The 138,594-nt window shown below is 42.9% G+C and overlaps 4 protein-coding genes and 1 long non-coding RNA gene across 11 annotated transcripts; 2 read left to right on the top strand and 3 right to left on the bottom strand.

Annotated features, from left to right (window-relative positions):
• The first annotated feature begins 52,866 nt into the window (after positions 1-52,866).
• LOC125383196 lies at positions 52,867-54,538 on the top strand. Its single transcript, XR_007222685.1, has 3 exons — positions 52,867-52,923; positions 54,181-54,206; positions 54,447-54,538. It is a non-coding gene; the product is annotated as an uncharacterized LOC125383196 (long non-coding RNA).
• Positions 54,539-58,262: 3,724 nt separating this feature from the next.
• Positions 58,263-59,608, bottom strand: LOC125383200. Its single transcript, XM_048401387.1, has 2 exons — positions 59,150-59,608; positions 58,263-58,920 (listed from the first exon to the last, which is right to left on the bottom strand). Exons 1-2 carry the CDS (start codon positions 59,606-59,608, stop codon positions 58,774-58,776), a joined length of 606 nt encoding a protein of 201 aa, XP_048257344.1. The 3' UTR covers positions 58,263-58,773.
• Positions 58,263-98,865, bottom strand: LOC124117377 (F-box DNA helicase 1-like). The gene is made up of 20 exons (XM_048401548.1): positions 98,721-98,865; positions 97,297-98,195; positions 95,006-95,133; positions 94,499-94,622; positions 92,672-92,865; positions 92,038-92,160; positions 90,476-90,573; positions 88,714-88,792; positions 80,636-80,725; positions 78,795-79,017; positions 77,608-77,773; positions 77,205-77,341; positions 75,431-75,530; positions 74,117-74,241; positions 72,780-72,855; positions 70,117-70,305; positions 67,927-68,043; positions 66,945-67,060; positions 63,049-63,174; positions 58,263-62,014 (listed from the first exon to the last, which is right to left on the bottom strand). Exons 1-20 carry the CDS (start codon positions 98,863-98,865, stop codon positions 61,775-61,777), a joined length of 3,495 nt encoding a protein of 1,164 aa, XP_048257505.1. The 3' UTR covers positions 58,263-61,774.
• Positions 98,866-99,050: 185 nt separating this feature from the next.
• LOC124117378 (ankyrin repeat domain-containing protein 16-like) lies at positions 99,051-109,716 on the top strand. 6 transcript variants are annotated; one of them, XM_048401385.1, is made up of 7 exons: positions 99,062-99,398; positions 101,475-101,597; positions 103,202-103,299; positions 103,407-103,558; positions 105,267-105,428; positions 108,305-108,383; positions 109,526-109,716. In XM_048401385.1, the coding sequence occupies exons 1-7, from the start codon at positions 99,097-99,099 to the stop codon at positions 109,687-109,689; spliced, it is 1,080 nt and encodes a 359-aa protein (XP_048257342.1). In that variant the 5' UTR covers positions 99,062-99,096; the 3' UTR covers positions 109,690-109,716. The 6 variants fall into 6 exon arrangements, with proteins under 6 accessions (XP_048257343.1, XP_048257342.1, XP_048257340.1 ...); XM_048401383.1 differs by lacking the exons at positions 99,062-99,398; positions 101,475-101,597; positions 103,202-103,299; positions 103,407-103,558; positions 105,267-105,428 and adding exons at positions 105,429-105,535; positions 105,577-106,230; positions 106,272-106,883; positions 107,031-107,083; XM_048401382.1 differs by lacking the exons at positions 99,062-99,398; positions 101,475-101,597; positions 103,202-103,299; positions 103,407-103,558; positions 105,267-105,428 and adding exons at positions 105,435-106,230; positions 106,272-106,377; positions 106,419-106,883; positions 107,031-107,083.
• Positions 109,717-113,086: 3,370 nt separating this feature from the next.
• Positions 113,087-137,617, bottom strand: LOC124117379. Of its 2 annotated transcripts, none has more exons than XM_046479213.2 (16): positions 137,234-137,617; positions 136,134-136,305; positions 134,487-134,665; positions 133,066-133,178; positions 132,236-132,338; positions 130,393-130,590; positions 129,623-129,820; positions 127,903-128,073; positions 125,632-125,713; positions 124,489-124,660; positions 122,315-122,424; positions 120,665-120,852; positions 117,785-117,918; positions 116,221-116,362; positions 114,668-114,783; positions 113,087-114,089 (listed from the first exon to the last, which is right to left on the bottom strand). In XM_046479213.2, the coding sequence occupies exons 1-16, from the start codon at positions 137,352-137,354 to the stop codon at positions 113,385-113,387; spliced, it is 2,904 nt and encodes a 967-aa protein (XP_046335169.2). In that variant the 5' UTR covers positions 137,355-137,617; the 3' UTR covers positions 113,087-113,384. The 2 variants fall into 2 exon arrangements, with proteins under 2 accessions (XP_046335169.2, XP_046335168.2); XM_046479212.2 differs by having other exon boundaries at positions 129,623-129,823; positions 137,234-137,615.
• Positions 137,618-138,594: the final 977 nt, after the last annotated feature.

Raw genomic sequence — 138,594 nt, 5'->3', positions numbered from 1 at the left:
ACCAACGGCCCATTATACAAGGCACATTGGATTAGTCAGTTCACATATACAGAGAGCGCTGATTATTACATCAGGGACCGATTCACAAAAGCGCCCGCGAGCCACGAACAAGCGGTCAACACTCATCGGAGTGCTGAGAAGAATGCACAAAAGGTTACTGAGGCCGGTCAGAACCCACAAACGCCCCGTTGATCGGGTCCCCACACATGTTACACACACTGGCAACAACCAGTCTCACATTGTTACAATGGCATAGTGCTACATAACAGGTACATCTTTAAGAAGAGTGTTCCTTTTTTTGAGAGCGAGAAATACATACTTTAATTTGCAAATCTTTTTATAGCATAGAGGTTGCACCTATATAATTGTTTTAGTTTATCCAGAGTTGGACTTATGCAATAATATTTAGGAAATACCTGTTCCCTTAAATTCGAATAGAATGGACACTCGAGACAAAAGTGGAATTCAGTTTTTATATAATTATATATAGAAAACGGACAAAGACGTTCTGGCTTTGGTATTTGATAATGCCTACCTGCCTCTACCAATAGATTATGATTAGAACAGCTAAGCCCATTTCTGCTGTCATATGAAGCTGAAGCTGTGATGAAGCTGGAGTTGTGCTTAAAGCAGATAAAACCATCTTTACTCACTCACTCACTCACTCACTCACTCACTCACTCTCAACTTCAAACATACACAACCACATCCTTTTTTATACACTGGAGGTTTTAAATAGATGTCGTTTTATAACTAAGGATGTCCTTTCAAAGTTTATAATGTAGACACATGGACGATGCTTCCAAATTGTCCATCAATTCCGTGTTTTGACTTCAACCATTTGTTCCCGTGTTCTTTTCGGAACATTTGACTGCAATTGCATGTGTTTGTGACGGGTGCCACGGGGATGGCATGATCTCGCCTTAGAGTTTGTTTGTTCGTTTGTTTGTTTAATTGAGCAGGCAATCCAGACTCGATTGTTTTACAAACCGCTGTCATTTCACTGGCATTTGCCGAGAGCGGCTTTAAGCACCAAACAAACAAACTATAAGATGCTTCGCTAAAAGATCAGAGGCGCCGCTGTTTGAGTTACGTCATAATAGGCTGACCTCATTGCGCTGTTCAAATTAACTCCCCGTCTCCTAACGTATCCATGGTAATATTCTTGTATCACTACTTAAGTCACATCTTGTATAATCAAACTAAGAAACAGAATTTATTTTGATGGAAAATTGGAAGATAATTCTATGGAATTCTAAATACTAGATATTCATTTGTATTTCAGTGCAGCATCATTTGTCTGACATACTTTACACTCACGCTAACGGCAACGCTGACGGAGGAAAAACACTGGCACGAACAGCTCCGAGCTAGTTCTCTTCATTCGACCATTATGGGGAAACACGTTCTTGTTTCTACATCCGTCGGATTCCGACTTTCTTGTTGTTATGGCCCTACTAGGCTCGGTTTGCCGACAAGTTCGCGGTGTCTCTGTATGTGACAAGTCAACTATATTCTTCTTACCATCTACAGTTTCGAGGGAGCACGATTGGCCGAGTCGTCTAAGGCGCCGTGATTCGCTGTGCAGAGTTGCGTCCCTTGGGCACGCCAGAAACCTATGATTGTGGGTTCGAATCCCGGTTCGCCCCGATTATGTTTCTAGGTTTGTCAGCACCATACCCATGCTCGTGGGTTTCACCGAAGTGGTAAACGTCTGAGACCTGCATCACTTCGGGCTTTCCTCCCACATTAAGCTGACACGCCGCGATATAACTGGAATACTGTTAAAAGCGGCGTTAAAACCAACTCACTCACTCACCCACTCTACATTCGTAATTGTGTCGGTTCCTGTTCAGAAGGAACAAAACATAGGGTTCCTAGGAGGTGTAATGAGGCGAAGTAAGGTGAGATGATGTGAAATGGGTTTAATATCCTATTTATGGTTATTCACGTGTGTGTGTGTGTGTGTGTGTGTGTGTGTGTGTGTGTGTGTGTGTGTGTGTGTGTGCTTGCACTAGTCCGGACTAACGCCGGTTTCATACTGCTAGCCCACTGAGATACCATGCCGCAGTTTAAGATGGATACCCCACTCACACTCAGATTACTGACAGTCCTTGTTTTATCCCCTCAATGCCGAGCGCCAGGCAGCGTAACAACAAGTACCATCTTTAAGAGTCATTGACGGTTAGAGGTTAGACCGGGGTACTCGATTTTCACTCTCAGCTCCTTGTGGAGTGTACAACCCAAGCTGCCTGTGAGGCAGTCACAGTCAACAGTCACATTAACATCTCATCCTACCGGGTACCCACTCACTGCTGAGTGAATAGAGGTTTATTTAGAACAAAGTCACTTACCTAAGGAGACACCACATGTGCTACATGTATTTCAGTGTGGGGCAAGACGGAAGCCCTAGAAACTCTCAGGGGTCACGCTGTCGAACAGGGCCACCCATCCAGCTACTCTGCGCGACCAATGATTCTTAACTTCGACTGATTTATGACATGTACGCTGTACACGGACCCATGTGCCACAACAACGTTCTCTTAACCTTATCAACAACGGCACGATTTCCTCATAAAAACAGGACCCGTGAAGATTCCGGGGTAGAATAGGTCTTCAGCAACCCTTGCTTGCCGTAAAAGGTGACTATGCTTGTCGTAAAAGGCGAATAACGGGATCGGGTGGTCAGGCTCGCTGACATGGTTGATGCATGTCATCGATCCCAATTGCGTGGATCGATACTCATGATATCAATCACTGGATTCCCTGGCCCAGACTCGATTATTTACAGACCGCCGTCATATAGCTGGAATATTGCTGCGTGCGGCGTTAAACACCAAACCAACCAACCAACCAAATCATAAAAATAGTTTGCCCGTGTTAATTCTGCAATGGACCTAAGAGCCAAATCGGAGAAAAGATAATGTTCCAATGTGTAAAAAAATGAACAAAAACATGAAATGGTCGATAAACATATGTAATATCTGTAATAGTTCATGCTACAGTTCCTCGCACCTGGATAGCCAGCAACAAAGGTAATAGCTTGATATCGATGAGGGTAGACGGTGATCCGTGAAGATCCGGGGTAGAATAGGTCTTCAGCAACCAATGCTTGCCGTTAAAGGCGACTATGCTTGTCTAATCGGGTGTTCAGGTTCGCTGATTTGGTTGATACATGTCATCGTATCCCAATTGCGTAGATCGATGCTCATGAAGTCAGTCACTGGATTGTCTGGTCCAGACTCGATATTTACAGACCCCCGTCATATAGCTGGAATATTGCTGAGTGTGGCATAAAACAACAAACAAACAAACAAACGAGAGAGTGGAAGGTACATAGTTTAACGCGGTTTTGAACACTGTCACTATTTCAGTTATATTAGGGGGCACGGGTTGCCCAGTCGTCCAAAGCGCCGCGATTCGCTGTGCAGAGTTGCGTCCCTTGGGCACGCCAGAAACCTATGATTGTGGGTTCGTAGCCCGGTTCGCCCCGATTATGTTTCTAGGTTTGTCAGCACAATACCCGTGCTCGTGGGTTTCACCGAACTGGTAAAAGTCTAAGACCTGCATCACTTCGGACTTTCCTCCCACATTAAGCTGACACGCCGCGATATAACTGGAATATTGTAAACCCAACTCACTCACTCACACTCACTCACTCACTCAAACATGTTTAGGTTTTCACCCAAACAACGAACCGTAATTCGATTTCCACCTATGTAGTGCAGATAGCTTGTCAGTGAGTATCGTTTCGTCTTTTTTAACTTCCCATTTCGTCTTTTTTAACTTCCCATGGTGCATGTCCTTGTCTTTCATTAGCAATACCGATTTTACCTATTGCCTTCCAAAAGACACGTCTGAAACAGAATGTAGACAGCTGAGCATCACCCTTGTTTAACGATGTTAATCACCGCAATACTCAATACAGGTATTTCAGTTATGCGAGCTGTGTGTATTTTGAATCCTACAATTCCTCTACTCTGCTAATTTTGTTCGTAAATCAATCCAATCAAGGCTCAACTTATCAAAAAAGCCTTGCATCCGTTTGCAGTTCATCAACCTCATCACGAGATGGCAGCTGCGCCAGTCAGAATTACTTTCATCGAGACGTGGGGTGAGGTGAAATGGGGTTTACGTCGCGTCCAAGATTATTGCACTTATATAGCGACGTACATGCACGTGTGTGTGTGTGTGTGTGTGTGTGTGTGTGTGTGGCTGCTTCTACTAGTCCGTACTAATGCCGATTTATAGTTCACTGAGATAGCATGCCGCAGTTTAACATGAATACCCCACTCAGACACAGTATCCTGACTCCAAGCCGACCACTCCTTGTTTTTTTGGCCATTCAGGTTTCCACGAATTATCACCAGCTGAAGTTTGCAGCCGAAGGAAACACAACCCCATATCATGACAGACCCCCCGCCACATGCTAAGGTCTTCTTGATGTTCCTTGGTGCAAAACGAGTGTTACGTTGCCTCCAAACACGTATTCGACCATCAACAGTTCGTAGCAGCATTCGACACTCGTCAGACCAATGGATCCTTCCCTAGTTGGCCAAGTTTCATCGACTACGGGCACGACACCATATCAGACGATTCCGCATGTGCCTCTCAGTCAGTTGAGGACGTTTTACTGGTCTTCTGGCGTTATAACCAGCCGCTCTGAGGCGACGCCTTACGGTCATCGTCGAGTGTCTCTGATGGGTAATTCACTGCAGTCTTAAATCTGTTGAAGTGGCAAATGGATTTCGTCTGACTATCCAGAAAAGACGTCTATCCTCTCTGTTAGAGGTCTTTCTTGGCCTACCAGACCTATCCCTGTCATTGACATCATTGGTTTGACCATGTTTGACAATCAAACGAGTGATAACACTGTGATGACGACCCATTTGTCTTGCAATGGCCCTGCATGACATGCCAGCATTTTTCATTCCTATCACTTGCCATTTTTCAGCGTTCGTTAACTTTCTCCTCACCATGGCTGATTTTCAACCTCTATTGGAAGGGGAATCTCACACAGGAGCAAAATGCAACCACGTGTCTGAAACTCGAATTTCACTATTTATAGGGTAGGGGAACTGCAGCAATACGTAAAGCACGCTTTCCTTGTGGTATCTGGACAAATTTGGGTTCATGAAACTATGGAAGCCTAATTCAGTCATACATCATCATATTTCGTATTTCTGATTCCCACACGTGAAATCAAGAGACTATGAATATGCTGGCGCTTAACTTTTGTGCATGTGTATACAAGATGTTTAAATGACACGACTGTCACTGTCAGCCTAGACACGGATCGAGTCGATACTTTGTTAGTTTAGATGTGTATTTCTTCGTCTTGTTCACTAGGATGGGTCGTAGCGAGCATATACGTTAACGATCATGCAGTCACACTCTCTGACGTTTCTCAATGTATACCAAAACACTGAGCTCAAGATAAAGGGTCTAAAAGGTTAGAAAGAACGCATCTGAATAAATCAGTGCTAGGGAATTCCCAGAGGTTCCCCCAGGAATGTGGATGTAGTCCGTGATTGTTTACGTCATTTCAAGAAAACGGTCTCGTGAAAAACGTATGAACTTATGAACGTCAATTTCGCGGTCAAGTGACCGACCTCTCGTTCAATGCAAAAGCCGTATATCGTGTAAACTTCAAATAAAAAAAAAGAAATTCCCATATCGACCTGTGAATATCCGGGTTAGAATAGGTCTGCCGTTGGTGGTATTGTGCCTCAACGTAAAAGACTTCGGAGGCTGCAGTGGTGTCGGTTACGTCATCAGTGGCTTCCTCAACGTTAGTGTAGCGTTTGGTTTAGTGACGAATCCCGTTTCTTTCTTTAATGGGGGGCACAGGTGGCCAAGTCGTCTAAGGCGCCGCTATTCGCTATGCAGAGTTGCGTCCCTTGGGCACGCCAGAAACCTATGATTGTGGGTTCGAATCCCGCTTCGCCCCAAATTATGTTTCTAGGTTTGTCAGCACCATACCCGTGCTCCTGGGTTTCACCGAAGTGGTAAACGTCTGACGCTGCATCACTTCGGGCATCAAAAGCGGCGTTAAACCAAACTTACTCACCCACTCACTTTCTTCAATGGGGCGATAGGAGAAGCCTATTCGCCGTGTGTTTTGCGAAGGAATGAACGTTCAAACGGGTGTTGCGGCCAAACAGGGACACTCAAAGCACAGGAAAGTATGTTGGAGGTGGTATATGTATTCATATCAACATTAGGAATCTGACACAAGTATATATTATTCCATCTTCCCGACGCAAGAGAGTAAGCTGACTTTAAAAGTCCAGCTTCCACCCTTGCTGAACCACGTTGAAATTACTGGGCTCGATCGTAGCGCCACCAGTGGCTATTACCAGTTATGTCCCCTCTAAGATAATCAAGATCTATATTGTGATAAAACGTGTCTTACATCGCGAAATGCAGCATATCACGTGAGCACCTTAATTAAAAACGTGAAAGGATTTTGAAAATATACTGAACCAAATTATAAACTTCACAATCCTAAAATTTTAACATTTTGACCAGTGGGCCCTTATTGTGTATTTAAACAGTAATGGCCACGTATTGTCTTCAGAAAACGCCCGTGTTTGTGCAGGTGAATCGATCAAAATCATGTGCACAGCACTATAGTGGCAAAAGTGGTTTTTCACGTGCAACTGGTCACGTGGCTATAATACCGCACGTGTTTTCAGCCAAACTTGTTAGCAGTCATTAACAAAAAAAGAAAAACACAAGAAAACAAAAGTCTTTACGGCCATTTGTCATGCCACGCCTTTCAAATGTGCAACGTGAACGTGCCATCAGCATGTTGCACACGGGAACGTCCGTAGCTGAAGTCGCAAGGACGATGGGTTGTAGTCGACGGACTGGTTATGATTTACAGACGCGTCTACAGCAAACGGGTACCACCGCTGATCGCCCTCGGCCAGGTCGACCACGTGTGACGTCACATGCAGAGGATCGTCAGATTGACTTACGTCACCTCCGTAACCGATTTTTGACAGCTACATCATTTCGATTTCGGTTCGCGATTTTGATTGGACTACGCATAGACTCGTTAGTCCAGCCTAAATGTAACTCCATAATACCAGCCTAGTTCGGCAAGGGTGGAAACTGGACTTTTATAGCCAGTTAACTCTCTTGCCTCGGGAAGATGACATTATTCCCACCACCGCAGCAATATGCGATTGATTGAAGCATTATTCATGTTAAACCAGTTTTCAGAGCTTGTCTCGTGTCATATCGATAGGGAATACCCATGTGTTGTTTTATGAAGATATACACATGGCATTACACATGATATACACATGGTATTCCACATGACTTTAAACATGGCATTACACATGACACATGACATTACACATGACATTAGTCATGACATTACACATGGCATTACACATTACACATGACCTTACACATGCTATACACATGACATTACACATGACATTACACATGACATTACAAATGGTATTACACATGACATTACACATGATGTACAGATGGCATAACACATGATATTGCACATGATATACACATGGCAATAAACACGGCATTACACATGACACATGACCTTACACATAGCATTACACATGATATACACATGACATGAAACATGGCATTACACATGACACATGACCTTTCACATAGCATTACACATGATATACACATGACGTTACACATGGCATTACACATGACATTGCACATGGTATTGCACATGACATTACACGTGATAAACACATGGCATTATACATGACATTACACATGACCTTACACATGGCATTTCACATGACATTACACATGGTATTACACATGGCGTTACAGAATCTATACACATGGCATTACACATGATATACACATGGTATTCCACAGGACATTAAACATGGCATTACACATGACACATGACATTACACATGACATTACACATGAAATTACGCATGATATACACATGGCATTACGCATGACATTACACATGATATACACATGGTTATACACATGACATTAAACATGACACATGACATTACACATGACATTATTCATAACATTACACATGGCGTCATATCGATAGGGAATACCCATGTGTTGTTTTTTTGCCGCATTCAACAATATTCTGTCTGAGGGTTGAAAAATAAAACCCTACTTTACAAGTCGTAATAGGTAGCAATTACGTTGCATTTGCATCATCAATATTTCAGTATTTACGAGATAATGGGATTTGTTGCACTCTTCATTTAAACCATATTAGATAGGGTAAGAAAACGCACATTTCACATAAATACGTTATATGATCATAGCTGCAAGAGCATCAATGACACTGAATTATCGTATCTCCCACACAGTACATTCAGACATGACAGGGAATAAAACACGTCCAGTGCCCCTGGGCGTCCCGCTTAACATTGACCAATCAACATATGCAAACTGAACGATTTCTGTCGTTCTGACCTATAAGAGTATTACGCATTATTTGTCCCGAGTGACTTTGTCTTTGAAAGGCCGATCTATTATGACGACCAACAGATAAATCATAATTCGTTATTCCCATATTTCTACCCGTTGTCGATGGTGTGAAGAAATTGAAGAAAATTAATGTCTGTAAAGTCAGGCTGTAAAGGTCAGGCTGTAAAGGTCATTGTACATTTAGTATTGAAATTACCGCATTATTTGTATAAATATTACACTGATATTACTTCCTCGATAATACGTGTGTATATGTTACATACAGTAGACAGGGGCGGTCGGGTAGCCAAGTGGTTAAAGCGTTCGCTCGTCACGCCGAAGACCCGGGTTCGATTCCCGACATGGGTACAATGTGTGAAGCCCATTTCTGGTGTCCCCCGCCGTGATATTGCTGGAATATTGCTAAAAGCGGCGTAAAACCACACTCACTCACTCACATACAGCCGACAACGTTGCTCCGCATGTTACAGGCCTAAATGCACAGATGACCGACCTCTTCACACAATGATGAGACAATTCATGGGGCAAGAACGGTTTGACCACAGGATTCACAGCTTCCAGGACTTATATTTCTAACCACGGCAAAGAAAATGAAGACTGAATTACCCTCACACAACAATTTATCAGCAACGCAATGGCAAATTTCGTGGGCAGAAATGGTCCAAAGGTTATATCTCTTGGGTAGGTTTAACCCCACAGCCCCCGTCCATGAAATTGGTCTGAAAATGATGATGATGATGATGATGATGACGATGATTTGACGTATATCGTCACTGTAAACTACTGACTCATTCCACATAGAATTACACATGACATTACACACGACATTACTCATGGCATTATATTACACATGATATACACATGGTATTACACATGACATATGGCATTAAACATGATACATGACCTTACACATGACATGACTCATGACATTACACATGACTTTAAACATGACATTACACATGATATGCACATAGCGTTACACATGATATACACATGACATTACACATGACACATGACCTTACACATGGCATAACACATTGCATTACACATGACATTACACATGACATTACACATGATATACACTTAACAGTAAACATGGCATTACACATGACACAGGACCTTACACATAGCATAACACATGACATACACATGACATTACACATGGCATTACACATGACATTAAACATGGCATTACACATGACACAGGACCTTACACATAGCATTACACATGACATACACATGACATTACACATGGCATTACACATGACATTACACATGGCATTACACATGACATTAAACATGGCATTACGCATGACACATGGCATTACACATAGCATTACACATGATATACACATGGCATTACACATGGTATTCCACATGACATTAAACATGGCATTACACATGACACATGACCTTAAACATGACATTACTCATGACATTATACATGGCATTACACAGGTAATTACGCATGATATGCACATGGCATTACGCATGATATTACACATGATATACACATGGCATTACACATGACACATGACCTTACACATGATGTACATGTACACATGACATTAAACATTGCATTACACATGATGTACACATGGTATTACACATGACATTACACATGATGTACAGAGGGCATAACACATGCCATTGCACATGATATACACATGACAATAAACATCGCATGACACATGACACATGACCTTACACATAGCATTACACATGATATACACATGACATTAACGTGATATACACATGACAGTACACATGATATACACATGTCATTACACATGATATTACACATGACATTACACATGATATACACATCACATTAGATATGGCATTACACATGACCTTATACATGACATTACTCATGACATTACACATTGCATTACACATGACATAACACATGACATTTCACATGATATACACATGGCATTACACATGACACATGACCTTACACATGACATTACTCATGACATTAGACATGACATTACACACGATATACACATGATATACACATGGCATTAAACATGGCATTACACACTCGACAGCAAGTTCAACAGATCAGTGCGATTCATGCCTCCACAAAATATAGGATTGTTCCGCTTCTGTCAATTAGAAGCCGACTGTGTGCTGCAAGGATGATCTGGACGTTTCTTCGCCCGCAGATACTTCACAGTCACTATCTCGTGCTCCGGAAATGAACTCAGCCTGTCTGTGTGTCTTTTTGACAGGTGCCTGTCGGGTATTGTCACAGAGGCAGATTGTGTCAGAGCACTGACAGTATGGAGCAGTCATTGTACATTGTTTGGTAATTATTAACACTTTTTCCTCCATTGATCAATGTCGACGTCATCTTCTTCAACGACGCTCTCCCCTCGCCTTCACTGTGTGCTGAATGTCAGGTCGCAATGATGATGTTTTCGCCACGCATCTTGATATGTGACTGATGTGTCACTTCTTATGTTTCCATTTCCTGTAGAAGATGTACAGTGTTGATATGGGTGGTATCGGTGTTGAACTATCCGTTGCTGTGGTCGAATAGATGATTTGCGATTGTATCTATACCAAAGCTCACATTGGCAGGAGTACATGAATGTTATAATCAAGGGGCATTGTAGAAAGGGAGATGTGCTGACGTCTGGAGGATAATGGAGGTATCTGGGCAACAGACATTACTAGTATATGGACACAACTTTCAGTTAAGGAAACTTTCACTGTATTTAATGAAAATAAACCGAGACCCGAGTTCGTCTTTCAAGGGTAGAAACATCGTTTGTAAGAACTTTCCGATATTTGCATTTGATTATTTTTGCGATTCTCTATGATGATTGGTCATCTTAAGTGACATCACAAATTCATTGTTGGGAACAATACGATATGACGTCACTATTATTTATGACGTCACATATTGATAATATTACGTCATTTGAACAATAGACTGACTTCAAGCTTCCCTGCAGGTTTGAAATGGCATATATTTGTACACCGTGGTGTTTCAATCAGCTCCTGAAGCAGTGGGAGGGACGAGTAACTTACACAATACGTGTGAATACGTCAACGCAATGAGCAAGGGCAATTCTATTTGATGAAACGTTTTGGCCTGAAAACGTTAACTGTAGGGAATGGGTTCCTACGGGTTTTTGGTATACATATGACACATCATGAGCCGAAAATAAGTATGTCCCGTGCTAGACAGGACAGATTGAACATTGGTTAAGTGAACAAAATATATCTTGTCTTGAACACTACACATGATGACTCTAATGTTTACTTCAAAAGGAGCTTGACCACAGCTTCTCAGCGAGGGTCAGGGGATATAGGAACCTTCTTTGGTGCAGGGTATCAGTTATTGCTACATTACAAAGTCAAACTGTGCTCGTTGCCTCCACAGTTTAACACAGTTTATCACATAATGGGTAGGTTTCTCGGCAGGACAAAGCCAACGGATAACAAACGATCTCCGTTGGGGTCGAATGCGGACAGAGATGCAAATATCAAAGATCAAGTAAGGACAACTTTCATTCATTTCAAACAAATATGGCGTCGCCTTTGTTATTCGACGATCGAGTCAGCATTAACCATCGGGAATCTGGAGAAACTACTTGGATAATTGCTATCATTGTCACAGGAATAGCCGACTATACTGAAATTCAGTGTCATAGCTAAGGCATTTTACACGTTTGGGCAACTTAGGAGATATAAAGTGCGAAATAATTAAGCGAGGATTCCAGCGCAGCAGGATAGGTTTCCCATATCTGTGCTTAAAGACCTCTGCGGCTTGGAACCCTATCTTCAATTTAAAACAGTTGGATTTGGTCGAAATATGTCCGAATAGTTATCTTGTTTTGTCGCAGTGTGTACATCTGATTGCAGTTCGTAAAGTTATGACAGGACAGGAAGACTAAACAAACGTGATGTCTAATAGACTAGGGTTAGAGTAGCTTCCCTTTGATAAAGGACAGTTACTGTTGTGGACAGACCGATGGATTGCTGCGTACGGCAAGTAGAAACAATTTGTGAAGGCAATTGTTGTTTTGCCTATACAGTAAAGTACGGTTATAACGAACTCAAAGGGACTACTAATTTTAGTTCGTTATAACCGTAGTTCGTTATAAGCATATATATAACATAACTACAGCAAATAGTCGGGACCAAAAAAGTAAGTTCGTTATATCCGTCAGTTCGTTATAACCGTGTTCGTTATAACCGTAGTTTACCGTATTTAGTTACGCAACTGGATAAGAAACAGGTTTCAGTTGGAATTATATTGACTGTTGTCACTGTCTGAGCTGACACATCACTTACCTCATTACGATATATATATCAATAGGAGCATTTCGGAAAAAATTGCAATGTTTAGGTAATGGCGTGCGCGATGGGAAGACATTTTTCTAGCACAGAATTGAAGAATGACATAACATGAAGAAGAGGTTATCACGCTTGTGTGTTTTGGGACGGTAAATACCCTGTATTAGGAATAAACACTATGTTTTGAGCTCACCAAGGCTAGCTAAAGACAATGTTCATTCCTAATACAGGATATTTACCAACCTCCAATCACTCCAATGATAACTTCTATATATGTGATGGGAACTGCACTACCTTCTTCTAACACGGTGTATATTTCGAACAGATAGACTGTGACAAAAAACGAGCAGCCTTGTCTTCAAATAAGATTTGTCGAAGTTAATGATAACATGATGTATCCAAACTTCATCAAGAAACGATTCTGGTCACAGGTGGTGCCCGCAACGATACACCTTCTCGACAAAGTGTTGTTAAACAATGCGCTTCTGAGCAGATTATCTCTACCGAGATATATAACAGTAAGATCTCGACGAGAACACAGATTACGGAGACTTGCTATAATTGGTACGGAATACTCTACTACTATAGCTGGACTTGTTCGCTTGGGTGCAATACCAATGGAATCAAAAGTGGTTGTCGAACAGTTGCGAATAATGTCGTAAAACATTATGTCTTGCCAAAATATTTTGGCAGAATTATACAGGTCTACCTACCTGTCTACCTGTCTACCTACCTATACCTACCTGTCTACCTACCTGTCTACCTACCTGTCTATCTACCTTCTTACCCATATGTCTACCTATCCGTCTTCATGACTACCCGGGGGCACGGGTGGCCCAGTCGTCTAAGGCGCCGTGATTCGCTGTGCAGATTTGCGTCCCTTGGGCACGCCAGAAACCTATGATTGTGGGTTCGAATCCCGGTCCGCCCCGATTATGTTTCTAGGTTTGTCAGCACCATACCCGTGCTCGTTGGTTTCACCGAAGTGGTAAACGTCTGAGACCTGCATCACTTCGGGCTTTCCTCCCACATTAAGCTGACACGCCGTGATATAACTGGAATACTGTTAAAAGCGGCGTTAAACCCAACTCACTCACTCACTCACTCATGACTACCTACCTGTCTACCTACCCGTCTACCTTCCTATCTGCCTACCCAACAATCTACCTACCCGTCTACATATCTGCCCACCTGTTTTCCTGTAATATGTAGACGTTTATAACAGTAAACGTCCGGAAGGCTGATCAACGATGTTCGACTAATTGTAATAGGATTTAACACTTCATTCTTTTCTCTTGGCCTATGTACAATTCAATATATGCAAAAGTCACACGCCCACCAAGGCCATGGATGCATATTTACTTTAATTCAGTTACCGTCGTACGGAAAATTTCGATTGTACTTGAATGTCTTCAACATGAATGATGTTTACTGCACAATTAGGCTGCCCAGTTAAATGTATTGACTGACGAAGAACGTGTGTGCTCTCACCATGACAAGTACTTGGACACTCATTAAGGTTGGTAATTATCGTGTCCTTGAAAGGGTGTGACTTCCGGAGAAAAAGCACACAGCTGCTCCCGTTCTCCCCTCTATCCGCTGAAGGGATTCGGTGTAATTTGAGGGTAAGATTTTACCAGATCACTGAATCATCTCAAGGTTAACAGATATGGTTTTCGGAAATTTCTAAAGAAATTTATAGCTATCAGTGTCTCCACATCTAAACGACAGAGCTACAAGATCTAAGATCATCCGTTTCCGTGTACTTTCTGCTTACTAGTACACGTCACGTCGGAGACCCGGGTTCGATTCCGCACAGGGGTACAATGTGTGAAGCCCATTTCTGGTGTCCCCCGCCGTGATATTGCTGGAATATTGTTCTACACGGCGTAAAACCACATCCACTCACTCACTTACTAGTACTCTGAGACCTCTACTTACTACTACACTCAGACCTCTACTTACTAGAGATCTCTCCTAACTAGTATTCTAATATCATTAATAATTCTGCTGTTTTAAGTAACTCTTAACTTGTATTTGCTCGTGTTCTGTCTACGTGGAGGTAGTGTGTAACCTATCGCATTAACTCACAATATCGATATATAAATCTAATTAGTGTGTGTGTTTATGTATGTGTAGTGCCTGTATTTAGTCAGTAAGTGAAGATATGTAAACAAATATAGGCAATGATACCTTTGGTAATTACTCATAGAGTTCTTATACTACAGTATATATTATTTTTAAATTGTTTCATGCGTATTTTAATGAAAGCAACTCATTTTGAATAATGCCTGTTTTAACCTACGTGCAGTGTCCAGTTAGGAGTGGACAAGAACCGGTAAGATACCGGCTGATGTTACATTCTGTCAGAAATTCTACATTACCTTTGACCTTTACTTTCATTGTGGAAAAGAAACATGAAAAGACAAATCGGTTTTGTGTGTTGACAAATGTGACAGTCAATGCATGATAAGATTCATTTCCCGATCAATTTGTGAATATTCATTTTTGGCACCTGCACTCGCTAATGTCAATTATGTCCCGCGAGCACTGAATACCGGTGGCTGACGAGTTGACAAGGCTGCTGTGTGAATGTGATTTCTTCGATTGGCGGGTGATGGAAGCAAGCACCCCATGTGACAGGTGCGCGGTGTGGCGATCGCTCTGGGATTCGATTAGGAAGATATCGTGATATGATTAACCTATTCATTAAGTTCGCCTACGTAAAACATTACCAAGAGGTCGTGGTTGTGGCTGTGTAACACGGTGTCACTATAGCTTGGTTTGTAACATGGTGTGACTATAGCTTGGTTTGTAACACGGTGTCACTATAGCTTAGTTTGTAACACGATGTCACTATAGCTTGGTTTGTAACACGGTGTCACTATAGCTTGGTTTGTAACACGGTGTCACTATAGCTTGGTTTGTAACACGGTGTGACTATAGCTTGGTTTGTAACACGGTGTCACTATAGCTTAGTTTGTAACACGATGTCACTATAGCTTGGTTTGTAACACGGTGTGACTATAGCTTGGTTTGTAACACGGTGTGACTATAGCTTAGTTTGTAACACGGTGTCACTATAGCTTGGTTTGTAACACGGTGTCACTATAGCTTAGTTTGTAACACGGTGTCACTATAGCTTAGTTTGTAACACGGTGTCACTATAGCTTAGTTTGTAACACGGTGTCACTATAGCTTGGTTTGTAACACGACGTCACTATAGCTTAGTTTGTAACACGGTGTCAACATAGCTTGGTTTGTAACACGGTGTCACTATAGCTTAGTTTGTAACACGATGTCACTATAGCTTGGTTTGTAACACGACGTCACTATGGCTTAGTTTGTAACACGGTGTCAACATAGCTTGGTTTGTAACACGGTGTCACCATAGCTTGGTTTGTAACACGGTGTCACTATAGCTTGGTTTGTAACACGGTGTCGCCATAGTTTGGTTTATAACATGATTGCAATTATGGCTTGGTTTGTAACACGCTGTCACTATAGCTTACTTTCTAGTATGGTGTCATAATATCTTGGTCTGTAACACGATGTCAATATTGCTTGGTTTGTAACACGCTGTAACGTGTATGGTTTCGCTTTGTGTCAACTACTGACTTAAGTGAGTTCGTGTCCTCGAGCACCGATGGCGTGGATGGTTTCGCTTTGTGTCAACTACTGACTTAAGTAAGGTTGGTGTCCTCGAGCACCGATGGCGTGGATGGTTTCGCTTTGTGTCAACTACTGACTTAAGTGAGTTCGTGTCCTCGAGCACCGATGGCGTGGATGGTTTCGCTTTGTGTCAACTACTGACTTAAGTGAGTTCGTGTCCTCGAGCACCGATGGCGTGGATGGTTTCGCTTTGTGTCAACTACTGACTTAAGTAAGGTTGGTGTCCTCGAGCACCGATGGCGTGGATGGTTTCGCTTTGTGTCAACTACTGACTTAAGTGAGTTCGTGTCCTCGAGCACCGATGGCGTGGATGGTTTCGCTTTGTGTCAACTACTGACTTAAGTGAGTTCGTGTCCTCGAGCACCGATGGCGTGGATGGTTTCGCTTTGTGTCAACTACTGACTTGAGTGAGTTCGTGTCCTCGAGCACCGATGGCGTGGATGGTTTCGCTTTGTGTCAACTACTGACTTAAGTGAGTTCGTGTCCTCGAGCACCGATGGCGTGGATGGTTTCGCTTTGTGTCAACTACTGACTTAAGTGAGTTCGTGTCCTCGAGCACCGATGGCGTGGATGGTTTCGCTTTGTGTCAACTACTGACTTAAGTGAGTTCGTGTCCTCGAGCACCGATGGCGTGGATGGTTTCGCTTTGTGTCAACTACTGACTTAAGTAAGGTTGGTGTCCTCGAGCACCGATGGCGTGGATGGTTTCGCTTTGTGTCAACTACTGACTTGAGTGAGTTCGTGTCCTCGAGCACCGATGGCGTGGATGGTTTCGCTTTGTGTCAACTACTGACTTAAGTAAGGTTGGTGTCCTCGAGCACCGATGGCGTGGATGGTTTCGCTTTGTGTCAACTACTGACTTGAGTGAGTTCGTGTCCTCGAGCACCGATGGCGTGGATGGTTTCGCTTTGTGTCAACTACTGACTTAAGTGAGTTCGTGTCCTCGAGCACCGATGGCGTGGATGGTTTCGCTTTGTGTCAACTACTGACTTGAGTGAGTTCGTGTCCTCGAGCACCGATGGCTAGAATATTGTTCAATGAATTGTAAATTGTAAATAACCAAACGTTCAGATTACTATATCAATACCTCAGTAAAATACCTTATTATGGCAACATAAAAATTCAGTTACATACAAAAATAGATCAAAGAAATACCTTATAATGGCATCATAAACTATTAAAACATTTATTCTTATAACATTTGGCACTTGTAGGGGGGCTATGAGTGGAACCCATGTTTCCTGACCAGTTGACCAATACAGTAGCATTTACTGTAGCCCTGATCGCGACCAGAACCGTCAACTTTGGTACCTCATCTTACCGATTTGGCAGAATCGGTGTGCAGTTCTTCAATCGACAAAACATTCTGCCTACAACGCTCCAACTCGTTCATACAAAGTGCACTATAACAATGTGAATGTGGACCAAATAAACTTTGATTGCCAACCAAGGAATTACGCAGATTAGTTGATTGCCCAAACCAGGAGGATAAGCAACACACAGACGAGACTTGAGTGGAGTGTCGCCCGTTCTCGGAGATTACGCAAAACGTTTGTCGTAATCCGCCATTTGGGCAGTTCCTAAAATTACTCACGACACATACATCACAAGTTGTTGTAAATCATCCAATAAGCGCTCAGCGCTGCGTGTGATAAATTTATTAGTATAATGCTAATGCCCATATCGGCTGTTTTCAGCAGGTTACATAGCACAAATATGTTCTTGCCTCACAGGCCTTGCGGCAAGATATCGCACTGTTTGCTTTGTATATGATTTATTGTATCGTGCAATATGTGACACGTAAATAAAATATTTCTTCTTCTTCTTCTTCTTCTTCTTCTCCTTCTTCTTCTCCTTCTTCTTCTTCTTCTCTTAATTATGGGGCGGTCGGGTAGCCTAGTGGTTAAAGCGTTCGCTCGTCACGCCGAAGACCCGGGTTCGAATCCCGACATTGGTATAATGTGTGAAGCCCTTTTCTGGTGTCCCCCGCCGTGATATTGCTGGAATATTGCTAAAAGCGTCGTAAAACCAAACTCACTCACTCACTCACTCTTCATTACAATTAATGATAAAATAGTAATAACAGAGTTTCAATGTCCTTGCAAGATGAATGTGATAAATGTGAAGCAAGGTTCATATAGTCTTATAGATGTAACTACATGACAAGTGATGCCATTCTGACGTGAACATAAGGCGTTTTAAATTACAACCAATGATGTCGGTTCTCCGTCTTAACACTAACTCTGGCATTCGAAGTTACGACGTGCGGATCATGTTACCGCTAAGGGGCGCAACCCAGGGTATAGCAGTGGCTCGCACCACCACAATTATGAACGAAGTAGAAAAACATTGCATATTTCATTACATGATTTTTTTTCAGGGCATTGTCTAGCAGCATTTGTCCCGGGATATCTTTGAAAGATTCTCAAATTCCAAACATTAACTTTTCTTCTCACTATTTTTATCTCTGTATTTGTGATGTATGTCTAAGAGATCGGAAAGAACATCACAAGTCGTAAGCAAGTGGGAAACGTGACTACCTTTAAATATATCGAGGGCAGGCAACATCTTTTCCATATCACAAACAGAATAACAATCTTTTTATTGTAAGCTTTTAGGCCTTGAACATGCTAGGATGAATATCACAACCCACGATGTCGGTTCTCCGTCGTATTGCCTCTTGTAAACAACACGAGAAGGTTAAGTATTGAATATGTCATGATGTAGAGATTAACTCTACCGTCACAGATACAAATCCAATGAGAAAATCATGCCACTTAATCTCTTAAGATATCGGCTAAGGAATTATATGAACGTGAAAACGACCTTGTCTGATCAATAGACCCTTGTATTGTCTCCATTGATAGGTATTACAGCTATCCTCGATGCTGCGAGATAATCTCCCACGCCATTCAATGTGACAGAGATGGAGCGAGAACCACTGGAGCGGTTCGTCGAGATCGTGGGAGTGGCACCCAATACTTTAGTGCCTCATTTAAAGATTCGTTGAAGGATTGACAAATAAACGTTGACACTAATGAAATACACCATCAATGAAACACCAGTATAAACAGTATCGTGAGTGAGTTATTGTCGCCACACGTGTCTAATGCTGCGTTGAAGTATCTATCGATACTCATAGGCTGAAGACCTGATGTACCGCGTAAAGCAGCACCCGGTAGCATGCCCTATCATAACCGTAAGCAGATATGTTCACCAAAGTATGGTAATCAAACTTTATGGCCTACTGGAATTCAAATTCTGCAAATTACGGAAATGCTTTATGAAAGTGTACGGGAACATTATCCCTTTTTCCACTTTTCGGCTTTGCAAGCTGACGATACAGTTTATGCTTCTCGACGGCATCACTTTTAGAGTGAGTGAGTGAGTTGTGTTTAACGCCGCTTTTAACATTGTTCCAGTTATATCACGGCGTGTCAGCTTAATGTGAGAGGAAAGCCCGAAGTGATGCAGGTCTCAGACGTTTACCACTTCGGTGAAACCCACGAGCACGGGTATGGTGCTGACAAACCTAGAAACATAATCGGGGCGGACCGGGATTCGAACCCACAATCATAGGTTTCTGGCGTGCCCAATAGACGCAACTCTGCACAGCGAATTGCGGCGCCTTAGGCGACTGGGCCACCCGTGCCCCCACAAATCGACAGAAGTCCTTCATATGCGAACATAAAATTTTTTATCAAGACAGCGAATAAACTAAGCCTTGCTATAAAAAAACATTAGTCGGCGTGATACTACAACACTATCTACATATACATCACTCAAAAGAAGTTAAAGAACACGAAGTGCGAACACAGTCAATAGTGACGTGAGAAGCAAGTGGCGTCAAGCAGTATGACGTCATGCCATCCGTGCAGGCTTGACAGCCAGCTTGTTTGTATATGTTTTGTTTGTTTGGTGCTTAACGCCGCACTCACAGTTCCAGCTAATCAAGTCTGGACCAGATAATCCAGTGATTGACATCGTGAGCATTGATCTACGCAATTGGGATACGAAGACATACGTCAACCAAGTCAGCGAGCCTGACCGCCCGATCCTGTTAGTCGCCTCTTACGACAAGCATAGTCGCCTTTTACAGCAAGCATGGGTTGCTGAAGACCCGGTGAAGTGGTGGATGAATTGAGAGACTGAGTGAGTGAACAGGTGGTCCCGATCTTCACGGGTCTTGTATGTTTATGTAAGCACGTGTATGTATATGCACACACATATATAATCAATGTCTGAGACGGAAAACACTCGGGAAAACGAAAGAGAACTAACGATGACAATGATTTCTAGAATTTTGGTTGTATACTCCCCAGGGAGCTGAGAATGAAAATAGAGTGCTCACTGATCCATTGACCGGGGTAATAATAGTATAGCGCTATGAGCATCCACATGGTGAATGAAATCTGGCGCATTATAAATGCACTTATTCTTATTCTTATTCTTATTATCATCATCATCATCGTCGTCATCATCATCGTCATCATCATCATCATTATTATTATTATTATTATTATTATTATTATTAGCATACCTATAACCGTTGAAAACCAGCGTGCAATGTCCAAATGCATATCCACTATGTCGAGTAATGATAAACATCTCGATGACCTGCGTCACTTTGGGTGGTTCTCTGACTTTATTCGGGGTGTTTACGCATACCAATCATAATTGGGGCGAGCTCTGGCATTCGAGGTTACGACGTGCGGGACATGTTACCGCTAAGGGACGCAATGCTGTAAAGGGAATTGCGGTGGCTCGCACCAATGAGCTCCCGTCCCTAGTTGCAGGGAGAAACTGGATTACATTCATTAAACACGAACGAAGTAGAAAAATATTGCATATTTCATTACATGATCTTTTTTCAGGGCATTGTCTAGCAGCATTTGTCCCGGGATATCTTTGAAAGATTCTCAAATTCCAAACATTAACTTTTCCTCTCACTATTTTTATCTCTGTATTTGTGATGTATGTCTAAGAGATCGGACAGAACATCACAAGTCGTAAGCAAGTGGGAAACGTAACTAACTTTAAATTGAATAGCAGAGCAGACAACATCTTTTTCCATATCACAAACTGAATAAACAATCTTTTTATTGTACGCTTTTAGGCCCTGAACATGCTAGGATGAATATCACACATCACTTAATTATATCACCAACACCTCTTGGGAAATGCCTAACGTTGGTCTTATTCGCAGAAGGAAATTAACAAGTTCATATCGCCACAAATAGTTTTTGCTACCAACTAACATCTATCATACCTTGAAACCGTTACCAATAACCATCCATGCAGAATATGACCACTTTCCCTATCTGTGTGACATTTATTCCAAATATAATAATAGAGGTTTCCACAATACACTGCTATTACTAACATCATCAATGAATAATTATTCTGTCTGCAAACCATTATCATGTTACGCGTCTTGCTGCTGAAATGTCAAGCATACCAAGATGAAAGAAATGTTGTCTTTTCATCTGGGGTCGTTTAGGATTAGCTTAATACAAAAATAATCTATTCTTATTTGAAAAAGAACATTTTAGGTAATTTCTCTAATTTGGGAAGGTTCACTTGAATGTTACTAATATGTCACAGAAACCTAACCGTTATAGCACGTGTCAGTCATGGTGCTGTATATACGTCAGCCATGCTTGGTGTGCGTGTGCATGTGTAAGTCATGGTGCTGTATATACGTCAGCCATGCTTGGTGTGCACGTGTCAGTCATGGTGCTGCATATACGTCAGCCATGCTTTGTGTGCGTGTGCATGTGTCAGTCATGGTGCTGTGTATAGATCAGCCCTGCTTGGTGTGCACGTGTCAGTCATGGTGCTGCATATACGTCAGCCATGCTTTGTGTGCGTGTGCATGTGTCAGTCATGGTGCTGTATATACATCAGCCATGCTTGGTGTGCACGTGTCAGTCATGGTGCTGCATATACGTCAGCCATGCTTGGTGTTCGTGTGCATGTGTAAGTCATGGTGCTGTATATACGTCAGCCATGCTTGGTGTGCCCGTGTCAGTCATGGTGCTGTATATACGTCAGCTATGCTTGGTGTGCATGTGTAAGTCATGGTGCTGTATATACGTCAGCCATGCTTGGTGTGCATGTGTAAGTCATGGTGCTGTATATACGTCAGCTATGCTTGGTGTGCATGTGTCAGTCATGGTGCTGTATATACGTCAGCCATGCTTGGTGTGCCCGTGTCAGTCATGGTGCTGTGTGTACGTCATCTATGCTTGATGTGCATGTGTAAGTCATGGTGCTGTATATACGTCAGCCATGCTTGGTGTGCACGTGTCAGTCATGGTGCTGTATATACGTCAGCCATGCTTGGTGTGCACGTGTCAGTCATGGTGCTGTATATACGTCAGCCATGCTTGGTGTGCACGTGTCAGTCATGGTGCTGTATATACGTCAGCCATGCTTGGTGTGCACGTGTCAGTCATGGTGCTGTATATACGTCAGCCATGCTTGGTGTGCACGTGTCAGTCATGGTGCTGTATATACGTCAGCCATGCTTGATGTGCATGTGTAAGTCATGGTGCTGTATATACGTCAGCCATGCTTGGTGTGCGTGTTCACGTGTAAGTCATGGTGCTGTATAAACGTCAGCCATGCTTGGTGTGCACGTGTCAGTCATGGTGCTGTATATACGTCAGCCATGCTTGGTGTGCACGTGTCAGTCATGGTGCTGTATATACGTCAGCCATGCTTGGTGTGCACGTGTCAGTCATGGTGCTGCATATACGTCAGCCATGCTTGGTGTGCGTGTGCATGTGTAAGTCATGGTGCTGTATATACGTCAGCCATGCTTGGTGTGCACGTGTCAGTCATGGTGCTGTATATACGTCAGCCATGCTTGGTGTGCACGTGTAAGTCATGGTGCTGTATATACGTCATCTATGCTTGGTGTGCCCGTGTCAGTCATGGTGCTGTATATACGTCAGCCATGCTTGGTGTGCCCGTGTCAGTCATGGTGCTGTATATACGTCAGCCATGTTTGGTGTGCCCGTGTCAGTCATGGTGCTGTATTACGTCAGCCATGCTTGATGTGCGTGTGCACGTGTCAGTCATGGTGCTGTATATACGTCAGCCGTGCTTTGTGTGCGTGTGCACGTGTCAGTCATGGTGCTGTATATACGTCAGCCATGCTTGGTGTGCATGTGTAAGTCATGGTGCTGTATATACGCCAGCTATGCTTGGTGTGCCCGTGTCAGTCATGGTGCTGTATATACGTCAGCCATGCTTTGTGTGGGTGTGCACGTGTCAGTCATGGTGCTGTATATACGTCAGCTATGCTTGGTGTGTGTGTGCACGTGTCAGTCATGGTGCTGTATATACGTCAGCCATGCTTGGTGTGCACGTGTCAGTCATGGTGCTGTATATACGTCAGCCATGCTTGGTGTGCACGTGTCAGTCATGGTGCTGTATATACGTCAGCCATGCTTGGTGTGCACGTGTCAGTCATGGTGCTGTATATACGTCAGCCATGCTTGGTGTGCACGTGTCAGTCATGGTGCTGTATATACGTCAGCCATGCTTGGTGTGCACGTGTCAGTCATGGTGCTGTATATACGTCAGCCATGCTTGGTGTGCACGTGTCAGTCATGGTGCTGTATATACGTCAGCCATGCTTGGTGTGCACGTGTCAGTCATGGTGCTGTATATACGTCAGCCATGCTTTGTGTGCGTGTGCACGTGTCAGTCATGGTGCTGTGTATACGTCAGCCATGCTTTGTGTGCGTGTGCACGTGTCAGTCATGGTGCTACATACAGTCAGTCATGGTGCTGTGTGCCATTCATCGTGTGCGTGCGTGCGTGAGGGCGGGCGGGCGGGCGTCTGTGTATGTGTTTGTGCATGTCCGGGTGTCAGTCATTGTGCTGTGAACAAATAAGTCATGGCGGCGACATTTATGATACTGTATACAAGTCAAGTCATGGTGCTGTTTTCTAGTCAGTCATGATGCTCTTTTCAAATCAGACATACGTGGGTTGTTGTTGTTTTTGTTGTGTGTGTGTGTGTGCGTGCGTGCGTGCGTGCGTGCGCGCGCGCGCGCGTGTGTGTGTGTGTGTGTGTGTGTGTGTGTGTGCGCGCGTGCGTGCGTGCGTGCGTGCGTGCGTGCGTGCGTGTGTGTGTGTGTGTGTGTGTGTGTGTGTGTGTGTGTGCCTGCGTGTGCGTGTGCGTGTTCGTATGTCGTGTGTGAGCGTGTACATCGATAACCGCGGTACATCATACATGACTATGTCAATACCATCGATACGAATTGCAATGCTTCACCACGAACACATGTCCCAGAGATCATTAACTTCACACCACTACGTATTTATGACTTCCGGACCCCGCTGAAATGACCAGAGAAAGGACCATGGTTTGTGAGCTAAGTTTCCTTTTACAAAGACTGACCAATGTTAATAGCAGCACATCAAGACCTTTACTACCCACAACGTCCGCTGATGAAAGCTAAAGCATTAAGTGGCAGCGTACATCGGTGTTGACAGTGACGCCATGTGTTGGTGCCCACACCTGCTGGTCTGCGGGATCTACCACGAGTGGATTACAGTAGCACGGGGCAGTCCTCTACCTCACCATCAAGTCCGATAAGGAAGATCGATGCAGGATGATAAGAGATGCTGGAGTGAGATTAAGTTACCTTGGGTATTGAATATACATCTGTATTAATATCTTTGTTTCAGGATCTATGTTTTATTTCGCTTCTTTTATCAATATTCTAATTACCGCTTTGTTGGAACACTGGGCAAAGCACGTCCCTGGTTTCGAGATCAGTAAGATTGGAGAGGGGTTATCGATTTGGACAGAACATGATACATTAAAAAGTATATTTCTCATCATCACCTCACCTTGTTTAGTTATTACTGAGAGCACCATCTCATCCCGGCTTTCGTTTAATGCGTTCGATTATCCTGGGTGCGGATTAGCTCGTGTTTTGTATACACAGGTGCCATACATCTGCACCTGATGTTGTTAATAGGGATTGAACTGTTTCTGTTTTATTTTTTGGAATTGTAGTTCTCCCTCCAATGAGAACGATTTTCTCAGTTAAGCATTTATGGGAGGCATATACGTTTCGAAATTATCCTCTCTATAGTATTTGTTGAAGTGAGGGAGTATGTGCGTTTAGCACTATTCCAGCAATATCACGGTGGGGGACACAAGAAATGGGCTTCACACATTGTGCCCGTGTGGGGAATCGAACCCGGGTCTTTAGCGTGACGAGAGAACGCTTTAACCACTTGGCTACCCCAACGCCCCGTATTTGTTCAAGACAATTGTTTAAAATAATTATTATACCCAGCACGTTTCTCGCGTACTCTGATAATAATCCCGTGTTATGATTTTGTGTGCGGTTTTGTTTTGTTTGTTTGTTGTTGTTTTGTTGTTGTTGTTTTTTGGGGGGAGAGGTGCTGTTTTTTAGGGGGGAGGGGGGGGGGGGGGGGGGGGACAACGGAGAAGTGATGGCGAAACGTGATGTAGGTGTTGTGATCCATCCCTGTGTAGCTGAGCGAGTAGACGTTGTAGCTTGTTCCCCGTGTTTCAGGGCAATTATTGACAGAGTGATTTTCATAATATCTTTTGAGTTCACCATACAATGATGGGGGCGGTCGGGTAGCCTAGTGGTTAAAGCGTTCGCTCGTCACGCCGAAGACCCGGGTTCGAATCCCGACATGGGTACAATGTGTGAAGCCCATTTCTGGTGTCCCCCGCCGTGATATTGCTGGAATATTGCTAAAAGCGGCGTAAAATCATACTCACTCACTCACTCACATACAATGATGGTAGTGTTTGGACAAATGTGCTCGGAATACCAATTTGCCCGAGTCTTTCTTTAAACTACATCAAATCCATATTTGGTCTGATGACGATTTGTTTTATTTCATTTAAATCTCTGATACGATTTGTAATTTGAAAAAACCAACATTATTGTTCACTGTCTTGCTAATTGTTCTCTTTGTTGTGTTTCGGGGGTTTCGGAATGTTTGTGGTTCTGGCATGTGTGCTTTTAAAATATCACTTTCATATTTTGAGGGAATGGTCATGAGACTACATGATCCACACTGTTATTTCTGAGTAAGAGATCCACAGTGTGACATATTTGTCTTGTATATTTCTGGGGAATAGATGCCCATTGCGTCGTCTTCGTAACTTGTTGGGCACTAAATTCACGATGTGTTATGCTTGTCACCGGGATTGCTGGACAATAAGTTCACAATATGTCGTGTTGGTCACAGGGATTGTTGGACAATAAGTCCACTATATTTCATGTTGGTCACCGGGTTTGTTGGACAATAAGTCCACAATATGTCGTGTTGGGCACCGGGATTGTTGGACAATAAGTCCACAATATGTCATGTTGGTCACCGGGATTATTTGACAGTAAGTCCACAATATTTCATGTTGGTCACCGGGTTTGTTGGACAATAAGTCCACAATATCCCATGTTTGTCACCGGGATTGTTGGACAATAAGTCCACAATATCCCATGCTTGTCACCGGGATTGTTGGACAATAATTCCACAATATGCCATGTTTGTCACCGGGATTGTTGGACAATAAGTCCACAGTATCCCATGCTTGTCACCGGGTTTGTTGGACAATAATAAGATCCATGCAATTGGGATCGATGACATTCATCAACCAAGTCAACAAACCTGACCACCTGATCCCGTTAGTCACCTCTTACGATAAGCATAGTCGCCTTTGACGGCAAGCATGGGTTGCTGGAGACCTATTCTACCCCGGATCTTCACGGGTCTATGGAAGGACACGGTGAATCGCTCAGAAGAATTGTCTACATTCAACGACAGGGTCTTCTCGAAAGACTCTGGACGTGGAGGTGTGGGAGGAGAGAAACATACATCTATTACTATGTCCGTTTTTATGGGGGATTGTTTAGTTTCTGACGTCAAAGATGATGTACTTGAGAGATGAAAAAAAGTCAAACTACTGTACACTCCCGAATGGATACCCAGCTATGTACGTAAATCACGGTACACGTTTGCTCGAGGTCATGACTGCAATTGAGAACGCAAACACCGGTAATGCGCCATGATGTGACAACATCCCAGTGAGATGTCCCGGGGCCGCGACCATATGATATTCTTGGGGGGGGGGGGGGGGGGGGCAGTTATTTTGTCTGGACATAAGATATTGTTTCAGCTACAGCTGCAAAACCAGATAATTTGTAGATGAAAATTAAGAGCCTGAATAACTTTTTTTTAGCAAACCACCTTGCAACTGTGTACGTTTATGGCAGAATTTGGTGTTTTTTTCAATAGAGTGAAGCATTATGATTATTTGCAATAATTTTACGGGACAATGTATTTTTGGGGGATGAAATCTCACACACGCACACACGAACACAAGCACATACGCACACGCGCGCGCGCACACACACACGCACGCACGCACGCACGCACGCACGCACACACGCACGCTATATTGAGAAGGCCGAAAAATGCGTAGACAAAACTACGCTATGGGACATACTGGTGTCAGTAGCCAAATGGGGAAGTACAGTGTTCTGTGTAAACGGCCATCTTGCACAGTGACATGAAGTGTACCGTGCTCTAAGCAAGGATGCATGCTGTCACCGTTACTGTTTAACCTGTTTACTGATGACCTGTTAACGTACTCAGTATACTTTGTTTCTACGACCTTTCAGAAAAATCCTTCTTTCAAAACCCTGATTTTTTTTTCATTTTACCCAAAAATGTTTTTAAAAGGAGACATACACTTTTGCTCTTGTTAAAACAAAAACGATAGACGTGTGGGCGGCTGACTGCTGACCGTCCATAGAAGGGTGTGTGAGTGGTAAGGTATATTCTTAGAGGTCTAGTAATGTTCTCAGAATTAAACGAATATGATCGTTGTGACCAGGGCACTAGAGGCATGGGGGATTGCATTCGAGGTACTACTTTTCTGGTCGTATAAGATATGTTATCACTGTCACGTGTTTGTCACGTCAAATCAGGGAATATGAAATATGACATTTTCAGGCATTATATGTGATGTTTGATTCACGCAGGGAATTAACATAATCCTTAAAATTTTCAGGTATTACACACGTTCCCTCATTTGACAACAAGTTTTTTAGACATATTTCCGGAAACTGCTTCATTTACGGTTAGAAGAATTATTCTCTCAAGTATCAATATGGCAATGCTTATGAATTTATTAATAAGAATGATTTGTTTGACAAATGATAACATATATGAGTCAATAACACGACGAATGTGGTTTCCAAAGGAAGAAAAAACGGAAAATATCTTTTTTGGTAATGATAATTGTGTTATTGATAACTGTGAGTGCAGAGCTGAACATCTTATTTTGAAGAGCTCAAAATACACGCTGACTTGACGACGGACTTGTGTTGTTGACGTATCCGGTAGAGTATGACTATACGGGATACCAGACGCACAGTATGTCATATTAGTCGTCGGTATTTATGGGTACTGGATCTACAGCGTCTTATGTTTGTCACCAGATTGCCCGTGCGTATATTTGACGCCTGGGCCTGGTTATATAGGTCCTGTTTATCTCATGTTTTTCACTGTAATGGGAACAGTGCCATTTCTGCACCAAATAAAATAAGGCATTGAAGAGGGAAACGATAATTATCTAGTATCGGTCTTCACCGTGTATTGCCACACAAGGGGCCGCCTAGTGTTGTGTCTCATTACTTCAGAAACACCTGGGGCGGATAGGGCCAGCGTGTGTCCAGTTACCTGCAGGGGTCGTTACTACCATCACCTGGAGACTTCATATGGGCAGAACTTTGAGTGAGTGAGTGCGTGAGTGAGTGAGTGGAAGGGGGAGTGAGTGAGTGAGTGAGTGAGTGAGTGAGTCAGTCAGTCAGTCGGTGAGTGAGTGAGTGAGTGAGTGAGTGAGTGAGTTGTAGAGTGACTGGGTGAGTGAGTGAGTGAGTGAGTGAGTGAGTGAGTGAGTGAGTGAGTGAGTGAGTGAGTGAGTCAGTGAGTGAGTCAGTGAGTGAGTGAGTGAGTGAGTGAGTGAGTCAGTGAGTGAGTCAGTGAGTGAGTTGTAGAGTGAGTGAGTGAGTGAGTGAGTTGTAGAGTGAGTGAGTTAGTGAGGGCGGGCGAGCGCGCGCATGTGACATATATCGTCGGCAATAGTTCAGCCATATTGTGATTTGAAATAGGTTATTAAATATTATAATGTCAGACCCTGTCAACGAAGTTCAGTACAATAACTAGGCATATATCATAGCTTGACAATAAACATATCACACACTATTAGAAAACGATACAATATAATAATAGGGCTGTAGATTGCCAGCAACCAAAGTAAGGCCACAACACACGGGACCATGTGGACTTACAGAGCCGATGACACCCGCGAACATCCGGGGAAGAATTCAAAAGAGCTTCAGCTCCTGTAAAAGCTGAGTTTAGTGTGTGAGGGTAGTGGTTTAGGGTAGTGGTATGGGGGTAGTGTGTGATAGTAGTGGTTTAGGGTAGTGTGTGAGGCTAATGCTAGGGGATAGTGTGTGCATGTCGCGTTTAAAGGTAGTGATTTAATGAGAATGTGTGGGTGTAGTGGTTGGGGGTACTGGTTTTGGGTAGTGGTAGGGTGTAGTGTGTGATGGTAGTGGTTTAGGGTATCGTGTGTGTCGTGTGTGAGTATAGTGATTGGGGTAGTGTGTGAGGGTAGTGGTTTAGGGTATCGTGTGTGTCGTGTGTGAGTATAGGGGTGGGGGTAGTGTGTGAGTGTAGTGGTTTAGGGTATCGTGTGTGAGTATAGGGGTGGGGGTAGTGTGTGAGGGTAGTGGTTTAGGGTATCGTGTGTGTCGTGTGTGAGTATAGGGGTGGGGGTAGTGTGTGAGGGTAGTGGTTTAGGGTATCGTGTGTGTCGTGTGTGAGTATAGGGGTGGGGGTAGTGTGTGAGGGTAGTGGTTTAGAGTATCGTGTGTGTCGTGTGTGAGTATAGGGGTTGGGGTAGTGTGTGAGGGTAGTAGTTGATGGTAGAATGTGAGGGTAGTGGTTGAAGTGATGGGAAGTGCTGTTGTTTGTCTGTGCTACAGAATGTAAAAATGTCCTTGATCCTTAAGGATCTGGACAATTACTCTCATATATATTCCAGTATCAACTTTCCTGTTACTCAACCAGAGTCTGTCCAAACTCCTGGTACGTCATCAAATAGCTTGATTAGTATGGCACTACAACCTAGAATTAAGCTGTGACCACCATCATCAATCAGCATCTGCCTCTACCACATGTCGATGTACTTGGAGATGGCTTATGGAGGACCTCAAGTGCAGACAACAGTCGCTGTAGTGACACAGAATCCTGGCCATCCGGCGCCATGTTGTAATGAAGAAGATGTATTTGTCGAAGTGGTACCTAATGAGGTCTTCAGACATAGTTGATGATCTGACTGTTGTATCAGTAAAACTTGATGAGAGTTAAGGTTCATCTGGTTAACCGATAAATACGTTCCTCATCAACAAATAATTATGATGCTTTAGTTCAAATATCTCAGTTTGACACACTTTTTTATCAGATATTTGCTATGTTAATTTTTGTATTTTATGCTGTAACGTCTCGACTTCAATTGCTGTGCTTCCTTTTCAGCCTATTGTCCGCCCCCTTATTGTATAATAATTTACGTCAGCAGGACCCCTCCACGTTATGTGCATAATCCCCATCCAATAATCACCATCGAATATCGTCCCCGACCCGTGAAGATCCGGGTTAGAATAGGACTTCAGCAACCCATGCTTGTCGTAAGAGGCGACTAACGGGATCGGGTGGTCAGGCTCGCTGACTTGGCTGATGCATGTCATCGTATCCCAATTCGTGATTGATGCTCATAATGTCAATCACTGGAATGTCTAGTGCAGACTCGATTACTTACAGACAGCCGTCATATAGCTGGGGTATTAGTGAGTGCGGCGTTAAACAACACAAAACAATATTCTCTACATCTGGACACGTTAAATGAGCAATTGTAATAGTTCCCCATGTTACCTGTGCAGGATTCGAACTGCAAGAAGATCTTCAGGTACTCTATTCCCACTGTCTGTTCCCGGGCTGATGGGATCAGGACGTAGCAGTTTGTCTTCAGCAACTGATGCTTTATTTTGGAGGAAAGAACAAAGAGGCACGGGGGTTGGTGTTTACAACTTTGAAGATTTTATTATAAGCAACAAAACCATTTCCATAATCATCAGAAACCATTGTACGATTCAGACTATATAAAGTGGTCATGGATAACTATCAAATAGTGATCATGCCAGGTGTTCGTAAAGGGGAGAGTGTGTCCTGTTCCTCTCCTGCGTAGTAAGAAGCAGTCATTAAACCGTGAAGTAAGCGTTTTGAAACAGTTGCTATGGTTGGGAGACACCTACCGGCGACACCCGTCACAAAAACGTCTTCTTACGCGCCGAGAGTTGTCGTTCTTACACACCCAGAGTTGTCGTTCTTACGCGCCGAGAGTTGTCGTTCTTACACACCCAGAGTTGTCGTTCTTACGCACCTAGAGTTGTCGTTCCTACACACACAGAGTTGTCGTTCTTACACACCAGAGTTGTCGTTCCTACACACACAGAGTTGTCGTTCTTACACACCAGAGTTGTCGTTCTTACACACCCAGAGTTGTCGTTCTTTCACACCAGAGTTGTCGTTCCTACACACCCAGAGTTGTCGTTCTAACACACCAGAGTTGTCGTTCCTGGTACGACTTGTGCCAGCTACTCAGTACACAGAATTACGCTGGGCCACCCTTGCCTTTGTATTTCTGATGCCATTTAATATTTGCGAGGCAATTTTATGCTAATTATTAACAAGCTTTGACTGGGTTTTTTCAGGCTCATCCAGCTGATGAAGTTGAATTGTTTGGTCGAATATATATAGATGGATATAAAATGTCAATCTAAAAGATATTTGGGTAACTTGAAAAGACGCTGCCATAAATATACAGGCTTCTCAATAGATGTACGTAGATAACTTGGGCAAACTTCCCGAGACAGGATTTGCTGGTGCTAAGGATAACAATGGTATGTACTAATCCTTCTTACATATTGATACGCAATGCAGTCGTTCATATAAACGGACACAAGGACAACTGCGGGAAGAGACAGGAAAGATTTGAACTTAATGAAATTATTTTATCTAAGAGTTCAAAACTAGAATGTATATATAACCAAGTAAATTGATCTGATTGTTAGAAACGGAAGTTTACCAGTTATCTGATTGTTCGGATCACGTGGTAAACCTGGGCGCCCCTCCCCCAATGTCATTAATGGGGATGTGTTTTGTAAGATATTCAAAATTGAATCGTTTGTATTTTATCGAAAAAAATAAATTGTCCCAGAAAATTCGCGAAAGAAACATTTTTTCCTTGAGACTGCTGAAAAGCAAAGAAATTGTCTGCCACAAATGTTACACTGTTGCAAGGTGTTTTTCTTAAAGATATATTCAGGTTTTAATTAAATGAATATCCGGTTTTGCAGTTTCAGCTGAAAAGAATATGTAACTATGAAAATCTATTGTAGATCTATTAATATGTCATTTTCTTAGACGTAATACGTAATATTATGCCAACGTATTGTGACAACTCGCTTCTCCGTAGCATGAGTATCATACGCCATGTTGTTCATGCATTCGACTCGACAGCAATTTATGACATCCATGAATGGAATCTGATCTTTTGATCCACAGTGTCCTAATTTGTTGACGTCTTAAAATAATTTAACAATGCAAATGCGATTTTTGAGAACCATTTGTAACGAGGTATACAGTTAATCCAGTATCACCAGAAGCCTACAGAGGAGCTAGTCGTTGATAGCTAACTGGTCTGCGTATGAACTGTAAACATTTAAAACTCCAAGAAAAAAACATAAAAAGAAATTAACATTGATTTTTGCTTACCATTTGTAAGCCTTTCCTTTAAAACTCAGATTAACAGAACTCCATCATGTTCGAAACACACGTCAGGCATCTCCCCGAGGGAAGCGGGTTAACTGGCCATCAAAGTCCAGTTTTCACCCTTGCCGAACTAGGCTGGTATTATGGAGTTACATTTTGGCTGGACTAAGAAGTCTATGCATAGTCCAATCAAAATCGCGCAACGAAATCGAAATACGGCTCGTAAACTGTCGTGCAGATTTCGGTCGATTGCAGGATTTGCAAAGAATATGTACCGCCAACTCGTTTTCAACAGATATTTTACAAATCTTTTTGGTTTTAATCAAGGTGCTAAAGTGATTTGATGCACTTCGCGATGTGAGACCCGTTTTATCACAATACAGATCTTGAGTTTTGATCAGATCGTCTTGACCGGGCGCCGCCATTTTATTTGAAGCAAATGCATGTAATGTGAGAGGTGGAATTTGAATGGTCCATAGGAGACGCTTAGAAGGGACATAACTCGTAATAACCACTGGTGGCGCTACGATCGAGCCCAGGAATTCCAGCATAGTTCGGCAAGGGTGGGAACTGGACTTTTAAAGTCAGTTAACTCTTTTGCCTCGGGAAGATGGACGTCAGGGGACGTAACTGATATTGTCACGCTGTATACATCTATATTTCATAACGAGGTTAATGGTAGTAACAATAGCATCACTTTATTCATCATGTATTTCAGCTTGTTGACTCATTGTTTACATCTATAATGATGGTATGAGACATCTCTAACTGGGTACTGGTACAGATGATACACAAAACATGATAAGCAAAATAGTGGAAACAGTCCCCATATATTTTCTTAACAAGATGTAACATTAGAAATAAAGAGAGCGTTTTTATCAATATACTTTGCCTTCGTCAAATCAATGTCTGGAAACAGCTTATGATGAAAAGGGGGCACGGGTGGCCCAGTCGTCTAAGGCGCCGCGATTCGCTGTGCAGAATTGCGTCCCTTGGGCACGCCAGAAACCTATGATTGTGGGTTCGAATCCCGGTTCGCCCCAAATATGTTTCTAGGTTTGTCAGCAACATACCCGTGCTCGCGGGTTTCACCGAAGTGGTAAACGTCTGAGACCTGCATCACTTCGGGCTTTCCTCCCACATTAAGCTGACACGCCGTGATATAACTGGAATACTGTTAAAAGCGGCGTTAAACCCAACACAGTCACTTACTCATTATGATGAAAATATTCACACGTCTGACTCGTTACGCCCATTATAGCCTCAAAAGGAAAACACAATCACGAAATGTTTGTCCAAAATTGTACAGGACTGGGGGTCAAGACGGCAAAACATTGATAACAACAAATGTTGTTAAATCACTTGTTAGGCGGTGTTTTCCTAAAATATTAGAATCGATGATCAAAACATATGTGGCAAGATTTGAAAACCATATTTTCAATATAATCCCATTGTTAGTTGGATAAAATAAAATCAGGTTTTGTCAATCACTAGATTGCCTGGTCCGCACTCAATTAATTAAGACCCCTATCGAATAGCTGGAATATTGCTGAGTGCGGCGTTACACAACAATAAAGCAAACAGTAAAATAATTGTCATATTGAGACATAAGTGCTCTTAAAAAAGATAATTATGGCATTTGAATTTTAGTGAACAAATACATTTTGACATGCAGGAAACTGAAAATTAAAATTTAACAAATGAAATCTTGTTCTGAACATTATATGTGCAATGCATATTCATTGGGACATTAAACTGACTTTTGCGCACAGAAACATCTGAACAAAATCAATAACAGATTCATTCATGGACATATTATTTTGGTACATATCAGATCATATCAATAAATGAATCGGGCCACAGAACGACGTCAGTATGTGACATTGTACTTATACGAGAACACTTCCTTTGAGCAAGCTACCACACAAACTGTTGCCATGGGAAAAATGTGTGGGGTATGTTATGATTGTCTGATGTGAACAGTGAGATAAAACGGGTGCGACAAACACGACTTTTACGTAAATCCTTGTTAGAAAACAGCTTGTTAACCCCACCGAATAAACACACTAGTCTAGTCTAGCTGTGTGATTAGGAACACACGTATTCGCCACACTAATTGAAATTTACGAAAACGGTTTAATATATCAGTATATTACACCTATAATATAGTACTTAACGTCATTTCCGTGCGTTTCCGTGGCAACGGCGTTTGAGTTACATGTGAACCACACGTCTCGTGTTAATATAAAAATAATTCAAAAGAACAAGTCATTACAAACTGATACACAAAACATCATATAGTCAGACAGTGAGATTCCCATGTTCTGCCACAGCTGTATCAACTTCTTGACAAAAAACGTGGGATGAAATTGTTGGTGACGGCTTCTAACCAAGTGATACACACTCACCAGGCGACAGGAACATTGTGTGACAGAAAAATTGTACAGCAATATACAGGAACTATTTTTTCTGTAATTATTTGCTCTGCTGTTTGGGGAAATATACACTCGATAATTAACTTACTGCACGAATGACTTTTTGGCCGGATCTATTTTCAATGTGCCACAGGATGACAAACATCCTGTGTCAGTAGCAGTGACACCAAGGTTTTCACACTCACATCAGAAATAAAGAAACGGATAATTGAAACTGGATTTTCTTGTGAAATACCATGTTTATCTTATCTTGTGACATGATGTGTGGCATTTTAATTACAATGTGGAATAATTTTCCAATTCATCTTTCAAATTAAAACTAAAAAAAACAACATATTTTCCGTAAAGCATATAACTTGCACGAGGCAGATATGTATGTGGAGGAACTGTTCTGGGGCACTGTTCCACTTTACTATTATTATTATCATTATTATTTACAGATTAACATATTAATACAGCAAAGATGTTTTGCGTGATCCTGGCACAGTCAGGCTTGTTAGGCTTATCATCAGCTCAGAGCCCTTGCCCCCTCTACACGCAGCCCAGACAGCGAATGGGACTTTGCCCAGAAAAGCGCTGCCTCGTCGGAGAATGTGAAGACTCCCCAACACTGCAGCCTTCTACATTACACAGATTGTCAGAAGGGCTGTATTCTTGGCAGCAAAGCCGGGTACTACCTCAATGTTAGTCAACAGATTGAGAAAAGATGTTGTCCTACATCTTTTCATGCGATGAAATATAATCGTGAGTTGTCAACATTTGTAGCAGTGAAGCTCCCGTGATAATTGCAAGGACAACTGAAATCCAGTCTATGATATGTCCGTTTCACATGGGATGCATTGGCCTCAATACCTTCCTTTCATTATTGCCATGTTCCTTAACACTTACGTACCAAAGAAAGCGCCTTGTTTAAAACCATCAACCAACCAAACGTACCCTTCTGAAAGAGAGTTCTGCATAGATCTTCATTCAAAATGGCGGCTTCATACGAGCGGACCTTGGATATATACTACTAACCCAGTGAGGGCCACCGATTCATATTGCTGTCGTTATATAAATCGCTTGTTCCTTAATTTTTGTAGGGCAGTAAACGACGGTTATAACGAACTCAAAGGGACCTCTAATTTTAGTTCGTTATAACCGTAGTTCGTTATGTGGGCCAAAAAAGTAGTTCGTTATATCCGTCAGTTCATTATAAAGCGTGTTCGTGAAAAACAAAGTTTACTGTAGTATATTTAATCAATTCAGAACACTTTTATAAGTGAACTTTGGGCTGGAGCCCTTTAAGTCCTGAGTATTAAGGAAGCGGTAGGGAAATGCTTATGCTCCCAAGTGTTCCCAGATGTAATTGAGACTGTACAACGAGGAGAGGCAAGCACTGCTGATTCCTACAAGAACACTGTAATTTCACAGCGCACAGGCCACAAATCATGTGACGTTAAGCAACGTCGGTCGCGGAGACTCCTTTGATAGGTGACCGTGTTCGGCAGCTTGGCTCCTGTGAGATTCCAGGGCTTTGGTCCTACCCCACACTGAAGCACATGTAACACATGCGGTATCTCCTTGGTCAAGTGACTTTGTTTGAAATGTGTATGTCCAGCAGTGCATGGGTACCCGGTAGGATGAGACGACAATGTGGTCGTTAACCTTCTAGCAGCTTGGGTTGTATACTCCCTAGGGAGCTGAGAATGATTGTTGAGAGCACACTGATCCATTGACCGGGGTAATAATAGTGTAACGCTTTGAGCATGCCCCTGTTGTATGGATATAGTGCAATATAAATAGGCTTGTTGTTTATTATTATAAACATTGTAGGTCCATTTTTCGAAGCCGACTCAAAAACGAACCTATGGTGGCAAGTGGGTCCATAGCATTTTTTATAACCTACTGGAGATGTAATACACTGGATAATTGATCATGCGACAACCAACTGTCATTGACAACCGTTGTGGAAAAGCGCTAACATCTTGTCACCGGAACTTTGATCATGGAATCCAAATCGAAAATCCACAAACTGGTCAAATCGTTTCTCAAAGCTCACTTTCGATTATACAAAATATTTGTAGTTAGAGGTGAGTGATGATGTTGAGGTTTGGTTTATCGTCAGTTAGGGATGCAAGCAAGCTGTATATCAAGCCTACAGCAGTAAAGTCTAAATAGCAATCATTCATAGTTGCAGTATCTCATTAGGTCACATATGTGCAGAGACAACTATCATTCATCTGAGCAGGCCGGAATTATCCGGAATGACACGAGTGGTCACGAATGGCGTTGTTCATGTGAACAAGAACAGCGACGTCATCAATCGCTCTAGTCTGGTCAGTGCACTAGGATCAGATTGCTTGTTTGTTTCTTTGTTTGTTATCATCGTAATCAGTAATTTTCCAGTAATGTGAGGGTGGCCTGTAAATAGAATCGAGACAAACCTCTGATTAAAAGTGTGAGCAAAGACCGACACGCTGTCACCACCTGACCACCTGATTCACTACGTCGCCTTGTCCGACACGCATAGGTTGCCGAGCACCCATCTTAACCTGGAATCCCCAGGGACCTGAGCAAGGATCAGATTATTATTTGATACTAATATATCTAAGCGAGATCCTCTGCAATACTTACTCAGAGTGTCTATGTAAGAGGGAGTGGGCAGTAATTGATTTTCCTCAGTAACGGATTATCAACGTATATAGACGCCTTGTTCGTGTGGGTCTACATATTTAATGTAAGATTTGAAAATGAAACTCGCGGTAAACTGTTCTTACATACGTTTCTAAACTAAGATTATGTTTTATCATACAGTGGATACTGTTGGCGAACGGTCCTCAAATATTTAGCTATGGGTTTTCTAAATGGGCCACCGTGTCATTTGGCACTAAATCATAAACTGGACAGTTCACTCAAACATTGTATTCAAACGCGGTTTCAAGGGCTACTTCATTAACTGGAAATACGTCTCAAACATATCTTATTTTAAGTGTGACAATACATGATAAAGAGATTATTAGCTGCGTGTGTTTCCATATCTTAAACAGCATATGTTTGGAATATTTATCGGACCATGTAACCAAGTTTAAGGGAGGACCAATGTGATTCCCGGGGGTCGTTTTTTTTATAATAACAACCAACCCTTATAATTCTATGAGAATAAAAAAACTAAGCCTCCATCTGCTTGAAAAAAATAACAATATGGCCATCCTCATCAATACAGAGTATTTCGTGAGCAAAGCCATAATCTTTGACAGAGAGAAATCACCATAAGAGGCAATATGTCCGTAACCCTTATTTATTAACAATCATTTCAAATCTTCCATTTCAAGAGTTCATATCATGCAAGTCACCGTGTTGTATCCTTGGACAAGGTTATTGACTCGCATATAGCTTGTTCAGAGAACAGAACAGGGTCAATGTCAAGGAAGATACTTGTATTGACAAAAGACATGAATTAACAACATCATTACAAGTTATGCCATAAGAATCAAGAGAGCTAGAATATACCCTATTGCAGTTTGAGATGTATCAGTTTTGAGGATGAAGAGTTTGGTTTGGTTGGGATATGCAAGGATTGGGGCTGTTGTAAGGGCTTGCTTTAGCTTTTCGATTGTCTGTTGACAATTGTTGGACCATTCAATAGAAGCTTCTTTTTTCAGAAGAGGTTCTGGGCTGCTACAAATTTGCGATGACACGAGGCAAACCTAAGAATGACCATTGTCGTAAACATATTTAGGGGGTGGGATCTTCGTTACTGAATCTGTTTTTGAAGGATCGACAATGATGCTATCTTTGCTGAAGTAGGTGACTTGTTTTGTTGCAAATTAACATTTGCTTGGTTTTAGAGTGAGTCCTGATTCTTTGATCTTTTTGAGTGAGTGATTTGGGTTTAACGCCGCTTTTAACAGTATTCCAGTCATATCACGGCGTGTCAGCTTAATGTGGGAGGAAAGCCCAAAGTGGTGCAGGTCTCAGATGTTAACCACTTCGGTGAAACCCACGAGCACAGGTATGGTGCTGACAAAGCTAGAAACATAATACGGGCGAACAGGGATTCGAACCCACAATCATAGGTTTCTGGCGTGCCCAAGGGACGCAAATCTGCACAGCGAATCACGGCGCCTAGACGACTAGGCCAACCATGCCCCCTGATCTTTTGGAATACTGCCTTGAGGTGACTCAAATATTCTGAAAACGTTTCAGAAAATATTATGATGTCATCTACATATATTAATATGTATCTCCAATTCATTTCTTTTAGTGCCTGAAATGGTTTGCTGAAACACGATAGGAGAATTTTTTAAGGCCGAAAGGGATGCGATTGTTTTCTTTAACACCATCGGGTGTAATGAAGGCTGACTTGTGTTTTGTATCCACAAGCACAATCAAGGACACTAAAATGTTAGCATTGCTGTCGCCTGTATAATTCATCATCAAAACGTGTTAGAGGGGAAATATAGGCTTGGTAACTACATTGAGGCATCTAAAATCTACGGGAAAGCGGTAAGAACTATTCCGTTTTTTTTAACTCTGACAACGGAAGAGGGCCATTCAGAAGAACTGGGCTGAATAACATTGGCTTCTAACATTGCTTGCACCTGTCTGGAACATTCATTGCTAATGGCTGCGGTTTGCTCATAAAATTGGAAGTCGAATGGGTATGGAGTCACCTGTTTCTAGTTTGTGATGATGTATGTGACCAATCCTGACCAATCTGTGGCAAAATCTGATCTTCGTGATTTGAGAAATGCATTTTACAGTATACTCGTACTTTCATTATTGTCACTATTTTTAAAACACTTTTGAGGACAAAAGCTCATCGGCGTTTAGGGGTATTGTTATAGAGCAAACCACTTCAATAGGTTTCTTTAAAACTATTCATCAAAAATACCGAATTGTTTCAACATGTTTCTCCTTTTTCTGTTTAATGTATACAGGAAACATTCAACGTATCCTCTCTAATCATAAGGCCCTCCCGAGCAGGAACCTTAATCCACAATGCCATCTATAAATGTCAGTTAAAACCTCCTTACGTCGACGGATCTTATGTATATATTGTTTATTACATAAAAATACTTTGTTATAACGCTATTTTCATTGTTCTGTTTTATAATCACTTACATCTTTGCAGTAATTATGTACAGTAAGGCCATTTTAACACTCTTTCCATAGTTTGAATTTGAAATTTCTCAGCTCTCTTTGATAAGAATAAAAATTTCACCCACAAACAAATGAAGAAAAAAAACATGACTCTACCCTAACCTACTTCGAACCACTTCAGTTAGATATGTGTAGCCTGTTAGAAATTCTCTGTGTCCGACCACACATCAAAGGAGGTAACTGATACTGTCACACTATCATATCATATATATTCAATAAGCAGGTTCGTGATTCCGCCAATAACATCACCATATGCATCATGTATTTCCGTACAAGCTGCCCTCATTATCTACATCTATAATGATAGTATCAGATGCTAACTGGTTAAGGTGTAGCTGATACACACAGAAGGGGATGCCTAATTAGTTTAATCAAATTAATCAATAATTATCTCAATCATTGTGGATGTTGGTGATGCACGTCAGTGTTCTCTCGCGTTATTTCACCAGTTGCAAGGGTCCCCTAGCGGTCTTATGCGACGCAATTCGGTGATAGTTGCGCCCTTGATAATCGTTTTAGGATTCGGCGAGGTGAGGTTGGGTGAAATGGGGTTTACGTCGCGTCCTAGATGATTGCACTTATATAGCGACGTGTGTGTGGTTGCGTGTGTGTGGCTGCTTGTACTAGTCCGGACAAGTGCCGATTTTATAGTGCCGGCCCACTGAGATACCGTAATGCCGCAGTTTAACATGGATACCCCACTCAGACACAGTATTTTGACTCCGAGCCGACCAGTCCTTGTTTTAGCCCCTTAATGCTGAGCGCCAGGCAAGGTAACAACAAGAACCATTTTTCAACGTATTTTTGATCGAACCCAAGCCCTTCCGCTCTCCGGGCGGACGCTCTACCACTAGACCACGGAGGCGGTCGTTTTAATTTAGGACCCGCTTATTTTTGGTTTGAATATCAGACTCGTGCTGATTAGATAGTTTGTTTGTCAGCTCCAAGCCCCCGTGGGAATCTCAGCAGTTTCTCCTTCTATAACTGGCGCTATCTTGTCCTCCTGCATATAACTGACGCAACGTGATATAACTGAAACACTATTCAAAGCAGAAGTAAAAAACCTGTCACAATCACATTACTAATTTGGGGTATCACGATACGACTATCCCCCGATACGGTACTTAATTAACGTCAAGTTTATTTTTTGTATATTTCATTGGGCATAAAGATTATGAAAAAAATGAATCTTCCTGAGTGACTGGTCTCGTATTTGAAAATAGAATGTCTCATATCAGTCAATACTTTATTTCAGATAAAACGTACGTGTCAACAACAGCTAGAAAACACCAGAACAGAATTCTTAAAACTATGTACAGGGTACACAATGTAGATGATGCATGAATTCATAATGTAAAAATGTTCATAATTCATAATGTAAAAATGTTCAAAAACTTTCCATTGTGGTTAAATGTTTCCTGTGTGAAACGATACGGAACCAAAATATTAATCGACACAGGATTAAAGTATTAATCGATACAGGTAACTTGTGGATCGCGTATCGTATCGTATGAGAATATTACCGATGCATCAATATATTGCTGAATCATGAATCCTTATTACTAGTAGTAACATCACCTATTCAGAGTGAGTGAGTGAGTGAGTGTTTTGGGTTTAACGCCGCTTTTAACAGTATTCCAGTCATATCGCGGCGTGTCAGCTTAATGTGGGAGGAAAGCCCGAAGTGATGCAGGTCTCAGACGTTTACCACTTCGGTGAAACCCACGAGCACGGGTATGGTGCTGACAAACCTAGAAACTTGATTGGGGCGAACGGGGATTCGAACCCACAATCATAGGTTTTTGGCGTGCCCAAGGGGCGCAATTCTGCACAGCGAATCGCGGCGCCATAGACGACTGCGCCACCCGTGCCCCCACCTATTCAGAGTTTCACCGAAGTGGAAAACGTCCGAGACCTGCATCACTTCGGGCTCTCCTCCCACATTAAGCTGACACGCCGCGTTATGACAGGAATACAGTTAAAAGCGGCGTTAAACCCAACTCACCCACCTATTCAGAAAAAAACGTTTAAAAGCATGACCAACGGTCAACGCCAGTGGGACACGATGACCCGCAGTGAGTGACGTCACAGACCCGCCCCGTCTGGTCGACAAGCGTTGGATTATGCAGGCCTCTCCTTTCTCGAAACCACTCAGAGCTTCATCTATTACCGTAACAGGCTAACAGTTTCCCTTTAAAGCGAATAATGTCCATCTTTCTTACGAATTATACATAATATATAAAGACTTGTAGACACCTCTCTGATTGGTTAAGCCCAAGATCCGGTCTGAAGCCTTTATCCATTTTGTAGGCGAGAAGCAATGTCAGTTTCCAGTTATATGGCGTTCCAGCTTTTATACAGAGGCTAATGTTTTAGAATTCTTAAAATATAAAAATGTACATAACATTGATGTGCCTTCATTTGCATTAGCAGTCATCAACATTTTCCTCGCAATCCTTTAAGTCAATTGGCTATTTTCATATGTATGCTACATACAGATCTTACTATTCTACAAACATGTCCACGTATATCGTATTAATAGCCATTGTAGATGCATTCTTCTAAACAGTGTGAATGAACCTACAGTAGGTTTATTCAAAACAAATCGTGTATATTATTGTTGTTTATTCAGCAAGGTTACGTAGGCCATCGGCCCATGTCACAACAGTTGTACAGCAGCCATTATTATAACTGAGATTTACATCACCAAAAATTTACATTTATATCATCGGCCATACTTATTTATCATTCCATCATACGCATGTTCCCTTCTACATGACTTTATATGGAGTTGTGTCCCTTGGTCGTACCAGGATCCGCTGGTCGTGGATTTGAAATCTACATCCGTTCTGATAATCAGCCTTGGTATGTCAGTTTATATCCGTCATCATGGATATCGTACGTGCATGTATACTTCACCGTTGGATTTTGCTCGTACGTTTAGCTGACGTTAAGAGAACCCAAAACAAGCTGGATAACAGTATATCATATACCCTTTTACTTGTTATTTCTACGTAAGCATACAAATGTCCAAATTTGTCTAAGGGGGCTGAAACCAAATATCCGTCTGATTATGGAACTTGATCTTTTAAAACCATACACGTCGCTCGATCGCGAGTTTCCATGGTGTGTGACACAGGTGAAGATCCGGGGTAGAATAGGTCTTCAGGAACCCATGCTTGCCTTAAAAGGCGCCTTTGCTTGTCGTAGGGGACGACAAACGGGTTCGGGTGGTCAGACTCGCTGACTTGGGTAATGCATGTCATCGTATCCCGGTTAGGTGGATCGATGCTCATTACATTAATCACTGGATTACCTGGTCCAGACTCGATTATTTACAGACCGCCTTCATATAGCTGGAATATTGCTGTGAGCGGCGTTAAAAAACAAACAAACAAACATTCAGTGAAGATACTTTTGAAACTGCGTATGAATACAATGTTTGAGTGAACTGTCCGTGAGTGAGTGCGGCGTTTAACAAGAAACAAAACACTCAATGGTGAGTGATACATGTCTTGGACCTGAGCTTATTTAGGCATTCCCCTATCAGCTGGCACGCCCTTATATAACTCAAATATTGTTCAAGGTGGGTTTAACCCACATCACATTTGTCTGTGTATATCATGTACATAACACGTTAATAAGCCGTCACAATATCTATACATATCCAAAGCGGTGTTGGTCACGTCAACGGAGCCGCGACGTCATCAATCTCTTTCGTCTGGACAGTAATCTGTAGATTTTGAACACAGGTCGCTGATTCTCACGGCTGATTTACAGGGTACAGTAGACGGGTAAATTGGTCTTAATTCGTTTATTCAGAGATCACTTCATTTATCAACGGCATAGTTCAACAGCAATGGGACAGGCCAAGCGAGGCTACAACACTAAAATACGTAGATTACGTTCTGTCAATATCAAAACAGTCTGCGTTTGTGTCCTATCAGCGGTGTTTATCTACAATCCTGTGCACAGCCAATTCGATGAAAAGCAGTAATTTATAGAAGTATTGACAAGATATAGGAATAACACATCCTAGCCCAAACGTGTCTATTCTTCTCTGTTTACACATGTTTGTGAATACAAATAAGATCAAAGGATCTTTCCAGATTTTGTTTATGCCTGTCCTTCAAAACGTTATGTATAATTAACTCTCATGTTTTTTTAAAGGAGGTCTCGTCGGCTTTGCAGGTTAATGGAGGAGTGTGTGTGGTGTGTGTGTGTGTGTGTGTGTGTGTGTGTGTGTGTGTGTGTGTGTGTGTGTGTGTGTGTGTGTGTGTGTGTGTGTGTGTGTGATTGTGTGTGTGTGATTGTGTGTGTGTAGGAGGAGGGGGGGGGGGGGGGGGGGGGGGATGACATGCACCAACCAGGTCAGCAAGCTTGACCACCCGATCCCGAAGGTCGCATGGGAGGCTGAAGACCAGGGTAGGAAGCAAAACAGGATACAGTCCTCAGACCAGACCTTTAAGCATAACATCAGTCATTTCTAAGGGAGAGACGCGGTGCTTAACGACGTATGTAAATCGCAGTACGTTTGTTTACACGAGAGAAAGGCCAATTTTGAAACAAAGCTGCGACTACAATGGTGAAACATACAATAACGTTAATGCTCACGACTTTGATTAATGAACGCTTTGGTGGAGTAAACAGAACTGACGACGAAAACCTTAATTGGATTCTGAAGCAAACAACTTTGAATAAGTTGACCTTTAAAATTCTCCACGACACACTACCAGTAAACTGCAAACATGGCGAGTATGGTCGTACGGAGACGGGTGAAATCTGTGTGCACAGAAAAGGTGACGTCATGATTAGTTGCGGGCAAGTGACTCTCTATCTATCGGAGAGAAAATCTGTTAAAAATAATAATAAACTGCCATAGCCAGACGCCACGAGTGAAGATGTCAACTTCAACCTCACCAATAGATTAGACCAACAGTATATTTAACAACGTATGATACACGACGTCGTGAAAATCCGCGATAGAATAGGTCTTCAGTAACCACTGCTTGTCGTAAAGGACGACTAAGCTTGTCGTAAGAGGCGACTAACGGGATGGGGTGGTCAGGCTCGCTTACTTGGTTGATGCATGTCATTGATCCCAATTGCGTGGATCGATGCTCATGATATCAATCACTGGATTGTCTGGTCCAGAAACGATTATTATCAGACCGCTGTCATATAGCTGGAATAATTCTGAGTGCGGCGTTAAACAACAAACAAACAAAACAATGTGTGAACAGTTATTTCAATATTATGTTCTGAGGATCGCAATGAAATCTCGTACCAAAGAATAATGTTCGTAACAGTTAGTGCTTACTATATGGATAGTCATGATCGCCTAGAGCCTCGTGGCCATGATGGCGTCTGGCAATGGCAGTCCCAAAACCTCACGCCCGAAGCTCAGAGTTCTCCTATCAAGTAGAAATAACTGATTGCGGACATTTAGCCTGTGGGCACGGTTTAATCAAGGACAAGGGTTTAATCCCGTTATTTTGTGATACTAGCAGGGGCATGGGCCTGTATATGCACCTATTTATGGACAACGATGCTAATTTAGTCCTGTGTTGCCCTCAGTGGCAATGTGATTTGTCAAACATGACCTCCCTAAGTATATATCATTGTCGTGTTTGTTTATTTTTGCATTACGCCATGTTACCAGTGTAGCCTCTTATGACAAGAATCACTTGAAAATCACGGAAATGTCACAAATATGTGTTTTCTTCCAAACCTGTTATGGTTGGGTGAGATGTGAACGCGCCTCACAGCATGGCAGATCAGACTACATGCAACTGTCCTCTGTGGGGTTCGAGTGCCTAGAAGTGGCAGATCAGACTACATACAACTGCCCTCTGTGGGGTTCGAGTGCCTAGAAGTGGCAGATCAGACTACATACAACTGCCCTCTGTGGGGTTCGAGTGCCTAGAAGTGGCAGATCAGACTACATACAACTGCCCTCTGTGGGGTTCGAGTACCTAGAAGTGGCAGATCAGACTACATACAACTGCCCTCTGTGGGGTTCGAGTGCCTAGAAGTGGCAGATCAGACTACATACGACTGTCCTCAGTGAGTTTCGAGTGCCAAGAAGTGGTAGATCAGACTACATACAACTGTCCTCAGTGAGGTTTGAGTGCCTAGAAGTGGCAGATCTGACTACATACAACTGTCCTCAGTGAGGTTCTAGTGCCAAGAAGTGGCAGATCTCACTACATACAACTGTCCTCAGTGAGGTTTGAGTGCCAAGAAGTGGCAGATCAGACTACATACAACTGTCCTCAGTGAGGTTCTAGTGCCAAGACGTGGCAGATCTGACTACATACAACTGTCCTCAGTGAGGTTCTAGTGCCAAGACGTGGCAGATCTGACTACATACAACTGCCCTCAGTGAGGTTTGAGTGCCAAGAAGTGGCAGATCAGACTACATACAACTGTCCTCAGTGAGGTTTGAGTGCCAAGAAGTGGCAGATCAGACTACATACAACTGTCCTCAGTGAGGTTTGAGTGCCAAGAAGTGGCAGATCTGACTACATACAACTGTCCTCAGTGAGGTTTGAGTGCCAAGAAGTGGCAGATCAGACTACATACAACTGTCCTCAGTGAGGTTTGAGTGCCAAGAAGTGGCAGATCTGACTACATACAACTGTCCTCAGTGAGGTTCGAGTGCCAAGAAGTGGCAGATCAGACTACATACAACTGTCCTCAGTGAGGTTTGAGTGCCAAGAAGTGGCAGATCTGACTACATACAACTGTCCTCAGTGAGGTTCGAGTGCCAAGAAGTGGCAGATCAGACTACATACAACTGTCCTCAGTGAGGTTTGAGTGCCAAGAAGTGGCAGATCAGACTACATACAACTGTCCTCAGTGAGGTTTGAGTGCCAAGAAGTGGCAGATCTGACTACATACAACTGTCCTCAGTGAGGTTCGAGTGCCAAGAAGTGGCAGATCAGACTACATACAACTGTCCTCAGTGAGGTTTGAGTGCCAAGAAGTGGCAGATCTGACTACATACAACTGTCCTCAGTGAGGTTCGAGTGCCAAGAAGTGGCAGATCTGACTACATACAACTGTCCTCAGTGAGGTTCGAGTGCCAAGAAGTGGCAGATCAGACTACATACAACTGTCCTCAGTGAGGTTCGAGTGCCTAGAAGTGGCAGATCTCACTACATACAACTGCCCTCTGTGGGGTTCGAGTGCCTAGAAGTGGCAGATCAGACTACATACAACTGCCCTCTGTGGGGTTCGAGTGCCTAGAAGTGGCAGATCAGACTACATACAACTGCCCTCTGTGGGGTTCGAGTGCCTAGAAGTGGCAGATCAGACTAAATACAACTGCCCTCTGTGGGGTTCGAATGCCTAGAAGTGGCAGATCAGACTACATAAAACTGCCCTCTGTGGGGTTCGAGTGCCTAGAAGTGGCAGATCAGACTACATACAACTGCCCTCTGTGGGGTTCGAGTGCCTAGAAGTGGCAGATTAGACTACATACAACTGCCCTCTGTGGGGTTCGAGTGCCTAGAAGTGGCAGATCAGACTACATACAACTGTCCTCAGTGAGTTTCGAGTGCCAAGAAGTGGTAGATCAGACTACATACAACTGTCCTCAGTGAGGTTTGAGTGCCTAGAAGTGGCAGATCTGACTACATACAACTGTCCTCAGTGAGGTTCTAGTGCCAAGAAGTGGCAGATCTCACTACATACAACTGTCCTCAGTGAGGTTCGAGTGCCAAGAAGTGGCAGATCAGACTACATACAACTGTCCTCAGTGAGGTTTGAGTGCCAAGAAGTGGCAGATCTGACTACATACAACTGTCCTCAGTGAGGTTCGAGTGCCAAGAAGTGGCAGATCAGACTACATACAACTGTCCTCAGTGAGGTTCGAGTGCCAAGAAGTGGCAGATCAGACTACATACAACTGTCCTCAGTGAGGTTCGAGTGCCTAGAAGTGGCAGATCAGACTACATACAACTGTCCTCTGTGGGGTTCGAGTGCCTAGAAGTGGCAGATCAGACTACATACAACTGTCCTCAGTGAGGTTCGAGTGCCAAGAAGTGGCAGATCTGACTACATACAACTGCCCTCTGTGGGGTGCGAGTGCCAAGAAGTGGCAGATCAGACTACATACAACTGTCCTCAGTGAGGTTCGAGTGCCAAGAAGTGGCAGATCTGACTACATACAACTGTCCTCAGTGAGGTTTGATCGCCAAGAAGTGGCAGATCAGACTACATACTAATATCTGTCCTCAGTGAGGTTCGAGTGCCAAGAAGTGGCAGATCAGACTACATTCTGATATCTGTCCTCTGTGGGGTTCGAGAAGTGGCAGATCAGACTACATGCAAATAACAGTCCTCTGTGGGAGTCGTTTGACAACAGACGAGTGCCTCGAGTTCTTAAATAAACGGAGAATAGTACTATTCTTTTCTTTTTTTGTTTAAATGATTCATTGAAAATATTAGCATGAATATGTCTCCTTGTCTTCAATATTAGAAAATATACAAAGGGAAAATAAAGAAACATTTTTCGACACCACCTTCCAAATCACAAATAGTTCCCACGAATCCATAACTTCAAACGACAAGACGGATCGCGTCCCGAGACGACCCTCAGTTGATCATAGTCGATATATATAGGGGTGAAAGCATTAGGGATACTGTGTTAGCGCTGGTAGTTTGAAGTGCAGATGATGACGTAATAGCTAAAGGTGACATTGTATAATTCTTATCGAAAAACGGTTTTCCACACAACATACAGTTCTCCACAAGCGCAGGTTAGCTGTTACTCTGCGTGCGTCGAGTGCATGATACTGTTAAATATTAGCGATGTGAGTGACATATTTTACTGTCGCTTCACTTACTAAGTCGCGCTTCAAGTGCACACTGTCTGATATGTTTGTTCGTTGTTTAACGCCGCACTCAGCAACATTCCAGCTATATGACTGCGGTCTGTAAATAATCGAGTCTAGACAAGACAGTGACTGATATCATGAGCATCGATCCACACAATTGGGGTACGATAACATGCATCAACCAAGTCAGCGAGCCCGACCACCCAATCCCTTCAGTCGCCTCTTACGACAAGCATAATCGCCTTTTACAGCAAGCATGGGTTGCTGAAGACCTATTCTACCCTGGATCTTCACGGGCCGCATGATCTGTGAGCTTATAGATTTGCTGACAACTGGAAATGAATGTTTACTAAGACGGAATGGACAGATTGGTCAATCATGTAACAAACACAATATGCAAATTGTCAAGACAGTTAGACGAGGGTAGCTTCATGCAATGTGTATTTGGATCAAAAAGTCACAGTTCATATCTTCTTTACAGCTCCAAATGTTGTACAAATCTAATGGGAAATGACCTGATATTTAACTGACAACCGTGTATTGAAGGCAAACATTGCTGGGAACATTTGAATATGTACAGAAAAATTACAAATCTTATTTATGTGTTTGGGATCAGTCTAAAGCCCAAGTAAACACAATAACAAATTAAATCTGAAAAAAACTTGTTTACGACGTGCTTTATATCTTCAGGGTTCGCATTTCGGTAAACCTACAAGAACCCCTGGATCCATTCCCATGGTTCTGTCAATCTCAAACTACCTGCCATTTGATTTCCATTTGCCAATATGATTGGTTACGCTACTAGGTCTTACGGACCAATCAGAATGTGGGTTACAATGTTGGCTTGGCAATATCAACAATATGGTGGCCAGTCCCATTGATTATGATCGAGTTAAGCGATAAAATCAGCACTGAAAAACTGACTGATACGCAAAAGAAATCCCTAAAAAATCCTTTTGACGGAAAGGATGTCTTCATGTTCATTAAAACTGGCGGTGGCTTTGGTTTCTAGGTAATATAAATTACCGCCCTTACAATTACTCTTTTCCTTATATCAACGTTTGATTGGCTGGTAAAATGATGATGAAAATCAAGGACGGGTAATTTGAGATCACAGGAACCACAGGAATGGATCCAGGAGTAAGTGTAGGTTTACCAAAATGCAAACCCTGGAGATATTGAGGATGAGTGTACTGCATCTTCCTGAGTCAAGAGAGTTAACTGACTATAAAAGTCCAGTTTCCACCCTTGCCAAACTAGGCTTGAATTTCTGGGCTCGATCGTAGCGCCACCAGTAGTAATTACGAGTAATGTCCTTTCTATGCCTCTCCTATGGAACAATCAGATTCCACCTATCGTATCACTTGCATTTGTTTCAGACAAATGGCGGCGCCTAGTCAAGACGATCTGATCGGTAATCAAGATCTATATTGTGATAAAACGGGTTTTACATCGCGAAGTGCATCAAATCACGTGAGGACCTGGGGGTCATACTGGTGAGTTACACCATCTCCTGTCTGGGGTCATACTGGTGAGTTACACCATCTCCTGTCTGGGGTCATACTGGTGAGTTACACCATCTCCTGTCTGGGGTCATACTGGTGAGTTACACCATCTCCTGCCTGGGGTCATACTGGTGAGTTACACCATCTCCTGTCTGGGGTCATACTGGTGAGTTACACCATCTCCTGTCTGGGGTCATACTGGTGAGTTACACCATCTCCTGCCTGGGGTCATACTGGTGAGTTACACCATCTCCTCCTGTCTGGGGTCATACTGGTGAGTTCCACCATCTCCTGTCTGGGGTCACACTGGTGAGTTACACCATATCCTGTCTGGGATCATACTGGTGAGTTACACCATCTCCTGTCTGGAGTCATACTGGTGAGTTACACCATATCCTGTCTGGGATCATACTAGTGAGTTACACCATATCCTGTCTGGAGTCATACCAGTGAGTTACACCATCTCCTGTCCGGGGTCATACCAGTGAGTTACACCATATCCTGTCTGGAGTCATACCAGTGAGTTACACCATCTCCTGTCTTGGGTCATACTGGTGAGTTACACCATCTCCTGTCTGGGGTCATACTGGTGAGTTACACCATCTCCTCCTGCCTGGGGTCATACTGGTGAGTTACACCATCTCCTGTCTGGAGTCATACTGGTGAGTTACACCATCTCCTGTCTGGGGTCATACTGGTGAGTTACACCATCTCCTGTCTGGGGTCATACTGGTGAGTTACACCATCTCCTGTCTGGAGTCATACTGGTGAGTTACACCATCTCCTGTCTGGGGTCATACTGGTGAGTTACACCATATCCTGTCTGGAGTCATACTGGTGAGTTACACCATCTCCTGTCTGGAGTCATACTGGTGAGTTACACCATATCCTGTCTGGGATCATACTAGTGAGTTACACCATATCCTGTCTGGAGTCATACCAGTGAGTTACACCATCTCCTGTCCGGGGTCATACCAGTGAGTTACACCATATCCTGTCTGGGGTCATACTGGTGAGTTACACCATCTCCTGTCTGGGGTCATACTAGTGAGGTACACGATCTCCTGTCTGGGGTCATACTAGTGAGGTACACGATCTCCTGTCTTGGGTCATACTGGTGAGTTACACCATCTCCTGCCTGGGGTCATACTAGTGAGTTACACCATCTCCTGTCTTGGGTCATACTGGTGAGTTACATCATCTCCTGCCTGGGGTCATACTGGTGAGTTACACCATCTCCTGTCCGGGGTCATACTGGTGAGTTAGACCATCTCCTGTCTGGTGTCATACTGGTGAGTTACAGCATCTCCTGTCTGGTGTCATACTGGTGAGTTCCACCATCTCCTGTCTGTCATACTGGTGAGTTCCACCATCTCCTGCCTGGGGTCATACTGGTGAGTTACACCATCTCTTGTCTGGGGTCATACTGGTGAGTTCCACACCATCTCATTGCCATGTTGCTTTGCTTATGACTGCTTGATGTGTGTGTTGCAATACTCCCTTGCCTACGCCTTCCTGAAGATGGTCAACTACTCCTTTTCTGGCTGACATACTACCTCGCCAACGCCTACAATTGGAAGGAGACGGTGGCTGACTCCATATCCATCTGGTACGATGTCGGCGGCATCGTAGGTCAGTCTCACCACAAACACTCTCTCCCAGCTCGCACCACTTTCTCTTCAGTTTCACCACCCATTCTTTACAGTCTTATCATACACTCTCTCCAGTCTCACCGCAAACTCTCTCCAGTCTTATCATACACCCTCTCCAGTCTCACCGCACACTCTCTCCAGTCTCACTGCACACTCTCTCCAGTCTCACCGCACACCCTCTCCAGTCTCACCGCACACTCTCTCCAGTCTCACTGCACACTCTCTCCAGTCTCACCGCACACTCTCTCCAGTGTCACCACACTCTCCCTCCAGTCTTACCATACACTCTCTCTTCAGTCTCACCACACTCTCTCTTCAGTCTCACCACACTCTCCCTCCAGTCTTACCATACACTCTCCCTCCAGTCTCACCACACGTCCCCTTCCGGTCTCACCACACTCTCTCTTCAGTCTCACCACACTCTCCCTCCAGTCTCTACACACTCTCTCTCCAGTTTCACCACACTCTCCCTCCAGTCTCACCACACTCTCTCTTCAGTCTCACCACGCTCTCCCTCCAGTCTCACCACACGTCCCCTTCCGGTCTCACCACACTCTCTCTTCAGTCTCACCACACTCTCCCTCCAGTCTCTACACACTCTCTCTCCAGTTTCACCACACTCTCCCTCCAGTCTCACCACGCTCTCGCTTCAGTCTCACCACACTCTCTCTTCAGTCTCACCACACTCTCTCTTCAGTCTCACCACACTCTCCCTCCAGTCTTACCATACATTCTCTCTTCAGTCTCACCACACTCTCTCTTCAGTCTCACCACACTCTCCCTCCAGTCTCTACACACTCTCTCTCCAGTTTCACCAAACTCTCCCTCCAGTCTCACCACGCTCTCGCTTCAGTCTCACCACACTCTCTCTTCAGTCTCACCACACTCTCTCTTCAGTCTCACCACACTCTCCCTCCAGTCTTACCATAAATTCTCTCTTCAGTCTCACCACACTCTCTCTTCAGTCTCACCACACTCTCTCTTCAGTCTCACCACACTCTCCCTCCAGTCTTACCATACATTCTCTCTTCAGTCTCACCACACTCTCTCTTCAGTCTCACCACACTCTCCCTCCAGTCTCACCGTACACTCTCTCCAGTCTCACCACACTCTCTCTCCAGTCTCACCATACACTCTCTCCAGTCTCACCTCACTCACGAAAGGTAAACTTCAAGTTTTTAAAACACTATCATTGTGATGCCTTATCATTGTTGAAAGGACAAACCTTCTGTTTCAGGGGGAACTATAGGAGGTTTTATATCTGTTAGTATGAACATCTAGGTCAGGATATTAATATGTATCAAAATCATTCCTTATTTAAAGGGAATTTTCAAAATAAACTGATTTTCTTGTTTGAATATTGACATAATGGTAATCAAGTTTTTGAGATCATAAGTCAAAACATCATTGACATATTTCATCTTATCTACAAATAGTTCTCAATGGTTGCAGTTCGTTTGTTTCGTTTAGCTCATCATATCTTACATCTATTTGTGTTTACAGGACAGGTTTGAGAGGAGAGCAATAGTTGTCATCCCGATGCTGGGGCTTGCCATTCCATCACTGTTTATATATGGCAGTAAGTACATAGCAGGGACAAGCCCATTTTCTCAAGGCAAGTGAGTTAACTGACTATAAAAGTCCAGTTTCCACCCTTGCCGAAATAGGCTGGTATTATGGAGTTACATTTTGTCTGGACAAAGGAGCCTATGCATAGTCCAATCAAAATCGCGCACTGAAATCGAAATCCGGTTCGTAAAGTGTCATGCAGATTTCGGTCGACTGCAGGATTTGCAAAGCATCTGCACCGCTAACACGTTGTCAACAGATATTTTCTAAATCTTTTCATGCTTTTAATCAAGGTGCTCACGTGATTTGATGCACTTCGCGATGTAAGATTCGCTTTATCACAATATAGATCTTGATTATCAATCAGATCGTCTTGACTGGGCGCCACCATTTTGTTTGAAGCAAATGCAAGTGATACGAGAGGTTGAATCTGATTGGTCAATAGGAGAGGCATAGAAAGGACATAACTCGTAATAGCCACTGGTGGCGCTACGATCGAGCCCAGGAATTCCAGCCTAGTCCGGCGAGGGTGGAAACTGGACTTATAAAGTCAGTTAACTCGCTTGCCTCGGGAAGATGGAACAAGCCAATATCTGTTTGTCTTCACTATCTGTGTGCAGCACAGAACATTTAAGAAACAATTTGAAATAAGTAGCAGTGGCGGATCCAGGGGGTGGCCCCTGTCTTACTAAATCTGATGACATTTTGTATGCGCATTGCCTACCATGATAACATGTTTGTTTGTTTGTTAACGCTGCATTCAGCAATATTCCAGCTATATGACGGAGGTCTGTAAATAATCGTGTCTGGACCAGACAATCCAGTTATTGACATCATGAGCATTGATCCACGCAATTGGGATATGATGACTTGCATCAACCAAGTCAGCGAGCCTGAAGACCAGATCCCGCTAGTCGCCTTTTACGGCAAGCATGGGTTGCTGAAGACCTATTCTACCCCGGATCCTCGCGGGCCGTAAGAGTGAAGTAGGACAGCTGTAACATCGACGGACTTGGATTCATCGTATATCTTGACCTCATCGAATCCGATATGAACAGCATGAACCCTTGCACTCCACGAGTGAGTGAGTGAGTATGGTTTTACGCCGCTTTTAGCAATATTCAAGGATTATCACGGCGGGGGACACCAGAAATGGGATTCACACATTGTACCCATGTCGGGAATCGAACCCGGGTCTTCGGCGGGACGAGCGAACGCTTTAACCACTAGGCTAGGGAAAGCTACCCGACTGCCCCTGCACTCCACGAGGAAGACATAAATGTATGTTCAGAGCACATACACCATTTGCAGTCAACAAATCACCTGTTTCATTTTATTGACTTGCAATTCTATAAAACAAACAAAAATATATATCTCTGCCTGTATGATACACTCATTGTTCAGTCCCGTCAACCCCTTGCCATATGAAATCTCTGGATGCTAATCACGGGAAGCGCGCTTTTGGATCCGTTACCCCCAAAGGCGTGTCGTTTGTTCTTTGGTGTAGAAATAGAAAACCCAAATTTGGCTGTCCGCAAAAAATGGGTTGGTAATCTCGCTTCGCCGAAGAAAGAATTGAAATTATATGTTTGGCGTAGTATAAGTACTGTCCGATCTTAGTCATAGCTAGGTTTCCAAAAATCGTGGGAAAACTCTTTAAAAAGGCTTCATCTACTACAACTACCAGCTCATGGCGTATAACGTTTCAGAATTTGATTTCCTGTACATGTATAATAAAAGTAGACTTCGTTGTGTTGATCACAAAAATTGCCATCGGGGACTGTGGAACGTTGTGTAAAGGTGGAATGTTGAGGACTTGAAACTCCATTTAATGAAAGCACTATTTTGTGTAGATCTCGAGTTACGTTGTGATACGTTTACTTCAGGGATTGAAGTTGGTGATTTTCACGTCCCAATACTCTTCGTGAACGTCATTCGTGACCAACCCGGGTTATTCCGGGACAAGCCGAATAGCGACTCGTGCCCCTCTCATGGTCATTTTAGCGACCGGGTTCCGTCTTAGGGCAAACGGGCATACCTAAAACAATGGTCAACTCGTTGCCTTATGGTTAACATATATCTCCCCACATATTATATATGTTTCAGATGCAATTTAAAGCACATCGGGACACGCGGAATTATACAGTATGATTGAACACATGTATCGGTAACTGTGTCTTGGGTATATTTTTAGATGCAAGAGTGAGTGAGTGAGTGAGTGAGTTGGGTTTAATTTTAGATGCAAGACATATGTAAAAATCAAAAAATATTTCTGAGGGATTCTTTGACGAAGAACTTGAAATCATGCGCGCATTCTGATTGGTTTGTCGTATTTTCGCACATAACATTCATCGATGGAGGACGAGTCTCTTTGCAGGTTACGGAAAGGGGCGAGTGGTAACGAATGCGTGAACGTATTTGTAAATTGTGTGACGAAGTTAAGGATGAAACTCATCTTTGGATTAATTGTTAAATGCTTTACTGTGTATTCCTTTTAGGACTGAGTGAGTTGGGTTTACCGCCGCTTTTACCAGTATTCCAGTTATATCACGGCGTGTCAGCTTAATGTGGGAGGAAAGCCCGAAGTGATGACCAAACATGATGACATTACTGATGTCAGGGTGATATAAATACCTCCACCTAGGCACCAACAGACCAACCTCTTTTCAAAATTAATTTTCCTGGTGGGCGTTGTGTATAGTCATGAACTACCTTTGACAAGAAAGAGTTAATGAAACTAATCAATAAAAGCACCCTGACCTTTTCGGATCTACAAAAGCAATTATTGCTTCCCAGGATCAAGGCAATTACCCCAAACTAAGTAATGTCAAAGTTGACCCTATGCAGTTGTCCATACAGAAGGGTTGATGGTTAAGTGCACTTCGGTGTCCAAGTCAGCAACACTATGATTGTATTACAGCCCATCTACATGTTCAGGCCAGCAGTTGTCAGGGCATGGAGCGGGTGAGTGAGTGGGTGAGTGGGTGGGTGAGTGAGTGGGTTGGGTTTAATGCTGCTTTTAACAATATTCCAGTTATATTGCGGCGTGTCAACTTAATGTGGGAGGAAAGCACGAAGTGATGCAGGTCTCCAACGTTTACCACTTCGGTGAAATCCACGAGCAAGGGTACGGTGCTGACAAACCTAGAAACAGGGCGAACCGGGATAAGAATCCACAATCAAAGGTTTCCCATGCCCAAGGGATGCAATTCTGCACAGCAAATCGCAGCGCCTTATACGACTGGGCCAGCCGTGACCCCTTGGATGGGTGGGAAGATGCTAGCAGGTTGGGTGTAAGCATCTTTGACCAGTATTTCAGTAGTCATATCAGGTGTGTCAGCTTGATGTGGTAGGAAAGCCCAATGTGATGCAGGTCTCAGACGTTTACCGCTTTGGTGAAACCCACAAGCATGGTATGGTGTGGGTAGATTCGAACCCACAATCGTTGGTTTCTGGACGCTAATCTGCACAGCAAAGTCAGGGCATTGAGGGTCAATGGAGTGAGGATCAACTGGGTTCATGTTAAAGTGGATTCCTCCCCTTACTCTCTGTTCCACAAAGCAATCTTAGTGCTGTGAATATCATAACTCCCATACTTAAACCTCGGCTTCAATGGTTGGTTTCATAGCAGTAAGTTCCCTTTGTGGAACGGAACCCTGAATACCAAAGTGCATTAGTCAACCGGACTTTAATCCTAATTCAACAAATCATTCTTGACTTGACCATGACAAAACAAACAAAACACCATAATAGTCAAAAGAAATATTTGTATGTATAAAAATATTTGTACACTATTCACAGAAGACCAGCTTACTACATGTATACCAATTTAACATGAAATAACATTAGATGTTGTATAATTACCATACATGTTTCAAGAAGCTCCATACAAAATATATACACATATACATAACATGCAAAACAAAGAGATCTCATTGACTGCCATACCATTAAGTACCATCCACACAGGCTTTTCTTGGACTATTTCCCTAACTGCTCACATCAGACTTCTATCCAGTAAGCAGGGGCTCCAGCACAATCTAAACATGTAATATCCACCTCGCAGTCTCTTATTGAAACTCAATTCACGTCCCATCATGAAGCCCATAGATTCTCAAATACTCACCTAACCAACTCATCTTCAACTTACACAGCCTTCCCCTGTAACTGAATCCCCACCTTACAACCTCCACACCTCTTCACCTTACACAGCTCTCCCTCTAACTGAATCCCCACCTTACAACCTCCAATCATCTTCAACTTACACAGCCTTCCCCTGTAACTGAATCCCCATCTTACAACCACCACACATCTTCACTTTACACAGCCCTCCCTCTAACTGAATCTCCATCTTACAACCCCCACTCACCTTCACCTTACACAACCCTTCCTGTAACTGAATCTCCATCTTACAACCACCACACATCTTCACCTTACACAGCCCTCCCTCTAACTGAATCCCCACCTTACAACCTCCACTCACCTTCACCTTACACAACCCTCCCTGTAACTGAATCTTCATCTTACAACCTCCACTCATCTTCACCTTACACAACCCTTCCTGTAACTGAATCACCATCTTACAACCTCCACTCACCTTCACCTTACACAGCCTTCCCCTGTAACTGAATCCCCACCTTACAACCTCCACTCACCTTCACCTTACACAAACCTCCCTGTAACTGAATCTCCATCTTACAACCTCCACTCAACTTCACCTTACACAACCCTCCCTGTAACTGAATCTCCATCTTACAACCTCCACTCATTTTCACCTTACACAACCCTTCCTGCAACTGAATCTCCATCTTACAACCTCCACTCACCTTCACCTTACACAACCCTCCCTGTAACTGAATCTCCATCTTACAACCTCTACTCACCTTCACCTTACACAACCCTCCCTGTAACTGAATCTCCATCTTACAACCTCCACTCAACTTCACCTTACGCAACCCTCCCTGTAACTGAATCTCCATCTTACAACCTCCACTCAACTTCACCTTACGCAACCCTCCCTCTAACTGAATCTCCATCTTACAACCTCCACTCAACTTCACCTTACACAGCTTTCCCTCTAACTGAATCCCCATCATATATAACCTCAATTTTTAGCATTTACAAGCAATTAAGTTGTTTTTCCTGTAAGATAAATAAGAAGGAAGGAAGAACTGCTACACCAACTGTATTAAGTGAGTAGTCATTTTCTCAGATAGTATGAAAGGTCAGAGTTAATGACAGAAGCTTTAGCATTTGGAGATAATGTACTTTCCAGTTAGAACATGAACAAGTTCAGTCTTGTCACATCCAGCAACCAAATTTTTTAGCAGCATAAACATTTTCAGTAAACATGAAATGACCAAATGTCGTCCAAACTTTCTACAACATTTATCATCCAAAACTGTCTCCCACAGGAGATATCACTTCGTTGAGATCATGCGACATTGTAGATATCGCTGGAATGAAATTGCATCACAATGCTTTGCAGACCATTGTGACACTGATTATTACTGTCTAAAAAGTGAAAAAGTTGGAAGAATGGTGTTGGATGATAAATAGAATCTCACCCTTGTGTCTTTTAATATCAAATATATCAACACTCGTTGATAAAAGTGGAAAGAATCCTTGGCAAGCTTTGGAGATTTTCCACTTTTATCAACTCGTGTTGATATATTTGATATCAAAAGACACTCTGGTGAGATTCTCTATTTACCGCACATGCCCATGGTCCTGTCAAAACCAACTTCACGTTGAGTCCTTCAAGTGACTTTACAAAAACATTAAGGGTGGTCATCCCCTTTATCACAATGTATTCTTTGTTTGGCAATTTCTTTAAAAAAAATATTTTTTTACCCCCTTTACACCTAGGTTTTTCCTCATTTTAAGAAACATTTTAAAAAACAAAAATGGCTCCCATAAAATCATCTTGCTCCGACTGTAAATAACTAAGTGAGCATGTGCTGAACAATTTTGATTCCTGAATTTTTGTAAATACGATAAATGTTCCTTGGGGACCCTATCCTGCAGTATACCTAGACTTACTAATCATTGCTGTAGAAAAAAAATATATGTGTGTCACTATATGTGTTTTAATACAAATAGCACTAAGGTTCATCCTGATTGCAATGATGTTGCTGGCCCTGGCCATAAACACTGTAACACATGTCTGTAACATGTCTGTAACATACCTGTAACACTTCTGTCTGTAACATGTCTGTAACACTTCTGTCTGTAACATGTCTCCACACATCTGTCTAACATGTCTCCACACATCTGTCTGTAACATGTCTGTAACACTTCTGTCTGTAACATGTCTCCACACATCTGTCTGTAACATGTCTCCACACATCTGTCTAACATGTCTCCACACATCTGTCTGTAACATGTCTCCACACTTCTGTCTGTAACGTATCTCCACACATCTGTCTGTAACATGTCTCCACACATCTGTCTGTAACATGTCTCCACACATCTGTCTGTAACATGTCTCCACACTTCTGTCTGTAACGTATCTCCACACATCTGTCTGTAATGTGTCTCCACACATCTGTCTAACATGTCTCCACACATCTGTCTGTAACATGTCTCCACACATCTGTCTGTAACATGTCTCCACACATCTGTCTGTAACATGTCTCCACACATCTGTCTGTAACATGTCTCCACACATCTGTCTAACATGTCTCCACACATCTGTCTGTAATGTGTCTCCACACATCTGTCTAACATGTCTCCACACATCTGTCTGTAACATGTCTCCACACATCTGTCTGTAACATGTCTCCACACATCTGTCTGTAACGTGTCTCCACACATCTGTCTGTAACATGTCTCCACACATCTGTCTAACATGTCTCCACACATCTGTCTGTAACATGTCTCCACACATCTGTCTGTAACATGTCTCCACACATCTGTCTAACATGTCTCCACACATCTGTCTGTAATGTGTCTCCACACATCTGTCTAACATGTCTCCACACATCTGTCTGTAACATGTCTCCACACATCTGTCTGTAACATGTCTCCACACATCTGTCTGTAACGTGTCTCCACACATCTGTCTGTAACATGTCTCCACACATCTGTCTAACGTGTCTCCACACATCTGTCTGTAACATGTCTCCACACTTCTGTCTGTAACATGTCTCCACACATCTGTCTGTAACATGTCTCCACACATCTGTCTGTAACATGTCTCCACACATCTGTCTGTAACATGTCTCCACACATCTGTCTAACATGTCTCCACACATCTGTCTTTAAAACATAATAGGCAAGTCTTCCTCATCACTATTTTCTTCATCACTATTTTCTTCATCACTTTCTTCCCCATTTTGGTCATAGAGAATTCTGGGAAGTACAATGACGTTGACAGCGTGAGGTATCGCTGCTGCTTTAGGCTTGTGGCTTGGGTCTCCAAGCAGCTCAGCAAACCTGTGGATGTTTTCACTGAGGATCTGCGGCCCATACACGCCCCCTTTGCGGTGGTCTCCTTCGCCCTGAATAACAAACAAATAAAGTCGGAGCTTAGAGAGTTTACTGGATTGTTCCTAATGGAATGAAAAGAATCAATCACCGAGCTACATTCTCTAAAAGCAGTAGAACCTATTGGCATCTAGCAACAATTTTTCCTCTATCAAGTCAGTGATGGTGGTACATTTATCTCTGAATGGTGCTTTAATGAGATGGCTTTTGTTTGTCTTACCTGGCTTGTTTGTGTGCTATTTCATGCGATATGGAACCACTGATCTCAGATTGTAGGATGAACATGTGAAATGTACCAAATGTTTAAGAAAAAAATTCTAAATTCATAATGATGACAGCCCATTTCTGGTGTGTCCTGCCATGATATTGCTGGAATATTGCTAAAAGCAGTGTTAAATTAAACTCACTCACTCATCATGATAACAGTAAAGATGTCTTGGTTGTCCTACGATAGACATGGTAGACAGATGCTTTGTCTTAAAATGAACACCATTCCACAAGATTAAAACAGTTTGGGAGGCACAAATAGCACTAATCCGCAAGATTAGAACAGGTTGGGATATATAATGAGCTCTAACCCCAAAAAGATAGTACATTGTGGAAGGTATAAGGGGCACTAATCCGCAAGAATAGTTCATTGTAGGAGGTATAAGGACTAATCCACAAGATTAGTACACTGTGGGACGTATAAGGTGCGCTAATCCACAAGAATAGTACAGTGTGTATGGTTTATGGAGCACTTATCCACAAGATTAGAACAGTGCCTGTAGTATAAGGAGCTCTAATCCACAAGATTAGTAGTGTGTGTGGTAATAGGAGCACTAATCGACAAGATTAGTACAGTGTGTGTGGTATTAGGATCACTAATCCACAAGACTAATTCATTGTGGAAAGCATAAGGAGCACTAATCCACAAGACTAATCCATTGTGTAAGGCATAAGGAGCACTAATCCACAAGACTAATTCATTGTGGAAGGAATAAGGAGCACTAATCCACAAGGGGAACAAGAAGCGACAACAGTGTCAGTGGGAGGAGTGTCAACCTACCACAGTGATGTCTTGCCGTCGGAGTGTCAGTGCCTGTGGTTTGAACTCTGCATCAGTCTCACGACACTTGAAGGGGATGCCCAGCTTCTGTAGGTGATCACTGCACACTGGGTACTCAAACTTCTCCTGTAATGTCGATATAAGCGTAACATTAGGTCAAAACAGATATCCTAATGTATCATTTTCAACCTCAATCGTGTGATAATCCTGCAATGTTCAACAAAAGTTTTATTTTGTTTGTCTGTTGTCTAACACCGCACTCAGCAATATTCCAGCTATATGACGGCGGTGTGTAAATAATCGAGTCAGGACCAGACCATCCAGTGATTGACATTATGAGCATCGATCCACTCAATTGGGATCGATGACATGCATCAACCAAGTCAGCGAGCCTGACAACCCGATCCCGTTAGTTGCCTCTTACGACAAGCATAGTGGCCTTTTACGGCAAACATGGGTTGCTGAAGACCTATTCTACCACGGATCTTCACGGGTAAAAAAAAAGTATTATTAAAACATCAACATAGGTGAAAGTCAATCAATATTTGTTCATATACCAGACTGGTCATGTGATACTTGGCTTCATATTGATTGATCTGGCAGATTATTATTTTCCATTAGGAACTCATAAATAATTAATAATCCACAGACATTGGTCAAAATCCATTGAAATCTCTCAAAGTTCTCTTCCAGAAACCAAAACATGAGATGAGGATGGCAGACATTCCAAAGAATGAGTTCTATGACCAGCTGGGTTAAGGAAAACAGACAATATAATTACATGTGTTATTTTGGTTTAGACCAATTCCGTCTTGAAACAGATGGCTCAAATCAAGTCAGACATTCTCACTCATCCATTGAGAAACAAGAGTCATCAGAAAATGTCAAATCCCACCAGCCCCCACAATAGAAAAAGGCACTTCAGCTCCTAGTTAATACATGTACCAAAGTTTGGATAATAAAATTTCATGATTTTCAAGTTATGCTCCAGAAACGAAATATGAACGGACGGACAGACAGACTAGATGATGAAAATATCCCTCCACATTATATGCCGGGATAGACACTAAAAAACATCAAATGTAACCCAAACTATATCAAACTCAGACACAGTGAAAAACATTTGCTATCAATTCAAGTACTGTAAATCTTGAAATTAATACGAGTGTCAATTAAATGCCAAAAATGTGAATAGTCTTGTTTGCATTAATGAAACTTTGCATTTATGTCTCCGAAATGACTATCAACAATAAGACGGCCTCACTGCACACTTTGGATAACGGAAATACCAACTTGAATATAAACACAAACACTGTTTATTGAACAGGAGTTGTAACAAGTATATACTGTAAACAGCTTTATTTCTGCGCCGTTAAAATATTGCGAATACCACACCAAAGACAATACTGCGACGAGATATTTTTGCGAGTTGCCGTGTTGAGATGACACCTCGATTACCAAACAATAGACAGCTTCTCTCCAAGGCTAGTTAATCTGAGTTGATGTATTTGTCATTTGTGATGTATTGTGTGACTATTCTGCATTCATTTGTGTCTTTAACTTATAGAGTAACTTGTGGTTCTGGTTGATGATTTCAACATTTGATGACGTGTTGCAATGAATAAAGTATGTATGTATTATTTGTACTTATTTTTGCTTTTTTAATTTTTGCGATTGAGTCTCGTTCGCAAAACTCGCAATAATAAAACGGTCGCAAAAAATTCCCTGTTTACAGTATAACAATGTCATTCAAAGAATAGGAATTACACAATGGGCATCCGGTGAGTTATTACAGCTGGGGTCAAGAGTTCTACCCACGCCTGTCAAACTAGGCATCATTGACCACGACAGCAGTCCAGACAGACGCCACCATAACAACTCTTGATAGGCAATGCACCCAGATAGGCTTCATCACACTTCCCAGCCTTTGTGTTGTCATCCACCTCAAGTTTGTTGACACCTTCTCCACATACCAACAAGTGAACTTATTTTATTGCCTTTGTACTTCCTTAATACCAATCAACAGAATAAACATATAAACTGTGTGTAGTTTTTAGGAAAACACTAACTATTTATTTTTACGGAAGTGCTCTACTCAGCGCTAATAAGCGGTCCTATATGCTGTTTGAGTGGATTTAGGTAAGGATATGTATGCACTGGGGATGGGGTGGGGGAAGTCGCATTGATATTGAGTCGCATTATTGGCTAGGGGTCAGCAGTCGTATTAATTTGGAGACTCATTAATTTCAAGATTTACAGTACTTATCTCCAAGTACTCATACCTTGTGTTTTATTTTTGCATATATAAAGTTTAGGTCATAGATCACTGATCACATCATTAATGGTGGTGTGCCATAGGCTGCCTAATTGCATGCAAACTGTTAAGTGTGTCCTATACATTCTTCGTAGTTAATCTCAGAACTATTCACCCACCCTCACATCTATACACACATATATACACCATAGTGCATAACATCCCCAATCTCCAGTAGTATGGTGATGCTAACCACCAATCACTAACCACTAACATGCAGCACCAACATGTGTTCACCATGTGTAAAACATTTTGTAGTAAGGAATTAAAAGCTGCAGCAAAAGCCTTGAAAAAATAAAAGAATTAGTTCTCAGGAAATGACTTTTGAAAATATAGTGCGGGCGGTGATTTTTTTTTTTTTTTGGCTTGCTCAAACTAGTATGTAACCAAATAAACAGTTGTGTACCATCAACCTGGGAAAGGGTCTCCCTACATAAACAAGCATACAAACTCCTATTGCCGCCATGACCCGAACACGAGATGCGCAGTAATGCAGTGCGCATGTAAAAGGAAGTAACTGGGTGCTGTATTGGGGCTCTTTGTTTTTAAGTACATGTATTAGGATTTTTTTAAATTGTTTTTGAAAATGAAAATAAATACAAAACGTGCAGCAGACTTTATGATGATGCTGGCGGTGCCTGAGAACAATTACTATTATTTTTTAGTCTAATATGATATAGTAACCATTGATGAACAATTGTAAGAATTAGGTTTCCAAAAGAGTGAGTGAGTATGGTTTTACACCGCTTGTAGCAATATTCCAGCAGTACCACAGCGGTGGACACAAGAAATGGGGGTCACACATTGTACCCCTGTGGAGCATCAAACCTGGGTCCTCGGTTGACGAGCGATGTTCACAAAGAATAAGAATTGAGTTCAATGTGTGGGGGGATATATCTCTGTAGTTCGCAAACACTTCAGCTCTTGGCTGCGATCATAGGGAAAGTTAGGGAACAAATGAAATAACTAAGGTTGATACCCATGGCGGGTTCTGTGTAAAATGATTGCATTAATGAAGGCATATGCAATATGTTGTTTCAATATACAAAATAATCACAGTGTTTTTATTACCTAAAGGGTAGGGCTACACACACTAATTTCACGGTGCATTTTAGGCCTAGGGGGAGCATTTGTATGAATTTGATGACATAAATTTCATGATTTACAGTGTATGAACATGATTAAGTTGTCCACAGTTCAAGACATTCCGATGCCAACATTACATCACAGTGGCAAAAAGGACCACAAAGTTACATCAGATTTAGAGGTACATCAAAACAAGAAGATATCACTGAACATACGAGTAACTAGGATGAAATAAAGACAAAACTCAGTGTCTCTACTTTAATCAGCACTGTGAGAGAGATCAGGCTCCCGTTACACAAAGCGATCTTAGCGCCACGACTATCGTAAGCCTAAGTATGGAAGTTACGATCACCTTAGCGCTAAGATTGCTTTGAGGAACGGGGCCAAGGGCATCTTGTACCAATGCTGTACCGATGCTGTACCCATGCTGTACCCTCGCTGTACCCACGATGTACCCAGGGCCTGTAGCATCAGAAGCAGCAGTTTGTAATCTTACCCCATTGTTCTGGAGGACTTTCACCAGCATAGGGGACATCAAGAGGGCATTCTTGGCACGGGTGACAGCCACATAAAGTAGATTGGCCTCATCAGCTGGTATTGGTGCTATGTTCACTGTTAAACAGATAAAGTGGAGGGATGTGAGGTGAAATGGGGTTTAATGTCAAGTCCAAGATTATTGCACTTATATAGCGATGTGTATGTATGCATGTGTGGCTACGACTGCCTGTACTTTTTCGGACTAATGACGATTTTATAGTGCAAGCACACTGAGATACCATGCCACAGTTTAACATGAATACCCCACTCAGACACAGTATACTGACTCCGAGCCGACCAGTCCTTGTTTAAGCCCCCCAGGCAGGGTAACAACAAGTACCATATTTTAATGTCTTCTGGTATGACGCGGCTGGGCATCGAACCCCGGGGCTTCCGCTCTCCAGGCTGACACTCAACCACTAGACCACAGAGGTGGTTCAGATAAAAAAGTGTGAGCTACATCTCATGTTATCTGGGTAATAATGACAGCTGGTCATGTGACAATAGGAACCTAGTGTTGTTTACTTACTTGGCTTAACTTGTCATAAGAAGCGTCTGCAAATTATATTTGGCCCAAGTGCACTCTTTTTTCAAGCAAAATCAGTTACTTAGTTAATTTGTAGTTCAACACAAAATGTACTAATTTTTATAAACAGAATTATTTATCATGCATCAATATTTAGATGGAGGTCCATGGGTCTCTGTTTGAGCTAAGATAAAGGAACTCGGTGAGACTTCAGAGATCCATGGGTCTCTGTTTGAGCTAAGATAAAGGAACTCACTGAGACTTCGGAGATCCATGGGTCTCTGTTTGAGCTAAGACAAAGGAACTCACTGAGACTTCAGAGATCCATGGGTCTCTGTTTGGGGTTAGACAAAGGAACTTACTGAGACTTCAGCGATCCATTGGTCACTGTTTGAGCTAAGATAAAGGAACTCACTGAGGCTTCGGAGGTCCATGCTAGCACCTTGAGTTGAGTTATTGATGAAGTCATCGGTCACCTGGACTGTGGAGAACTCCAGCCCTTTTGCCTTGTGTGCAGTACTGAAGATGATATCTGAAACACGCCAGGGTGGACCATGGAGAGAGTCTATTTCTTTGTCACATGTTAACTGTGTAGATGTATCAACATACTCTTTGAAAGATAACCAGATCCTGTAACTGAGGATCCCCTTCATCATGTTCAAGGGATGATTAACACCAATATCCCCTTCATCACATTCATAGAATAATACCTTGTGAATATCCATGTAAAAGGTGAAGGATCCTCACAATGACTTTTAATTCTGACAAGAGTAATAATTGTGCTAACAATTCATCAAACGCTACCTTAGCTGGAAAGCAAATATGAATAACACTAAGTCTCTCACCAAATGTAAGTAACTATATATTGACTATCATATTAATCTTACACAAAAGCTTCAACTGATCATGCTGATTACACACTTAATTTATCTAAAGGCTGTCATGGCAGCCATTTTGAACTTTTCGAATTAACAGAACAGATCTTATATACAATCTCTCAGTATAAACTGTTGTGTGGTTTCCAAGAATTATTGAAATTTAGGCTGTATTATTGAATAGACTTCCTACAGAAGTAAATATTTTATGTAGCAAGAGCACAAAAAACGCAAGTCTCATGTGTATATACAACTTTGCTGGATAGATCGTACGTAACATCGTTAATACAAAAATATCATTTTCAAAAACATCAAAAGCAGCACATGAATAAGGCTTGTTTGCACATTATTCCTTTCTATCAATTATATATGGTCACTGGAGATGTGGAGGAGATGTCTTCCAAAACTACACGATTGATCACACAACGAGCCTGGCCCTCCGCTCGCACTCAAGCAAGCAAGTCTCCGTTCACGGTGAAAGTCAGCTGCACACATCCACGGCAAATCAAACCTATTCTTCACCCTTTTCACCCCTTAGACATTTACCTCTCCACAATTTAACAACCATCATTTGTACACTGTACTTTCCTTCATAAGAGCAGTATTAACACATTAAAATATACTCCTCTTTCTTTCAACAAAGGAAATGTGACAAAAGCCAGTTATATCAGATGTTGAGTTCACTATTCAGTGGTGAAACAATGTGCAAAACTTGTTATTTCTTCAACAGCGGGTATTGTTTGCCTTTTGGTACTTTCATTTATTCTGTTGTGAGACTTTTCTATGTTTAAAATATACGCTGATCTGTGTGAAGTATCGATCGTCCTTTTTGCTGTATAATGCCATAGATGTTGATAAGAATGCAGAAGAAGCTCTCACAAAATATATGTATTCTCTAGTACTCAATACAGGTGCCCACTCAGTGGTGATAAGAAAGAAGGTGAGGTGAGGTGAAATGGGGTTTAACGTCTCGTCCAAGATTATTGCACTTACATAGCAATGTGCATGTACGTGTGTGTGTTTGTGTGGCTGCTTGTACTAGTCCGGACTGATGCCGATAAATAGTGCTAGCTCACTGAGATACCATGCCGCAGGTTAACATGAATACCCCACTCAGACACAGTGTACTGACTCTGAGCCAACCAGTCCTTGTTTTAGCCCCTTAATGCCGAGCGCCAGACAGTGTAACAACAAGCACCATCTTTTAACGTCTTTTGGTATGGCGCGGTCGGGGATCGAACCCCGGACCTTCTGCTCTTCGGGCGGACGCTCTACCACAGGACCACGGAGGCAGTGATAAGGAAGAAGAAGGATGTTGCAGGGTAGTCAGGTGATCAGTCGTGTGGGACACAGGATTACAGAGCATGCACCCATTGGTTTGGACGGTGACTATAGTTATCCTGGGATGTGTTCGGGCGAAAAGTTTTTCGAAGCTGGAAACTTTGTTTTAGCACATTTCCACAAAAAGAAGAAGAAAGAAATGCATTGTGTGAGATTGTAATACGATTAAAAATATATACTTTTAATTAATCACAACAGCGCTAAGTTAACATTTTCACAGTGTGTTTCTCAGCATCACATCACACTTGCTACATAACATAATATGAGAAAAATGACACTTGCAGGTTAAAATGATGTTGATATTGTCAGCCAAGTTAATACAACTCTCTTTGCTGCAATTAATAATGTCCAGACAGCAGTATCACTTGTCACTACTAAACTCCTTGTACCTGCTTGTCTGATGTCACGGACACACTTGGCTGAAATCTTCGTCAGACACATAGGGATGGCGTGGTGAAACGTCTTCACGATGCGGATCTTCCCCATCAGCTCCACATCTGACACTTTGGTTGCATACTTCTCCAAGTCTGCTATACCAGAAAACTTGCTAATAAATAGGTTGTTTATTTTCCGGTTCTCTGAAAACAAAAATATAGGATCTTTCAACTGGAATGTAACTTTGTCAGAAACTAAGACTGTCTTTGTTGAAGGTTGATTAGTTGGTTGGTTTGTTGTTTAACGACGCACTCAGCAATATTCCAGCTATACGGACACGGTCTGTAAATAATCGAGTCTGGACCAGACAATCCTGTGATTAATATCATGAGCATCGATCCATGCACTTGGGATCGATGACATGCATCAACCAAGTCAGCGAGTCTGGCCACCCGATCCCGTTAGTGGTATTTTATGACAAGCATAGTCGCCTTTATCGGCAAGCATGGGTTGCTGAAGACCTATTCTACCCCGGATCTTCACGGGTCTTGTTGAGGGAAAATTACCCATGAAACAACAGTGAAACTTTACGAATCCAGATGGTACAATCCCAGTGCAATTGCTTGAATTAAACATTGCCTGACTACCAAATCATGGTGTCGAGCAAGGTTTCCTTGTCTACTCCAAGTTCCAAGCAGTAGGGACCAACTTATTAATAATATTTCATAATAATGATAAGTAAATTTATAATGTGTCACATTCCATTCACCATAACATGCCCATGGCACAATTTGGTTGCTGATTTTGCTTACTTGAATGATAACCAATTTCAAAAGCAATAAAATACAGTCCCTCCTTGTTATAATGATACCGTGGTTATAATGCCCCTGGTTATAATGCCCCTGGTTATAATGCCCCCCTGGTTATAATGCCCCCCTGGTTATAATGCTACACTGTTTATAATGCCCCTGGTAATAAAGTCAACCTGGTTATAATGCCCCCCCTTGTTATAATGTCCCTGGTTATAATGCCACCCTGGTTATAATGCCACCCTGGTTATAATGCTACCCTGGTTATAATGCCACCCTGGTTATAATGCCACCCTGGTTATAATGCCCCCTTGTTATAATGCCCCCTGGTTATAATGCCACCCTGGTTATAATGCCACCCTGGTTATGCCACCCTGGTTAAAATGCTACCCTGGTTATAATGCCACCCTGGTTATAATGCCCCTGGTTATAATGCCCCTGGTTATGCCACCCTGGTTATAATGCCCCTGGTTATAATGACACCCTGGTTATAATGCCCCTGGTTATAATGCCCCTGGTTATAATGCCACCCTGGTTATAATGCCCCTGGTTATAATGCCACCCTGGTCATAATGCCCCTGGTCATAATGCTACTCGGTTATAATGCCCCTGGTTATAATGCCACCCTGGTTATAATGCCACCCTGGTTATAATGCCCCTGGTTAAAATGCAACCCTGGTCATAATGCCCCTGGTTATAATGCCACCCTGGTTATAATGCCCCTGGTTATAATGCCACCCTGGTTATAATGCCCCTGGTTATAATGCCACCCTGGTTATAATGCCCCTGGTTATATAGTCAACCTGGTTATAATGTCACCCTGGTTATAATGCCCCTGGTTATAATGCCACCCTGGTTATAATGCCCCTGGTTATAATGCCACCCTGGTTATAACGCCCCTGGTTATAATGCCCCTAGTTATAATGCCACCCTGGTTATAATGCTACCCTGGTTATAATGCCCCTGGATATAATGCCACCCTGGTCATAATGCCCCTGGTTATAATGCCCCTGGTTATAATGCCCCTGGTTATAATGCCACCCTTGTTATAATGACACCCTGGTTATAATGACACCCTGGTTATAATGCCCCTGGTTATAATGCCCCTGGTTATAATGGCACCCTGGTTATAATGCCCCTTGTTATATAGTCAACCTGGTTATAATGTCACCCTGGTTATAATGCCCCTGGTTATAATGCCACCCTGGTTATAATGCCCCTGGTTATAATGCCCCTAGTTATAATGCCACCCTGGTTATAATGCCCATGGTTGTAATGACACCCTGGTTATTATGCCATCCTGGTTATAATGCCACCCTGGTAATAAAGCTTTCCTGGTTATAATGACACCCTGGTTATAATGCCCCTGGTTATAAGGTGGGGTGAAATTGGGTTTAACGTCGCGTCCAAGATTATTGCACTTATATAGCGACTTGCATGCACGTGTGTGTGTGTGTGGCTGCTTGTACTAGTCCGGACTGATGCCGATTTATAGTGCTAGCTCACTGAGATACCATGCCGCAGTTTAACAGGAATACCCCACTCAGACACAGTATACTGACTCAGTCCTTGTTTTAGCCCCTTAATGTCGAGCGCCAGACAGGGTAACAACAAGTACCATCTTTTAACGTCTTTTGGTATGACGCGGCCGGGGATCGAACCCCGGACCTTCCGCTCTCCGGGCGGACGCTCTACCACAAGACCACGGAGGCGGCCCCCTGGTTATAATGCCACCCTGGTTATTAAGCTACCCTGGTTATAAAGCTACCCTGGTTATAATGCCACCCTGGTTATAATGCCACCTTGGTTATAATGCCCCTGGTTATAATGCCACCCTGGTTATAATGCCTGAGAGTGTTAGTGACTACCTTTCTTCCTGTCTTCTGGAGTCATCATCAGGATGTAGATATCCATGATCATGGGAAACCCGAAGTTGTCTGTGCCCTGGAGAACATAGCACTGACATTATTGCAGCCAAAGACAAAACAATTACCATTCAATGAACATGATGAGATGTGTTTATTGGCCAATTGTGGCAAGTGGGGCCTAAATGCAATATTGGCAATTATAAACATGAATAAATAGTAGTCCGCAATCCGATCCAGGCCATAGGTATGAGTAGTCAGTGATAACAGCCATATCATGCTTGTTGGAAGTCAGTGATAACCACTCAGGGATTTATCAGGAATGCCCAGAGGTCGATATGGCTTAAAAATCTAAAAGACTTGGGTCTCAGGCAATGGCTTTTGAAAATATAGTGTGGGCAGTGTTTTTTGTTGTTTTGTTTGTTTGTTGTTGTTTTTTTTTTTGGTTTTTTGTTTTGTTTTTTGGGTGTGTGTGTTCAAGCTAGTATGTAACCAAATTTTGTAATTGTAACAATTTCAGACAAATTATGTAGTTCTTAAGTTTTATAGCATTTCGATGCCTTGAGACACGGAATATTTAAAGATTTTTTTATTTCTTTTTAAATGGAAATAAAAGCAAAATGTGAGGTGGACTTCATAATGATGTGGGCAGCGCCTGGGTACCAAGACTATTATCTTTATAGCCTATTCAACCCCGATTCTGCAGCAAATGTCAGAAAACATAGATCTAGCTAATGAATTGGCCTTGAAGAGTCTTGCACTTCCCTGAGATCGTGGCCAACAAAGATAATGAAGAGGAAGAGGAAGTTGAGGTATCCCCTAAGGCGACATTGTTTTATGTGTTGGTTTATGGATTTCAAACTCATTTCAAAAGTGAGGCAGGCAAATTGAACAAAAACATAAAACCTCTCGGATTTATTTACTTAACTTTTGTCCTAAAAAGTCAAAAAGGCATAAGAAACATATTCTGGAGTAAAACAACTCAATTTTTCAAGAACATTTTATAATATCCCTGGCACACAGCTTGTGCTGTGCACAAATAACAATATAACAATATTCATGTAGGAAGCATATGCGATGATTAAACTGGTCACCATTGTGCTTTGTGCTGACAAGATTTGATGGTATAAGAGAAGGGTCCCAGTGAGAAATATCAGAGTGACTTCCCTTTGCTCTACACTCAACAAGGAACAAGATTTTAAAACATAAAATAATTTTTTTTAGTAATTAAAAAAAATAATGTTTTTTAACATTTGGTTTTAGAAAGAGCGGTGTATCCGTACACCAAGAAATATATCAGACAGGTGGGAATGTGTACAAGACAATGCTGTGGTGCTCACCCCAACGAACGCCACCTTGTACTCCTCTTGTGAGTAGCAGCACTTCTTGACCGCTTCACTGAACACGGTGAAGTTGAGTCGGGAGATGATCGCTCTCTGGCCCACCTTCTCCCCTCCGATGTGACCTGCAGGACAAGAGTCAGGTTAAACAGGTTACCATGGTTACAGCTGTCTCTCCCCTTCAAAAGCTTACAGGAAACTGAATATTGTTATTGTATGCTGAGCTTGTCATGTGTGTAACTGCTTATTATGTCCAATATCTGCAGCACAGAGGGAAACAGCTCGAACAAAGGCACTGGGGAAGACAGGTATCCATTCAGAGTTTACTGCTCTTGATTGCATTGATATCCTTAGTCTGAATACAACTGTCTAAGTAAGGATAAGAATTTATGGATGAACAACTTCTTTATTACAATTTAAGAGCGACGTTTCGGTGTAGGTTCTAACACCATTATCAAGCTTGATAACAGTGTTAGAACCTACCCCGAAACGTCGCTCTTAAATTGTAATAAAAAGGTTGTTCATCCATAAATTGTAATAAAGAAGTTGTTCATCCATAAATTCTTATCCTTACTTAGTACTCCAAGTTCTAAATGCCTATCAAAAAGTTACAACTGTTTAGTTCAAACATTCTGTTGTGTCACCGATTCTCTCTGTATGTATTACTGGTAACCCAGGCAACTCAATAAACGCTTTTGTGACAAGTGGGCGGAGCACAGAATTTGGGCAAACATATTTGGTTTGTTACAAGTAGAGAGTCATGATGACACTCCCATGGACACACGTGTTGCTTATCAAGGCTATTAAGAGGTCAGTGTGACAAGTCGATATATCAGAATTCTCTAAAAAGCGTTTGATAGAAGTTAATTATGAACAAATGAGCATGTCAAAACGAGGTAAGCATGGCCGATTAATACACTGTCAACATGGTCAGGCTTGACAATTACCTATAATGTCATAAATTACATGGAGAAAGAGTGAACAAATAAATCTCAAGCATTGTCAAAAGGTAGATTTTTCATAGTCATCAGGTACCTCACATCAGCAAGTACTATTATGTGCTACTGAACATACTACTAGAACTTGTTGTTAGCCGAGAAAGGACACGTATATCCATCGCACTAATGTCGCGAACCATCCGCTACCCCTTTCATCACAATGGTACGGGCCAGTGGGCGGACCTCATACATAGTCTTACGGGGTTAACTGTCAGGTCACAACTGAACTTATCCTAGGTTACCAGTAAATGATTGGGAGGTTGTCTTTCGATTCCATCTCGTGATTAACTCGTAACAATGAACAGCAGAAGAGTACCTGGAACGCCGTGGCCCACGATGGTCTTATGGCGGACTTGCTTGAACACCTCGAGGCAGCTGGCGGCAACCTGGGCGATCTCAGGACCAAATCTGAAAGACTAAACACACACATACATTCACTTAGTTGGACTAAACATCAGTTAAATCATAATGCATGGTATTGCAGAACACAGGAACTGGAATTCATGTTAAAGTCACATCTGAAATTCAACATGGCAGTTCTGTTGTGCTAAGTTCGTAGTTTGCAAGCTAAGGCTTTACTTTTGAACATTCCAAACCAACTCCACACTAGGGCAAATATAGCTAAATACCACTGTTACCAGTGGTGTCTGTGTAGAGAGGAGTAGGTTTTATTTGCTGTTTTTATCAATATTCCAGCAAATGCTGCTACAGAGAAAGTCACTGACAACCAAGAAATTGGAGAAACTTGACGATGTTGCAGTAAATGACTGCACCTTGATTTATGCTGGATCTACCTAGAATGTGTGAGATGCAGTTATCAGCTGATTTACCTGAGTAAGGTAGAATGTGTGAGATGCACTTATCAGCTGATTTACCTGAGTAAGGTAGAATGTGTGAGATGCAATTATCAGCTGATTTACCTGAGTAAGGTAGAATGTGTGAGATGCACTTATCAGCTGATTTACCTGAGTAAGGTAGAATGTGTGAGATGCAGTTATCAGCTGATTTACCTGAGTAAGGTAGAATGTGTGAGATGCAGTTATCAGCTGATCTACCTGAGTAAGGTAGAATGTGTGAGATGCAGTTATCAGCTGATTAATCTGAGAAAGGTAGAATGTGTGAGATGCAATTATCAGCTGATTAATCTGAGTAAGGTAGAATGTGTGAGATGCACTTATCAGCTGATTTACCTGAGTAAGGTAGAATGTGTGAGATGCAGTTATCAGCTGATTTACCTGAGTAAGGTAGAATGTGTGAGATGCAGTTATCAGCTGATCTACCTGAATAAGGTAGAATGTGTGAGATGCAGTTATCAGCTGATTAACCTGAGTAAGGTAGAATGTGTGAGATGCAGTTATCAGCTGATTTACCTGAGTAAGGTAGAATGTGTGAGATGCACTTATCAGCTGATCTACCTGAGTAAGGTAGAATGTGTGAGATGCAGTTATCAGCTGATTAATCTGAGTAAGGTAGAATGTGTGAGATGCACTTATCAGCTGATTTACCTGAGTAAGGTAGAATGTGTGAGATGCAATTATCAGCTGATTTACCTGAGTAAGGTAGAATGTGTGAGATGCACTTATCAGCTGATTTACCTGAGTAAGGTAGAATGTGTGAGATGCACTTATCAGCTGATTTACCTCAGTAAGGTAGAATGTGTGAGATGCAGTTATCAGCTGATTTACCTCAGTAAGGTAGAATGTGTGAGATGCACTTATCAGCTGATCTACCTGAGTAAGGTAGAATGTGTGAGATGCACTTATCAGCTGATTAATCTGAGTAAGGTAGAATGTGTGAGATGCACTTATCAGCTGATCTACCTGAGTAATGTAGAATATGTGAGATGCAGTTATCAGCTGATTAACCTGAGTAAGGTAGAATGTGTGAGATGCAGATATCAGCTGATTTACCTGAGTAAGGTAGAATGTGTGAGATGCAGTTATCAGCTTATCTACCTGAGTAAGGTAGAATGTGTGAGATGCAGTTATCAGCTGATTAATCTGAGAAAGGTAGAATGTGTGAGATGCAGTTATCAGCTGATTAATCTGAGTAAGGTAGAATGTGTGAGATGCAGTTATCAGCTGATTTACCTGAGTAAGGTAGAACGTGTGAGATGCAGTTATCAGCTGCATGGCATTGACGGCGCCACGGAAGGAGTAGATCTGCTGATGTGGGTCTCCCACCAGGATCTTAGCCTGTTCTTGATTCATCAGGATGCTAATGACAGCTGTAACCATGGCAACAGAGGTGAAACATCATCTCATTCTAAGAATTAGGAGACAACACTGAAACCTATTTGAGAAAAACATCTTTCCACAAAATAGTATCAATTATATTATCTCTAAAGCTACATCTAAATCAGTGATTTTGGTTTAAAACTGCATTGAACAGTATTTCACTGATACTAATCGGCCCACTCATCTAACTGTAAACAATAAAGAAGCTACTTTGTTAGGAAAACATGAGCTATGATACTTGTGCGGGAGAAAGTACCTGGTGTCAAATCCTGAGCCTCGTCGATGAGAATCATGTCATACTGAGTGAGTTTGGGTCGATACAGCTGATACATCTTGAGATACCCATCATGTGTCATCCCCGCTCGAGTATTGTCATAGTCCTTCATCCTCTTCCACAGGTACTCTGCATCCTCTGCAAATCTCTGCAATGTCACTGTATACATGAGAAACCAGTGACGGGCACACAGAATATTTCATATCCCTATTTCTATTATTTTCACATTGGAAACCCCTACAAGTTAAACATTGACCATGTCAAGATGAGCTAAAAATACTATTGAAATGCAATATAAACACTAAACCCCAGATAACATCATCAAGGAATATAAACAACTGAAACAGGCCCTCACGTCCCTGGTGTACCTCACTACAATTTTTGACATGCTATTTCCGGTGACAACATGCTAGCTATATAGTAGTAATGTTTTTGCTCTTGGAAACACAAAAAACATTTTACACGAAAAATAATGTCAACTTATGGCGAGTAAAGGACCAGTTCAAAAGTTTGATGTCGGATAAAATCATTATTTCATCAGATAAAGTCAATTTACCTGATTTATCCCTATTTAATATAGTAGCTAAGCTAAACCAAGTCTATTTTCATTCATATGCTGTTAGGACTTGTCATAATTACATCCAGTCTTCCACAAGGTAGGGTTCTATCATCGCCGCCAATATTGGTAAGTCTATCTTGTGCAGTTCGTAATATGGAATGGCTGATTTCATCATAAAAAAAATACAAATGAGGTGTATGCCTCAAAACGCAAGGAATTAAATTTGCTATCCGACTTCAAACTTTGAACTGGTTCCTTACGAAAAGGCTAGGTGCTGTTTGATCTAGATCTAGAAGTTGGTTAGGGGCGCTTATTGGATCTGAGTGCGTAATAAAGCAAATGCAGTCAGTAGAAAGCTGACTTCTGGAACTGAAAGGGTGAGTGAGTATGGTTTTACGCCGCTTTTAGCAATATTCCAGCAATATCACGGCGGGGAACACCAGAAATGGGCTTCACACACATTGTACCCATGTCGGGAATCGAACCTGGGTCTTCGGCATGACGAGCGAACGCTTTAACCACTAGGCTACCCGACCGCCCCGGAACTGAAAGGGGCGAACAGGTACAATACATGTATAGTAACCATGGTAACTAAGATAATCCAACTAACCATCTTGGCTGCATGGTCTATGGACACGACACCGCCATTATCATCAGTCCTAGTGTCAGGAACGTGGGCACTTGTGATGTTGTCATTGTCAGAGCTGCAGAAGTTGTTGATGGTCTCCATCACAAACTTTGCCCTTACAAACAAGTTGTCTCCCTTTCTGGAGGGAAGGATCTGGGATATCTCATACACCTTTAGATTTCTCAGCTTCTTCCGTGCAGCATATCTGCCAAGAATACATAATGTAATATAGGAAATGTTCATAGAATCTTTTCGGACATCTCAACTAACGTCCCCAAGGAAAAAAAGCCTGAGCACTTGCATCAGCAAATTTGGGCTTTATGGAATCATCATGTGATAAGCTGTAACTATCTTCTCGAGGCAAGAGCATCCACTAGCCTATTTATCAAAGTCTAGCTTCCACCCTTGCCACATCAAGCCCACTTTCTTGTGCTAAATATGATTGGTCTATAGCACATATTGACAGTCGAATCAGAGAACGTTTCATAAAATCAATATTTGGGCTCCTAAAACATGGCCGCTGCCATATAGCTTGTCGAATTGGCACTGAAGTTACTTCAACAATTAAGTGAAGACAAGTCTTTCCAAGTTTTAAATCAATTCGCCCTAGTACTGTGCTTTTAAGCAGTACGATGATGACTGGTGACAACAGTCATTAAACACGACTGGTACAGATTTGTACGAAAGTGATTTACCGCTGCCTGTCCTTGTTGACGCAAATATTTCTATTCCATCTTTTAAACCCCCCAACGATTGCCTTTGTTTGTCTGTCAGGGGTGAAATCAATTTTATTGCAGGTTAGGCTTTGGTCAACACTTGTATTAATTTCATGACTCATGTTAGGCTCTGGGTCAACACTTGTATCAATTTCATGACTCATGTCAGGCTCTGGGACAACACTTGTATCAATTTCATGACTCATGTAAGGCTCTGGGGCAACACTTGTATTAATTTCATGACACATGTTAGGCTCTGGGACAACACTTGTATCAATTTCGTGATTTACCGCTGCCTGTCCTTGTTGAGGCAAATATTTCTATTCCATCTTTTAAACCACCCAACGATTGCCTTTGTTTGTCTGTCAGGGGTGAAATCAATTTTATTGCAGGTTAGGCTTTGGTCAACACTTGTATTAATTTCATGACTCATGTTAGGCTCTGGGTCAACACTTGTATCAATTTCATGACTCATGTCAGGCTCTGGGACAACACTTGTATCAATTTCATGACTCATGTAAGGCTCTGGGACAACACTTGTATTAATTTCATGACTCATGTTAGGCTCTAGGACAACACTTGTATCAATTTCATGACTCATGTCAGGCTCTGGGACAACACTTGTATCAATTTCATGACTCATGTTAGGCTCTGGGAAAACACTTGTACTAATTTCATGACTCATGTTAGGCTCTGGGTCAACGCTTGTAACAATTTCATGACTCATGTTAGGCCCTGGGTCAATACTTGTATCAATTTCATGACTCATGTAAGGCTCTGGGACAACACTTGTATCAATTTCATGACTCATGTTAGGATCTGGGTCAACACTTGTATCAATTTCATGACTCATGTAAGGCTCTGGGACAACACTTGTATCAATTTCATGACTCATGTTAGGATCTGGGTCAACACTTGTATCAATTTCATGACTCATGTTAGGATCTGGGTCAACACTTGTATCAATTTCATGACTCATGTTAGGATCTGGGTCAACACTTGTATCAATTTCATGACTCATGTTAGGATCTGGGTCAACACTTGTATTACATATTTGATCTGGGTCCACACTCAGTCACAAGATAAATGTGCCAACATGAGGCCTACCTGCGTCCTACAGAGGCAAAGGCCAAAGCATGGCCTGTTTTGCAAGTGACATTGCGAGGAAACGTCTTCTCTGCATGTTCCCGAACTGACCTGAAACATACATCATTGCTAAGGTATACACACAACTGTGAATGCACCAGGAAAATATCAATACTTCAAAATGAACAAATTCTACACCTGGTTAAAGTCCTTATGCATATGCTATTCAGAAGACTTCCCATGATATTTTCTTCAAAGGTTTATCTTTTATCAGCGATAATTATGATCATAAATTACTTATACAAATATGTATGTTTTACAGTAAAAATATTATTTATAATTATCCTGACTCATACTTATTGCTTATCTCATGTTATTTCCGAAAGATTGTGGAAACTATCTGAACAGCTGACCCAAACGCACCCCTGAGCCGTGCAGGTGCACTGGAACCATGTAACCAGGCTCGAATACTCATCACTCTCTCATTTCACATCTGGACAGCTGGGTGGGTGCTATAGCGTATGAGTCAGGATAAGTATTTACACTAAAAAATACATATTTGACCTTATCTTGACTCATACTAATTGCTTGAATCCCATAGTAGGTGGTGGGCTCCAACTGTGTGTGCTATTCGGATCATGATCTGTTCAAATAACCCCTTAGGAATGTGATATTCTTCTTAATTCTTCTTTATATCCATGCAGAGTACCACCTCCTTCTTGTGAAAGAGTGAAGAATTTTATAGACTTTGTGGACTTAGTAAAGTGCTCTGAGGAAATGTTTTTCCTGTTTACTTTAAATGATTATAGTATTAAGACGGGTCAGAAACAATTGTGTTTCACTCATGCTCTGAATTACGTAATAAAACAGGTGAAAATGGACTCTTGGTCATTGGTTATGGGACAGTAACCTGACGTCAGCCGGCTGCTTGATAGTGGGCGAATACTTGTAGGAAGGTCTGTCTTGTAGTAGGCACTGTCAGTTGTCGTGCAACTACTTACGGTCCAAATTGGCGAATTCCAGCAACCATTGTGTGGAGAAATCTCTGAGATAGTGATTAGCATAGACAGTGTCCGATCTCCAGAAACAACCTTCAATATTCGTCAGAATTGAGTAGTTCCCATGAAGCGCCCGGGTAGATGCCATAGCTCTGACTTCTCATGATGGTGGATCCAGTCGTGCTGCCTTGCAGGCTCTAATAATTACTGCTCTCATCCAGAAAGAGATGGTTGTTTGGGAGACTGCTGAAATATTCCTATATAAAGAAATTAACAGTCTTCTTAAGCTTTGTCTTCTGGAGCTTGTCCTCTGAGGCAGATGCGTAGTGCCCTGACTGGGCATAACAACAAATCTTCTGTATCCTCTGATCAAAGAAAGGATGTGGAATTGTCCGTCTAGTTGTCCTGGCAGCTGATTCTTGGCGACAAAATCCCATCTTAGACAAAGATGCGTGAACGCCATTGTCAAATCTGGTACGATTGAAGCCAATCTCATGAATCTCTGGTATTCAGGCAGCCTTGGCTAGTGCCAGGAGAAACAATGTTCTCTGCATCAGAGGTTCGAAGTCAGCTTGTTCTAAAGGTTCATAGGCATCACTGGTAGTATATTCAGGACCCATGCTGGGCTCTGAATTTCTTCTGTTGACCTTCAAGTCTGTAAGATCTGAACAGTGCTATCAATTCTGGAACTTTGTTAAGTTGATTCCCTTGCACATGGTGAGGACGGAGCTGCTAGCTGCTAGATATGAGCCCAGTGTTGAACCTTCAAGGTTTCTTGTGCTTCTCATGTGGCATATGAACTCTGCTACTGGTGGTGAAGTGGCTTCAGATGACGAAAAATCCCTTAGATCTCAAAAACTTGTCAACTCTTCCCCTCATCTTTATATAAATTCCTCGTAGATATGCGAAGGGCAAAGGAGACTGCCTTAGCTTCTCTGGTTCCTCTTCTTGTGAAGTGCTTTATGTGAAGATGAAGGTGCGACCAGTCTGGGATCTTTTAGGATTGGTTTCTAAGTATGCCGAAACAATGTGTCTATTTTCACTAAATCCTGTTCATCAAAAACGAGAGCACAGAAACATTTTCCCAACTACTCAGCTGGTGCAAAAATTTTTACAAACCTGTAGAGGTTATGAATTCTCTGATGAAATCCTCCTTGGGGCACTTATTGCATTTTCCTTGCTCAAGAAAATCTATATGACATAGTTGTAACCATTTTCCTTAATAAAAAATGTTACCACACAAAAAACTTCGTTTTTGTATGATATACGACCACCCTTACGGGCCCTCACCCCCAACGGCGCCTCACGCCTGGGGGAGCAACTCTCACCCAAATCACTTTCCATATGTCAAATGCTGACGGAATGTGGGGAGGTGGGTGGCCGTGCCCCAAGGAGGATTTCATCAGAGAATTCATAACCTCTACAGGTTTGTAAAATTCTCTTTCTGATTAAATCCTCCTTGGGGCACTTATTGCATCAAGACAGACTCCCAAAGATAATCTAGGAAGTGGCATCTGTCAGCAACAGGCGTAAATAAATACATCGTATTTGATTATTCAACAGAATAAAATATTGAGTTCAATAAATGGAACCAACCTTATCGTGAGGCACCACCGTCGAAAGGCGGGGGCTAAAGACAGGGCGTGGTCGACCATATATTATGATAAAGCCTGTTTTTGCGGCTTGTCATAAGTTGAGAACTCGAAACACCTCCCACCCCCCACACTTTTTTTGAACAAGTGATATAAGGGCGTAGATCACGAGAGACCATAACCAGCGCTGAGCTAGGCCAGAGGGTCCCCGAGGATCGAAGGAGTGCGTGCGCAAAATACGAGTATTATCGAGTAGTAAGGACTGATATTTATCGACCGCAGAAGATAAAATCCGGACCATTACTGAGCAGTATAACCGGAAGACTGTCTAAAATCTCGATTGCTCAATCAGCTAGAGATTAGAACTTTGCCCAGTTCGGAGAACTGACTGACCAAACCGAGTACGCTCGCTTGAGTGTTTGTCGAGTTGGTAAGGTTTGATGAATCGTGCTCGGCTGGCTCCAAATAGCCGCGGAGCAGATCTGCTCAATGGGCAGAGCCGCGGCGTACGCTTTTGACGCAGCCACTGCTCTAACCTAATGAGCCTTCAACCTGGTAGGGGGGTCCCTGCCTGTAAGCGTATACGCTGTACAAATGTTTGAAACTATCCACCTCGAGATAGATTGTTTACTCGCAGGTGAGCCAACCTTCCTACCGCAGTAACAGCAAAATAGTTGGTTATCCTTACGGACACCCATATTTCTGCTGATATAGGCCTTGAGAGTCATGCGGACATCCAAGACATGAGCATGTCTTGCATTGGTCCCCGACGAGGAAGGCTGTGAAAGAGCAGGTAGCTCAATAGGAGCCGTTCACGTGGAATCGTGTGCGACCCTAGGACGGTAATAGTCCGGTAGACGAAAACTGACTGTCCCGGTGATATTTATCGACCCCATGGAAGACAGTTATTTTGGGATCGGCTGACATAACACGAATGTCACCTTCCCGTCTGCCGGACGTTACCACCACAAGGAACGCCGTCTCCCAGCTCAACAGCTGAAGAGAGAGAGACGACAGATCCCGAAAGGAAGGACCGGACAGCCAATCGAGAATGTTTGACAAGTCCCAAGGGGGACTGATCCGCCGGACTGGCGGTCGGATCCTGTCCACACCTGCTAAAAAGCGCTGCACTAATGGGTGTGCACCCAGAAGTGCCCCGTCGACAGGGACGTGAAAAGCTGCGATAGCTGTAGAGTACCCTCGGACTGTTGATGCGGCCAGGCCGTCATCTAGTCGCGACTGGAGAAACTCAAGCACGGATACGAGATCTGCAGAAAAAGATCTGCAATCCCTCTATCGACACACCAGGGCGCATAGCAGGCCTATCTATCGTACTGAACGTTTGTCGAATCCCTCCGCGAAGCCAGTATTGTGTCTGCAACTCGTGCAGGAATACCGCTCTTCTGGAGGCGATTCCTGACAGTGGCCAAGCCACCCATTGAATCCTGAGATTCGGGTGGAGGGCCCCGTTCTGGGATAGGAGGTCCGGTCGTAAAGGTAATATAACAGGAGGCTGAGCCAGAAACCTGAGTATTACTGGAAACCCACTCTGCGCCGACTAAAGAGGTGCCAGGAGCACAATTAGTCGCGCAGGCTGAGTGCCTGGCTGAGTGCCTAGCTGAGACAGGACCTTGGAAATCAGAGGTACTGGGGAGAATGCCCACAGAACTGTCCGTCCAATCTAGCTGAAAGGCGTCCGGTGCCACCGACCTCGGGTCGTGGACTCGGGAGCAGAACGTTGGTGTCTGGTTATTTAACCCAGACGCAAACAGATCCACCTGTAACGACCTGTATAACAGGGAGAAAATCCCGAATATCCCCGGGTCGAGCCTCCACTCGTGAGGAGCGAGGATCCGGCAAGACAGAGCGTCCGCACGGACGTTGTCCACCCCCGGGAGATAAACAGGTAGCACCCTGATATCGTGAGAGTCGCACTATAGTAGGAACTGCCACGTCTTTCGTCGAAGCGACGGAGACCCCGTTCCCCCCTGCTTCCGGATGTAAGTCATCGCCGTTTGGTTGTCCATCTCTAGACGAACCACTTGGCCACGAAGCAGATCCGGGAAGCGTTGGAACACCAACCTGACCGCTCTCAGTTCTAGCACATTGATATGCAGTTTGATCTCCTGCTGGGACCATAGTCCCGAGGCAGTGTGATCATTCAGAACGCCTCCCCAGCCGGAGAGTGACGCGTCTGTTTGAACTGTGAGAGACGGAACGGGAGTGATTCCCGACCTCGGTCCACCACTGGAGGTGTGTAATGAGCCACTACGGAGTCTCGAGCACAGTCTCGAGATCTTCCGAGTTCGCCCAAAGTCGACGGAGTGCTTGTTGAATGGGACTCATTCTCAAGCGCGCCCGCCAGACCAAATCCACTGTCGCCGCCATGTTGTCCAGTAACTGGAGCCATGTACGAGCAGTGTGACTTGCGCTTAAGGGACTTGATATCTTGTGACAGAGATACACGTCCTCTCACCGTGTTGAAATTAGCCACTAGGAAGACTAGATTCTGAGTGGGGCTCAGATCTGACTTCTTGAGATTGACCATCCACCCTAGAGTGATCAGAATATCTATCACTTGTTGTGTAGCTATCTGACTCAGGGATTGCAATAGAGCTCTTAGTAACCAGTCGTCGAGGTACGGACGGCAGAACCGACCTTTTGGCCTGGCCACTTGGGCGGGAATCAACATCAGCTTGGTGAACACCCTCGGGGCCGTGGAGATCCCGAATGGTAGAACCCTGAACTGATAACACCTCCCGTCGAAAGAAAACCTCAGGTATTTCTTGAACTCGGGGTGTATTGGTATGTGGAGATAGGCGTATTTTAAGTCTATTGACGTTAGCCATTCTCCTGTCTCGACAGTTGAGATCACTGTTTGGTGACTAGGAAACAATTCGAGCAGAAGCCCTCGCTTTCCTGTTCCTCGGGACCCGGTTCGATCGCAGCTTTCATAAGAAGTGCGTCAACCTCGGCACGGAGGAATTCCGCCTTCTCTCGGGTAGCAGGCACCGGAGTGTGCTTTATCCCGGAAAAGTGGAGGAGCGGATGAGTTTTCCCGATAACTTGCGACTGTGGGTTCACCCGGGGCTCTTCGGGCGCTAATGGGAACCCATTGTTCCCAGCCCCGCGAAAAAGCTGTTGGCCTCGACCAGCTGCCTTGCCCCGGCCCGTGCCTCTCTTGCTCCTCCCGGCGCCCTTATACCTGAAGGAAGCGGCGGCTTCCAAGCAGGTGTGGACGTCTGACCCGTGCGTTAGCGTAGGAGGGGACAATTGGAGAGGCCCGCTTACGCGGTTTTAACGCTTGGTACCTCCAACAACGCCTTATGAGTCTTTGATGGAAGTATACAATTGAGCAGCCTCTCGGACCACCTGCTGAGCCCCAGGGAAGAGGGTGGCACCCTCTTATACGGCAAAGCAAGTAGGTCTTGGCGTGTGTAAGTCGAGTATTTAGATACCGATATCCACCGCCTGCGCATGCACATAACAGCGCACATCATCTGCGAGGCACAGCTACGAATAGCGTCCCGCGCAAGATAATGTTAGTTGCGCGGCCAACTCCGAAGAGTCGGCCGGCCCCTCTCCCGCTAACTCCCTCTGTACAGCCGACAGATACGCGGAGTGTACGGACACACGGAGCTGTTGGCATGCATTATGATATTGCTCCTCGAAGCATATGTAAGCAGCCTTCAACTTAGTCAAGTTGGGTGTCTCCGACTCTGGCATGGGCGCAGCCACCTGAGGCAGTACCTGGACAATGCTGTCCCGCACATGTCTCTGCACCCTGAGGCCGAGTCCCGGTGCCGAGGTGCCGGAGGTTCAAGGGAACCCCCCTGGCTCCGGGCTACAATTCCACTAGTGAAAGCCTCGGCCTCGGAAGAGGCGTCTGGCTCCGCTAGGGAAAAATTGTGCGTCGGTAGTGCACGGGCCGGCGCCCGCCACCCCTCCGCTGGGGAGCGACCTCGAGCCGGCGCCGAAGCCCGGTCTGAGATCGTCCCCGAGACCAAGTGGGCTGCCTCGGCCGACGCCGGGCATATCACAAGGTCTCGAAGCCGCGTCCGGCGCCAACAACGGGGAAGGCTCGGTCCGCATCTCCTCTCGGAGCTGAGACTTTACCTCCTCCATCATCGACGCCATCTGCGACTTAAGTAACGCAGAAAAGTCTGCCAAAGACAGTGCAGGAGAGGGTGCAGTGCTTACTACGGGGACCCTCGAGCCTTCTCCCCCGGCCCCCGGAGAGGGAGCGGGGGAGACAATCTCGGCAGCTTTTTTACCCTTTTTAGATGGGGAGGGGGGGGATGTCTTAGTAGATCTGATATCTACCCCCGCCTTTAATAGACCTCTTTAAAGTGGAACAAGTCAACTTGTCTCTTTTTGGGGGCCCCGGGGGGTAAAGGCAATGTCCTCCGCCAGACATATTAGGCAGCGTTCGTGCCTGTCTTAGAACAACCCGTACACAGTTTGAAGGTCTTGTAAACAAGACCGTAATTTCTGAGGTGGGCGGGCGGGAAGGGTATCAACGTGTATCAGTGCGATATAAAGATCGGAAAGATACGTGCATAAATTGTGAAACTAGAAGCAAAGGCGTAATGTAGAATGCGATTTGTAACGCGATACTAATAGCCAATGTCGTAGTATAATTATAACACCAAAGGGCGTGTTACGCGCTAAGGTGTAAAAACCCGTAAAAAAGGTAAGTGTAGTTTATGAATTAACACACCACCTTGGGTTTTGTAAAGGAAAAAATTGTAGACCAATGCTGTATGATATAACAAAACCCCAAGCCGTTTCTTAATGGCCTTGGTGTTACATGTATCAGCCCGTGGAACTACAATATGGACGCCATTACGGCCATTTGAATTCAAAGGTACCGTGCACGTGGCGTATTATTACAACTCTATAACTTCACAATGCGAGGTATTACGCCTTTGCAATGAAAGAAATGTACCATACATACAGTTTGGTCAGCCATGGTTCTTGTCGAACGATAGATTTCTCTTATTTTTGTCTTGTGTGAAAAATCAACACGTCTGTCTCTTACAGATGACATAAGGAAAGTGATTTGGGTGAGAGTTGCTCCCCCTGGCGTGAGGCGCCAATGGGGGTGAGGCCCCGTAAGGGTGGTCGTATATCATACAAAAACGAAGTTTTTTGTGTGGTAACATTTTTTATTAAGGAAAATGGTTACAACTATGTCATATAGATTTTCTTGAGCAAGGAAAATGCAATAAGTGCCCCAAGGAGGATTTAATCAGAAAGAGAATAGAGAGTGACGTGTTACTGGACTTGGTCATGTGGGGCAGGCGTTCCGGAGCCACGTGACCAAGGCCGGTGCATTTGGGAGAGATGTTTTCACTGTTCTCCAAGAACAGAACACAGGACGTTTCCACTACCTTTTGGAAAGGAGATGAGGTAAGCAATAAGTATGAGTCAGGATAAATACAGGTATAATAAGTAAATCTCCACCAACTGGATAGGGTGTCTGATAGACCGGTAATTATATACTGACTTGTTGTACACAACCAGAAGGAACTTCTTGTCGGGTCTCAGCTGGGTGAATCGAACAAGAGTCGTTGTCTTGCCGGTCCCTACAACACAACATCTCCACAGTGGATAGGTGACATGGGAACAGTAAGGCTAAAAAAATAATAGTCTTGGTTCTCAGGCACCGCCCACATTATCATAAAGTCTGCTGCACATTTAACTTTTATTTCCATTATTAAAAAAATACATGTAAAAATCCTTTAATATTTCAAGTCCAATGGTAGGGTAGTCAAATACTGTATTCCAGTATGTTACTCATCGAGGAATACATTTATGTAGGGAGGCCCTTTCCCAGGTTGATTGTACACACAATTGTTTATTTGGTTACACAACTGTTTATACTTGTTCGAACCCCCCCCCCCCCCCCCCCCCCCTCCCCCCAAAAAAAAGAAAAAGAAAAAGATATGGCACTGCCCGCACGCACTATATTTTAAAAAAAACATTGCCTGAGAACCAATTCTTTTATTTTTTTTAAGCCTAATGGGTGATGTGGGCATATAATGACATTATTTTAATGTAACCAAAGAGTTATACAGTGAAACCTAGTTTACTCAAATTCCATAAACCCTTAGAGTCCTGACAGATGGTTTATCACTAACATGGTCAAATACCAACTCTGCTTTTCTCAAACAAATGAACAATGAGACATTTGTTCTACAGACCCATGAGTGAATGAGTGAGTTGGATTTAACGCCGCTTTTAACATTATTCCAGTTACATCACGGCGTGTCAGCTTAATGTGGGAGGAAAGCCCGAAGTGACTACAGACCCATGACTGAGGTATTGCTGTACCTTCAATACTTCATGGTAGATCTGAGTATCGCTTAGTATCTTGCGATATGATTTGTATCAAGATACGGACTGATGATACTACAGGTATCATGTTACACATCAAATAGTAAGAAATGATGAAATCACAGCCCTAAAACCTGTCTTCAAACATTTATTTATTGTTAACTCCAAAACTTTAACGATGAAAACCACAAGAAAAAATAAAGGGATGGTTATTAAATGTAACAGTTATTCGGTGTGGCCTCAGTCACCATGTCCTCGTGTTCTGCCTGCTTGCAGGTGGTACTACTACTGCCATTACAGGATGTAACACCCTAGTTCCTGTTCTATTTATAGCACATTGCTATCTCACACACTGCTGAGTCAAGTATCGTGTACACCTAAGTATCGATGATATCCTGTGTATCGGTAAATCGTTACAGCCCATCATCTACAAATAGTGAGTGAGTGAGTTGGGTTTAATGCTGCTTTTAACAATATTCCAGTTATATCACGGCCTGTCAGCTTAATGTGGGAGGAAAGCCCGAAGTGATGCAGGTCTCAGACGTTTACCACTTCGGTGAAACCCACGAGCACGGGTATGGTGCTGACAAACCTAGAAACATAATCGGAGCGAACCGGGATTCGAACCCACAATCATAGGTTTCTGGCATGCCCAAGGGACACAACTCTGCACAGCGAATCGCGGCACCTTAGACGACTGGGCCACCCGTGCCCCGTCTACAAATAGCTGCAAGCCCAAACATTATTAATGTCTGTTGTGAAATGGGCTTCACACATTGTACCCATGTCAGGATTCGAACCCGGGTCTTCGGCATGAGGAGCGAACACTTTAACCACTAGGCTACCCGACCGCCCCTACTGATGTAGAGCCGGAGTGTTGCTGTTGTTTTTGCTTCCCTGGAGTAGAAGCTGTTATACATGAAAGAACTCACCTGCAAAGGCTACAATCTTGACACAGTCACCATGATTAGGTGAGTGCTTGACGATTCTCAGTTGTTCATGTGTCAGTCGCACCAGTGTGTCCCCTCGGCTGGAAAGTTATAAGTAACTATGGTTACCAACATACATATACAGTAAACTATGTTTATAACGAACACCCTTATAACGAACTGACGGATATGACAAACTTAATTTTTGGTCTCAGCCATTTGCTGTTTATATGCTGTATATATTCTTATAACGAACTAAGGTTATAACAAATATAAAATTAGTGGCCCCTTTGAGTTCGTTTTAACTGTACTTTACTATCATGATATACTCACAGGCATATAACACAGATCTTGTGTCCTAAAGATATCCTAAAAGGATGGCCAGGCACAGTGACTTGTTTTATTCAATAATTGCATGACAGTCAATGACATGAGGTGAGGTGAAATAGGGTTTAATGCCGCGTCCAAGATTATTGCACTTATATAGCGACATGCATGCACGTGTGTGTGTGTGTGGCTGCTTGTACTAGTCCGGACTGTTGCCGATTTACAGTGCTAGCTCACTGAGATACCATGCCGCAGTTTAACATGAATACCCCACTCAGACACAGTATACTGACTCCGAGCCAACCAGTCCTTGCTTTAGCCCCTTAATGCCAAGCGCCAGACAGGGTAACAACAAGTACCATCTTTTAACGTCTTTTGGTATGACGCGGTTGGGGAATGAACCCCGGACCTTCTGCTTTCCGGGCGGATGCTCTACCATTAGACCATTGAGGCGGTTCAATGACATGAGTTATTTGTTACCATCTGAAGCACCACCATGTGGGACATAACAATAAGCTGCAACTTGTGGTGAATAATGCCTCAGTCACATTTGCTCTAGGGCTAGGATACGACGTCCATATCCCCCCGAAAATGAGAGATACCTGTAGAGGCCACAGAGGATCTGCGGTGGCCTCAGGGTCGCCCTAGGGCGTATCCCTATCTTTTACAGACCATAAGGGTCGCCATGGAATTATAGCGCGGAGTTATAACTTTTTAAATTTCTAGGTTCGCTGTAGCAATTAGACATGTAGACAATTAGACACACCGTAGCCATGCTGTAGGGGGGTTCAATGGAGGCTATATGTCAGGCCTACGGTGGCCTTGCGTCTGCCATGCTGCTGCTCTGTGTCGCAGTAATGTCAGTCTGGCCGCACGGTCGCCGTATGGTTGCGTCTGCCTTGGTATTTGTAAAAAAACTATGCCCGCCACAAGGACGCCCTAAGCCGACCGTGCGTCACCACTTAAAAGGCTGTACGGCAGCCGCAGGTTTTCTGTCTCCACAAATTCAAAATGCCCCGTGAGGCTACCCTAACATATGTGACTGGTACAGTATGTGACCGTGGGAATACTGCGGCTGCCCTGTGATTGCTGTTGGTCGTAGATATTTTAGACCCCATAGCCGCCCAGGCAAATGTCACTGAGGCATAAACAAGCACTTATTTCCTTGTGTTGGTCAGTTTATTACTGTGATTTAACTTTAAAATAGATGTATATGTTTAAACAAAGCATAAGCATACCTGTATTTGACGATGGTTTGCTGACCAGCTTTGGACGATGTCATGGCCTCTTGAAGCATGCTGTGGCTGGTCACTGAAGCATTCTCATAAAGGTACAGGGCATAGAACACTCGATAGTGCATGCTGAAACACAAAGTACAGGGCATAGAACACTCGATAGTGCATGCTGAAACACAAAGTACAGGGCATAGAACACTCGATAGTGCATGCTGAAACACAAAGTACAGGGCATAGAACACTCGATAGTGCATGCTGAAACACAGGGTACAGGGCATAGAACACTCGATAGTGCATGCTGAAACACAAGGTACAGGGCATAGACATGATAGAAGACTCGATAGTGCATGCTGAAACACAAGGTACAGGGCATAGAAGACTCGATAGTGCATGCTGAAACACAAGGTACAGGGCATAGAAGACTCGACAGTGCATGCTGAAACACAAGGTACAGGACATAGAAGACTCGATAGTGCATGCTGAAACACAAGGTACAGGACATAGAACACTCAATAATTCATGCTGAAACACAAGGTACAGGGCATAGAATACCAATAGTGCACACACTAACATTTAGTATTGAAAATCAGTATAAACCAATCAAGCCCTCCTTGTTAGCCAGTGATTGCCTACTTACCCACTCCACACATCGGCCCCGGCCAGGAGACGGAAGGTATAGAGGAAGGTCGCAATACAGTACAGACACTCTAGAACCTCCATGGACGTACACTGAGAGTGGCTGACCATCAGTGCCTCTATGATAGCCTGGACATCACCTACACTGTCCAAGATAACAACCAATGCAGTGACCACACACCAGGGGTTGGCTTCCTGCAATGTACAGACAAATATGCTTACTTTTACATGCCTATAAACAGACAATATGCTTACTTTTACATGCCTATAAATAGACAATATGCTTACTTTTACATGCCTATAAACAGACAATATGCTTACTTTTACATGCCTATAAACAGACAATATGCTTACTTTTACATGCCTATAAACAGACAATATGCTTACTTTTACAGGCCTATAAACAGACAATTATGCTTACTTTTACAGGCCTATAAACAGACAATATGCTTACTTTTACATGCCTATAAACAGACAATATGCTTACTTTTACATGCCTATAAACAGACAATATGCTTACTTTTACATGCTTATAAACAGACAATATGCTTACTTTTACATGCTTATAAACAGACAATATGCTTACTTTTACAGGCCTATAAACAGACAATTATGCTTACTTTTACAGGCCTATAAACAGACAATATGCTTACTTTTACATGCCTATAAACAGACAATATGCTTACTTTTACATGCCTATAAACAGACAATATGCTTACTTTTACATGCCTATAAACAGACAATATGCTTACTTTTACATGCCTATAAACAGACAATATGCTTACTTTTACAGGCCTATAAACAGACAATTTGCTTACTTTAACATGCCTATAAACAGACAATATGCTTACTTTTACATGCTTATAAACAGACAAATATGCTTACTTTTACATATCTATAAACAGACAATATGCTTACTTTTACATGCCTATAAACAGACAATATGCTTACTTTTACATGCCTATAAACAGACAATATGCTTACTTTTACATGCCTATAAAAATAAATGATTCATCCTGTAGAATGAGATAATGTTTGGGACTCAAATACTACAGCAAAACATGGACATAATGAACTACAAGGGACTGGAGAAATCAGTTTGTTAACTTATATATGTTGTTCATTGTATACAATTTCGCTCGGAAGTGTCTGCCATCTTGGATAAAACAATACACAATATACGTAATTGCAGCATTGACTTATATTAGAAGTGATCACTTCATAGCATTCAATTGATAACATTTAATAACATTCATTTAATAACATTAAATTCATTACATTTTTAGAACCTTGTTTATCAAATATGTATTCAGCATTTCACGATTTATATACAGAGAGATTGTAGTCGGTGATTTTGCTCTGGCTTCTGTTTGCTGACTTCATTCGTGAAACTGCATAGGTTTAATGTTCGTTTTACAGACAAGATTAGTCCAATTACATGTACGGGTAATATTAACATGAAGCAAGTTTAACAAGGTTGAATCATCACCGCTCATTGTGTTGATTTGCCGTGATTGTACTGATTCGCCGCTGAGTGCGTATAGCCAATTGTCAGTGACACTTCACAGTGAGTGAGATTTCTCAGTTCGCTAAACACGTCACTAATTAGCGGTATTTGGGCTTGTCGGGGATCAGATATCAATTCGCTATATTATATATATGTTAGTTGGCTGTAGAGAGTTTGTTATGAACGTAAATTTTATATGATAATATATAGAAGATAGATCGGGGATTTTGTAACAGTTTGTTGTATCCGTTTGTTTGCTCCATCCGTGTTCATTATATCCGTGTTCTATTGTACATACTGTGTGTACATCCTGATGCTTACCTCGTGTTCAATACATTCAGGAGTTCTTTCCCTGATGAGAGCATTGGCCCAGCCATATTTGGGATGTCCCTTGAGGCACTGGCTCATGTTGCTGGCTGTCACAGGTTTGAAGTCCTTCATGTGCCTGAAGAGTCACACAAGTGATGAGTGTATTGCAACAAAACCTGTCATCATGGTCATATGGATGTACAGAGACGAGTGTGATATATCTAACATGATTGTTATCATAATCATATTGATCATAATCTCTTTGTTTCAATCAACAAAGCATTGTTAATATGGCATTGTTTTCTGATATTTGTATACTTTATAAAAATTATAGACATAATCTCTAAATTTGTGTCTCGTGTTTGAAACCTTGAGATACACATATTTGCAATGCAAAATTGCTTTTCTTGTCTTATTACCATCCTTACCATAAGTGTCGGATTGTATATTTCAAAATTCTTAAATCATCAACATGATCAATCATAGGAAAACAATATTTCCAATCTCATCAATACAAACCGTATCAATCCTTTTAGATACATTGAAGGCAAAGTCATCTTGGAATCTGCCATTGTCCTTTTGATTTCAGTCAGAGTATTTCCATAGCCTTTTCTCAACATGTGGTATTTCTTCTTCCATGGAACAAACTACAAACATATGTATATCATTTTGATCCATGAGTCAACAAAGGTATGATACACAGTGTTTCCGCTGGCTTTTGAAATTGCCAGTCCTAGTTGACTGGCAACTCTGAAAATTACCAGTCCCAGAACTCCAGATAAGCTGCGTATCTGCCTAAAATACGCATCAGAAATGCAGAAATATGCAGTAAAATAAAACCCAAGCGTATCAAATACGCAACGAACATAACAGATACGCTACAAAAATAAAACATGTGCGTATCATCAAAATATTGTGAAGTAACCCTGCGTATTGGATTAGCAAATCAGCAACTTATTTTGAATTTATAAACGGGCATTCCATCAACCTTGCCAAACTCCACGATGACAGTTACATCATGATCATTTGCCATCACCCTTTTTTGTGGAAGTATCGTGGTATTTTTTAGTCCTATAAGGCTCTCGAACCCACACGAAACCAGTTTGCAGGGACTAGATGAATAGTGTTTTTAAATATTTAACATGTTTAACTTAAATACCCACATGTGTAAAATCTAGTGGGTAACAGAAATTTGAATACCCAGATAGAATTACTGATAGTGATACCCAATGATTTTAAAATGCATGGGTAAAATACCCACAACACCAAAAGCTTATCTGGAGCTCTGCAGTCCCCCCTAATTTTTGTCAGTCCCAACTTTCAACAAATCAAAAACTGTTTGAAAGTTACCATGGTTACCTGGAATTAATTCTTTCAACATCAGGTTTAATGCCATGACATCATATCTGAGGTACCTCAGATAGATCTTCACGTCATTCACACAAAGCTCAGTAACAATTTTCTCTTTTGTTTTGAATATTTTGTGTCTACTATGTTGTTAGAAATAAAGATTTAATTTCAAAGCAAAGTGAATGTTATTTCCTTGCACTAAAAATAGACAGGGGAAACCCTGATGAGCAGACAAGCTGACTTTGTTCAAATATATATACTTATATCATGTATATGAATATCGCCAATGTTTTGTTAAACAACAAAGATTTATGAGGTTCTTTATTTGCCGGTCCACAGGGACTGGCAGTCATATGAATTACCAGTCCAAGCCTAATTTTACCAATAAAAAACTGGTAATTACCGGTAAACGGGAACACTGGATTCAAACAAAAACTAGTTTGAATTTATCTTATGATCATGATGATGAAGCCCATTTTGTAGTATCACTTCAAAACAAACCATAATCCAGGAAAAATAATCATCAGGACTGGATAAGTTCAGGGACATACCTATGGTTATTAAATGCTTATGAACAAGATGAATTGTGATCATAGTCACCATGGTCACCTGGATGATATGCCATGATACATTGGAATCTGTCTGAAGATATTGATATTTGGCATTTTTGTTCAAACTCTCATAATTGTTAAGTCATGTTCATAATTTAGAGGGGCAGTCGGGTAGCCTAGTGATCATGGTGATTAAAGCGTTCGCTCATCATGCTAAAGCCCAGGGTTTGATTCCCGACATGGTTACAATGTGTGAAGCCCATTTCTGGTGTCCCCCGCCATGACATTTCTGGAATATTGCTAAAAGCGGCATAAAACCATACTCACTCACGCACTCATAATTTAGACATTAAACGGGTTAAACAAAAATGTTACATGGAATATGATTTGCTAAAAGAGATGATAGATCCTCAACCCAATTCTAAGCATGTTTTTGCAAATGTTATTTATTATTAATATTATGTACTTACTCTCAATTAAGATGATTAACAGCTTTATGACGTTTATTGAACATGATGAAGGTGTCCTTATTGGATTCATCATTTAACATAAGAAACATGTTAAAACTAACCATGATAGCTCAGTAATCATCATCATCAACACGTTCATTACTGATGATAATCTGATTAAATATATAGATAATAAAAGACCTGTCATGCTTAAGGTAATGTGAAGAAACTGAACAGGTCTTTTTTTTCAACCCATAACCATGATAACCATGATAATTCCTAGTACCTACTTGTACACCACAAATCATCTGATTATTTCATTTTTCCTTCCTTAAAACCATGCCTAACAGCCAGGATTTAAAAAAATATGTAAACCATGGAAAATAGAAGTGCATTCTTATCATGCCAAAAAATGCTTAAGATGACGTTTGGTTACCACCGAGTTTAACAAGTCACATACCTTTCTATCTGAGATGATATCATTCCACTGTCGACACACTCTGTTGCTGTTCAGGCACAAATCAAGAATTGGCAGTTGGCAGAAAATGTGCTCTATCAAATGATAGGGCAGAATTTCAAAATAGTTAGTGTTATTTTGTGCATTTACATCTGCAAATGCCAATCCAGAACCCTCTCCAACCAGCCCATATGTTTGTTTGTACATTGTCTCCTGTGTTTGCCTACTTGCTTTGCTACTAATATTTGAGAACGATGTGCTTGGTTTAGCATCTGTCATGGACACTGAAACACTAGACTGAGGATTACTACTAGAGTTCATTCTTCTTTTCTTTGGAAAAGGTTGTCCTGCAGTCAAATTTTTCTGACCATCAAATAGTTTTTTCACAAAAGCATTCTCCTGAAACCTATGTTTCGTGGACTGTTTCTGATTATCTGACTGCGAGGATACCGGACTGCAGCTATTGTCACTGATGTAGATGGCACCTGACATCTGTTTGATTGGAGAATACATCTTTGATGGGCTTCTGTGTGTTACGGGAACAAACTCTTCATTCTCCTCAATATTGTTGTGTAATTCCATTTTAACTTTTGCTGGTGATGTTGAATGAGTTTTTGATTTGGTGAAGAAACTAGAAATATTCTTCTGATTTGGTCCTGCACTATCCTTTGCCCGTTGCAATTTACTGTTTCTCCTTTTGTATGTACTGTTCACAGCTCCTTTTGATGACTGAAAGCCCCCAGTCTCTAACTGTGATTCTGTTAATCCAAGTAAACTTGATGCTGCTGTAAAGTTACCGCTTGGTTGACTAGAGGAGAATAAGCCTTGATATGTTTCCTGGTCTCTCCTTACCTCACTTCTGTCAGGTTGACTAGATATTAAGCTGGAAGCCTTTGCAAATCCTTACTGAAGTTGACAGGATCCTAATGATGATAGAAGAGAATTTTCTTCAACATGTTCAAAGCTACTTTTGACAAATGGGGCTTTCTCTAAAGGAGAGTGTGGTGAACATTCATGAATATTTTCATTGTGGAAGTTGCAATCACTTGGTTCTAGTTCTTTGTTGTCAAGTTTGAACCTTTTACTGTCAGTAGAGTGGTAGGCCCTTTTTGATTTCTCCCTAAATCTAGGTTGAAGGCCTCTATTTGGATCCTTATTACTTTTGGGAATTTCGAACGGTTTTGACAGAGCTTTTGATGACTGTGAGAGCGAAAGACAGTCTGAAGTTGACAGGTGGATTTTTCTTTTTCTTATGTTTGGATATGACAGTGTCTCTGTGCTGTTGCTACGACTACACTCGGCTGATGTTATCGTCTCAACAGGCTGATGATATCCGGGAACACAGTCGACTGCGTTTCTACTTTCTGTTTCATTAGGCCTTGCGGAAGAGCCTGAGGCTGAGGGTCCTTTCACGACACAGTGCTTACCAAATGCGCAGTTGTCGTCCTCCAAGTAAGGTCTACTTTCCAGTGTTTGTGTGTCGGTGTCTAATGTTCTTGAATCTTCGATGTTTTCGATCTTATTAACACTGGACACTTTAAACGTTCTGGCCTTATTTCTCTTTCGAGCCATTTTCAGCCATCTTTACTTTTGTGCTAACCCTTACAACATCTACAAATATAAACATTTGTTCTGTATTTACTAATGATTAAAATATTTTGGTACGCAAAGTTAACATGACAAATTTAGAAATACAACGTTATTAAATATCACAAGTAAGTTAAAATTATGTCACTGTTTACAACATTTCGTTTTTGCATGATAAGTGCGACATGAAGAGCAAGGGTAGATAACTCTCAATAAATGTCGCGTGTTTACAAAGCTGCACAAACCAACGATGAAAACTTTTTCAGATTTGATAACGGTGCTGACACTTATTTGTCTTACGCACATGAAAAATCGGGAGATTCGGTTCTGCACATTGCTTCAAGATATGGTCACTTGAACCTTGTTAGTTTATTTTTGGAGAAAGGGGTCAGCCCTGAAATTGTTAACTTGGATGGCAAAAGACCACTTCACGAAGCTGCCCAAAATGGACAAATCGACATTGTTAAATATTTGTTGGATTATGGCGCCATTGTTGATTGTCTTAAAAGAGCTGATTGGTAAGGAGAAACATCAGTAGTGATCTTTACCTAAATAAAGTTTGCTCAGGTCATTAGGAAATCAAAAGAAGTTAGATTGATGCAAATCATTCATTAGGTCTACCAGCTTTATTATTCTGCCTAGGCCGGTTCACTCCCAATTGTCAGACATCCCATTTGTGAGACTACCCAATCGTCAGACAGACCAGTCAAATGTGACCATTGTAACCTGCCTAGGGTGCTCACATGCTCAGTGTGGGGTAACATGTTAACATTCAACATGGTCAGTGTGGGTTAACGTGTTGACATCAACATGCTCAGGGTGGGTTAACATTCAACATGCTCAGGGTGGGTTAACATTCAACATGCTCAGGGTGGGTTAATGTGTTGACATCAACATGCTCAGGGTGGGTCAACATGTTAACATTCAACATGGTCAGGGTGGGTTAACATGTTTACATCATGCTCAGGGTGGGTTAACATTCAACATGCTCAGGGTGGGTTAATGTGTTGACATCAACATGCTCAGGGTGGGTCAACATGTTAACATTCAACATGGTCAGGGTGGGTTAACATGTTGACATCAACATGCTCAGTGGGTTGACATTGGGTCACGTCAACATGTCATTGATAAAGTTGATACAGATATATACCAACATGGCCAATAGTATACACACTAGTATACAGTACATGCATAGTGTTCAATATGTACAGAATCATCCCTTGTGCTTGAGCACTCTTCACTGCCTTCTTTACAAAATTGGGACAACATTTATATGTTGATAGTAGTGACCAATTACACAGTTTTCATTGGCAGCAAACTATGGTTGTCAAATGTTACTGGATTAAGTAAATAACAATACACAGAGTAACATGTGAGCAATATCCATTCAATGAATATATAGGATACTTGATGCAGGGTTTCTGGATGTAGATCAAATATAGACAGTAGTAGGGCTGGGACGGGTAACGCGGGTCGGGTGGGTACTGAGTAGGCCCATGATTAGGTACGTGATATATTGTTTAATGACACAATAATCTAAAACTCTATGGTTACACAATAAGTCACTAATGTTGCCATTTTTTTCTGACAATGCACCTATTCCTTCTACTTTTATACTTTTGAATAAAAATAAAACTTCATGCAGTAAACTTCCCAATCGGACAGTATGTACCTATCTCTTGATATCTACAGCGGGTACCCGGGTAGGGTCGGGTAATAGGGTAGAGGGTACCCGGGGGGTAAGTTTGGACTCCTCCCAGCCCTAGACAATAGACTTATTATTGGACAGTCCCAGGCTTGAATACCCAGCAGCATTAAGCACACACCAGAGTATTGTTTGCAACTCTGACACAACTGCAGCATCTTTGCCAATCTAACAGTTCCAGATATTCTGGATATAATTTCTTGTGTCATAGTGCATTTTGAAAAACAAATTTGCTCAGATGAGCACCAGGCTTTGACTCCCAAACAGCAGTTTGAACATTTGACAAAAGGAACTTATCAAATGGACTACCGGTAGATGTAGCCATGAGGTTCTCTTTTTTTGACAAAAAAACATATTTTTTAATATCTAATGCAGACAAAAATGGTAAACCTTGTGTATCATGATAGATAAATCGCAACCCATGTGTTGCAGTATGTATCATGTTACATGTCCCCCTCTTCCCCCCGACTAGTCTCCAGAAACCCAATATCCTATATAACAGTTGTTCATGAATGCATGCCACTTTTTTATAAAAGAAAGGTGTCATGATCATGTATACATGTTCTCCCAACTTCTAAATGCCTATTAAAGACTTCAATAGTTGTTCAGTCAAAATATATATATTGTGATGTTTATGCTATATCATGTGTATGTACATATTGTATATACTATATAGCTGAAATATTGTCATCTTTGGCAAAGATACATTTCCTTTTATGATATTAACTCCCTTTCTCTAGCCACAGACATGATTGATAGTGCACCTGTTTTTCCAGGAAACTGATTTCTCTGTACGATTAGTTCATACTGTATTGTTCAGTGGTCATACTGTGTTCATACTGTGTTCATTCTGTGTTCATACCGTAAATCTTTTCTTTTTTAATGGAAGGACCCCTCTGATGCTGGCATGCACAAAAAACGGACCTGAGGTGATCCGAGCATTGTTACAGAAGGGAGCTGATCTTGCCCTGAGGAACAAGGATGGATGGAACTCCTTCCACATTGCGGCAAGGTACCATGGGTACAGGGGTTTCAAATAACTGTTGCCTGACACCAGTACCATGGGTACAGGGGTTTCTAATAACCGTTGCCTGACACCAGTACCATGGGTATTGGGGTTTCAAATAACCGTTGCCTGACACCAGTACCATGGGTATTGGGGTTTCAAATAACCATTGCCTGACACCAGTACTATGGGTTCATTTGGTTTCAAATGGCATTGCCTGACACCAGTACCATGAGTACAGGGGTTTCAAATGGCATTGCCTGACACCAGTACCATGGGTACAGGGGTTTCAAATGGCATTGCCTGACACCAGTACCATGGGTACAGGGGTGTCAAATGGCATTGCCTGACACCAGTACCATGGGTACAGGGGTTTCAAATGGCATTGCCTGACACCAGACTCATGGGTACAGGGGTTTCAAATGGCATTGCCAGACACCAGTACCATGGGTACAGGGGTGTCAAATGTCATTGCCTGACACCAGTACCACAAGTACAGGGGTTTCAAATAGCACCAGAGATGGAGATGGTATATCATGTTTTGTGTTCTCCAGGGAAGGGAGTGTGGAGATGGTATATCATGTTTTGTGTTCTCCAGGGAAGGGAGTGTGGAGATGGTATATCATGTTTTGTGTTCTCCAGGGAAGGGAATGTGGAGATGGTATATCATGTTTTGTTTTCTCCAGGGAAGGGAGTGTGGAGATGGTATATCATGTTTTGTGTGCTCCAGGGAAGGGAGTGTGGAGATGGTATATCATGTTTTGTGTGCTCCAGGGAAGGGAGTGTGGAGATGGTATATCATGTTTTGTGTTCTCCAGGGAAGGGAATGTGGAGATGGTATATCATGTTTTGTGTTCTCCAGGGAAGGGTGTGTGGAGATGGTATATCATGTTTTGTTTTCTCCAGGGAAGGGAGTGTGGAGATGGTATATCATGTTTTGTGTTCTCCAGGGAAGGGTGTGTGGAGTTGGTATATCATGTTTTGTGTTCTCCAGGGAAGGGAGTGTGGAGATGGTATATCATGTTTTGTGTTCTCCAGGGAAGGGAGTGTGGAGATGGTATATCATGTTTTGTGTTCTCCAGGGAAGGGAGTGTGGAGATGGTATATCATGTTTTGTGTTCTCCAGGGAAGGGAGTGTTGAGATGGTATATCATGTTTTGTGTTCTCCAGGGAAGGGAGTGTTGAGATGGTATATCATGTTTTGTGTTCCCCAGGGAAGGGAGTGTTGAGATGGTATATCATGTTTTGTGTTCTCCAGGGAAGGGAGTGTTGAGATGGTATATCATGTTTTGTGTTCCCCAGGGAAGGGAGTGTTGAGATGGTATATCATGTTTTGTGTTCTCCAGGGAAGGGAGTGTTGAGATGGTATATCATGTTTTGTGTTCTCCAGGGAAGGGAGTGTGGAGATGGTATATCATGTTTTGTCTTCTCCAGGGAAGGGAGTGTGGAGATGGTATATCATGTTTTGTCTTCTCCAGGGAAGGGAATGTGGAGATGGTATATCAGGTTTTGTCTTCTCCAGGGAAGGGAGTGTGGAGATGGTATATCATCTTTTGTCTTCTCCAGGGAAGGGAGTGTGGAGATGGTATATCTTTTTTTGTGTTCTCCAGGGAAGGGAGTGTGGAGATACTTCAGCTATTGCTTCATCATGATGATCAGCTGTGGAACACTGTGAGCAAGAACGGAAGAACACCGCTTCACACAGCAGGTATAAATACAATGCTCCATGTAAGATCATTGTCACTGTTTAAAACATTTCTCTCTTGTCTGACAATGTTTAACTCTCCCATTAGTTAGTGTGAGACTGTGTTTCAGCACTTCATGGCTGCACGGATGTTGTTCGTTTCCTTGTTGGGTCATGTGACTACCCATGTGACGTGGTGGACAGCTGTGGTACAACACCATTGATGGATGCTCTTAGAGCGGGACATGTAGACACAGCACAAGTCCTTGTCGACTTACACAAGGTGGGTCACAGTACTACCCCTAGACTGTTACAAGGGGGAGACAGCAACACCCATGCATCCACGGGGAGATCAAGGTTACAGTTGGTCTTCAGCAACCCATACTTGTCATAACTAACTGATGTCATAGGATCAGGTGGTAGATCGATGCTCATGACCATGATGATGTCAGTCACTGGTTTGTCGGGTCCACACTTGATTATTTACAGATCGCCGTGATATGGCTGGAATATTGCTGACTGCCACGACAAACAACCTTGCAAGGTTTGCGTTCTTCCACTAACGCAGGTCAGGATGACAGAGGAAATTATCATTGAAGTTTGTGGAGAAAAAACTGAGATGCATATACATGATCTGCAGCTTAGAAAATCAACTTGTGTGTTAAACTTGTGTGTTAGAATACAAAACTTGTTTGTCATACCTTCAGAGTTGATCTTGTAATGGTGTGTGTGACGGTGTTGCTGGTGTACAATGATGTGTGTGACGGTGTTGCTGGTCTACAATGATGTGTGTGATGGTGTTGCTGGTGTACAATGGTGTGTGTGATGGTGTTGCTGGTGTACAATGATGTGTGTGATGGTGTTGCTGGTGTACAATGGTGTGTGTGATGGTCTTGCTGGTCTACAATGATGTGTGTGATGGTGTTGCTGGTGTACAATGATGTGTGTGATGGTGTTGCTGGTGTGTAATGATGTGTGTGACGGTGTTGCTGGTGTACAATGATGTGTGTGACGGTGTTGCTGGTGTACAATGATGTGTGTGATGGTGTTGCTGGTGTACAATGATGTGTGTGATGGTGTTGCTGGTGTACAATGATGTGTGTGACGGTGTTGCTGGTGTACAATGATGTGTGTGACGGTGTTGCTGGTGTACAATGATGTGTGTGACGGTGTTGCTGGTGTACAATGATGTGTGTGATGGTGTTGCTGGTGTGTAATGGTGTGTGTGACGGTGTTGCTGGTGTACAATGATGTGTGTGACGGTGTTGCTGGTGTACAATGATGTGTGTGATGGTGTTGCTGGTGTGTAATGGTGTGTGTGACGGTGTTGCTGGTGTACAATGATGTGTGTGACGGTGTTGCTGGTGTACAATGATGTGTGTGATGGTGTTGCTGGTGTACAATGATGTGTGTGATGGTGTTGCTGGTGTACAATGATGTGTGTGATGGTGTTGCTGGTGTACAATGATGTGTGTGATGGTGTTGCTGGTGTACAATGATGTGTGTGATGGTGTTGCTGGTGTACAATGGTGTGTGTGATGGTGTTGCTGGTGTACAATGATGTGTGTGATGGTGTTGCTGGTGTACAATGGTGTGTGTGATGGTGTTGCTGGTGTACAATGATGTGTGTGATGGTGTTGCTGGTGTACAATGGTGTGTGTGATGGTGTTGCTGGTGTACAATGATGTGTGTGACGGTGTTGCTGGTGTGTAATGGTGTGTGTGACGGTGTTGCTGGTGTACAATGATGTGTGTGATGGTGTTGCTGGTGTACAATGATGTGTGTGACGGTGTTGCTGGTGTACAATGATGTGTGTGATGGTGTTGCTGGTGTGTAATGGTGTGTGTGACGGTGTTGCTGGTGTACAATGATGTGTGTGATGGTGTTGCTGGTGTGTAATGGTGTGTGTGATGGTGTTGCTGGTGTACAATGGTGTGTGTGACGGTGTAGCTGGTGTACAATTGTGTGTGTGACGGTGTTGTTTGCTGTAGGCTGACGTGCAGAAGGAGGACAAGCTTGGGCGTCAGCCAGTGCATCTGGTGTCGGAGGCAGGGGAGCTGGAGGCCCTCGACTTTCTCCTGGACACCTTCCACCTGTCTGTAGACACCAGGACAACCAGCACTCACTGCACCCCCCTCCATGTGGCTGCCAAGGTCAGTCTCCATCACTTCCTCCCACCATAAACCCCCCTCCATGTGGCTGCCAAGGTCAGTCTTCATCACTTCCTCCCACCATTACTCCCCTCCATGTGGCTGCCAAGGTCAGCCTTCATCACTTCCTCCCCTCCATTTGGCTGCCAAGGTCAGCCTTCATCACTTCCTCCCACCATTACTCCCCTCTATTTGGCTGCCAAGGTCACCCTCCATCACTTCCTCCCACCATTACTCCCCTCCATGTGGCTGCCAAGGTCAGCCTTCATCATTTCCTCCGCTCCATGTGGCTGCCAAGGTCAGTCTTCATCACATCCTCCCACCATTACTCCCCACCATTACTCCCCTCCATGTGGCTGCCAAGGTCAGCCTTCATCACTTCCTCCCACCATTACTCCCCTCCATTTGGCTGCCAAGGTCAGTCTTCATCATTTCCTCCCCTCTGTTTGGCTGCCAAGGTCAGTCTTCATCATTTCCTCCCACCATTACTCCCCTCCATGTGGCTGCCAAGGTCAGCCTTCATCACTTCCTCCCCTCCATTTGGCTGCCAAGGTCAGTCATCATCACTTCCTCCCACCATTACTCCCCTCCATTTGGCTGCCAAGGTCAGTCTTCATCACTTCCTCCCACCATTACTCCCCTCCATGTGGCTGCCAAGGTCAGCCTTCATCACTTCCTCCCCTCTGTTTGGCTGCCAAGGTCAGTCATCATCACTTCCTCCCACCATTACTCCCCTCCATGTGGCTGCCAAGGTCAGTCTTCATCACTTCCTCCCACCATTACTCCCCTCCATGTGGCTGCCAAGGTCAGCCTTCATCACTTCCTCCCCTCTGTTTGGCTGCCAAGGTCAGTCTTCATCACTTCCTCCCACCATTACTCCCCTCCATGTGGCTGCCAAGGTCAGTCATCATCACTTCCTCCCACCATTACTCCCCTCCATGTGGCTGCCAAGGTCAGCCTTCATCACTTCCTCCCCTCTGTTTGGCTGCCAAGGTCAGTCTTCATCACTTCCTCCCACCATTACTCCCCTCCATGTGGCTGCCAAGGTCAGTCATCATCACTTCCTCCCACCATTACTCCCCTCCATGTGGCTGCCAAGGTCAGCCTTCATCACTTCCTCCCCTCTGTTTGGCTGCCAAGGTCAGTCTTCATCACTTCCTCCCACCATTACTCCCCTCCATGTGGCTGCCAAGGTCAGCCTTCATCACTTCCTCCCACCATTACTCCCCTCCATGTGGCTGCCAAGGTCAGTCATCATCACTTCCTCCCACCATTACTCCCCTCCATGTGGCTGCCAAGGTCAGTCTTCATCACTTCCTCCCACCATTACTCCCCTCCATGTGGCTGCCAAGGTCAGTCATCATCACTTCCTCCCACCATTACTCCCCTCCATGTGGCTGCCAAGGTCAGTCATCATCACTTCCTCCCACCATTACTCCCCTCCATTTGGCTGCCAAGGTCAGCCTTCATCACTTCCTCCCCTCTGTTTGGCTGCCAAGGTCAGTCATCATCACTTCCTCCCACCATTACTCCCCTCCATGTGGCTGCCAAGGTCAGCCTTCATCACTTCCTCCCACCATTACTCCCCTCCATGTGGCTGCCAAGGTCAGTCTTCATCACTTCCTCCCACCATTACTCCCCTCCATGTGGCTGCCAAGGTCAGTCTTCATCATTTCTTCCCACCATTGCCACAGCGAACTATCCCACCATTTGTAAAAAATACACACATGTTTTATTGAAACAACAATTAACACAAGAAACCACAACATTAGAATAAACATATCTTCATGACTATATTTATTTTTAATCCCATTTTCATTTGATTGCCATGGCCGCCTCCGCGGTCTAGTGGTAGAGTGTCCGCCCAGACAGCGGGAGGTCTGGGGTTCGATCACCGGCCGCGTCATACCAAAAGATGTTAAAAGATGGTACTTTTTGTTACCCTGCCTGGTGCTCGGCATTAAGAGGCTAAAACGAGGACTGGTTGGCTCGGAATCAGTATACTGCTGAGTTGGGTTTTCATGTTAAACTGTGGCAAGGTATCTCAGTGAGCTAGCACTATAAATCGGCATCAGCCCGGACAAGTACAAGCAGCCACACACACAGGTGCATGCACGTCGCTATATAAGTGTATTAATCTTGGATCTTGGACGTTAAACTCCTTTTTACCTCACCTTGAATGCCATAATAAACCAAACCCAGGAATATGTGGAGGGTTCTCTTTGGCATTACAAATTTGACACTTTTGGGCTATGTGGGTTGGCAGTTTTGCCTGTTATATGGCTCTTTGTGTATAACTGAACCACATTGTTTGGTTGGTATAAGGTAAGAGACCTTTGTACTTGCGAATACAGTCCTGACTCAATGTTATATTTGTGTGGCTTGTTGCTAATTGTATTCATATGTTCCATGTACCCCATTCTTGTTGAAAGCTGACCAGAAGAGTATGATATTTAACCTGGGATTTTGTACAATGTGTATCAGTGCTTATGTTTTCTGTCAGTGATTTCAATGACATTTGCAGGCCACCACACTGGCTGAAATATCGGTTTCTCCCAATAACAATAATTCCCGGGTTTAAGTCACTTTTCAACTTCTCTTCGCTGACCGATGTGAAGTGAAAATTGTTTTCCAACTATCTGAGTTTCTGTCTGTTTGTGTGTCCATTTAATAGAAACTGTGCCTACCTGTGCCTTGTCTGAAGAACTACAAGGTGTGTAGTTATGATATTGAGTTGATACAGGTCATGGATTTGTCTCAGAGACTAACAATCTGAGTATTTAGCTTAAAACTTTAATTCAAAACCTGTAAGACAGCATTGTAATGGGGGAAAATTGCTAACTTTGGCCATGTTGACATTGCACCTCTCTTCCTTGCAGGAGGGTCAGGATGCTATCGTGGGGCACCTTTTGAGGCGTGGCGCCGATGTCCATCTCTTGGATACATCACTAAGATCTGGTAAGAAGCAGTCTCCTTGCATCATGTTCATCTTGAACCTCCTTCATGATTCACCTGTGCACGTACCTCATGCTTGAACCTCCTGAATGATACCCCCATCCACAGGACCTCACGCTTGAATCTCCTGTAGATATCACCATCTCCAGGGCCTCATGCTGGAACCTCCTGAATGATTCACCCATCCTCACGCTTGAATCTCCTGTAGATATCACCATCTCAAGGACCTCATGCTTGAATCTCCTGTAGATATCACCATCTCCAGGACCTCATGCTTGAATCTCCTGTAGATGTCACCATCTCCAGGACCTCACGCTTGAACCTCCTGAATGATTTACCAAAACACATGATGTCATGCTTGAATCTCCTGTAGATATCACCATCTCTAGGACCTCATGCTTGAACCTCCTGAACGATTCACCCATCCACATGATGTCACGCTTGAATCTCCTGTAGATATCACCATCTCCAAGACCTCATGCTTGAACCTCCTGAACGATTCACCCATCCACAGGACCTCACGCTTGAATCTCCTGTAGATATCACCATCTCCAGGACTTCATGCTTGACCCTCCTGACTGATTCACCCATCCACATGATGTCATGCTTGAATCTCCTGTAGATATCACCATCTCTAGGACCTCATGCTTGACCCTCCTGAATGATTCCCCCATCCACAGGATGTCACGCTTGAATCTCCTGTAGATATCACCATCTCCAAGACCTCATGCTTGAACCTCCTGAACGATTCACCCATCCACAGGACCTCACGCTTGAATCTCCTGTAGATATCACCATCTCCAGGACTTCATGCTTGAACCTCCTGAATGATTCACCCATCCAGAGGACCTCACGCTTGAATCTCCTGTAGATATCACCATCTCCAGGACTTCATGCTTGACCCTCCTGAATGATTCACCCATCCACATGATGTCACGCTTGAATCTCCTGTAGATATCACCATCTCTAGGACCTCATGCTTGACCCTCCTGAATGATTCCCCCATCCACAGGATGTCACGCTTGAATCTCCTGTAGATATCACCATCTCCAGGACTTCATGCTTGACCCTCCTGAACCCTCAGAACTCAGAACTCTCATATGTTGGTCAATACAGAATAAAACGCATTCATTTCTTGTCCACAGCTCTTCACATCGCCAGTGGAGGCCAGCACGCAGGGTGTGTGGAACTGCTGCTGAAACATGGTGCTGGTGACAGTCAGGACAAGCACGGACAGACAGCCAGGCACATGGCCAGGAAAGATGGTGTAAAACAAGTCTTCAGGAAATATCTGGATCATATTACTTGAAATGTCAATAAAATGTTTTTAAATATTTTTGGGTTGTTGTAACAGTATTATTCAGGCTGTGGTTCCACCATGTCACATCATTCTATGACACCTTGGGCATTACGAAGCTTCCGACCTTCCAGTCCCCAGGCAGACACTCTATCCGCAACACCAGGAAGATGGAAGACAGACTGTGTGTCATCTTGTCTTGTTGCGGCTCATGTCCCAAGTCGCCAGCTGTGTGGATGGCCTGTATGATGGCTCTGCAATATTGCTTAGCGAGGGCTTAGGCTACCTTCACACTGTGCCTATTAGGCTCCCATTTGAGATCAAACAGCACTACGACAAGGAAAGTGAAAAAGTTGAATTACTATCCTCAGTAATCTGGAATGTCCTATCATTGTCTGAACGCAGACGTATACGTTCGTAATACCCCCATTCCTCTAGGCGAAGTTGTACTGCGCTCTACGGCTCTGAGGGAGTGCCATAGGTCTCCTCATTTTTCAGGGATCTAGGGGCACTTACGATCAGATAGCGCTCCTTTTGCGATCCAATAGCGATCTATGCGATCCGATAGCGACTTGAAGACCCTTGATCGTAACCAAACAACCCAAAATGTGGCGATCTTGCACGATCAGTTCCTCGCTCCTTTTGCGATCCAAGGCGATCAGGATGCGATCCAATGGCGCTCTATCTGCGATACGATGGCGATCACTGCGATATAAATCTCTCCACTCCGATCCGATAGCGATCTAGGCGACCTATAGAGATCCATTAGCACTCAATTGGCGCTCTATGGGATCCTATTGCGACCCGCTCGCCGAATTTGGGGTCCGATCCTATAAAAACTAGTAGCTTCTGAGGCGCTCATCAGTTCTACTCTTGGTAGCAGAAGGGTAGGTCCCAGTCTCTTTTGGCGATCGGCGGCGCTCTAGGGTGTTACGATAGCGCTCTGATTACGACCTTGGCGATCAAGTAGCGCTCCGATGGCGACCAAGTAGCGATCTGACGGCATTCTGGGCGGAGCGCCACGGATTTTATTGCAGGGAGTCGACAGGCGGCGACCTTGACGATCATGGAGATCAGTTAGAGATAAGATAGCGATTCATTAACGCTTTTGGAGATCTGCCTCCGTACGTTCAGCATTATAACGTTTCTTTAACATCCTATTGTAACATACCGTATTCGACGTAATAAGCGCCGACGGCGATATTTGCTAATATACCAGCTAGTGAACAACCCCAATTAGCACCCCTTCCGATTGATCAATGTATACAAGACTTGTATAATACGCTCCCGTGTGTGATATGCACCCTTAATTATGGGCAATTAAATTCTGGAAAAATATATCTGTCGTGTATAAACATTTCAGGCTGTCAGCATAAACCACGAAATTTACGATCTTTTAACTCTGTTTTCTTCACCAAAATAATATTCTAATAAGAGCCCTTTTTTTCTAATTTTGAGAGCGCCCTGGACGCTTACTACGTCAAATAGGTAATATTGCCACCATGGACTGTCACAGTCAATGGAGTAAGCTTGTTCCCTTGGCAGTAAAACAGATGGTGGTGGCACCCGGAGAGCAACGCATGGAAACAGAGCCTTTCACAGAACTGACGCTGCTCTATGGAATGAGCTTCCAGTGGATGTCAGAACATCCGAGAATAGCAGCAGCTACCGATCAACACGTAAGAACATCTTCTTCAAAATGGCATATGACTTGTCGCTCTTGAGGTGAAGTGAATTGGGGCCCAAGGTCATTGCACTTATATGTGTGTGTGGCTGCCTGTACTAGTCCAGACTAATGCCGTTTTTGTAGTGCTTGCCTGCTGAGATACCATGCCGCAGTATAACACGAATACCCCATTCCAACCCGTCCTTGCTTTAGCCCCTTAAAGCCGAGCGCCAGGCATTGTAACAACAAGTACCATTTTTTACGTCTTTTGGTATGACGCGACCGGGGATCGAACTCCGGACCTTGCATCTCCGGGCGGACGCTCCACCACTAGACCACAGAGGCGGTCGATCACTCCTGAGCAGGGAGTATCTGGATAAGATGCGCTATATTACTTGGTATAGTTCTGTGTGTCGTGGTGGCAAACGGTCTGTACCCCGTGGTTAGAATAGGTCCCCAGTAACCTGGCAGTAAGAGGCGACCAAACTGTTCGGGTGGCTTAGTTTATAATGGGTCTTAGATTGTCGAGTCCAGAATCGATAACTTACCATCTTCCCGATGCATATAAAAGTCCAGTTTCCACCCTTGCCGAACAAGGCAGGAATTATGGAGTTTTGTCTTGGCTGGAGTAACGAGTCTATGCATAGTCCAATCAAAATCGCGTAACGAAATCGACATCCGATTCGTCAACTGCCGTGCAGAATTCGGTCGAATGCAGGATTTGTAAAGCATGTGTAACAGCTATTTTCCAAATCCTTTCATGTTTCTAATCAAGGTTCTCACGTGATCGTCTTGACTGGGCGCCGGCATTTTTTTAAGCAAATGCAAGTGATATGAGAGTGAGTGAGGTTTTACGCCGCTTATAGCAATATTCCAGCAATATTACGGCGGGGGACACCAGAAATGGGCTTCACACATTGTACCCATGTCGGGAATCGAACCCGGGTCTTCGGCGTGACGAGCGAACGCTTTACCCACTAGGCTACCCGACCGCCCCAGTGATATGAGAGGTGGAGGGACATTGAAGGGACATAACTCGTAATATATATAGCCACTTGTAGTGCTACGATCGAGCCCAGAAATTCCAAACAAATTCGGCAAGGGTGGAAAGTGGACTTTTAATGTTTCGGGAAGAAATGATAATTTACAGGCCGCCGTCAAATATCTGGAATACATTTGACAACATGTGGTCTTCATACAGAGTTTACTGGCCATGACAGTACATTGGTGATACACATACTACGGCACATCGGACAATTTCAGGAAACAGTTATCACATCGATTATATTATATATATCACCATCTGGAATATATAGCCCACCCAAATAAGGTTTGTTAACCGTTGGAACACCAAGCTCCTCACAGCAATAGCCCGTTCGCGGAGCTCTCTATACTAGAGTGTAACGAAGGTGTGACGCGCTGGGAAGGAGCTTGTTGGAACACATTTAAGAGAGGCTATGCTCCACGTCTGCATGGAGACAATTTTCAGTCTGGGTTAAGACACTGTAATTAGCGCCATTTTGTGAACCGTAGACATTGTCTCCGGGTAAGTGAGATGGACATAAGCTGCTGGACTGCTGCTGCTGCTGCTGCTGAACAACATGAATAAAGATGGGATACCTATTTGCCCCTAGTTTTCTTTAAGTACCGACCTTGGCAAATGTGTTGCGGACACATGTGAAACACTTCTTTGTCTGTATATACACTTGATACTTGACCGATGAACAAGAAGTTTCCAAATAACCAATTCCTATGTTTTAATCCATACGATCCTCAAGTTCAGGCCTTATTACCATGATTACTAAACAACATACAAAACACGAAAAGGCAGATATTGCTCTCCGCTCATCTGCTAGGGGAGCTAACCAAGCCGTATCACTGTCTCCGTTTCGACATGTCCCCACAGGAAGAAAGGCCCTTTGATCGTGTTCTTCTGATTGCAAGTCATTAGGGATGACAAGAGGTCTGACAGAGAAGCAATGACAAAACATTCCCATAGGCGCTATTTACGTTGGATATTTTCATTTATTAGTCCTTCATATTAGTTCTCCATTTCGAAATCTTCTACCTCACTCTCAATTGAGTTATCTAGAATCCAGTCATAATATCTGGACACATGTGTATAGTAGCCATATTGGTTTTCCTGGTCGCATCCCACTCCCCAAGAAACAATCCCGACCTGGATCCAGCGACCGCCATATTCCATTACATACGGGCCACCACTGTCGCCGTGACAAGCATCACCGCGCATGCGCCGAGAGTACCCAGCGCATATCATCCCGGAAGTGAAAGATGTGTTAACACTTTTGGCACTTCTTTCACACACTGGTCGGTTGACGTATGGAATGCTAACCTCTCGTAGGAACGTTGGAGACATGCCGTATTCATACAAACTACCACAACCTGTAATCATTCCGACCCTTCCGCCACGAAGTAGTTCGTTCACAAGTAGTTCCCTCTCCAAGCAAATCGGCATAACGAGGTCACTGAACTCCACCGGCTGATCAAGTTGAAACAGCGCAACGTCGTTATCAAAGTTATGTCCCTTGAACTCAGGATGCAGTATGTAGTGTTTGAGACGACGTTGTATGCCCTGTTTGCCGTCGCAGCGCACGGTGCCGACGTAAATGTCTACGTCTTCTTTGGAGAATGGAGTGCGGTACGACTTCTCGAATTGTTCGACACAGTGGGCAGCGGTCAAGAACCACTGGGTGTTGATCAGTGAGCCCCCACAGAACGCAGCTGTCTGAAATAACAACATATTACTTTTAGAGGAAATAGGATGAGTCAGTTGGCAGCCCCAGGAAATTTTAGTCGAGTCGTTTAAACGCCACGTCATTTGTCTGATGAATATATTATATAGTTAGTTAGCGATTGCCTTAAATACACTGTGAGTGAGTATGGTTTTACGCCGCTTTTAGCAATATTCCAGCAAAACCAGAAATGAGCTTCACAATTTGTACCAATGTCGGGAATCGAACTCGGGTCATCGGCGTGACGAGCGAACGCTTTGACCACTAGGCTACCCGACCGCCCCTTAAATACACATAGAAACTGTTCATATCAGTTTGCCACACTGCACGAGCGACAACGTCTAGAACTAGACTGGATATGGCTCCCACTCCATGAATCCTCCTGTTCGTACTACATCAGGGTGGTTATTGGGAGATTTACGCCCAAACACTGACCCCATTTTTATGTTAGTTGGGTACCTGATCGTAATTTTAGTTTGCTCTTACAACACGTCTGGTGACCTATTCTGGCTGGAAAAGTGCCTCGGAGAAAGCAGCTGAAACAGCTGTGATCGTGAATGGAGTGACTCACATGTCGCTTGTCCCTGATGATCACGTGCCATGGGGATTCCCCCTCCAGGACCTCCTTCCCGCTGGCGATACGCCCCCCTCGACCTGCCTCCTTGACCACCTTGGGCCGCCCACAAGCTGAAACACAACATGTCATTCATCACTCGTCTCTTAGACCCGTGAAGATCCTGGGTAGAATAGGTCTTCAGAAACCTATGCTTGCCGTAAGAGATGACAATGCCTTTCCTAAGAGACGACTTACGGATCGAGTGGCCAGGCTCGCTGACTTGGTTGATGCATGTCATCGTATCCCAATAGCGTGGATCGATGATCATAATGTCCATCACTGAATTGTCTAGTCCAGACACCTTTATTTACAGACCGCCGTCATATAGCTGGAATATTGCTTAGAACGGCGTTAAACATCAAATAACAAACGAACACTCGTCCCTCGTGGAACTTGGATGAATTACTAATACTCATATAATTTGGGCCAAGATGAGTTTTGTCGCGTACAGACGAGAGATTGGTGAATTCATGCCAATATTTGCCCCCCCCTTTGAATGCGTGGTGGAATTTACATTTTTCATCAGCACTTCTCAATATAACTTAAATACACCCAACTGACCAGGGTGCCGTTGTACAAAACAACCTAAGGGTTACGATGACCGTAAGACTATGTTAAGGGATGGGAGTTACGACCACCTTTCACTACGACAACGAATATCCCGAATCACCTTTCGTGGCTAATCGGGTTGAAAAATATGAAAAATGCCAAGAATGGGTTAAGAAACATGTACGAATTACAAGATTCATGTACGGATCATGCACGAATGGTAAGAATCACCTACGACTAAGTTACGAATATGCCGAATGTTGTTCTTACTTAATTCTTACATGATTCGTAGTTGACTCGGGACATTCGTGGCTGTTTCGGGATGTTTTCAGGTTGAGGACAAGACAGTTTGGGAGCCACGAATCGCTAAGAATAGCCAAGAATGAAAAAGAATCGATTACGAAGCTGTTACGGAACGTTAAGAATTAATTACGAACGGATTACGATGCAGCCACGAAATTGCAATTCGGGGACCCTTCCACGAAAGTTTTTGATAAACAAATACCTTCTCGCCGATTCGAGGAACTCCCGCGAACTGTACGAATGTTTGGGAGTCAAATTAGATTCATTTAAGAACTTCAAGAAATGATTGAGATTTATCTACGAACATGAAAAATTTCGTATTCGGGGTGTTTCGGGATATTCGTGGTCGTAGTGAAATGGGGGCATAATTACGGCCACCTTAGCGCTAAAATCGCTATGTACAACGACGCCCAGAGCCCCGGTCCAAAAGCGACCTTAGCGTAAGACGATCGTAACTCATATACTCCAACAAAGACTTACGAGAGTCGTAACCCTAAATCGATTTGGGGAACGGGGCATCACTCCTCCATTTAACAACTCCACTAGGCCTGTTAAGTTTGTGACGGACAACGAACAAATATAATCCACATGGAGATTAGTCGATGAGGTCGAGTCACGGTGTGTGTCTCTATAACAGTATTTTGATGTCAACAAACCTTTCTTGTGGCCAATACCGTCGATTGTCAAAGTGGCGGATACCCTGGCCGAACAGCCGTTTGACGCACGTGCCGCGCACGTGTATTCGCCAGCGTCCGTTTCCACAATCTGATCGAGAACTAGGTAGTTGTTCACCAGGATCTGACACAGAAAACATACAGGTGAGAGATGTGACATGGGTATGAACAGCATAATAATCGAGGGAAATGGTGTAAAGGAACAACAGCGAATTCTGACAATGTGGACGCACAAACGCTCAATACGCTTAATTAAGCAGAGGAGTAGATTATCATTGATATAACTCCATATACCGTATTCGACGTAATAAGCGCCCCGCTCTAATAAGCGCCCACGGCGAGATTTGCTAATGGCTAGTGAACAATCCCAATTCAAGCACCCCTTCAGACCCCTATTCGCATATAATACGCACCGCTCCCTTCCCCTATTCGCATATAATACGCACTCGTGTGTTATATGCACCCTTTATTATTGGCAATTAAATTCTGGAAAAATATATCTGTCGAATATAAATATTTCAGGCTGTCAGCATAAACCACGAAATTTATCTTTCAACTCTGTTTTTTTCACCAAAATTATAATCTAATAAGAGACCCATATTTCTAGTTTTGAGAGCGCCCTGGGCGCTTATTACGTCGAATACGATAGTTATCTTTTGGGTACAAGTAGACCTTTTCCCGTCGCCCTTAAACCTCACCACCACCATCGGCTCGGAACGGAACGGCACATGACATGCGCAGTATGCAGCTACCGGTAGGAAGTTGGACACACCGATGCAGGATAGCGAGTTGCAGCAGTGAACTAATGGGGCAGAGACACCGTGTGACACTGCAGGAGGCTTCTTAAACTCCTACCATGACGCGTGACTTGTAATGAGGATCAACCTCTGAAGCTACAATGGTTTGTATATATGAAATATCCATCTTGCCCGTAACCTTGGACTCGTCATATGAGGCGACGTATGTGTTTGGATTCGAACAACGAACCTTCCGACAATTGGTCGGGCAACTTGTCCACATGACCAAACAGGTTAACCCTGATGAGGTTAAGATGTTACATCTGACTCTAATTAGTGCTACATTAGCATTAGCGGACCACCGCGGAACATCCTGATAGTGCCCTGTATGACGCTGTAGCATCCTGATAGAGCCCTGTGTGACGCTGTCACGTCCCGATCATACTATATGTGACGCTGTCACGTCCCGAGCATACCATATGTGACGCTGTCACGTCCCGATCATACCATATGTGACGCTGTCACGTCCCGATCATGCCATGTGTGACGCTGTCACGTCCCGGTCATACCATGTGTGACGCTGTCACGTCCCGATCATACCATGTGTGACGCTGTCACGTCCCAATCATACCATGTGTGATGCTGTCACGTCCCGATCATGTCCTGTGTGACTCTGTCACGTCCCGATCATACCATGTGTGACGCTGTCACATCCCGATCACACCATATGTGACGCTGTCACCCCCTGATCACTATAATTGTTTTAACCACAACCCATCACCCATGATGCACTCATTTCGGAAACAAACCTTCTTCCTTCTGTCAAATTTGATGATTTCTCCATTTTTCCTCCACATGGTGTGTTCCGCATCTGGTACAAAACACTGCAGTATGGCAATGCCACCCTCCTCCACCGTCATGTTCTGGGGCGCCTTCTCAACACCTAGCGGCGACACACAGACACATATATAGTCACAGATCGTGACCACATGCATTGAATTACCCAAAAATTACTGAATCATTTTCTCATGAAGTGTTTCTTAAACGATTGGAAAACGACAAGAAACCATTTTGACAAACATTTTACTTCGTCGTAGTGAACTTTCCAGATCGAAAACAAAAACCGGTGGCGTCTTCGCTCGGTCCGCCATTTTGTTACCAAAACTCGTACCGACTGTTTGATTGGCTTTCTAGAAGTTGGTGATTAATAATAACCTTTTAATCCTTAACCTTACTGTACATCTGGCTTCATTACCCGTGTGCTTCGTTACCTGTGTGCTATTTGTTATTCTTACTGTACATCTGGCTTCATTACCCGTGTGCTTCGTTACCTGTGTGCTATTTGTTATTCGTACATCTGGCTTTATTAGCCGTGTGCTACATTACCTGTGTGCTATTTGTTATTCTTACTGTACATCTGGCTTCATTAGCCGTGTGCTACATTACCTGTGTGCTATTTGTTATTCTTACTGTACATCTGGCTTCATTACCCGTGTGCTTCGTTACCTGTGTGCTATTTGTTATTCTTACTGTACATCTGGCTTCATTACCCGTGTGCTTCGTTACCTGTGTGCTATTTGTTATTCTTACTGTACATCTGGCTTCATTAGCCGTGTGCTTCGTTACCTGTGTGCTATTTGATATTCTTACTGTACATCTGGCTTCATTAGCCGTGTGCTTCGTTACCTGTGTGCTATTTGTTATTCTTACTGTACATCTGGCTTCATTACCCGTGTGCTTCGTTACCTGTGTGCTATTTGTTATTCTTACTGTGCATCTGGCTTCATTACCCGTGCGCTACATTACCTGTGTGCTATTTGTTATTCTTACTGTACATCTGGCTTCATTACCCGTGTGCTTCGTTACCTGTGTGCTATTTGTTATTCTTACTGTACATCTGGCTTCATTACCCGTGTGCTTCGTTACCTGTGTGCTATTTGATATTCTTACTGTACATCTGGCTTCATTAGCCGTGTGCTACATTACCTGTGTGCTATTTGTTATTCTTACTGTACATCTGGCTTCGTTCAGTGTGCTTCGTTACCTGTGTGCTATTTGTTATTCTTACTGTACATCTGGCTTCATTAGCCGTGTGCTTCGTTACCTGTGTGCTATTTGTTATCCTTACTGTACATCTGGCTTCATTACCCGTGTGCTACATTACCTGTGTGCTATTTGTTATCCTTACTGTACATCTGGCTTCATTACCAGTGTGCTTCGTTACCTGTGTGCTATTTGTTATTCTTACTGTACATCTGGCTTCATAACCAGTGTGCTTCGTTACCTGTGTGCTATTTGTTATTCTTACTGTACATCTGGCTTCATTACCCGTGTGCTACATTACCTGTGTGCTATTTGTTATTCGTACTGTACATCTGGCTTCATTACCCGTGTGCTTCGTTACCTGTGTGCTATTTGTTATTCTTACTGTACATCTGGCTTCATTAGCCGTGTGCTACATTACCTGTGTGCTATTTGTTATTCTTACTGTACATCTGGCTTCGTTCAGTGTGCTTCGTTACCTGTGTGCTATTTGTTATTCTTACTGTACATCTGGCTTCATTAGCCGTGTGCTTCGTTACCTGTGTGCTATTTGTTATCCTTACTGTACATCTGGCTTCATTACCCGTGTGCTACATTACCTGTGTGCTATTTGTTATCCTTACTGTACATCTGGCTTCATTACCAGTGTGCTTCGTTACCTGTGTGCTATTTGTTATTCTTACTGTACATCTGGCTTCATAACCAGTGTGCTTCGTTACCTGTGTGCTATTTGTTATTCTTACTGTACATCTGGCTTCGTTCAGTGTGCTTCGTTACCTGTGTGCTATTTGTTATTCTTACTGTACATCTGGCTTCATTACCCGTGTGCTTCGTTACCTGTGTGCTATTTGTTACTCTTACTGTACATCTGGCTTCATTAGCCGTGTGCTACATTACCTGTGTGCTATTTGTTATCCTTACTGTACATCTGGCTTCATTACCCGTGTGCTACATTACCTGTGTGCTATTTGTTATTCTTACTTTACATCTGGCTTCATTACCCGTGTGCTTCGTTACCTGTGTGCTATTTGTTATTCTTACTGTACATCTGACTTCATTACCCGTGTGCTTCGTTACCTGTGTGCTATTTGTTATTCGTACTGTACATCTGGCTTCATCCAATTATCTGTATGCTACTTGTTATCTATTACCGTTGTTGCCAATGTTAATCTGCTGCCTATCTCGACAGGTCATGCATATATACCTCTCATCACTTGGTTGTTGTAATACCAGCTTAATAACGGTGTAAGAATCTACATCGAAACGTCGCTATATGCAATAAACCAGTTGTTATCCATAAAATTGTACGTTTTCTTAAAAACCCGTTCCGTTTTTGTTTTCGGTCAGGAATCCTAATTCAACAGTTACTTTTGACAATACTCAGTTGGGTTTTGTAAGTAAATCATTAAGGAATACAATGATAAGGAGATTGTAAATATAGTTTAGGGTTTGTCGGCAATAGGAGCTGCAGAAGTGGCTGCAAATCCTACATCGGCAGACTTTCCAACGAGACGACCCAAGTCCCCCTGTAGTGATATATTGAGAAACTGATATTATCAACGATGAACACGAATCGACGATCGCAAGTCATCCATGAGATATTGAGGCGTGTTGACATATGACTTGGCATAAAGGTGTTATCTTACGCAGTCGACATGGCTCCGTTAAGCTGACCCAGGACGACATCTCGAACAGGTTGCCGCCCGACAGAGCAACGCACGTGTACTTCCCGTCCTGGTCGTCACTGACTTCCGGCACGTGCAGAACACCACCCGGATGTACCTCGATCCCCTCGGTGTGGTCGCCTTCACTGAGAATCCGGTCACGGTGCAACCTGGGTCGGAATATGGAATGCAATGATCACTATTCAGAGTCAAGTGGAGAAATTAGTCCGAGCTGGTTTCTGGACGAGACTGGATGTAACACAAAGGTGGATTTGCAGCCCTAAAACATGTCATTCTAACAATTGTCGACAATGTCTCACCTAGCCTGGAAATGTGAACAGATTAATCAATATAGTTATTTTTAAATATCAAAATCAGATATAAAAAACATGCATTTCTATATGCCCCCTCCCCGATGCATAATAAAGTGGGATATAGCTTCAAGCATGCTTGTATGTCTGTCCGTCCGCCTCTCAGTTCCCTCTTCCGGGGCAGAACTCTAACATCGTTCGCTATTCCCTCATACAGCTTTGCACTTATTGGAAACAAGCTGGACTTAGACTCGATTGGGGTTTGTTTCCGAAGTATATCTAAAAAACTGTCGTCAAATGATTTCAAAAGCAACGGACCGCCTCCATCCGTGATTCGATTCCCTGACCGCGTCATACCAAAAGAGGTTGACAGATGGTACTTTTGTGTCCCTGTCTGACATTAAGGGGATAGAAACACGACTGGTCGGCTCGGAGTCAGAATACTGTGCCTGAGTGGGATACACATGTTAAACTGCAGTAAAGTTTCTCAGTGGGCTAGCACTATAAAACCGACATTAATCCGGACAAACAAAAGTGGCTGAACAAGCGGCATTCACGTCGCTATGCATGTGAAATCCTCTTGAACGCGACGGTTTCACCCCACCACAGGAATAGAGAAAAAGCTTCAGGTAGATATATCAATCAATAACCTTTCTGTTTGTTTGTACATCAAAGCAAAATTGGTAAAATAAGGTAAAACATCTGCCGTCTTAATCAACGCGATGAAAAATCGGTTTTCGACTGATCATTTACACCTTCATAACTTAACACTGTACTTCACACCTAGGCAATGGTCCTTAACATGAGCATACATTACATCTCACAGAAGACGCCTTCTTTTATATGTCTTTAGAGGAAGCAAAAACTCCGCGCTCTTTAACAACAGTTTGTTTGTTTGTTGTTGTTTAATGACTCATGTTATATGTTATGTTCAGAGGAAGCAAGTACTGTCTACAATCTTTAAGAGGAGTTCTGCTTATATAATAATTGTTTTTTCAGTCAGGCGACATGAGGGGAACCGGGGGGGTATTTCATCAGCTGATGACTCAGTTGTTGTTTAACGCCGCAGTCAGAATATTCCAACAATGTGAAGGCGGACTGGATATAATCGAGTTTGGACCAGACAAATCCCACGCGATGACAAGCTATGAACCAAATCACCGAGGAATGCCACGCCGTCCGTCTTAGTTACCTCTTACGACAAGCAATAGATTGCTGGCGACCAATTCGACCCCAGAATCCCCTCGGGGTGTTAATACATTAAGAAAACCAATAACACTCTATCTCAAAGAGTTTGAAGTTAAATGGCCGTCGTACTGACCACATAATGCCGACATCTCCCTCCTGCACGGCACACTCCAGAAGAACGCTGCTGCCTCTCGCTATGGTGATGTTGTGGGGCACCTTCGTGAACGTCACTCTTTCCGACTCCTGCAACAACGCCAACAGGACACCCGCACTTACTCTTGGCTGCGCTTTTTTCATGTCTGGCCCACAAAATCAAGATACACTATAGGTCAAAGTACACTAAAGGTACACATGTCATACAAAATGGATCTGCCTCACTTGACCAAGTTGGTTCTTTAGATGTCGTCCTCGTTCTCCATCATCGCTGTCATAGCTGGATCACCAGATTATGTAGCATGATTTACATGCGTCCACAGCTGGATCACCAGATTATGTAGCATGATTTACATGCGTCCACAGCTGGATCACCAGATTATGTAGCATGATTTACATGCGTCCACAGCTGGATCACCAGATTATGTAGCATGATTTACATGCGTCCACAGCTGGATCACCAGATGATGTTTCATGATTTACATGCGTCCACAGCTGGATCACCAGATTATGTAGCATGATTTACATGCGTCCACAGCTGGATCACCAGACGATATTTCATGATTTACATGCGTCCACAGCTGGATCACCAGATTATGTAGCATGATTTACATGCGTCCACAGCTGGATCACCAGATGATGTTTCATGATTTACATGCGTCCACAGCTGGATCACCAGATGATGTAGCATGATTTACATGCGTCCATAGCTGGATCACCAGATGATGTAGCATGATTTACATGCGCCCACAGCTGGATCACCAGATTATGTATCATGATTTACATGCGTCCATAGTTGGATCGCCAGATGATGTATCATGATTTACATGCGTCCACAGCTGGATCACCAGATTATGTAGCATGATTTACATGCGTCCACAGCTGGATCACCAGATTATGTAGCATGATTTACATGCGTCCACAGCTGGATCACCAGATGATGTTTCATGATTTACATGCGTCCACAGCTGGATCACCAGATGATGTTTCATGATTTACATGCGTCCACAGCTGGATCACCAGATTATGTAGCATGATTTACATGCGTCCACAGCTGGATCACCAGATGATGTTTCATGATTTACATGCGTCCACAGCTGGATCACCAGATGATGTTTCATGATTTACATGCGTCCACAGCTGGATCACCAGATTATGTAGCATGATTTACATGCGTCCACAGCTGGATCACCAGATTATGTAGCATGATTTACATGCGTCCACAGCTGGATCACCAGATGATGTTTCATGATTTACATGCGTCCACAGCTGGATCACCAGATGATGTTTCATGATTTACATGCGTCCACAGCTGGATCACCAGATTATGTAGCATGATTTACATGCGTCCACAGCTGGATCACCAGACGATATTTCATGATTTACATGCGTCCACAGCTGGATCACCAGATTATGTAGCATGATTTACATGCGTCCACAGCTGGATCACCAGACGATGTTTCATGATTTACATGCGTCCACAGCTGGATCACCAGATGATGTAGCATGATTTACATGCGTCCATAGCTGGATCACCAGATGATGTAGCATGATTTACATGCGCCCACAGGTGGATCACCGGATTATGTATCATGATTTACATGCGTCCATAGTTGGATCGCCAGATGATGTATCATGATTTACATGCGTCCACAGCTGGATCACCAGATGATGAAAACACTGAATCCATCTTGTGCCAGCTATCGGACACTAAGTGTTGTAAATCGTTGTGTGAAGAGGATCACTTGTGACGTCACAAGCAAGTGGAAACACGATGACGCCATGATATCGTAGATGCCTAACAGGTTTGTGTATGAGTTCTTACAAGACAGCGACTGGCCAATCAGATATGTTTTAGCTAGTAGTGATAGAAATTCGTACGAATATTGGAATAATTATTATTGTTTTGAACTACACTGTAGAAATAGACTCCAACTGGGTAATAACCATGTTTTTTTGCCACGGTAATGACGAAACGTTTTTTTTAAAAGCACTTCACCACTAGGTTGTGTTATATGATGTGGAGAAACGTGAACATTGTTTTTATTTCTGCTCAGGAAACAGACGTTTATCTCAATGTCATGGAAATGACAAATATGTGAAATTCCCCAGAAGGTTAAATGGACAACGTCCCCTCTAGGCTGCCTTACATACCAGCATGAGCTGCGTCGTACAGAGACTTCCGGTGTACCGCGGCAAACAGTGGCACCTTGGACCTCTGCCCTGGATGTAACACGTGCCTCCGTTGTGACATGCGTAGTCCTCACATGTGACGTCATCTTCATACTCACATTCTTCGCCAGAGAAACCACGAGTACAGTCACATCTTGAAGAGACACGCATATCAGATATAAGTACATTGAATGGGATTACGCCTAGGTCTATTGTCAGTTAAAAGTTGGAATCAATAAGGATTGCTTTTTCATACATGTGAGGGCGGTCGGGTAGCCTAGTGGTTAAAGCGTTCGCTCGTCACGCCGAAGACCCGGGTTCGATTCCCGACATTGGTACAATGTGTGCAGCCCATTTCTGGTGTCCCCCGCCGTGATATTGCTGGAATATTGCTAAAAGCGGCGTAAAAATATACTCACTCACTCACTCACTCATACATGTGACGTGGGTAGGGTGTTTTCAAACACCGTTTTGCTATTTATTCCCCATTTTATTCCCCTTTATATTCATTTTTTGATATCACGGTCGGATAGCCTAACGGTTTAAGCGTTCGCTCCGAACACCCGGGTTCGAATCCCGACATGGGTACAATGTGTAAAGCCCATTTCTGGTGTCCCCCGGCGTGATATTGCTGGAATATTGCTAAAAGCGGCGTAAAAATATACTCACTCACTCACTCATACATGTGACGTGGGTAGGGTGTTTTCAAGCACCGTTTTGCTATTTATTCACCATTTTATTCCCCTTTATATTCATTTTTTGATATCACGGTCGGATAGCCTAGCGGTTTAAGCGTTCGCTCCGAACACCCGGGTTCGAATCCCGACTTGGGTACAATGTGTAAAGCCCATTTCTGGTGTCCCCCGGCGTGATATTGCTGGAATATTGATCAAAGCGGAGTCTATGTGAGAATCTATGTTGTTGATATAAGTTAAACTGACTCCACCCACCCCTTGTCTGCAACCTATAAATCGAATTTGTGACAATAATTCACTTTAAATAGTAAAACATCGCCTCATAGGATGCAGAACATCTTCTATTGCACGTGCGGGTACCCGCGTACGTTTTACAACAGACCTAATTATCGACGTGTCTACGCGTGGTTGCAGCAACATACATTCTTACCTCCATGTGTTCCCGGAAGTGTCGTTTACCCCCTCTTTAACGCAGGTTCCCCCGTTATTACACTGCAGTGGACACGGGGACTCTGTGGAGGAATACAAGCAAATACACGATGAGCAGTGTCCAATAGAGACGACTGAGTACACCATGTCGAACGTGCAGTACATTTCGAGCCGAAAAAGAACAGCACCGTTTTTGTACTATAAAAGCGATAAAACGTTTTCCGTATTCATAGACATTTCTGATTGAAGAAGTGTCGATTGTACGATTCCGACTATATTACGAGTCATCTTCCCGATGTAAGGGAGTTAACTGACTGGAAACTTGACTTATACAATCAGTTAACTCCCTTGCATCGGAAAGATGATCGGTGAGGTGAGGTGAAATGGGGTTTAACGTCGCGTCCAAGATTATTGCATTTATACAGCGACGTGCATGCACGTGTATGTATATATGTATATATATATATATATATATATGTGTGTGTGTGTGTGTGTGTGTGTGTGTGTGTGTGTGTGTGTGTGTGTGTGTGTCCTTGTACTAGTCCGGACTGATGCCGATTTATAGTGCCAGCACACTGAGATACCATGCCGCAGTTTAACATGAATACCCGACTCAGACACAGTATACTGACTCCGAGCCGACCTGTCCTTGTTTTAGCCCCTTAATGCCGAGCGCCAGACAGGGTGACAACAAGTACCATCTTTTAACGTCTTTTGGTATGACGTGGTTGGGGATCGAACCCCGGACCTTCCGTTCTCCGGGTGGACGCTCTACCACTAGGCCACGGAGGCGGTCGGGTCTCTTGGACAGTATTGTTCTGATTGGTCATTTGGATCAGGAACAGTGGCTCGTATTGAGGCAGTACTTCACTACTGACCTTCCGCTCTCCGGGCGGACGCTCTACCACTAGACCACGGAGGCGGTCCTGGGAAGATGATCACGATTGTGTGATTATGAATCACGATCACCTAAAAGAACTCACGGAAATGAAAAAAACCTGTTTTTCTCAATTTAAAAATCGACACAAAGTGTTACATAGCTGTAAATACGAAATACCAAAACAACTCGAAAAGTACTAGTCTGGATTTGCTAGTTTGATCTCAGTGAAAAATACAAAATGTACTTTACAGGAGGTAATTTGTCGGCACTTTCAACATTCAAAAATAAAACTAAGTCCAAATTGACATAGCAGAAACAGACTATAGGCATTATGCACCTGTTCTCACCTGTCGTCAAGGTGTCATAGGTCACCTTGATCTACTTACACCTGGTTATGCCCTGTTTCACAATAGTCTGTTTTATTCAAATTTATACACACTTTTACGTGTAAAAAGGCATAAAAACGTTTGATACGCTGTATTTGTGCCCCTGCCCAATTAGTACTAATTAAGTTGTTTGAATATTTACATATTTTGTATATTAACTGCATTTATTTAAGATCTGAGGTCGAAAAAACAGTTTTTTTTCATTTCCGTGAGTACTTTTTAGTGATGATACCACGTGTTCCCGAGAAGGAAAGTGTATCCTGCCCCACTAGTGGTCCCGGTCATAAGCAAATGGCAGTGCAATAACATTCCCACCACGGACAAGTAACTCCGTCTGGGGGCTCGGATGGCTCAGTCTCGTATGACGACTCATTTCGAGCAGAGTCCCTCGGACACGCCAGAAACCTATGATTGTGTGTTCGAATCCTGGTTCGCCTTGATTATGTTTACTTGTTTGTCAGCACCATACTCGTGCTTGTGGGTTTCATTAAAGTGATAAACGTCCGAGACCTGCATCACTTCGGTCTTACCTCCCACATCAAGCTGGCACGCCGTGATATATATGGAACACTGTTCAGAGCGGCGTTAAACCCAACTCACTTACTCATGACATTTCGCTTGGTTGTATGTATAAATAAGTTGTTATGACTTAACACCCGTTATATTGTATTTGAAAGGACTGTGAAAGTATTATGCTCTGTTTGTTTGTTGTTTAACGCCGCACTCAGCAATACTCCAGTTATATGACGGCGTTCTGTAAATAATCGTGTCTGGACCAGACTCCAGTGATTGATATCATGAGCATCGATAGGAGGACATGCATCAACCAAGTCAGCGAGCCTGACCACCCGATCCCGTTAGCGGCCTTTTACGACAAGCATAGTCGCCCCTTACGGCAAGCATGGGTTGCGGAAGACCTATTCTACCCCGGATCTTTACTGTACTGTGCTATATATTCATATTAGACAAATGAATGTATCGATGTGTGGACAACATGGGTGTTTACCTCTCTGTAGCGGGGACACGAAGTAGTGTGCGACGTAGCCACCGGCGTTGACGGAAGTGTCCGAGGTGAAGGTCACCGTCACCGCTGTCGTGTCGAACGTGAACACGCGCTGTCTGACACTGTCCCCACATATCACGTGATTGATAGATTCATTGACCTCTCCATATGGGGCTTGAAATAAACAGAAGGGGTCTTGTTAATCTTATGATATGTGATTTGGTGTCATTATTAATTATTGTGCAAATTCTCCAAACTCGGACATTGTGAAAATTCGGAAGCTGTTGCGTTCATACACTTTGGCAGTCATTCTATGACGGTTCTTATTGTGTTATGATTTTTTTTTATTGATGAACTAGAAATGATATGCATGAAATGTGTGATCATGGTATTTTGTAAGCCATTATATTAAGGATATCATGTAATTGCTGTTAGCTGATGATATTTTGAAGTTATGTTCTCACATCCTGTCACATTTCTATAGAAACAGTTTGCTTTTGTAAAAGGTGGGACCAACAGATAAAACCAGAATTCTAGTTTTTCGAAATGAGGATATTGTTGGACAAAAACTGGTTTTATGATAATGGAATTATAGTAACAACATATTGTTTATTTCTTGGAACATTGTTTTCTTCGAAGTTAATTATATACATTTGTGTGAATGGCCAGTGGCCTGCTTGCTAGTCAAGCACACAAGGCTATGATTACTGTTCATTATTTCTTTAAGGCAAAGTTTTATGATATAGCCGGTACACTATTTAATGGTTATATATCTCCTGTTCTTTCATCTTGGGTGTACACTATTTTGTTGTTATTGAACAGGTGTTAAACCGTTAACTTGGTGTAGTAAAGTGAGCAAATAAAGTAATAATTGGATAGACTGGTAGATTCAATATGTCCATTGCTGGTACATGTAGGGTAGATAAGTAATGGATTAGACTGTTAGGAATATCTATCATCGTTACCCACGTCAGTGTTATTTATCACTTAAAGGTTTAGATGAAATGAGTAAGCCCAAAGGGGCTTCAGATGTCGGACATATTTTGTTTGTTTGTTTGTAAATCACAACATGTGGGCAATACCAGGATGTTTAATAAAATGTATATTTTTAGACAAAGTCTAAATTAAGTTTGCTTAGTCCTGGCATGATTAAGTTAGTTTCGTCCACTTTCTTAACAATTATGCAGATATACAAAGTCCATACCACAGCCTACGCATTCGGTTTCAAATTCAATTTAGCGCTGTTAAAGCTATAGGTAAAATAGCTCTAAAGAGAAAACATAATATGTTTGTCTCCCAACTACCCAGCTGTTCTAATGAGTGAATGAGTGACGTTTTACGCCGCTTTTAGCAATATTCCAGCAATATCACGGCGGGGACACCAGAAATAGGCTTCACACATTGTACCCATGTCGGGAATCGAACCCAGGTCTTCGGCGTGACGAGCGAACGCTTTAACCACTAGCCTATCCGTCCGCCATGTTCTAATGACAAATCACAATGTGCAATATATGACGTCATATGACGTCTTTCAACAGCGCACACATATTACGACCAACAATCTGCTGTAAGGTTCACCGAACTTTCACGGGGTATATTCACGTATACATTTGACATTGTTTCCCTGAGTAGGACTGTAAAGTTTAAGCAGACGTCTAATTTCACACACCACGCATGTATTAATGGATGTTGGTAGGTATGACGACTTTAAGTATACGCCTACCTGATGATAATGTCACTGTGTCATATGTACAGTTCTCGCTCTCCTCGAGATCAAACGCGATGAATTCTATGACGATGGTGCTTGGATTAGACGCCCGGATGTAGGTCACGCACCTGCTGTTATGTGGATAAGCATCCGGGTACTTAGGACTGGTGAAATTGCCACCCTCGTCACTCAAAGTGACTGTACAAGTTTTGCCTGCTGGAATAAACAGAACGTCTCACTAGAAGATTGCCTCTAAATAGGGCTGGGACAAGTCCAAATTTACTACCCGGGTACCCACCCCACTATTCCCCGACCCTACCCGGGTACCCGCTGTAGGTCTTAAGAGATAGGTACAATTTTCCGATTTGGGATAGTTTGACCGTAGCCCTGGCCAAATGTATTTAGATACTCAGATAAAACGATCTGGTAATGCATACACTGAAGTTGACTGAATGTTTATCTCTATTCAAACTTATAAAGTCAGAAGGAATGCGTGCATAGTCAGAAAGAAATGCGGACATTAGTCACTTATAGTGCAACCGTGGAAGTTATAGATAATTCTTGCTATTAAACAATATATCTATCACGTGACTAACCACGGGTCCGGGTAGTACTGTTGGTACCCGGGTCCTACTCAGGAACCACCCGACCCGAGTACCCGAGTTACCCGTCCCAGCCCTACCTCTAAACATACAATACTTTACTTTTTTATTATTTATTATTGTAATGAAGAGTTGGAGATGGATATAGGAGAGAATGTTGTGCTTAAACAGTTTTGTATGTACCTCTTGGAAGTTCTGTGACGGTCGTAGATGCTGTTGTGGAGGCGGTAGTGGTAGCCAGGGGTACCACGTGGTAGCTGACGTTGAAGCCGTGTGTCTGTATGGCCGAGTCCGACTTAAACACGAGGTGAAGATGTCGTCCAGATGAGGTCCAGTTGCCATGAGCGGTCATACCACATAGCAACGCCAGTCTCTCAGAGTCTAGATAATTGAAATGGTGTGATGGTTATTATATAGGGTCTCAGCACTAATTTTGTTCTGCATAGTGTGATTGAGTAAAGGTGTATGCCGCCAGGAAGGAAAGGAAGACCCGATACACAATTACCGTCATCATACCTCGATAACGTAGACCAATGCTCACACTATCGACCACTTGTTACCCATCAAATACACTGATATTGGGCCAATGTTTACCACTTCGGTGAAACCCACGATAAAGGGTATGGTGCTGACAAACCTAGAAACATAATCGTGACGAACCGGGATTCAAACCCACAATCACTCTGCACAGCGAATTGCGGCGCCTTAGACAAACGGGCCACCCGTGCCCCTTGTTTACATAGAGCATACATGGAGCTAATTATATTATTAAGATGAAAGGCAACAGTTGCAGCAAGAAAAAGAATTTTAACATAAATAACATTCAAATAGGTTGTAGATTATGACCAAGTTAATGAAATGTGTTTGATTAAGTTTCATGATTATGTTAATCTTTGTAATCAACAAATCTGTATTAAATTAACAAATGTTACAGGCATCAATGCATGTATAGAAAGTATTTGTTTGATTAATGCAATATATACAATATTAACTTTTCACCCATGCGATATTCCTCAAATAATGCTGAGATAAATTATTTGAATTTTTTATTATTTTGAGATTTGTCAACACTATTTAATGGGTTTTTTCACATCCCTAAGAATTGAATCTTTATCCAATTTCAACTGACGCAGATGTAAGGATATTTGGCACAGATCAAAGGACAAAGAGTACAAGTCATTAATATGATAGAATAGTTTTATCTAATTAACTTTAAAAAATCAGACACAGAACCTGATATTACTCACAAGGAATAAAAATAATAACAAAACTGAATAATTTTGTGCCTTTACGTGACACCGATACATGACATGTCATCTTGACATAAGTATCACTCTAATTAACATTCAATGATAACTTGACATGACTTGTGTGAGTCAAATCATAGAACAAGAACACTAACTTTACTCCTATTCAGCTGTATCCAGGAATGCCTGGAAGATATTTCTACAGTGTTAATATAAGTCCAGTGAAGTACTTATTTGTCAAAAATGATATTCTCACTTTATCGAATCTGCAGTTATGTTGTTCAGATGACTGTCGGTTGTTTTTTTAGCTGACATGGAACAATGGTGATTGAAAACACAACTCACTGAGTAATTGACTTTATGGAGATACAAAGTCAACCTAAATTGCATAAAAGTCACCACCAACAACAATGAATGACAATCAGTGTGCCTACCCAGCATACCCACACAACCCATGTGCACCCGGAATCCCACCCCTTTAATACACTAGAAACGATTAGCCCAATGTTGGTACACTGTTGGACTAATGTCATGTTGCCAACATTAGACCAACATGAAAACGTCTTTCAAAAGATATATTGGACCAATATCATCTCCCAACATTGGACCAATGTTAATCGGGCATTGGGCCAATATTGATCCAATATCATTGCCTTTGCTGGGTAAGTGTTCCCAAGCAATTACGTCAAACACAAGTCGTCACGACGCAGCTGATAATTTCCTGACAACTATATACAAACAACATCAACACTTTTCGTACTAAAATGAGTCCTACTAACCTGTGTTCGGACCGTCGTGCACGGCAACGTAGTCAAAGTCGCAAGGAGACGTCTCGACGTCCAAATACAGGAGCCGAAGCTCGACAAAGCTGTGTGGTGGACCCTGGTTAACAATAACAACATAAATACACGTGCAATCTTACTTAACATCAGACAGTTTCCTGTGTGTCTTATAGGGTTCATAATAAAAACAAGTTAATTGACATTTCAACTGTTATTTTCGGATTTATTATTATTATTATTCTTAAAGTTCTTATCACACCAGAGGTGATCGGGTAGCCTAGTGGTTAAAGCGTTCGCTCGTCACGCCGAAGACCCGCGTTCGATTCCCGACATGGGTCAAATTTGTGAAGCCCATTTCTGGTGTCCCCCCGCCGTGATCTTGCTGGAATATTGTTTATCATACCAAGCCCTATACCTCTCGCCATGTGAGTCTGTTAGGGTTAATTGTTTAACCGTGGCAACTATCTTGAGAATTAAAAAAAACAAATCCCGTCATACAGTTCTAAACCTTTCTGGGTGTTTAATTACTTGGCTTATTGAATGTTTAGATGCAATGCCAACATTAAATCTCCAGTCCTTTCCAATTTCTTTGTTTGTTTATAGTTTAACGCCACTATCCACAATCGTCCAACTTTATCACGGCGGAACGTAAGTAATCGAGTCTGGACCAGACAAACCAGCTGTTGATATTGTGAGCAAGTTCCACCGTCCGCAGGATACGGAGACCCGCAATCAATCAAATCAAAAAGCATGGCCATCCAATCTTGTTACTATCTTCGCACGACAAGCATTGTTGGGGCGTATTCCAACCCCGAATCCCCACCAACCTGTATTGTGTAGTGACATAAGACGCTCGGGGGGTAGGCCAGGGGGTAGCCGGGGGAGGTGATGAACCCCTTGTCTCCGGTCAAGGTCGTGTTGCAGTAGTCTTCAGCAGCATCTACAACACCAGCCCATAATCTTCAGGTATCTCCTGCACATATCTCCTGATGAGTGGTCGGTCCTGGCTATACTTTTCCTCAAATAACCCACACACTCTGGTAACTAATAACGGCAACTGTGTGAGTATAGCGATGCCCTGCATGAATTGACATTATAGTGTGTACTAAAAAAGGACAGGACTGCAGTGTAGTGTAGTGTGGTGTGGTGTGGTGTGGTGTGGTGCGGTGCGGTGCGGTGCGGTGCGGTGCGGTGCGGTGCAGTGCAGTGCAGTGCAGTGCAGTGCAGTGTAGTGTAGTGTAGTGTCCCACTCAGCAATATTCCAACTGTAAGACGGCGGTCTGTAAACAAATTATTTGATAGGCATTTAGAAGCTGGAAGAACATGGATACTTGACACATTTCTATGGATAAGAAAGAAATAGCGTCGCTTCGCGTCCCGTCGCGTAGTGGAGTGCTGTGTAGTGGAGTGTGCCTGGTAGTGTAGTGTAGAGTAGTGTGCCTGATAGTGTAGTGTGCCTGCTAGCGTAGTGTAGTGTAGTCTAGTGCAGTGCAGTGTGGTGTGCCTGATAGTGTAGTGTAGTGTGCCTGGTAGTGTAGTGTGCCTGGTAGTGTGATGTAGTGTAGTGTAGTGTGGTGTGCCTGATAGTGTAGTGCAGCGTAGTGTGCCTGATAGTGTAGTGTAGTATGCCTGATAGTAGTTAGTGTGGTGTGCCTGATAGTGTAGCGTACTGTAGTGTGCTTGATAGTGTAGTGTAGTGTGCCTGATAGTGTAGTGCAGCGTAGTGTGCCTGATAGTGTAGTGTAGTGTGGTGTGCCTGGCACTGGAGTGTAGTGTAGTGTTCCTGATAGTGTAGTGTAGTGTAGTGTAGTGTGCCTGCCAGTGTAGTGTAGTGTACCTGGTAGTGTAGTGTAGTGTAGTGTGCCTGCCAGTGTAGTGTAGTGTAGTGTTGTGTAGTGTACCTGGTAGTGTAGTGTAGTGTAGTGTTGTGTAGTGAAGTGTAGTGTGCCTGCCAATGTAGTGCAGTGTAGTGTAGTGTAGTGTGCCTGCCAGTGTAGTGTAGTGTAGTGTAGTGTAGTGTAGTGTAGTGTAGTGTAGTGTAGTGTAGTGTAGTGTAGTGTTGTGATAGTGTAGTGTAGTATTGTGTAGTGTACCTGGTAGTGTAGTGTAGTGTAGTGTACCTGGTAGTGTAGTGTAGTGTTGTGTAGTGTACCTGGTAGTGTAGTGTAGTGTAGTGTAGTGTAGTGTAGTGTAGTGTAGTGTAGTGTAGTGTAGTGTAGTGTAGTGTAGTGTAGTGTAGTGTACATACCAGACCGGACGGGGGTGAAGTTGAGCCTGAAGCCAATCCCATCGCCTGCTGCGTCCGTCTGGAATCGGAGGGTTATGACGTCAGAAGAAGACAGGAAGGAGATATGTTCGCTCCCACAATACCTTGCTTTTCCGGATTCAGTAGCGATGTCTCCATCTTTTACTTCAAGAAAATCCCATCTGTTGAAATAATTACAAATAACTTCTGCCCTACCTTTCACATATCTTTATGAAGCAGCATTAATTGTCGAAAAACTCTTTTCCTAATTACTTTAAAGCGTTGTGTTCGGCAAGGGTGGAAACTGGACTTTTACAGTCAGTTAACTCCCTTGCCTCGGGAAGATTGTTGGCCCATTGCAATAGGTAGCCCCCATCTGTATGGCCCTTTCTGTCTGCTAAGGTGACAATCATGGCATGACTTTTGCGATGTTTTGTAAAATCCATTGCTATATGCTTTTATACCTTTATACCGATCGTGTTTAAAGTGAATAACATTTTTTATCGTTTAATGTCATTTATTACGTATCGCAAAGATCAAATTACTTTTTTTTACAAACGGTCAAGTTGGCTGAGTTTGGGTAAAACACACCATAGTTACATATTATGCATCGTTTCATTGAAAGATGGGACATTCTAAATGGTGGTATCTTCATTGTGGCCGTCAGTTAATGTAAACAGTGGTAGGTCATTTACTTGGGGGTATTTCACATTCATGCTGTGTGCTCTTTCTGGGACAATACTCTATCAAGGCACCAAGTTGTCAATAATTCAGTTTTCCATTATTTGACCAACATTGTACCTTCATTTGTTCTTTGTTAACAGCTAATTGTCTGTAGTTTGTTTGTTTGTTGTTTAACGCCACACTCAGTAATATTCCTGCTATTTGACGGCGGCCTGTAAATAATCAGTCTGGACCAGACAATCCAGTGATTGACATCACGAGCATCGATCTGCGCAGTTGGGATACAATGACATGCATCAACCTGGTTGGCGAGACTGACCACCTATTCCCGTTAGTCGCCTCTTACGACAAGAATAGTTGCCTCTTACAGCAAGCATGGGTTACTAAGACATATTCTACCCGGATCGTCACGGGTCTGTCTGTAGTAGATCCACCAGACATACTGGTATTCTATAATTACAACCGAATAAGATATTTCTCATACAGTTTGCGTACGTCATTTTATCATTTAATTTAATTTTGCAAATATTTTGCAAAAAAAGAACAATTTTAAGAAAATACTGAAGCCTTTTAGTACTTTTGTTTTTTTGTTTACTTTCCTAAAATTTCAAGATACTAAGTTGAAATTTTAAGATACTAATTTGAAATTTCAAGATACATAAGATGAAATTCCAAGATACTTATTTGAAATTTAAAGATGTTATGTTGAAATTTCAAGATGCTAAGTTGAAATTTCAAGATAATTACCTTAACATTTCAAGATAATAAGTTGAAATTTAAAGTTAATATCTTGAAATTTAAACTTAGTATCTTGAAATTTAAACTTATGTATCTTGAGGTTTCAAGTTATAATTTTAGTATCTTAAAATTTCAAGAAAAAAAAGGAAAACAAATTAAATGGCCCTAAAAGGCTTGCGTAAGAAAATGATATATTTCAGGTTTCCAGTTAAATCTTTCACTACCTACAAGCACTGTGATTGATCCTCGAGGTCAAAGTACTGTGACGTCATATTGATTCTCCACCCTGGGGCTGTTCTGATCACCCAGAGGCAGTCGAGGTCTGAGGGGTAGTACTCTGGGAAGCCGGGTGACTCTACAACGTCTGTACCCGCCATCACCGCACCCCCACAGGCGAACACTGAGTGGTACCATAAAAACCGGGTAAGTTTGTGCGTATTTGCACATTTTTTATGAAAGATGTTTGAGACAATTCTGTTAAGGTAGATGTAAGTGTTTCTTTTTTATAAGAGGAGTTCTAGTAATGAATATGGAACTCCCTCTATCATAAGCACAGTATATGCAAAGATAAAACATTAATTTGCACATGCTGGCAAGTAATCAACACACGCATGGAAAAAACAGCGAAGGTAAGTGTTGAATTTATTTCAATGATGTTTTTAAGAGAGGTTATTTGGTATCTTTTCAAATACACACAAAGCCGGAAGGACGATAAAAGTGTTTTCTTAAAAGCAAATCAAAGGTAATGAAGTAGTATCATCAGTAACATAAACGGGATTTAGGTGACCATAATTGTGAGATGGGGTTTCGCGTAGCGTCCAAGATTAGTGCACTTATATAGCGACTTGCATGCACGTGTGTGTGTGTCTGCTTATGCTAGTCCGGAGTGATGCCGATTTATAGTGCAGGTTCGCTGAGATACCACGCCGCAGTTTAACATGAATACTCCACTCAGACACAGTATACTGACTCCGCGCCGAACATTCCTCGTAGTAGCCTCTTAATGCCGAGCGCAAGACAGGGAATAAAACAAGTACCATCTTTTAAGGTCTTTTGGTATGACGCGGCCAGGGATAGACCCCCGACGCGCTAACTACAGACTTAAATTTCTTAATTTCATTGCTCGGAATTAATGATTGTACAACCCTTCATCTGTTTCCGGTCTCACAAATAAGTACATCCTCTAGAACAACGCGTATCTCACATAACTATATATCCTACTCATAAACACTTGTAACCAACTTGACATAAAGTGTACCGACGTGTGGATACTGAAAACAAAAGAATGCAATGGTTCCGTTAGTCACATATACACCCATCTCACTTACTTTCACTTGTCATTCCAGAAGATTCGCCAGTCTCAAACCACGCCCACGTTGAGCTGATCCATACCGCGAGTGTTAAAACTCTCCACGCTGTATATATAAACTGCATTTGAATGAAGAACATACACAACGGTTTTCAAAGGGAGATATATTTCTCAGACTCTGCATCAGTTAAGGCATGGATGAGGGTCCGTCTGTTGAGGGTAACACGTGTTTCCATTTCAGATATAATTGCCCGTGGACACTTGTTACAACACCCTTCACTATCGTTATTCTTGTGATGGTCACGTGTCACCACTTTGCAGGCGCTACTGACACCATTAGCGCCTGGGAGGTCGTCAAGGTCAACATGTCTAATAACTGAAAAGCGTTTTCTACAAAATGGGTTTGCTCCGAGGAGGAGACCCTTATGGAACCCTCTGTGCGTTCATGTTGGCCTAGGACAATGGTTTCACTTCCGACACCGAACACCCTACTTGAGTCGTCTGCTTATCTTTCCTGCTAATGAGTCCTGTGCCATGAAGCGCGTGAACAATGACCTATTTAATGCAGAGAAATCTGGCCATGCGGTCAACTCAGAACGAGGCAGGGACCTTGACCTGCTGGGCACCAGGCGCTCCACTTAGATCTGCGTTATGTTATAAGTATGTGTTTAATACCGTTAACGTAACCAGTTCTGTAGGGCAAACTATAGATCAAACCCTGTATTCTTTGATGAATGTTTCTTTTACGAATGCACGTCAGAGAGCACCTACTCTAGAAAGGTAACCATCAGCCCGGCATGTTGGACCTTGTCATCAAACAACCTGACCAAATTCTTTATTCTCATTTTCGAAATGAAGTGAAGTACCATAAATGATTAACCTTAAGGTCTGAGACACTGGTAAGAACAGCCCTGCTCAAGTACAAAATTATAGTATTCTACCATGCCCATGCACTGTACATAGCTCCCTAACTTACAGCCACCATGAAGATTCCGGGGTAGAATTGGTCTTAAGCATCCCATGCTTGTCGTAAGAGGCGACAAACGGGTTCGGGTGGTCAGGCTCACTGACTTGGTTGATGCATGTCATCGCATCCCAATTGCGTAGATCGATGCTCATGATGTCAATCACTTCATTGTCTGGTCCAGTTTCGATTATTTACAGACGGCCGTCATATAGTTGTTTAACGCCGCACTCAGCAGTATTCAAGCTATATGTCGGCGGTCTGTAAGTAGTCGAGTCTGGACCAGACAATCCAGTGATTGATATCATGAGCATCAATCCACGCAGTTGGGATACGATGACATGCATCAACCAAGTCAGCGAACCTGACCACCGTTACATTTACTTAAGACATATAACAAGTTATCATATTTCAAC

Source organism: Haliotis rufescens, unplaced genomic scaffold (genome assembly GCF_023055435.1).
Source record: "Haliotis rufescens isolate VD_foot unplaced genomic scaffold, xgHalRufe1.0.p SCAF_22, whole genome shotgun sequence".
In the NCBI taxonomy this organism is placed as follows: domain Eukaryota; kingdom Metazoa; phylum Mollusca; class Gastropoda; order Lepetellida; family Haliotidae; genus Haliotis; species Haliotis rufescens.
Note: the sequence above shows the minus strand (reverse complement) of the source record. Positions and strands in the feature narration are given on the sequence as shown.

Excerpts from the sequence above, each read along its gene's own strand:
- LOC124117377 (XM_048401548.1), bottom strand. The coding sequence starts at position 98,865 with ATGGCTCGAAAGAGAAATAAGGCCAGAACGTTTAAAGTGTCCAGTGTT. Across the intron at positions 72,856-74,116 it reads ACAAGGTGGCGTTCGTTGGG|GGCACAGACAACTTCGGGTT; the intron begins GTGAGCACCACA and ends TATGTTCTCCAG. Across the intron at positions 62,015-63,048 it reads GACGGCAAGACATCACTGTG|GGCGAAGGAGACCACCGCAA; the intron begins GTAGGTTGACAC and ends TTTGTTATTCAG.
- LOC124117378 (XM_048401383.1), top strand. The coding sequence starts at position 105,469 with ATGTGGCTGCCAAGGTCAGTCTTCATCACTTCCTCCCACCATTACTCC. Across the intron at positions 105,536-105,576 it reads CCCTCCATGTGGCTGCCAAG|GTCAGCCTTCATCACTTCCT; the intron begins GTCAGCCTTCAT and ends TTGGCTGCCAAG. Across the intron at positions 106,884-107,030 it reads CCCTCCATTTGGCTGCCAAG|GTCAGTCTTCATCACTTCCT; the intron begins GTCAGCCTTCAT and ends GTGGCTGCCAAG.
- LOC125383200 (XM_048401387.1), bottom strand. The coding sequence starts at position 59,608 with ATGATGGGGATTCAGTTAGAGGGAAAGCTGTGTAAGGTGAAGTTGAGT. Across the intron at positions 58,921-59,149 it reads AGGTGAGTGGAGGTTGTAAG|ATGGAGATTCAGTTACAGGA; the intron begins GTGGGGATTCAG and ends GGTGGTTGTAAG.
- LOC124117379 (XM_046479212.2), bottom strand. The coding sequence starts at position 137,354 with ATGTTCTTCATTCAAATGCAGTTTATATATACAGCGTGGAGAGTTTTA. Across the intron at positions 133,179-134,486 it reads CTTCACCCCCGTCCGGTCTG|ATGCTGCTGAAGACTACTGC; the intron begins GTATGTACACTA and ends CTGGTGTTGTAG. Across the intron at positions 114,784-116,220 it reads CGGTATTGGCCACAAGAAAG|CTTGTGGGCGGCCCAAGGTG; the intron begins GTTTGTTGACAT and ends GTTGTGTTTCAG.